This window comes from Lepisma saccharinum, chromosome 14, assembly GCF_977018435.1.
Source record: "Lepisma saccharinum chromosome 14, izLepSacc3.1, whole genome shotgun sequence".
In the NCBI taxonomy this organism is placed as follows: domain Eukaryota; kingdom Metazoa; phylum Arthropoda; class Insecta; order Zygentoma; family Lepismatidae; genus Lepisma; species Lepisma saccharinum.
The window spans coordinates 33862247-33984142 of record NC_139242.1 but is presented as its reverse complement, the minus strand read 5'-3'; the positions used below and the strand labels follow the sequence as shown (position 1 = coordinate 33984142).

General features: G+C 37.6%; 1 protein-coding gene across 4 annotated transcripts; it reads right to left on the bottom strand.

Annotated features, from left to right (window-relative positions):
- Positions 1-3669: 3669 nt before the first annotated feature.
- LOC145998782 (plasma membrane ascorbate-dependent reductase CYBRD1) lies at positions 3670-81275 on the bottom strand. 4 transcript variants are annotated; one of them, XM_083135369.1, is made up of 7 exons: positions 81128-81273; positions 42651-42872; positions 40835-41043; positions 38794-38951; positions 36099-36182; positions 27490-27644; positions 23358-23570 (listed from the first exon to the last, which is right to left on the bottom strand). In XM_083135369.1, the coding sequence occupies exons 1-7, from the start codon at positions 81180-81182 to the stop codon at positions 23524-23526; spliced, it is 930 nt and encodes a 309-aa protein (XP_082991495.1). In that variant the 5' UTR covers positions 81183-81273; the 3' UTR covers positions 23358-23523. The 4 variants fall into 4 exon arrangements, with proteins under 4 accessions (XP_082991498.1, XP_082991495.1, XP_082991496.1 ...); XM_083135370.1 differs by lacking the exon at positions 81128-81273 and adding an exon at positions 49409-49495; XM_083135371.1 differs by lacking the exon at positions 36099-36182 and having other exon boundaries at positions 81128-81272.
- Between the last annotated feature and the right edge of the window lie 40621 nt (positions 81276-121896).

Below are 121896 nucleotides of genomic sequence, written 5' to 3'. Positions count from 1 at the left end.
TGAATTTCTAACGAAAAAAAAGTTGAATTTTTGACATAAAGAGTAATTATTAAACCATTGACATTAGCCCAAAAATTCATGAGAGCCCCACGAATCATCACAGGGACGAGGTATGCCTACTAGGTTGGGTTAGGCCTGTTAGGTTAGGTTCCATTAGCACTCCTTTCGTTCAATTTAGCATATACGGACAACATCGGTTTTTCTCGACATGCAGAAAGCAAATGGTAGCAGCAGCAATAGCGCGTCGGAAATAGATTTTCGTAGAAAACCACATGCATTCGCATTAAAATGGATCAAAACTACATTCCCGAACATCAACAATGCTACAGAAAATGATTTGCGTAAGTACTTTCTCCTGTAAATTTGAAGAAATCCGTCTCCGGTATAGTAAAGTGTTACCAGTGTTATGTCATCTTTCTATTTTTCTTTCCGTACTATACCTAATTCAGTTAAACAAATATTAATTCTTTTAATTTTTGTATTTATGCATATGTAAGGTTGCAAATGCCAAGAAATGACAAATGTAAGGTTGAAAATGCCAAGAAATGACAAAGTTTACATTCAAAACTTTAGAAATGACTTCTATATTAAAAATGCTCTAGAGTCAAAAGACTGGGGAATTTTAAGAAATCTCACTTTACTTTATGTATTAAATGTACACATAGCAAAGTGTATCTATATTATGGCTTATTATATTTTTATTATTACATTGTTTGCATATCAGTGAGGATTGTCATATGTACTGTAATTTGAGAATGACTTCTCAAAGGAGTCCAGCATGCCACAGTTGATTTCTATACCCCGCGACAGGTTAAGTTTGCAGCAGGTTTTATGTATTAAACCGCGCGAGAACGACGCTCAGCATCTCCCGTGCAAGTCTTGCCTCAACCGCCGAGCCATTCATATCACAGACATTGAGAAAATCGGCAGTATTGCAGCGGAACTATATTCTGCATGCACGTTTGGGTCTACATGCGCGAAAAGTTTCTGCAAACTTAACTTGTCGCGAGGCTTAGTTTGCAGTCAGAAATATATAATTTCAGAATGGCTATTAATGGAGGTTGGTTACCCTCACATTTTTTTAAAAAAAGAATCCTTTCTAATATAGAATCTATTTGGTGAACAAATAATATTGAGAGAAGCATTTTAATGTTAGTATTCAATCAAATATCCTACTTCATATATATGTGAAATTTGAAATGCATTATCTGGATACAAATGATTGATTTTGACTTAGTAGTTCAGGTGCTCCTGCCATCGTCACTATTATTTTATTTTTTAAACTTGTTAATTAATTGAAGAACTTCCACCTGAAGGGTAAGAAGCGAAGCCTGAAATGGACCAAAACAAACTGGAATGGTATTCCAGTTCGTGAATATCTGGAACCTTCCCATTCCCTCCTGTCACAAATGGCGACTGACCATTCCGGTTAGTTTAATTTTTTAGATATTTCATTACATTTTCTTTTCAATGTGAATTGCTATTACTTTTTCATAATACATATTAAAGCATTCATATAAGCTTCACCTGTACTATTTGTTGTATCTTGAGGATTCGATTGTTGTGAGAAAGTAGGGTAGGTTGGGGTAATTTGGGGCAGTGGGTTAATAGGAGGCATTTTTTGAAATGTTTGAATTATACGTAACCTACTTTGCAGAATGTAATGAAATTTTTACAGTTCGTTGGTTCTAATATTTTGAAGACTCTCACTTGTGCGTGTTACTCACAATTCCAGAATATAAAAAGACGTTAAAAACTGTACTTACATATGTGAGTGTGTTGTTCCTATTTTTCTTTTTTTAGAACTACATACAACTTGCAGGTTCGGAGTGATACACACAGTGTTTTAGCTTTTTAATGTTTTTAACATGAGAATAAGTTAAATGTGCAAGTTTTTAGTGAACGTCGAGCTTTTTATATACATCAGGGGCGGGGATATATTATTTTAAATGTATCCACACCAACCCTTGTACACAATCCTTCTAGTATTACATTTTGACGTGGTACTATGCTAAGTACCTAATTTTTGATACGAACCTGAAGAAGGGGATAGTTAATCTCCGAAACGTAGTTCTAAAGAAAGAAAAATAGGAACAACATACTCGCATACGTAAGTACAGTTTTTAATGTCTTTTTATATATAGGCTAACCCATCGAACCAAAAAGAAAAATGTTTTTCAGGTAAAAGTGGACAGTGCAGTTTCGAGGGTCAGTGTTTAACTGTGCTCACAACCATACAGACAACATCCAGAACAGTTCAACTTACACACTTTTTACATTTGAGGGTTAACCTTCAAGATAGTGTTAGTTTCCCTGTGCTAGGCCCATTACATTTTGTGCAGTCAAGAAAGTTAAAAACTGGGGTAATTTGGGGCAGTGTAAAGTGGAAACTGCTGGGAGAAAATATGAACTCTTGTGCTTAATTTGGTTTAATTACGTTTATCAGTTCATGAATTGCTAGTAGGCCTAACGTTCTTTCTAGCATTTAAGAATATGTTTGATGTCTAGTTTGTAAGCTGTTTACACCACAATGTTGTTAGATGTCTGAAATTATTATTTCATAGGTTAGGTTATTAGACACTTCTCAATAATTTCCTTTGTTTGTAATCAAAAACTCATGGAAGAAAACTCTTGTCACGTAAATATTTTTTATGGTCTCAATGTAAGCACATAAATGAAATTGAATAAAATGAATGGATGCATTTTCTGCCTTTTTGCCCACAATACCCTCAAGATGGGGTAATTTTGTGCTGGGACTGAATACAGAGGTGAAAAGTACAAATAATGAGAAGTACCTCACATTCCCCCAAGCCTAAGGTAATTTGGGGCAGGGTATAAAACAGTGTACAGAACATTTACTATGGGGCCTTTTAAAAAAAAAAAAAACAGTCAGAATGTACTCTGACATTCCAATGTATAAATAGAACTGAGAAATGTTACTATTAGCTATCGGTCTGAAAGGTATTTCAGTTTTTTTTTAAAAAAAGTGGTGAAAATTGTCCCACCCTATCCTCTTGCACAAGGTTTTTTTTTTTTACATAAATTCGGGTTCTCTTTTTAAGCAGTAGCCACACAATATCCCAATAATTTCATGGCTACATATGGCCTCCTAAACTATAGATAATATCTATCTATAATATCTAGATTTTTCTTGCATCATTTTCAGGAATTGCAACAGCACTATTTCTGTCTCGCTTATTGTTATTGTTTTTTCTTTTCGTTATTTAGTGTTGCTTTTCTTCCATTTTCGGCTACTCGCGATGATGAAGAGACACTCAAAAAGAACACCCATGCTCAGGCCAAATTCGAACCCGGGACCTTGCATTCTAACGAATTGTGATAACTACTTCGTCACGAACGTCAAAAATGAGTTTTTTTTAAAAAATAAATTTCAGGAATAATTCACATTTACATTACTTTGATTGTAGACGTGGAAATTCCAGTTAATTAATATTTACGTTGCAATCTTTCAGTTAGGCCTTTTCTTTGAGTCTGAGACACACAAAATTCCCTGCATATGGTTAAATTGATTGATAGTAAGCAACACTGCTGCTTTCCGAACACTTACTTCCACTGTACTTCTGGCCACGAAGCTGGACTTCAACTCAAACGTGTGTGCCACTTTTTGTGAACAGAAGTGTACATGAAAACAAACATGCAATGTTCACTTTGTGATATATAATTTACTCAACATATTTTTTTTTCTTCGTTTTTGAACCTTTTGTGCTTTACATAGTTAATATAATGTAGTACAACTCAATATATTTTACAGAATATCAAAGCAAACAACCATAAAGATTAGAAATAAACAGTTTTTCACATTAAGTCAAGCTGTATAAGTTGACCACCATTTCTATCAAAAGTTATCCTGATTCACATAATTCACACAAAATACATTATTGGCTATTCAGTATTACAAATTACTAGGTCAATACAATGTAACAAAATATACAGAATTCTTGCCTAAATTATACAATTTGCACTTCATCGTTACAGAACAAAACTTAATAATACTTATACTTAGGCTACACTACATTTGAGACAAATGTACAATATCTATTTCTCTTTGTTTACCGAAGCACATTCAACACATATGAGGCATTTTATGTGCTTCTTACTGTTAACCTACATCGTGTTGAGATGTGTTCATACAGCTATCAACAAAAGTGGCATATTCTGAAAATTTGACCTGGTTTCCCACAACAGTTCTTATTTATTGTGTATATTTATTACATATTAGATATAAAAGAAATAAAACATCAATGCAAGTAAAACAAAAACAGAAGGGGAATTTCTATGCATATGAAAAAAGTTGCTTTACCGGCGGTAAACCAGATAACATCAATACACCACTGATCACCAATGAATCAACATATTCTAATAGATGTTTAAATTTTGATTTAGTCAGTAGGCACAGCATTACTTGATGCGTACTTTCATCACAATAATTTTGTGAACTCCTTTCATTACAAATGTAAAATAGTCTGGACAACACAACAATAATGCAAGAGGGAAAATCATGGCCACTGTTAATCGAAGTTCTGTGCAAGGTTTTCCCCCAGGTTTCATAATTTTAATTTGAATATGCTAAGTTGAGCTTAGCAAAACCAGAAGAAATCCTATTAAAAATCAGCCATTATATTTTGTTAAAATCAGCATTTGCAATTAGTTACAGAATCGTCTTACAAAATGAAACTTGCATTACATCCACTCCTAAATTTCAGGCAATGATGCATACACCTTCATTGGGAACGAATAAGCAAAACTTTATGAACACATATCATTTTTCTATCTGAAGGACTAATATAAAAGAACAGGAATAAATGTTTGGATGAATATCTAGTGCAAATAGAGTTTAGAGCATGCATAAATTTAAGTTAGCGATTGTTAAGTAACAACTTACTAAAATAGCAAAAGGAAATCATATATACTTGTTTTTAAAACAAGTGCATTTGCCTAGTGTTCAACTCTAGTTTTTCCATGAGATAGGATATCCAATTATGAAAAAATGTAGGGATACATGGTCTTTATAAGATATAATGGTAAAGTTAGGCTCATGAAAGAGGAGTGAATATGAAAATATTTTTTCCTTTTTTTTTACGTATTATCTAGGGATTAACATTGGAACTAAGTTTAGAAGGGTATTCACAGCCATACATGTTTTGAGATTGTAGCAGTGACCTCTACCTACCATCTTTGTAATTTCCTAATAAAACGAACTATGATATATTTGGGTAATAAGAATTGCTATTTAATTTTACATCTAAGAAGTATACTGCCTTTTGCATTACTTATTCAAGTATTTTTCTGACATGGAAATAAGCACGATGCTTTACTAGAGTTTTGAAATATCACATCAGATGTTATTTTGTACTTAGTATTCTCCTACATTTTAGACTAAGTTAATTATTCTGTGGTATTCTGTTCTTAGTTTTACCCATGCAGATTATCTGAAAAGATCAGAAATGCAAACCACAGATGATTAACTTCTCTTCAAGAATTAATTCATTCCTTTTACATTTCACATATCTAAATTGACAATAAGATTTTGTGGTTCGATGCTATGCAACCTAGTACTACAAGAATGAATACCAAGAGTATTTTCTTTTTATTTCAAAATAAGTATGACACATTTTTTGAAAAAAGAAAAGGTAACATTATAGTATTGGGGTGACGGATTTCTTCAAATTTACAGGAGAAAGTACTTACGGAAATCATTTTCTGTAGCATTGTGGAAGTTCGTGAATGTAGTTTTGATTCATTTTAATGCGAATGCATGTTGTTTTCTGCGAAAATCCCTGTCCGACACGCTGTTTCTGCTGCTGCCATTTGCTTTCTGCACGAGAGCACAATGTTCTCCATAGTCAGTGTTTCAAACTCGCCGTGTTTTTACTAGAACATGACGTGTTGAGTATTTTTTTTTTTAACTATGTTTGCCTAACCTAACTTAACCTAACCTTACGGAAAATGGTTTTTGGGGCTAACATTAATGGTTTGTGGGGCTAACGACAATGGTTTGCGAGGTATTAGCATAATTTCAAATCCGGGCACGAAAGTAGGTATTTTCCGGTGAACGAGGTTGCAACACTGCATATATCGACAAAACACTCGCACAGCGTGCCCTGAACCAGTACGTTAACCCGCCAGAATCGAAATAACAAGTAACAGTAAGTACTCGTAAATGTAAGAAATAGACATTATCTTAGTTAGAAATGCATTATTTCACCTTAGGAAATGTACTGCATTCCAAAATAGTAAGTTAGCAATGTAAAATGTGCGAAATATATGATTTATAGGTGTCACCCCCATACTATAATAGTACCAAAGAAAATTGTACAGAGCCATATGTTTGATGCTTGATGCATGTGAAACTCTAGTATGTATGTAAAACCTTTCAAAAGCATAGTTACTTTACTACATACCATACATTAACGACTATTATACTGTCACTCAAATGCACACAAATTCAGATCTAGAGCTCAAAAAAAGTACATCACTAAAATACTTAATAGAATCATGTAACAATAGCAGAACACAGTATCATTAGGATAATAATTAAGGCAGAATCATTATCAATCTATAGGGATAATAACACTGATGGAGAAAATATTTCTGGTAAGTGTAAAACGTTGGAATGTTGATTTTTTCATTCCATGAAAAAATCATTACAAAACACAAATGAAATATAAATATTGAAAAATAACTGATAACAAAACAACCTTAATTATAGTATAATAACTAATAACTTGGACTGGCATTACTCTCTTGGCCAGATTATACCAGATACTTGAAGGATACAAGTTGTTTAGTAATTTGTAAATCCATGCTAATAACTTGTGAACACACATCTGCTTTATCTTTTCATATTTAACAGAACTTAAGATCTTGAAAACATGAAAAAGCAGGTTCCACATGCATATCATGTAAAGTAGATCATTTAGTTTTATCACAACAGTAAAACATTTTAATATATCATTCTATTTTACACAAAGCGATTTGCACAACCATCACAACATTTAATACATTATATACAGTATTCAATCTTTAATGAACTTCTCTCTCTCTCTTAAAATATACATATATATATAAATATATACAAAATTATATTCTTTAAAATTACTCTGCTTTAAAATAAAGGATATACAACAAAAATGAACCTTATTTACTAATTTCAGTCTTTAATAATTTTAGTGTGCAATAGTTATACAATGAAAATGTAAGTCTATAAGAAAGTGTTGAGACTATGGGACTTCAATACAGTGGTTTCTCCAAAAATTGCCTTTTTGGGAGGGTGTATGCAGTGGCATACCCAGGATTTTGGAAGGGAAGGAGGGGTAGGTATATTTTTTTAGCAGTCTCCTTTCATTTTGCCATCTATTCCTGCCTGTGACATTCTTTTTTCAGGTATACTGGGCCAAATAGGGATGGACCCCCACCAACCCTTCCCTCCTTGGGCATGCCTCTGGGTGTAAGTACATTATTTATGGCAATGTAGGAGAAAATTCAGAGCCAAAACGACTACAAAATGGACCTTTGTAAAAAATCTGGGGGATTTGAGTGTGTGCGAATAATTCTCTGCTTCATTATTCTGAAATTTCATTGAATGCATAGTCTCTCATGTGAAGGACAATGATGATAAAATATTACGTTGTATTATATAAATATTACATTCTTGTTATTCAAAAACAATTTTTGAAATTAACTTTGCTTCTTGTCATTTTCTTTCTTAAACTACTTATTGAAATATATTTTCAATAACTATAGAATATTAACTTCTATTATGATACAGAGATGCAACTTATTTAGCAAATGTGTTCCAACTTTGATTTATGTCCCCTATAGTTCATAATAAGCAGATAAGTATGGTTTCTGATACGATAACTTCCCAATGCCGGTATAATCATAATATTCTAATAGTACATTAGAAGGAAACTAAATCATGATAAAAGCATTACAGATATAATAAATGAGACAAACGTTTAGGGATTTGAAAATAAAAATGTACATAAAAGCAATAAATTGAGATTTGTACTAAATAAAATTTCCAGTAATAGGACTGAAATGGACACTATATTCTATTTATAAATACATGGAAGGAACATGTGACTAGGGAAATTAACAATCTCACACTAGCGGAAAGAATTTAGCTGGTGTTTATTTTTTATTCATGTTCTAATGATGTAATGCCAATGTACTAAAAAATGTGTTTTGTATTATTTTGTATTAATCATGTAATACCAATGTACTAAACAATGTGTCTTTTTGTGTTTTGTTTTACTGATGTAATAACTATATACTATTCTGTATCTTGATGTTTTCCATGCCCTTTTAATCAAGGGTGTATGGAAGAAAATATATAAATAAATAAATAAAGAAGTACAATCTCTTCAACAATATTTTCAACTTTTAACAACTGGTGATTGTTAACATTTGTATCTGCAAGTGAAATTACAGACAGTATAGACTATAGAGTACAAAAAAACTATCAACTTGGTGGGGGGCAAGCAGGCCAAAGTAGATCACTTGCCTTCCCCAACAGGTTTAATAATTTTTGTTAACCTCCTGCAACCTGAGAAATAAAGAGTAACTTTTATGATTTCTCAAATGTAAAAGTTATTTAGCAAAATACTCCTGGATGCTATTTTTATGGAATGGAAATTTTTTGATTCTGCCCCCTAAAGTTAGGCTCCAAGTTCGATTCTGAACCCCCACCAAAGTTAAGTTCAAAGATTGATTCCCCCCCTGCAAAGTTAGGCATCATGTTTGATTCTACCCCCCCCCCTAATTTACACCCATGGATACTATTAAATTATCAGTATAATTCTTTTTGCATACCATAAAACCAATGAAAAACCATGAATATTTATTGAATGTATATTTGATCAATGTTTTAGAAAATAATTATAATTGGAGTCATACTCCTTTTTTTTAATTTTTTTTTTTTAGAATAGTCTTTAGAATAATTTGTACTGAATGAAGTTCAGCATAGGACTGGTCAATCCATGATCACATGAAAGAGGAGAAAAGGGTTAACTGACCTCCTTAATAAGTGTATGTTACGAGGTGACTGCAATGCAAGAAAAGCTGTATGTTTAGCCAATCACTTTTAAAAAAAGTAGGTAACGGAGACTGTATGTTAATATCCATAAAAATTATACCAAAATGGCAGAATATTGCACTAAATTATAATATATTTATAGATATATTGGATCGGTAATCTTACTGATAAACAGACATGCCTATGCAGGCCAAAACCAATATAGTACTGATTAACCTAACCTATTCCTAGTAAATTATTTCTTTTGAAATATAGTAAATTAAAAAGTGACAGATTGGCAGTTAAAATTTAAAAAAAATACATTTTGTACTAACTCATAAATTTTAACTTGCCATCATTTCTTGACTCACCCAAAAGCATGAAATAATAATAATAATACATTCATCACCCTGACATAATGCATTGATACACAGGGTTAAATAGTAGCACATGCCATTTCCATGATACAATAGTGCAGAAAGACATCAACCTGAGAAATTACAGGCAGTAAATATATTTATATGTATTTGTGTGAATATATACTGTATATGTATGGATATTTTAAATTAAAACCAGCAATCCAAAATTCAATCTCCAATATTATCTGTTAAAAGCATTTCATCTTCTGGTAAAGGGTAACGCTTAAATCTTGAAGTTGCAACCAAATACACAACGGAGAAACCAAATATAACTATCATGAGACCTATACAGTTGATTAGCACTCCTTCGGAAGGTAGATCCTTGTATTCTGGTAGATTGTTAGTTTTCCTGCAACAATAAATGACTAAATTAATCACATACATTTCAGGCATAATGGTGTACTACAGATCTGGTGTGCAATTTGTTATAATTCTTGAAAGTAAGAAATTCAGTTTTCTTCTTGCATGTGATTTTGTATAGTTATAACTTTTCTGATACTGTTCCTCCTATCATAAGGAAAGTTATGACTGCTCAATCATATACAGAGAAAGTTCAGAATGTATGAGGAAACAAAACCTCATCGCTCTATGGAGAATATTTGTTTGCAGTGTATCAGTTTTATTTTACATCACTTTTCTGCCACATTTGGCCAACTGCAAGGATGAAGTCATGCAATGCACAAGAATCTGAGGTAAAACAGCAAGTGATATTTTTGAGTTACAAAGTAAAAAGAGCTATTCTTCAATTTTCACATGCAATTGCCATGTCATTTAATTTGAATTTGAACCGACCTCCATGGCGGAGTGGTGACCACAGCACGTTACGATGCTAGAGGTCCTGGGTTCAAATCCTGGCCTGGGCATGACTGTTCTTTGCGAGTGTTCATTCATGAATTTCATCAAATCACCACTTATCCTCATGTTTGAGATTAGCCAAAAGTGGCAGAAAAGCAAAGTAAAATAAGCCAATACAATTTGAATTGAACTCATTGAACACTTCTGAATTGGTTAACACAACATGAAAACAATTTATCTACAGTATAGTTTCTAATAACCTTTCTGCTTAATAAACTCCATAATGAGCAAAATGTCACCATGTTTTACCCCCCAAGCCCTTCAATTTGTATTTTGTATTATTTTTTTACTTGTTGCATTTCTGCTACTGTTGACTGATAATTACATGACATTGATTAAGGGACACTCACAAAGAATATTTATACCCAGGTACAGACTTTAACATTGCATCTTTGACGGCGAGATCGAAAGTCCACCACTTGATACACGGATGCAGTGCACAATGAATGCTCAAGACTCCTAAATGACAGCAGTTGAAGTAGTAACAATAATGGAAATTTTGAGTACACAAAATCACTAAAAACTTAACACTGGAGTTTTATACTTACAAGAATTACAACAAACTGGAATCGGAGCACATACATCAAAGAACGCAACTATAAGTGTCTTACCTTGGGCATGTTATATTCTTCTTTTAGTGGGATGGAGCACCATGAAGCCTTTAACAATGATACTAAGATATATATACGAGGGTGTGTTGAAAAATTCGAAGCCTACGTGGGTTTGAGGAAACTAATACAATCAATTAAATGCTTATAACATATGAATGTACCACGCAAAATCTCGTCCAGATAAAATAATTAGAACTTTTCAATTTCAGGCTCCAAAGTGAGGATGTCAGCCCAGATTCCAGACAGTCGTAAATTTGAACAGTGTGGCTTCATCAAGTACCTCTTCCTGAAGAGGCTCTCGCCAAGGAGATCCACCACGACCTGACCATGACAATGGGGGACAAGGCACCATCGTATACCACTGTGAAGAAATGGGCGGGGAATTTCAAACATGCGCAATTTGGGCTGGAGGATGACCAAAGGTCAGAGCATGGTCTTCTGGGATTGTGAGGGCATCTGACTGGATGATTACCTCCAACATGATGCAACAATCAATGCCACGTATTACATATATCTGCTGGACAAACTGAAGGTGGCACTCAAGAAGAAGCGATGCGGAATGCTAGTAAAGGGGGTCATCTTTCTGCAGGACAATGCGGCCGTCCATAACGTGCGTCAAACAATGAACAAACTGGAGCAGCTGAAGTTTCAAATACAGGAGCATCCACCATATTTTGCAGACTTTGCATCATCTCACTATTATCCCTTTCCCAAATTAAAAATGGTTCTGAAGGGTGCGCATTTTGATGGTGCAGATGCCATCATTAATCGTACAGAGCCTTGGTTTGCAAAGCAATCTTCGGATTTCTATGTGCAAGGTCTGCAAGCATTGCAGCAGTGATGTAAAAAGTGCATTGCATTAGGAGGAGAATATGTTGAATAAAACCACCAAGCACTGTTTGGCATATCCATGTCTTATAGGGGAGGCTGCAAAATTATCAACCTACCCTCGTATTTTGAGTTGAACTCTAATTTCATACTTGCCTGTTTAATTTAGGTATTTCAATAACTAAACTAGTTTCTTGCTGAAAAGAAAAACTATAAAACACTGCAGAATGAAGGCAGATTAACTAAATTGCTAGTTGCCTGCAACAAAGGCACGAATAGTCCCACAGGATTGGATCCATTTGTATAAAAATGTTACAAATTATTGATGAGAACTGTTTTTAAAAAATGCTGCTGGTAATCTATGTCTGGTGGATTGGATGGTGTACAGACTGAATTTCATCATAGGAGAAAGGAGAATTCTAGCTAGAGGAACATGGGCAGAGAAAAGGTAAGACATGAATTGGGAATGGTTACCTGAAGTTAATTGAAAACTTCAGGAATATGCATGTAATCGTGCCCTTGTGTTGTCAAAATGTACAGCATTCTTCAACACATCGTCATCACCTTTATTCAGACCGTTTGTATCATCATGAAGGGGAAAACCATACATGGTGAAAGTAGAGACATAATGTGTAATGTTGTTGAAGTTTTTGACAACAAAACAAGGAGGGGAAGCTATACATATGACAGCATGCAGGTACTCAGGCACAAGCGAAGGGGAAGCAGGAGAAAACAAATGACTATTCACTGTAGTTCGCGAGTTTGCTGTTGTTGTTCTAACCTTGGTTGAGCTTTAACTCCTTCCTGTGTAGAGATAAAAGCAACAGGATTTGTATGCACCTGCAATCAAATGTCCAAATGATTAACTGTATTCAAATGTTTCAAGACTCATTTCCTGGCAGAAGATACACAATGCAGCAGTGTCCAACTTAGAATGAACAACTGATTACATCGCACTAAGCATGGAGATTCACTACTGACAAAAGTGAACACATTAGGTTTTCGCAGGTGCCATCATTTACAGATGGCACAATATCAGTTAAAGTTGACAAGTGGTAGAGTCGAAGTACAAACTATCATTCTAACACATTTACAATGAATCAGGTGATTTTGCAACACTGAATATTGCTAGCTGTTGCATCCGTGGTAACACATCGCTACCGTTGCCTTGCAGACCCTCCTATATCATTGAGTTATGATGGAGTTGTGAAATGGGGTAGAGCATGTATTTGCTGTAAAAGCATATTCCAAAAATAGTGATAGGTACCTGTCCACGCATCATGCATTTCGGAAACATTTTAATATTCCACGTCATGATCCGGTGCTTTCTGCCCATGTCATCAAAACATGCATTAAACACTTCTAGGAAACTGGTTCTAAAGATTGGATCCAGTAAGAGGTGGCTCAAATTACTGTGGCCATTCTTTGCAATGTGACATATAACCTATCCAAAAGACTGCACCGGCTTGTACTCGTAACTATTGTTTTTCTAATACGCTTTTACAGTGAATGTGAGATGTGTCCCCTTCTATGACTTCATCATAAATTAAATTGTAAAGCAGAGGCTTCAAGATAGCCGTAACATGTTACCTCCGACACAAAACTAGCGATATTCAGTGCAAAATTGCCAGATTCATTGCCGCACCCTGTATTTTAACTGTGTAAGGTAATTGGCAGTATTTCATGGTACGTATTTTGTTCCACAGAAGCTTCCCCGTAGCTTGACTGTCACTTTCTATCACAGTCGTAATTGCCATTCCAGCACAATACCCTGTATATATTACTCGATCTATACTGCTGCAAAGAAATATTAAGCATGTCAATAAAATTCACGTTGGTTGTCATTGCTTTATCAAAAACATATTTTCAAACAAATCACCAGCCTGTATCAGAAGTGAACCATATTTACAAATTCTTCTACTCATTGCTGATCTAAACTGAGAATAAGGTGGAGTCCTGATTTTACATTTTTCTGCATATTTCAAATAACCTTCCTGCTCCCAAAAGAGCATTATGAGAGATTCTATGATATTTACATTTCCTAGCATTATGAGTTATATTGAAAGGCCTGGAAAATGTATAATCAAGATTCTACAGTATTTACATTATTTTCATGAATACATACACACACCATAATCATTAAGACATTCCCACACAACTGTAATGGAAATTCATTCCATTACATATGAAATATCACAATAATAATAATTAATATGTCATCCCTCCAAACTGGCTAAGTAGCAAAACATATCTAAAATGTTATGGGTGTTATAAGTCATATATGGCCATACAAGATTTCACAGGGAAGCATAGATGTTTTAGAGGTAGAGGGAAATAATTAACAGAATCCAACTTTGACGACATTGTAGCATAGTAACAATACAAGAGCAGGTTACCTTCTGCATGGCAATCTTAAATGTTCTTCACTTTTCCTCTCTTATGTTGATTTATATTTGGTAAAATTAATTCATTTGCAACAGGGTCCTATTCCCAAATCTTGGTCAAATCAGAGCTTCTGCTAAGTTCTCATGCATCATGTTTTTTTTAAAAAAAGTTATTTTTAAATAGATAAATGGGAAAAATTCAAAAAAGTCAAGCACTTCACCTACTTCATGATAATCTAAAACAAATATGCAAGTGAAAAAGCTATTTCAAGGCTCCACTGGACAACGCTGTTTTTCAAAAATTCCTCACATTTCGATAAATTGCTATCACATTCCAAATTCTGAAAAGTTACTCTGCTTATGATTGCTTCTAGACTATTCACATGAATTTTTGTGTGGTTTGTTTTCCCTGTTGTCTAGATATCTGTGATGGAAAATAGATTTACATAGCCATGAAACTATAGTGAATACCGAAACAGCAAAAGCATATCAAACAAAGATTCACGTGAATGTCTCTCCGACGGGCGTGGTGGTAGCATCGATGCCTTGTAATCAAAGGGTTCTCTGTTTGATACCCGGTGGAGGCACATAGTGGTTTGGATCCCACTTTAAACTGTAGGTCCGGTCCCGATTAATCTTATGTGCATAAAGTGGAGACTTAAAACACCAATTGAATCAATCAAGTAAGCTGTGGGAGGAATTCTAATCAGATGTAATGTTTCAGGTTTTGGAATATCATAGCAGTTTTTCAAAATGAGAGGAATTTTGACAAAAACTGCTAGGCTAGCAGTGGTCAAAGGTCCAGATAGCAGAACTGTTATCAAATGCCAAAGACCTAAATTCCTGACCGAGTCACAATTTCTGCCTAACTCTTCAATGACTTGAAAGCATTTAAATGGTTTGATATACTGCATAAATTGTGTCATTCCTGTTACTTTTGTTTTTTGTATTTTTGTTATTTAGTGATGCTTTTCTGCCACTTTGGCTAACCACAATGATAAGGATGGCTGTAATGGATGAAGGAACAATAACCAGGGCTGAGCTGATACCATTACCAATACTCTCACCGATACTTGAAAATTGTAATAATTAAAACTTACTGATTAATACTTGTTTGTAACTATTCCACTCCAATTATATGCATCAATTTACAAAGATTTTTTCTTTAAAACAACAATTATGTCAGAATATTAAACTACAAGTAATGTTATCACACACAACTGGTGTAGAATAAAAAGAAACTTCGAATTTTGCATAATTTCTAGGAAAGTTAGACTCCGCCGAAGTATCGCATGGCATTTTTGCAGAGGTAATGAAAGACCAAAATGCTGGAAAAGTTTTGGCTGATATCAGTAAATAAATTCCAACCGATACCACTTTAATCAGCTGATACCGATACATCACCATTGATATCGGCTCAGCCCTACAAATAACACCAATGCCCAGGCTAGGACTCAAACCTGGCCACTTGGGTGGCAAGATCAAGGGTCATATACTTTACATGCTCAGCCACAAAGCTGTCTTTATTGTGTCCAGTCAATTTACATATAAGGACCTTTAATTATCAAGACAAAATTCTGAAAGTTGTGCTTTCAGTGTTTGTTATACAATTATTTACTTAAATTAGATTTGTTTTGGTTTTGGTGTTAAACTTAATTTTTACTCAACATTGCTGAGAGTAGGTTAAGAAAGTTGCAAGGAGTCGCTGACCACTGATAATTAGAAGCACACCAAAAACTTGTTTATATATGTATTGATGATATGTTCAGAAAAGTGTTCTTCCTTTCTGGTCCATTTTGCCATGTGCTTTGTAATAAAATATTAAAATAAAAGTTCACTGGTGTAGTAAAAGATTGAAGAAATGGTAAGAATAATAAGTTACTGCAGGAAAGTGAATGCTACAGATTAACACATTGGGGTCTCACGATGGGCATAGCCCGCAGTGCACTTAAAGTCAATGTGGACGAACGACGGGCATAGCTTATCCTGCCGATTGAACTACGGGCTATGTTCGTACTTCGTCTCATGTGCGAGTTCATTCAAGCCCCTCTGTTGAAATTCCGACCGCTAGGTGACTCATGTGCTATTTTTATCTCGCACCTGCGACTGTTTGTTGTCGGGTTAATCTACGTTGCATTGTTTAGAATGGCCTTAGATACAGACTGCATAGCGAAAATTCTGCATGAGGATTCCACTTCAGAGTTTGAAGTTAGCGACGATTTTGATGATGCAGATGAATTTGAAGATTTGGAAGGTAGGTTATGTTCGTAATAATTAACTGTTGACAATATAAACAGTGTTGCAAACTCTAGTATTTTATGAATGAAGTGAGAAGAGGTAATTTTTTTGGGTCTATTCATCTTGCCTCTTGCTTGATTCTCCTACATGCACTGATGTATTTTTAGTTTTTCCATTTATTATTTTGTATAGTGCATGTCAAATGAAAATTTAGTTTATTTATTTAGTTTATTTATTTATTTGTTTAATTTTTACAGATGATGCAGAACCAACTTATACATTGTCTGGTCCTGTCCTGCAGCCACTTTTTCATACAAAAGCTAATTACCTGTAATTTGTAATTATTTTTTTATGTGCACATAAGAAGTATTCTTATGCAAGATTCAAAAGATGTATTGATAGTTTATGTAGTTAATTATTGAAATTTCCAGATTACGAACTTAAAATATCTCTATATTAACATTTGTTACAATGTTGTACTTTTTATTTTTTCAGAAAACATTGCTGAAAAAAAATATTCAAAAATGTCTGAAAATGAAAAGAAAATTTAACAAATTTTTGTTCATTGAAAAGAGGAAGTTTTGTAGATTTAAGAAATGTGTGACAAATAAAAACAAATTAAAAATATTTTTTCTATGATTTTTTTAAAAACAATCAAAAACTGCAAACCAGAGGTAAAAATGCTGTATTATGAGGCCAGACCCGAATGTGTTAAGTGTATGTCATGTTCATCTTTGGAGATGCACAGCAATATTTTGACGCAGTCTGAACCATGTATTTGTTGTTATGCATGACTGATATCATGGTAACCATTGGTTACTGTATTAGATGATTGTGAATATAATTATGTGATCTCCTGAAACATTAACAATGCTGTTTGTCTGCACTGTATCTGGGTCAAAGTTTTCAGAGGAGATGATAGTAATAATAATGTTGGAAGCACTAGAACAATTCTCAATCACACAGGCAAATTAACCTTGATGTTGATAATTGCATAGCAAGTTAAATAACGAAGTTTTGTGATCATTAACAGGCGGTTTCTATAGCATGCCTATACTGCTTTGCTGGTCTCTCAAAGTGTTACACCTTCCACCACCACTGCTGTCCTGTAAACTATGATTTTGTGCTTGCTGCTTTTTAATAGGGATGAGACCGATTAATCGGTACTCTATCGGTATCGGCCGATATAGGCATATCGGTGTATCGGTAAAATTACCGATTATTTTACCGATCCGATATATCGATAAATATCTTATAATTTAGTGCAAAATTCTGCCATTTTGTTGTAATTTTTATGGATAATCTCGATGCCCTACTTTTTAAAAAAGTAATTGTCTAAATATTCAACTTCTTTTGCACTGCAGTCACCTCGAAACACATTTATTAAGGAGATCAATGAACATTTCAGGTTCTTCATGTACCATTTCTAATTTTATATCGGATCGGTAGAATATCGGTTATCGGTATCGGTAAATTTTATATTGGTACTTTATTGGTATCGGCCAAAATTTCATATCGGCCCATCCCTATTTTTTAATGATGGATTAACAGATCTCGTTCACCCATAGTTATGGGTAACAATCCTTATATTTCTCAACTCAAACTTTACTTCTGTCAATTCTGAAATACGTACCATCTTCGACTGACAAAAACATCAACAAAGTGAAGGAAATAGTGATGGAAAATCGTCATTCAAGCATTATCAGGAATTACATTGTCAAGAAAATATTCCAGTAGTATATTTATGCAAACTTTCATATTCCAGGACTGAAGTTAATCAGAGCAATGTGTATTTGCTGATAACTATCTATTCAATTTAAATATGGAGGTACAGGAAATGTGAGGCTTCACAGAAAGAGCAGAGTTTAAAAATATATACCCTAAAAATAGAGATGTGTTATTAATCTAAGTAGTATTAATGGATTGATGAAAATACTCATATCATGTTACCAGAAGGTTAGGATGGACTGTCTTATGAGAGTCATGTAAAAAGTGACTTGATTGATTTTGGAACTAGACCTACAATTTAAAGTGAGATCCAGATCACTATGTGCCTCCACTGGGTATCAAACCTGGGATCCTTTAATTACAAGGTGATGACGTGTAAAAAGTAATGAAGTAAAATATTCAATGATCATAAATGTAGATGCAGCAACACATTACACACAGACACATGCATTTCATAATAGTTTGTTTCGGATAATGGCACATACTGTGTTATTGTGCAGAATCTTAAAAAGTTTATTACATGAAACACACCAAAGCCATCTACATCCAAAATAACTCTTACGAAATCTCATGTTAAAGTCAAGGTTATTTCAAAACGGAAGTGTGTATTATAAAGAACTAAAAGATTGTGCAAATACACTTTCAGTTGTAAACACAGAACACACGTGCGCAAACATGAAAGTGAGAAATGTACATTTTCCCTAGTCTAGTGTTAGTGACAGTTATAATTGCTTTAAAATAAAAAGTGCATATTAAAACACAAGTCACAACAAATTCAAACATAATTCACGTGTTCCTAAGCATTCTTAGCATGCAATCTTGGATGTACCTAGTATTACCATAAATACTGTCACAAAGTGTTAAGTAAATTGACACAAAATGATGAGAGATATTTTAATATCCTAATAACATTACTGAAATGGATGCATGACAAATCAAAATCATTATTCAAAATGGCCACGCTTAGCACGCACACATTCAGTAAGACTTTGTGGCCACGCATCAATTGAATTACGCAACACATCGACTGGAAAATGAGCAACTGCCTTCAAAAGAGACCCCTTTAAACTTTCAATATTGGGATGTCTTTTCTTGCAAGCCATCTCCTGAAGCTTGGACCACAATTTGTAGTCCAAAGGGTATAGGTCCGGACTTGCAGAAGGCCAATCCGAAGTGGAAATTAAGTCTGGTACATTTGCCTCCAGCCACTGCTGTGTTGTTCGGGCCCCATATGTTGGGGCTGAATCCTGCTAGAAGCTACAGTTCTGACCATGGAAGAGAGTGTTGTTGACATTCTTGACTAGTCTCTCAAGCATTGTCTGCTGGTACACTTTGGCTGATGTTTTTACCCCTTTTTCACAGAAATGGAGTATGCCCTCATAGCAAATGTTCCAGACTTCATTTCCACTTCAGATTGGCCTTCTGCAAGTCCAGACCTATACCCTTTGGACTACAAATTGTGGTCCAAGCTTCAGGAGATGGCTTGTAAGAAGAGACATCCCAATATTGAAAGTTTAAAGCAGTAGGTCTCTTCTGAAAGCAGTTCTCATTTTCCAGTCGATGTGTTGCGTAATTCAATTGATGCGTGGCCACGAAGACTTACGGAATGTGTGCGTGCTAAGGGTGGGCATTATGAATATTGATTTGTGATTTTGATTTGTCAGGCATCCATTTCAGTAATGTTATTAGGATATTAAAATATCTCTCAGCATTTTGTGTCAATTTACTTGAAACTTTGTGACAGTATTTATGGTAAGACTAGGTATATCATCGTTACTATTTGCACAAGTCTCAGATGATCAGTGCCATATAAGTGAATGATGTGCAAATTACGATAGTAACTGTGGAAATAGTTTGTTACATATTAGTAGCTACATTATGTAATAAATTTATTTATTTATTTATTTGTAGCATTACTGTTGGTGTTATGCAACAAAATTCATGGTTTGAGCCATGACAAGGAACAAGTAAAATTGATTTAGTGGAATATTACAGAAATGTCGACAAGATGGGTAAACCTGGCCACGTTCTCTATGAAAAACTATTTTCACACGCAGAGGAATACATTGTTTGTTTGTTTTGAATGGTTGTTTTTGACTCATCTCGGAAATATTTCGTAAACAACAATAAATATTGAAAAATTTCTTTGCAGATATATAGATAAGGGAGGGGCTCATGAAATTAGTGGACACAATACGTTCAACTACGTAAGGAAATATGCTTTTCAACACAAACTTAGTCTTTTTTTAAATGGAAACCCCATTTTATTTTTAACTCACTTGAAAGTACGGAAAAAATCATTAAGAATTACATTGTAATACGTCAAGTAGTTCTCAAGTAATTGTAACGTGAAGTTGAGCACAGAAGCCTGTCGGCAGAGCCGAGTGCAAATGCCGTCGCGCATACAGCCTGCACGCTTGAGCTGAATTTTTCCTACACTCGCCATAGATAAGTATCATCTCGGCCTTTTCAGTGTTTGAAAATACTATTTTCTTAGTAACAGTTCTGACGTACGTACAAACGTCTGGTTCATCAGTGTACTTTGTTACGTCTTTGCTTTATTTGATAATTTGTTCATTCAATTTGAAAGAAAGAAAACTGTATAAGGTGCAAAGTATAAAATTTGAAAACTTAAAGATTTGTCATAACCAAACGCGAAGAGTTGATTGTTCCAATGTACTAAAAATTATGACGTAAATGAATGAACGATAAAAAAAATAAAAAGATGTTAATGTACTAACCTTTATGAATGTAACTCATGGCGGAATGTTTAAAATTTATAGTTTTTAATGTACAAACATTTGTTAACTCAGAAAGATTTATCAGAGCATTTTAGATTATTTGTCAAAGCTTACTACTCATTTTACTGTAACCCGCAGTTGGAACGTAACAACTTTCCTAGGCACAAAGCGTAGTATGCAGAAGAGTAACATGTTTGCTATGATACACGAATGATGTCAAAAGGGGGATATGTATGTTACAACATAGGAATCAACTTGTAGGAATGTTTGTTTCAAGCGTCAACTTCAAATTACAATTACTTGAGAACCACTTAATGTATTACAATGCAACAAACACCATTATTAATGATTTTTTTCGTACTTTCAAATGAGCTGAAATTAAAATGAGGTTTCCATTTTTAAAAAAAACTAAGTTTCTGTTGAAAATCGTACTTCCTTACGTAGTTGAACGTATTGTGCCCATTAATTTCATGAACCCCTCTCATACCTATATATCTGCGAAATAAGTTTTTCAATATTTATTGTTGTTTAAGAAAGATTTCCAGTGGTAATTTTAGGTGACTCACCCTGTATATGTATATACGTACATATATTCATACATACATAAGAAAATTATTCTGCCCTATTTGCATAATTTGTGAATATAATACACCTGACAAGTGATATGAGGCATTACATTTAATTCTTCACATTGATATATTTACATCTTAGTATTGAAGTATATTCAGGAGTTGTAATGATAGTGCTTAGGCCAGCTCCAGACTGGATCCAACGCAATGCAACATGATGCGACAAGCCACAAAGCGACAAGATGCAACACGACGAGTCACAATGTGACAAGACGATCCACAAAGCGACATGACAAGTCATTTTGTTAATTAGCTAAATTCTGATGACAGATTTCGTCCATGTACGCAAAAGGTCTAGGTGTGTATTTTATAATTTGGGAAGCCGGTTAACGATACATAACAACAGTTTACAGCAGAATCAATGCAGTGGTGCAACCACAAGGGGGGTCTCTCCCAATCTTGGACCGAAATGAGTTGTAGGGGTGGCAAACATTGACGGCCAAGTGTACCTGCAGGGGGCAATTACTGACCACAACTTCCAATTTTATGCAAATAAAAATACTTTTTGTAAAATTTTCTTGCTCGCCTTGCTCACAATACCTGCTTTTCTTAGTCTTATCAAGTTCAGTCGGTCCTAGGCGCCGAACAATCTAAATGAAAATAAGTTGCAAAATTGATTTATTAATTTGTGGTTGTAAGTCCATTTTACGCACAGAAAGGGTAATCGGGACTGGACCTACAGTTTAGAGTGGGATCCAAACTACTGTGCCATGTGACCACCGGGTATCGAACCTGGGATCCCTTGATCACAAGGCGACGATTGCACCATCGGGGAGGCACAAATGTTGTAACAGAGAGAATGCATTGGCATCCCGTGAAATTATTATTAAATCAATATTGATTTCAGGTTGCAATATTTCATTGTTCTCTGTAATGGATTGTAAATTACCAGGCAGAGAAATAACACTTGTCTTCATTTATTTTGCTTTAAATGCATGAATAATTGTTTCGAGGAAAGGGAGTGTGCACATTTCAGAGACAATTTATGTAATGTTTGCTTTTGGTTTATTGTGAAATGGATGAATTGGTTGTGTAATGTATTAAATAATATATGTTGTATATAATATGTATTAAAGAAACTTTGAATATGTACACAATTTAGTGTCCACATCACTCCATGCTGCATATATGTCACAATAGGGATGAACTGATGAAAGAACAAGTGCAAATATATATTTGTCTCTCACTCAGATTATAAAGACCTTTGGCTTCATGGTACATTATGCTAACCATTGAACCACAGACTTGGGCACACTTTTTAAATGTTCATAAACTACTTTTTGAAGTTGTTTCTTCCCTAACTTCATTGTTTTTGAGTATATTTGCTGTGAATATGGTTCAAAGATATAAGGATGAAACTTTGGTAAATCAAACCATGTAATCTTATGTACAAACTTAAACAAAAGTACAGTATGTCATTTGGTTAAAAATTAACATTTCTTCCAGTTTTTGGACATTTTAAATTGCATTTCTACCTCTTGGATTAATCATGACAATGATGATGAATGATGAACTGATGATGGTACAACACAATGATATGTCCATGCCTGAAGCTAGGATTCAAACCTCAAACCTCTCGCTTTGTAGTGCATTATGCAGACCACCCCACCATAGAGAACAGCAAAACTGATTTCCAATGCTACTGCAGATAATGTAGTTAGTTTTTTCAACCTACCATTGACAGACTACACAAGTGCTACATACACAAAACACAACTGCTTGACAAATAAAATCCATGCTATTCTACCACCTCCACCAAAAGCACTACCACAAGCTTGCAAGCTACATAGCAATCTTCTACAACTGCATGCACCTAACTGCCATTAGCACACATAACCTTCAAGCATTACTTAAAACCACCATCACCAAAACAAAATTCTTGCAACATGTACTTAGATAAGTTTATTGTAACAACATTTACATCACACAAAAAAATAATATGTTGCTGCCTTCTATAATACAAAAATTCACTATAACTGTTTTTATTGTTGAGCTGCCTAAAAAGGTATACTGTTTTTAATGTTCTCAGATAGTGTAAAAAGACAATCCATTATTATTTACGATCATCAAATGGTCGTACATGCCTCAACTTAGGTGTACCTAAAAAGAGAGACAGAAATACATATGGATGATTGCAGATTTTGCTAATAGGTTCTTACCAGTTTACATTAGTCTTACTGCTATTTAATTTTCTCTCAAATGGTCGAAGTTAGTTTTACATCGACTTATTCTCAGATAGACTTACTGTGATTGGAGCTACAGTTTACAGTGGGACACCCTGACTTACAGTGCTACCACTTTTCTAGACTAGTTTATATTAATGTTCCCTCTGTTGTCGATAAATAATAACTACCAGTACCTATTCAATTCCTTCAAAAATTACTATATTCCAATTGTTATTAAAAGTGTTAGACTGAGGTTTTGTTGATGATGTAAGTAGCAATTAATAGTATGCTTTCTTTCACAATGATATAAATACTATGAGTATTATTTCAATACATTCAGGTTTTTCCATATTATGTTCATCTTTCATTACTATTATTACGAGTCGATTTGACTAAAACCAAAAATAACAGTTCCCCATTCAAGATCTGGTCCAAGAATCGTTAAAACACGACAGTGGACAGAGTGGCACATTGGATGTGCCTGGCTATTTTCGAATTAATGATGATAGTACAGTAATCACACAACTTTAAATTATCATGTTTCAGTTCATTTACACTGTATTCCTTGTCTAGGTACTTGAGCAAATAGACACGTTCACACAGTGGCCGTCTTGAGACGTTACAACACGATAAGATACATATTGTGTGACAGAGGCCAGTCCGAATGGCTTTTAATTTTAAGTCATGGTGCCTTAAAAGAGAACTAACACCATTTCTAATGTCTACAAAAGAATATATTTTATCTGGTACAGTAATGTATGCAAGGTTACCAGTATTTTTGTTATTTGTTACTTTTCTGCGATTGTGGCTGAGGAGGATGGAAGATGAAATTGATTAAGGGACCCTCAAAAAGGAACACCCACAACCAGGTTTGGATTCAAACCCAAAACATTTAGGTCATGAGTAGGGCTTTGGGCTTTTATGTTATAACATAATTTTCATTTGGTTTTGGATCAAATACTGGGGTGAGATCTTTACGTATCTGATGAAAATCTGCTGAAATACATGAACTTGATAAGGCATATTTTGACATATTTTACCTATTTCGAATTTTTACAACATATTTCTTCATTTTTCTCGTAATAAGACATTTCTGTATAATTTCATAATTGGTTATTCTATAATATATTCTTCGTACCTTTAGTGCAACGGATAGTTTATATTATCAATGGCAGGATAAGGAAATTACAGACGAAGAAATTAAAAGCAGATACAGTTTTTTCTTACCAACTAGTACTTACCCCCCCCCCTCTCTCTCTCTTATATATATATATATATATATATATATATCGATAGATAGATAAAAGCAAGGAGGGCCAAAAGGGCTAAGTAAAAATCAAAGAAAGTAAAAGGAAACACTCACCGGACAGTAGAAAAATTCAAAATTTTCGCTAACTTCGTAGCATCATCGGTGTGAGGAGAAAGAGACGGAACCAGAAGTTGGGGCCCTGCAGAGTTGCCAGGTCCCCATCGAAGAAGCAGCTGTGCGTAGAACGAAAAAAACACTCGTCCGAAACTGTGAGTGGGCAGGATGGGTCGGAGGGATAGGTATGTTGGGAGGGTGGGATGAGGTGGGTTAAGGTAAGGACATTACTGGTTGGCCTTGTTCAGGCCAGGTGGAGTGGTTGCACTCATGGTCGATATATAGGCACAGAGGTGTTGGCTGGTTGGGGTAGGAGATGGATGATTGCTACCCGGAAGCAGTCATTGAAAGGGATGTTGTGGTGGTTGGTGTGGACGGCGACAATGGAGTCCAGGTTGTGGGTGGAGGAGCGGTGGTTATTGATGTGGAGGTTGAGGGCAGTTGATGTTTCCCCCAGGTAAAAATCATCACAGATGTTGAATTTTTCTACTGTCCGGTGAGTGTTTCCTTTTACCTTCTTTGATTTTTTTTATATATATATATATATATATATATTGTTCTCTCTCATTGTTGTGCGGGCATGGGAAGTGAACAAGTTTCAATTGCTCTAATTTCTTTAACTTTTTTTTCGTTTCTCACAACAATCCGTCAAAAGTAAAAGTAACATTCGGTAAGGGCCTCCCCCATGGCACAGTGGTAGTCATTGCCTTATAATCAAGGGGTCCCGGGTTCGATACCAGGTGGAGGCACAAGTTATTTGGATCCCACTTTAAACTATAGGTCCAGTCCCAATTAGCCTTATTGTGCATAAAGTGGACTTAAAAGAGCAACTCAAACCAATGTAACATTTGGTACATTACAGCCCCTGCTCTATCGGCAATCGAGTATGGGAGTTTCAAGATCACTTATCATTTGAGCCAGAAAATTATATCAATGTATAGCAATGGGAGTGAATAGAATGCCTCCTGTAAAGGAATCTATTGCTGCAGGACTGAAGAGCTATGTTAAAGAATTTAGGAGGGATATGTTCTCCACTAAAATGCTCACCATTAAAATGGTTCGGACATGTGGTAAGAATGGACAAAAACAGAAAAGCAAAACAATTTATGGAAGCTAGAAGAGAGGGAAGGAGAACAAGAGGTAGACCCTGGAAGACATTCGAAAAAGGAATAGAAGAAATTGGATAAAACAAAGGAAAAGGAATAAGAGAATTGAAGAGGATGGCAAAGAAACAGGAGAGATAGAAGGAGTGGATAGAGGCAACCCTGACACTATGAGGCAAAAGGGGAAAGAGGAAGAAGAAGAATGTTCTCCACAAATGACAAGGTTCTGTTTTGCAAGTTGTGTGAAACGGGGGTAGCATATTTGAAGAGATCTTCAGTATTGCAGAATTTAGACAGCGAAACATCAAAATCTGTCTAAAAAAGTTGTGTTTGTGTATTGATTGCTTAGATTTAGCAGAGCTGTAGCGAGCTGCTTTAGGTTCCACAAAGGTGTAAATCTGACATCATAGTAAATGAAACTTAGGATAATTCAGTGAACATCTCGATATTTTCAGTATTTTTCCACTACATTCTTCGGTTGAAAGAAATCTGACTTAATTTAAAACTCCACCCTTACCCTAATCGATCTTCCCTGGAAGACATCGTATAATAATAAATTCGAAAGTACGTTGTGCAAATCTTTGGCTTTACTGGGAATATTTCTGCATTTTTCTGACACATTTTTCATTTTTTATGACACGATTACATACATATTTTACAAAACACTAAGTTGCTGATCAAGGCAGTTTATAAAGATGTAAAAACGCAACATGTAACATTTCCTCAGACGAGGAAGACCCTCGTACAGGGTTGAAACGTTACATGTTAAGTGTTTTTACATCTTAATAAAGTGCCTTGGTCAGCAACTTAGTGTTTTTTTAATATGGAAACAAGGCTTAATTATATTACATATTTTACAGTTTTATAGGACATAATTTTCATTTGGTTTGATTGATTGGAATAAAATTTTTAGATGTGTCAAATGCAGGAGCTACTTGCACCTGTCACATTATACACAGCCCAGCTCCTTACTGCATCTAAAATCAACATATCGCTTTAACGACTAAATTTTCCTTACCTAGTTAAAAGCCGAGGCTGTAAAGGGACGCTCGGCACACATAAGGACTAAACAAAGGATAACACACACGCATAGCCCTACAGAGGATAATACTGGCTGTAGGTCCAGACGTCAGAGCATCGTTAGCCTGCAACTTTGCAGTTATCTGGGTGTTCTACGTGGAAGTGAAGTTGACATTTGGGTGCCTTCTCAAAAGGTCATCCCTTACACCCCTCCTGCACTGGTATATCATGGGATATACTTTTCTTTTTCACCCCCATATAACGTCCTTCATACATTCTCTCTCTCACACACACACATTTCTACTACATAGAAATAAACCATTTTAACTCAAAGCAATGATAAGTAGAAGAATTTGCAATTCAATCACCAATAATATCAGTCAAAAGTAGTTCATCTTCTGCTATAGGCTGACGTTTGAATCTTGAAGTCACAGCCAGATATGTGACTGCGAAGGCAAAGATGACCATCATTATCCCTATACCATTCACCAACACTCCTTCAGTTGGCAGATGCTGATAATCTCTACAAAAAATATAATGGCATGAAGTTTGCATATAATTAATTACTTATAAATGAAAATCATTTTCTTCTACCAGCACTATACTTTTAACAATTTCCACTAATATAAATACTTGAAAATTGTAGTAGTTCAGAATATTTACAAGTTTTTCATGGTAACTATACCATAGCGCTCTAGTAGATGTATGCTTTCAAATGTTTATAATTTTACACTAAATAATCAATTAATCAAAAATCCATGCTTCCTGCAATATAGTTGTAAAAACAAAGAAAATTATGAAGTTTTACATGATTCCCCAAGATATTTAAACTCCCTGATAGTGTTGTGTGCATTTTTGCAGCTTCTAAAAAAGCATAACCTCAAATGTAACAAAATGTTATCTCTTCTATATTTAATTCTAGTGCCGTAGACAACACCAATTTCTCGTTAACTTTTTTACTATATCTGAAATTTGCAAAAAAATATATTGAAATTTCTTGAAGTCTCTAAGCAATTGTCCATGACATTTTGTGTAGCATATACAGAGTGCAGCAATGGATATAGCTATCTTGCAACCCCTGAATTACCAATCAGTGAAGTCGAAAACGTGGCACAGCGCACATTCTCTGTAAAAGCATATTACATAAACAATGATAGTTACATGTCCATGCAGTCTTTTGGGTAGGTTAAACATCACATTGGGCAGCATAGCCACAGAAATTTGAGCCACCTCTTTCCAGATCCAACTTTTAGAACCAGTTTCCTCAAAGTTCTTAACCCATGATTTGATGGCATGGGCAAAATGCATTGAATCATGATGTGGAATATGAAAATATTTCCGAAATGAACGCTGGGCAGACACATAACTATCATAGTTTTCGAAATATGCTTTTTCAGCAACTGTACACTATGCTCCATTCCTGACCACATTATAACTCAATGGCAAACCAGGGGCTGCAAGATGGTGGTATTCACGTGTTACCTCTGATGCAACAACTAGCTATATCTAGTGTTTAAAAATTGCCCAATTCACTTTTGCACCATGCCATGAAGACATATAGAGGGTGTGGAGTTAGAGCCCCACACTTTCTTGATCACGGCCGAAGGTGAGGGTGATGTGATCAGCACCACACCTCCTCAGTTTCCTCCAGGTACCCACTTTATACAATGCTGGGTGGGTGCTGGAGCCACTTGAACAGGTGGAAAAAATCCCAGTTCTCCCCACTGGGGATCGAACCTGGGTATCTTGCATTGTAGTCAGATCACCCTAACGACTGAGCTACCGCAGCTCTTCTAATTTCCATTTTCTACCATTTGCAATTCAACACCTAACTGAATGTAAATGAAATGGAAAAACTGACATAGCTAGGGTTTGAACCAGAGTCCCTGGTTTTGTACCAGTCTTGTAATCAGTGAAGATACTTGAGTAATCTTCGGCTTTACTGTAACTTCCATTTCTTAACGCTCTATGTACTGTATGCCATTGACTACCTGAAGAAATTGGAACAGCATTCCCATGTATACTCCTGTTCAGAGAAAGTGGCACAGAGAAAGTGGCACATTCATCAAGTACCCAACCTTCTAAAATGTGCCACTTCATGTGAACATGAGTGTACCTCCAAACAAAACGTGGCCATTTACTGCTATGGATATCAAGACGTACAGTGTTGAACAAAAGGAAACAGGAAACCCTGTTCCTATAAACTTAGGAAAATGTGTCAATGGGAATCAATGCAATAAGTACAAATTATCCACTGAAAAAATTCTGACAGGCATCAGTCAATCTCGAGCAATTGTGCTGGAATTATTTTTTTTTGATAATAAAAAAATGATAATAGCCAATACAGGAAACAGGCAAAATTTAAACCAGCAACAAAATTTTAAAAATTAGTTAAGTGCACATTTCTTTAAATAAGGAATATATGGATATCACATTCTTAAATTACTAATAGTGTGGTAATAAATATAGCATGAAAAGTGCCACAGATTGTGGAGATTTTTCATTATTTCCACTTTAATCAATATATGTACTTTAATCAATATATGTGCTCCGGCATAATGGGTTTTGTCAGAGAAAAAGAAACTGCACATTAAAAAATTCATTAAAAATGTATGTGTATGAAATTTGCTTATATCTACAAAGAACTTCACAGAATTCTGAATGCAAATTGGGATCTCGCGTAGCCAAATGGTTAGCGCTCACCTTTGGTACAAACAATCCTGGGTTCAATTACTGATGGAAACCAACCAATTTTGGTGTTGACTCAGCATCGTGAGGACAATTGGGAAGCTACTTGAAAAAGAGTTGAGTTGGTGTTTAAAGTTCACTTTATGCACATTAAGGCTAATCAGGACTGGACCTACAGTTTAAAGTGGGATCCGAACCACTTGTGCCTCCGCCGGGTGTCGAACCTGGGACCCCTTGATTACAAGGCGACGACGCTACCACTGCGCCATCGGGGAGGCCCTACTTGAAAAAGAAAAGGTGGTGAGCAAGCCCTGGTCGTCAGAGGGTTGTTACACCATGTAGTGGTTTTAGAATGCAAATTACGCGTTCTTTCCAGAAAATGTATACAGGGTGGCTCAATAAGTCACTTAACACCCCCAGTACAAGGCCACTGCGGCATGGGACGTAAAAATGGCGATGACCAATCGTTATCAGGTCAAGGGGGAACCACATTGACGTCACCCGCATGGTCGGCAGCCATCTTGATGTCCGCCATCTTGAATTCAACTTCAGAATTTTAAATGGGAAGGGGGTCGTGCGACATATCAAAATGGGCTAGAATTTCACCAGGAAAACAACTGTGACATTTGTTTTCACCTAACTTTAATTGTTGCAGAGTTAACAATACCACAAAGTTATGGCTCAATAAGTCACTTAACACCCCCAGTACAAGGCCACTGCGGCATGGGACGTGAAAATGGCGATGACCAATCGTTATCAGGCCAAGGGGGAACCACATTGACGTCACCCGCATGGTCGGCAGCCATCTTGATGTCCGTCATCTTGAATTCAACTTCAGAAATTTAAATGGGAAGGGGGTCGTGCGACATATCAAAATGGGCTAGAATTTCACCAGGAAAACAACTGTGACATTTGTTTTCACCTAACTTTAATTGTTGCAGAGTTAACAATACCACAAATTTATAACACATGCTCAGTATGACATCCCTCTTGAGCAACACACACGTGTAATCGTCTCTCCCATGACCTTACCACATTCTGAAGAACCTCAGGAGTTATTGCAGTACAGGCATCCACAATGCGTGTGCGCAAGTGGGCCAGATCCCTGATTTTCGTAGCATACACCATGGCTTTCAGGTGTCCCCAGAGGTAAAAGTCCAATGGTGGCAGGTCAGGTGAGCATGCAGGCCATTCCACAGTCCCTCGGCGACCAATCCAGTGGTGAGGGAATTGTTGATCCAGGTACTGACGGACTATCATCCCATAGTGCGGTGGAGCACCATCTTACTGGAACCATTCAGGATAGCTCCCATCCTCGGACAGTAAGGATGGTAAGATCTGCTCCCGTAGCAGAAGCAAGTAGCCCTCTGCATTTAAGTTGCCCTCAATGAAAAATGGACCAACAAGTCGGGAACCCCAAGTACCACACCACACCATTAGCTTCCCGCCTCCTGTCACCTAGCTGGTATCTGTCCAATGTGGATTTTCGGGCGACCAGTACCACAGATTTTGCTTATTCACCTCTCCTGACATAAAAATTAGCCTCATCACTGAACAGAATCTTGCTACCGACGGCAGGGTCACGTTGCAGTTGTGCTATAGCCCACTCACAAAACTGCAAACGCCTGTCTGGATTGTCCTCACTAAGGTGCTGCTGCAGCTGTATCTTATATGGATGCCAGTGGTGGTCACATACAATCCTTTGAATTGAACCACTGCTGACACCACTTTCCAGCGCCAGTCTCCGTGTGCTACGGGTTGGGGATGCCAACATCGCTACAGCAGTACCCTCATCCGTAGCTGTTTTCGGACGTCCATGTCGCGTTTTGTCATCCACAGATCCAGTATCTTGGAACTTTGCCAGCAACTGGCTGACGGCCACATGTGACACCGGTTGTCTTGCAGGATTGCGGTTATTGAAGTCTGCGGCAATGTCACGCGTACTTCTCTCCCCTGACATCAATATGATGGCAATCCATTCCTCACGTGTTAGTGGCATTTTCGTTCAGATCAGTGAAAAAGGAAATGTTCAATTCACATCATCACTCTTTTAAACTTTTATGTAAAGACAAAACACAATCGTAATTCCCATGCCAACCAATACTACAAGATATGTACATACTGGTAAGTCAATATCCGGACATTTTCAGTGATTGGTCTAACAATAAATACCACATAATCACATACTAACGATTATTTGAACAATAAACATTTAAGCAAAAAGGAAAGGACGTGTCACTCTCCCATGCGGAAATCGCCCTTAAATTTAAAGTTAGATGAAAACAAATGTCACAGTTGTTTTCCTGGTGAAATTCTAGCCCATTTTGATATGTCGCACGACCCCCTTCCCATTTAAATTTCTGAAGTTGAATTCAAGATGGCGGGCATCAAGATGGCTGCCGACCATGTGGGTGACGTCAGTGTGGTTCCCCCTTGGCCAGGCAATGATTGGTCATCGCCATTTTCACGTCCCATGCCGCAGTGGCCTTGTACTGGGGGTGTTAAGTGACTTATTGAGCCATAACTTTGTGGTATTGTTGACTCTGCAACAATTAAAGTTAGGTGAAAACAAATGTCACAGTTGTTTTCCTGGTGAAATTCTAGCCCATTTTGATATGTCGCACGACCCCCTTCCCATTTAAAATTCTGAAGTTGAATTCAAGATGGCGGACATCAAGATGGCTGCCGACCATGCGGGTGACGTCAATGTGGTTCCCCCTTGGCCTGATAACGATTGGTCATCGCCATATTCACGTCCCATGCCGCAGTGGCCTTGTACTGGGGGTGTTAAGTGACTTATTGAGCCATAACTTTGTGGTATTGTTAACTCTGCAACAATTAAAGTTAGGTGAAAACAAATGTCACAGTTGTTTTCCTGGTGAAATTCTAGCCCATTTTGATATGTCGCACGACCCCCTTCCCATTTAAAATTCTGAAGTTGAATTCAAGATGGCGGACATCAAGATGGCTGCCGACCATGCGGGTGACGTCAATGTGGTTCCCCCTTGGCCTGATAACGATTGGTCATCGCCATTTTCACGTCCCATGCCGCAGTGGCCTTGTACTGGGGGTGTTAAGTGACTTATTGAGCCATAACTTTGTGGTATTGTTAACTCTGCAACAATTAAAGTTAGGTGAAAACAAATGTCACAGTTGTTTTCCTGGTGAAATTCTAGCCCATTTTGATATGTCGCACGACCCCCTTCCCATTTAAAATTCTGAAGTTGAATTCAAGATGGCGGACATCAAGATGGCTGCCGACCATGCGGGTGACGTCAATGTGGTTCCCCCTTGGCCTGATAAGGATTGGTCATCGCCATTTTCACGTTCCATGCCGCAGTGGCGTTGTACTGTAGGTGTTAAGTGACTTATTGAGCCACCCTGTAGTACAATTATTGACAACTGAAGTCTCATGCTATTATTGGGCAATAAAAACTTCCCACCAATTAATTAGTCCGGAACTACTTTGGGATATAAGACAAAAGCACACATAGTTATAAAACGGTAATTGCTCTGGTGCCTTTCGTAAGACAGTTGTTAACAACAGTTTCGCACATAAATAAGTACTTTATTCTAGTATATTAATTTGCCACCACGTTTTCAATGCACTGGAACTCAATTTCATTGTCAACACTGTTTACAAGTCTACAGGTAGGCAATGGCAATATACAGAGATGGGGAGGAGGGTTTATCTCCTGGATGCACAAAGAAAATATACATTGCATATCCAAGAAATGGAATTTGAAGGCAATGTCAGGAGGTAAGTTTGGCCAATTACAGCAAGTGAATGGCATTTTAGGGTAACAGGTTCAAATCAAGTTACATTTGCCTTCACGTTTTCATATTCAGTTTGAAAACTTCCTTCTCACTGTCATCATGTAAAATTCATTAAATTTACTGGGGCATTCCATGTCCAAGCTTTCAAATGAAATGAAATGCTGCAATTTCATTCTATCTTGTCATTTGGATAAACATTCAAGTATTATACTTTATTAAGTTAGAAGTTAGAATGTATTGGACATATTGTTAGCTTATTTAACTTCTTGATTTACTTTTGTTTTGTACTGTGTCCCACCCATGATGCCAAAAACAATTAATTATTTCTCCCTTAACTGTTAAATTTTTTATTCAACTCCCACCAGAATATTCAAAGGTCTTCAGCAAAAATAATTTATTTTTGATCATTTGAAAATTTACAGAAATTAAAATAAATTTCTTATTAAAGTAAAGAGGCAGTGTTTTATCTGTCCTACCCATGACACAAAATTGTTCAACTGTAGCTATAAATCTGGGAAAGTATTCTATGGGTATTTATTAGGGATGGGACCGATTAATCGGTACTCCATCGGTATCGGCCGATATAGGCAGATCGGTAAAATTACAGATTATTTTACCAATCCAATATATCGATAAATATCTGATAATTTAGTGCAAAATTCTGCCATTTTGTCGTAATTTTTATGGATAATCTCCATGTCCAACTTTCTAAAAAAGTAAATGTCTAAATATGCTATTTCTTTTGCACTGCAGACACCTTGAAACACACATTTATTAAGGAGGTCAATGAACCTTCAGGTTCTTCAAGGACCATTTCTAATTTTATATCGGATCGGTAGAATATCGGTTATCGTTATTGGTAAATTTTATATCGGTACTTTATCGGTATCGGACAAAATTTCATATCGGCCCATTCCTAGTATTTATGTTTAATGAACATTATTTAGTTTCATAATTCATTGAACAGAAACTGTGAGAAAAATGTTGTTTCACTATAGTAGAATAGTTACTTGAATATCAAAAATGTAGTCTGTGTGTCCCACATGTGACAATAGAATGCCCCTACTATAGATATTTTCTTGCAAATGTTTGATGGAGTGGTCAGTGTAACATGCTGTGAAGCCAGAGGTCTCTGGTCAAAACCCTGGTCAAGGCTAGGATTATCATTCTGTTTATCCAATCACTTTTTACATCAGATCCTCATTCATCCTCTATTAACCCAGGAGGTACAAAAGTAACAAAATAGAAAAGAAGAAAAAAATGAAAGTATCTTTGCAGTTTGAACCCTAAGCATAAAAACACTAAGTGCTCAAGATTTCTAATAGCCATAGCACACAAGAAGCTGGAATTTATTTTCCATACACAAAGAGCCATGAGAAGCTGTACATACATTTCCATCACCATAAAGACAACAAACAAAACAACAACAATGATCACAACAAAACAGACACAAATTATAATCTGAAACTGTGCATAAAAAAAATTCAACTTAACATACTGGTGGAAAAGCAAGTGATAGAGAGACAAACATTACACAAATACAAAGAGAAATGTACAATGCTGTCAAAATTATTCAATGTCTTACCAATTCTCCCAATTTTTTTAAAAAAAATTTTCTACTGCACTGCCTACCTCCATGCAGTATCCACATTCTGACACCGAAAATTTCTGACTAATACTGTATTTATTATGGTTGAAATGATACTACATTGAGCCAACACAAATACTCTTAATGATTAAAACTGATACCAATACTGATGTTTGTACAATGTACAAATTAAAAGTTGTTCAGAATATTAATATATTAATACAAGTCTGTATTCAATTGCAATAATGACAAATCAATCTACTTCAGTTTTTCTTCAAAATAGCATCAAAATTACATACAAGATATTCAAAATATTAAAATAACTCGAATGTAATTATGATTGGCCGACTGATTTGGTTTATTTTACTTCGCTTTTCTGCCACTTTTGACTAATCACGAAGATAAGGATGAGTGATGAAAATGATGAAGGGACACTCACAAAGAACAACCATGCTCGGGCTGGGATTCAAACCCAGGGCCCGTACATTGATTGCTCTGTGCTAACCACTCTACCACAGGTGTCAGCTAATGTAATTATGAATAATTCAAATTATGCATTCTGCATAATTTCCAGAAAAATTAAGACAGAGATCTCTCAAAATACTCAAGACTATGGGAAATATCAGCAACTAAATTCAATCCAATACTTTCAAATACTGATGGGATGAAAAATTTTGGATATCATCCCCTATACATAATATGGATATGTTCCCATATGTAATTTAATTGTTTTTGCTGTTATTGGTTGGTAAGCAATCCCCATTTGCTATATCTTGTTGCCATTACCATTGTTGTTATTGCTTGTCAGATATGTCATAAATAATTGATTCAGAGGAAGAAAGTTAAATCTCTCAAATGAAGTTAAAAATACAGCAAGAAAAACTGTCTACATAGGATAGTTAATGTAAAAATTCATGTTCTAACCTCCTGGAATATAAATCTTTATAATCTGTGTAGTAGATATCAGGCAAATTACCAAAATATTGAGTCAAATCCCTCCTCTTGCTCCTGAAAATTAAACCAAAAAGTTAAGTACACTGATTTTTCTTAATTCCTCTTTCAAACATGCAGTTCGGTTTTCCTAAGAAGAAAGTTTGTGGATTATCAATTTTAGCTGCTTCATCTCACACATATTTGTAGTTCAATTTGTTGATACTACTACAGTTTTAAAATTGACAATAGCATTTTCATGATGATCCATTGGTACCACTTATAATTTGTAGATGTTAGGTTGAAAGGGTGTGGCATTAGCCCTTATGGTTGCCTAATCATTGTTTCCAGATATAAAATCACAATAATAATCATCTTGCAATGCACTAGAGCAGAGGAAGACCATGTCAAAATGTAATTCACAGATTTTGAGACAAAAATAATATGAAAGTGTACAAATAATAATTAATATGATGGGAAACCTTACAGTTTTGGAGAACATTTTACTAAACCCTGAATCATGGAATTGTAAACCTAAAATTCCCCACATTTTCAATGCAACATTTGAACATGCATGACTTTTACTCTAATTATTAAGTTTCCTATTATCTTTTCCACAATAAATCATTGTTCGGATGACACAATAACAATGTGATTGTACTGAAATGAATAAATAAAGTAATGCAGTTTCTCTTTCTAAGGCAAAACCCATGTGCAATGGTCATGTATAATAAAGGAAGTGAATAAATCCATGTGCTTCATGAAATGTTTTCCATTCTACGTTGACACAAAATATGGACAACAAACCTTTGACACATCTTTTACAGTTATAACTGAATATTCAGCTGCCTTCTTTGGTAATAAGAGACAGAAGCAGAGAATAAATCTTACATGATAGAAGTTATGATAGTTTTTTTTTTTAAAAAAATGTATCTTAGGGTGGTATTACCAGTGCTGAATTGTAAGAAGTTCCGTAACTTATAACAAGTAAATCTCATCCTGCTTTTTGCCTCTCATTCCTGAAATCAAAATGAACATGCCAACATACTGAATAATAACTACAACAGGAAAGTTAAAGGTGAAACTATGTTATCTATATTTTGTACTAAAATGTTGACATGTGGCATTTAAGTCAGTTTTTAGTATTTTATATTGAATAAATGCACAATAAGTGACAATAAATTTCATGCATTACACTGCATCAAAAAAAAAATTTCATACAAATTCACCCTTACATTTAACCTAGTCTAAAATATACCATGCCCAATATGATAATATCGGGTGATTTCCTCATTAGAGGCCCCAAACTTTTGTCTATAAAACTGTCATTTACTTAAAGTTTGTCTTGCAATTTTGTATGCACATACACTGAACAATGTAAAACAGGATCTAACCCCTCACAATAGGTTTGGACTCTTCCAGTGACCTTCATTTGTTTTGTTCCACAACAATGCATCTCGGTAGTGTTGGCTCGAATGTATAAGGATTACAATGTACACAATCGAAGAGCGTGTGTTCCTTGTTCGTAAATACTGGCAAACTTGTTCATTTAAAGCATGTCAAAGGGCATTTCAGACTGGATTTGATGTGCGACATGTACCTTCAAAGTGTTGTATCCAGAAATTGGTAAGAAAGGAGACAACATGAAGTCTTGTCACACAGCATTCAGGAGGCCGGAAAATGTCTGAAGAGACAAAACAGGATGTAAAGGAGCAATTACTGGCATCACCATCAAAATCTCCCATATTCCAGGTATCAAAAAGCTGCAAAAAAAATCAAAACTATCGCACAATCACAGCCCTGAAAGAAGCTATACGTCAAGACATTTAAGACCGACGCCACTTTAAGAAAAGTATTCCAGAATTTGGAGAGATGTGTACAAGAGTGCTTGAATGTGGAAGGGGACCATTTTCAGCATCAGATATGAGTAGATCCTGTTTTACATTGTTCAAGGTATGTGCATACAAATTTTCAATCAAACTTTAAGTAAATGGCAGTTTTATAGACAAACGTTTGGTGCCTCTTGCTAGGGAATCACCCTCTATAATCACGACATTGATTATTAATTGGTTTCTTTTACATCACTTTTCTGACACGTTTCCCTAAATGCAAACATGAGGATGAATGATGATATGATGAAGGGACACTGAAAAGAACACCCATACCCAGGCTGGGATTCGAACCCAGGACCCCTGGTATCATAGCACATTGTGCTGCCATGGGGGTCGGCAATAATCATCACATGTACTGGTCTAACTTAACATGAGAAGTACTATATCTTATCCAAGAAGCAGAAATTAGTGCAGTAAGTCTTACCAACACTAACAACAACATAATTCTTGTGTATAACATGTAGGCTGTTCAGGAAAAAGTACTTAAGTCAAAAAAAATGCAATTTTACAGCCAGAAAGTTCTATTATGTTTATTCTTTTAATAGTAACCATTACAGACATGATATATGTATATGTTGGCTGTTTAGAATCTTTGCACATACCCAATATAAAAGTATACTGATAATATTTTCTCTGTGTGACTTAAATGATGGCAAGAGAATATAGCAGTTTGTGACTTATGTGCCTTTTCCCAAACACTTACTTTGTATCACTTACAGCACATATAAATCATCCAAATTTGAGCACATGGCATAGATGGATGCATCTGTTACATCTATTATATAATAAATACTTACTGCAATGTGAAAATAGCTTTCTCCAGAAGACCAAGCAATGCTGCAGCTACGGAACAAACAAAAATTCCAATACCAAAAAACACATGAAGTGGAAGGTATGCAGCTCTGATGGACGACTTCAATCCAGGTATCAGAAATGTCACGAATCCAACAACCCACTGAAAAGTATTATTTTTTAATTTTGAGCATCAAAAAAAGGTTTTAATTATTGTACTTCCTTATTGATCACATTACTTAAGTCTTTCATAATCACACTATGAAAATGTATGTACAAACAAGTTTATGGCAAAAGTACAGAATAATAATACCATAATATTAATTAATAATAATAAATATCACATCAATGAGACTGATTAATCTATACATATTAATTTTCAGCTTATAAAGACATATTTATTAGGGTGCGTTCTTGATTCGTTGATTGACTTGGTTTATTTACTTCAATTTTCTGCCACATTTGGCTAATCATGATGATGAAGATGAATGATAATATGATGAAATCAATGAATAAAAAACACCCAGGCGCAGGCTGGTATTCAAACCCCAGACCCCTGGCATGCATTGCAGAGGTCAGCTTATTAGGGTGGATTATAGGTAAAGTTGCTTATCTGATATTTCAATAGATAGAAATCTGCTTCCATGTTTCTGTAATTGTATTCTTCTGCATATTTCACAAATACTCTTGTTTTATTTTCAAAATATGCAGTTTCTTCTTCAAACATGCAGTTTAAGCAAGATGAGAAAATCCCTGTGATACCGTAAGTGAGTGGAGGTGATGCAATAAGATATTAACCATGTAATCCTGCCCTTGCATTGCAAACTGCACCATTTTAAAAACATCATCATCACTTTTAAGTAGTACTAAGTGTTTGCATCACCATGCAGGAGAAAAACCACACATAGCAAAAGTAGAAGACGTAATATTTAATGTTTCTTTTTTAACAAACCAAGGGAGGAGAAGCTATACATACGACAACATGGAGGCATTTGGACACAAGTGTAGGGGAAGTGAGAGGAGAAAACAAATGACTATCCACTATAGTTCACAAGTTTGCCAAAGTTCTCATCTTGCTTGAGCTAGGTGCAAAAAAACAGGAATCATCTAATCAGAAACTGACTAGGCCGTGAGGTTTCAAATTATATACTAAACTTCAATCCCTGAAGATGAGAATGACGATAGCTCTCGAAAGTTCGGAAGCCTACCCGGAAATCACCTGGCTGATTGCGCGAGAAAACCTCTTCAATATTTGCCACCAGGGAAGCTTCAAGAATTATTTTATATACTATATGTTTGACACCAGTGCAGTATTGGTTGGAATGTTGAATTGTTGTTTTAAGTCCACTGTGTGCATAGATAGGCTGAACCTACAGTTTAAAGTGGGATCCGAATACTATATGGCTCCACCAGATACAGAAACCTGGGACCCCTTGATTACAAGATGAGAACGTTACCAGTATGCCACCGGGGAGGCCTATGGATTATTGGCATTGGTATGTTTTATGTACACTCTTTCTTCACACTGTAATATAAATTAGTAATTTGTAATTTGACTAACATGTATAGTCAGCACATGCACTAATAAGTAAACGAAAACAAAAATGCTGGTCTCTGTAGTGTAGTGTTTAACATAGCGCACTGCAACACTGGTTCTGGGTTTGAATCAAAGACAAGGAATGGATGGATGCTTGTGGTAGTTTCCCCAATCAATTCATCATTCAATTGACACAAAGTGTTAGACAAGTGACAAATTAACTATCTTGCAATATAACTACAAAAGTAAAAGTAAAGTGTTCCCCTGTGCTTAGCACCACGCCATGAAGGCGTATAGGGGGTGTGGGGGTAACGCCCCACACTTTCTTGATCCGGTCGTGAGTGGGGGTGATGTGATCAGCACCACGCCCCTGACCGCCTTTACCCCCCAGGTTTCCCCAGGTACCCATGTTATTCGACGCTGGGTGGGCGCCGGGGCCGCTTCCATCGTTAGAAAAGTTCCCGGATTTGAACCAAAATAAATAAATAAAATGAGTTGGGCACACTCACCTGACATGCAAATAGAATGACAGCAGTAAGACCAACCCAACTGTGAAGGGTGTACATGTTTGGAATAGGCGGTGTTGCCAGATTATGAGAATCAAATGCTGCCTGAAGTGCAATCACTGTCAAAACAAAAATTATGGCCTGGATAGTGGCGTGTGTTAGTTTCAACTTCTTCTTGCGGTTGTTCCGGAAGACTCTGTACACAAGCATTCCTGAAAGAAAAGAAACAATGTTTTTTGTACATAGAAAACCACGTATTGAGTGCAATGATATTTGAAAAAAACATTATGTACAAGAAATATGAAAGCTTATATGTTTTTTAAATGTTAGTTGTATTGTAATAGCAAACCAAGAACCTACTAGAAAATGTTTGAAATGGGATATATTATTTTCACAGAGTCTACAGTCAATTGGGAATAGTGTTAAGTCTATAGAAAGGGGTATACATTAATATTCTAGGAGGATGTGATCTAAAAAATCTACTTTTTGTAATGCTAGTCTGGAATACACACACATACATGAATGTACATGTAATTATATATCATTGTAAAGTTGTCGTCCTCTTTGGATGACCACTTTACATCAAAGAAAGTTTCAAAAGATCAGTTTTCCCCCTAACAACCACATGTCAGGTCCACGTGGAGTCAATAAACCGACCCTTGAAACCTTTCCCACCAATGGCATTCGTCCAAGAAATGACAGCTCTTGTCAACTCCACGTGGAGTAAATGAGATGTTGCTAATTCAGTTTCTTTAGAGATTACTGAACATGAGGTTACGGTTGCGTTATCTTTGCTAGGTTGTATTATTGTGTTGTGCTATTTTTTTATACAATATAAAAATCTTGGGAGTATAACGTCGCACTGAATGAATGGATGGATGTCTAAACACGGCAGGCAAAAGTGACAACATCGATTTACAGAAAAACAAGTGGTGGCTCGAAACCAGATACGGGTCCAGTCGGCTTCCTCTCGGGTTGTGTCAAAAATGTCGAACTGGCACTATGTTCAAGACTTCAGTTATAATATGAATACATTATATATATCAGTTTAATACATTAGAAATGGTTCTGTTTACATGAATATCACCTATTTCACCACATAATAGTCGCACCCTGTGTTTTTTTTTGCAGTCCAAAAAATTGTTTATGACCTTTCATCGCATCAGTATGTCAGGTAACAAAACCAATGACAGCAAAGCAGAATCTTTGAACACAGACAATTACATTTTGCAACATACTTTGCAACACTAGTAAATTTTCTGAAGTTTAATATTTTGACTATAATGCACAAATCAATAACAAAATGTGTTATTTTTTCATATCGGAAAAATGTTTGCTCAACTGTCACGAAGAAATAATGTGAGTCGATTTGGACTATTCAATTTTAGTGTATATTCACTAGTATTCTGTGCATCCTAATCCTACACCAAAGACAGTAAAATAAATTATTTTTACATACCGATGATACCGGAACAATTTTAAAAAAAGCTTCATATAATGACTGCACCCCACATTTTTGCCCCCCCCAAAAAAAATAAAAAAATATTGCGACGATTTTTGATGAAATATGGTATGTCATTCAGGACTGGATTTTGAAAACAAAACTGAAGCTTATGCACTCTGCAGGAACAGGAGATTGTCAAAATTGCTCTGTCCTGGACAAATCAAGGCAGTCATTCAAATCTTATACACTAATTTTAATTAATTTATTCTAAATTATCTGTTGCAGGCATCAAAAACTTTCAACACTGATCAATTTTTCACATTTGTGCTGAGTATATATGTCTTGATTTTAAGGATTTGTGCACACAACCCTTACCATTTCCATAGAGAAAGATAAGTCCAATTGTCATAAGTAGTGGATGCCAATTGAACTCTCTCCTGGGATCGGAATCCCAAGCAAATCCATTTCTGTAATATCCTGTCCACACAGCAACCATAATTATCATCAGGGCTCCAACCACTTCAGCGAAGCCGAATGTAAAGCTGAAGCCAGACAGATCTTGGTCAATTGATTCCATTTTTCCAATCCTCCTGGTTCCTAAAAAAAAAAACATAATAATAACTCATAATGCATGTATGGCATTATGTAAAATCAAAGCTTCATATTAACTCAGTTCATAGCAAACATATTCTGACTCGAGTGGCCAAGCAAGTTAAGTGGTTGACTTTCAGACTTGCCACTGAAGTTCCCCAGTTTAAATCCCGGTCTGTGAATGGGTGTTCTATGTGTGTCCTTCATCAATTTCATATAATCATCACTCGTCCTCGTCACTGGATGAACCAAAAGTGGCAGAAAAGCTACACTAAATACATAGTAAACATATACTTTTTGGGGTTGCATTTTTTATTTGCTTGATATTTCAACACAAATATGCACATGCTTTCATCTAGAACAAAGAGTGATTTTAAAATGTAACAATGTAAGAAACTGTAAAACAATTGGGACTGGAACAACAATAGATCAAAGAAATCAGTACTAATTAAAAATTATATCATTCCTCACTCTTGTTCACATAGACACAGGTGGCAAAATGTCAATCACATAAAAATATGTCTGGCTACATGGATAATCATCAAAGATTTGATTCATTCAGTTATTTTCACATCTGACTTTCACCCCCTCCGAGAAGAATGAAAGACGGCCAACATGAAAGTAACAGAGAATAAGACTTTAACTGAAATTAGCACATAATTTACACTCAATCCTGAATAAATGTATAAAGCACTATTTAGTTAAAACTGAAGTGTATTGAAAGACAAGATAAGTTCGACTAAGTCTACCCACTTCCAGCATCATGGCATTTGTAGCTTGAATGGATAATATTCAACATGACATCATAAAGCAGTGTACTTTGAGAAGAAACAACATGAAGTCGGGCAAACGGATTCACACGTATTAAAGAAAGTGTATAAGATGCCTTCTAACCATGAGAAATTTGTGATATTTTATACATACATATTCATCATAATCACACTTTAAATCACTTTGGCAAAGATCATATGCACAATGCTTATGCAGGATCTGATGTGTTTATTCAAAATATGGTGGCAAACCATTATACCGTACAATGAATTGTGGGGAAAGTTGATCGCTGAACATCATCCATAATGGTGAAGCTGAAGATGTCTTGAAGTCAGTCTTTTATTCCTATTCTCCAACATTCACAACATGAAAACCAGCGATGAAATTCGTGCACATTTTATTGTGTGTTGTCAACATCAACTGCACATTTACTTTCAATTGACTTTTCAAATGCCATGTATTCATGGCCATCGCAAGGTGTCGAACTAGTCAAATTTTGGCTGGTAGTTTTATTCCTCTTCAGATAAATACAACTGAAGAGACAATACATGAAACATTAAAACCACTCTTGTACTTCTAGGGGGTTTGACTTTGATTAAATTTATTTAAATTATTTTATATACAAGCCCAGCATCCACATGTACACAGTGTCAGAAAGTACATGGAAAGAATTGTGGAAATAAGTTCCAAACCTGGACAAACTAATTAGCACAGTTATAAGATTCACTTAGTAGTATATACCAGAGAAATTATAATTTGAAAAGTAACTTACATCAGCGTACGAACTTTGCACCAAGCAGGCGCTCTTGGTGTCCTGTTGTCTGACATAAAATTCTGGAGAATTTTCATGCGAGGCTTGAAGGGGGTTTTGTGCTTGGGACCACAAGTTACTTGATCAGGTGTTGGAAGCATTTACACACGTTATTTTAATGCTAAGAAAACTAAATGTGACTCACCTAACCTAACAACAACTGTTATTGAACTGTTACCACCTGTTAGGAAGGGCTTGCTTTGAGCATTGGATTCAATTTTGTCACAAATAGGTGATCGATTCAAGCTAATGAAAGAAAGTTTTGGAGGATTTGTCTGTAATTATTCCAAGCAATATGGCAGTTATGTCAGAAGAAACGTTGAGAAAGGGAGTCTTTGATCTGACTTTATTAAACCCCGAGGATATCAACGGAAGTGAGTCACTTCGTGAACTGTTGTTCTTTAAACATCATGCGCAAGCATTTTTAAAAGACTTTCACTTGGAATGCTTGTCAGAATTGTCACCACTTGCTGCTCTCTCATTCATCATACAATATCATGTATTGAGTTGTACCCAAATTTTGTCACTGCATTGAAACTATTTTTGGTACCAGTTCCATATATTGGAGACACATTAAAATCGGATATTTTGTGTTTCACCTGGTTCGTATTTACCAATTGTGTATTGCGGAACATAGTTCAATGTGCCATTATGCTTTTTACACGAAAACAAACACAATTCTTCACATAGAGAGTAGTTTTTGTTATTCCTTTTTTTGCTTCCCTAGCACACAATATGGCTGGCACAGGTTGACTACCATTGTGGGTATGCAGTGTTTCCAACCTTCTTCACTGAAAAATACCTACTATCGTGTTCGTCACGTGTGCAAATTGTACATTATGCATGGGTAGCTAACGGATAGCCCCACAAACAATTTCCAATAAAGTTAGGTTAGGCAAGCATCGTTAAAAAAAAGGGGGTTGGAAATACTGACAGGGGGTTAAGTCATCAAACGTATGGAGCATCGGGTTCACGTAGGAGAAGCAAATGAAAGCAATGGCAATTGTGCATCGGTGAGATATTTCTCTTGCAACATACATGATTTCCCGGTCAAATATTTGCACGATGAAAGAAAATATCTCGACGAACGTTAGAAACCTTAGAGAAACTCATTTCCGTAAGTAGTTTATTCGGTACTAGTTTACTATTGTTCGGACAGATTTCTTCATATTTACAGAAGAAAAACTACTTACAGTAATAACTTCCTGTAGCATTGTCTAACATCGGGAAGGTGTTTTGTGTGATGTGGGAATGTATCATAGCGGAAATTCATGTTCTTTGTTAAAAATTCATGCTCCGATGGAGAATAGCCTTTGGCGCGTACACCTTTGTACATCATCACACGTCGTGATTGTGTTTTGTTCATGTTCATTGGGTATCCAGTGTTTCGAACTGTCTGTGTTTGCAACGAAAGTTAGAAACATGACGTGTTGTGGATGCGAGGTGAAGTTCGTACCGGGTGTGGAAGATCCAGTGGATTTTTTAATTTCATTGAAGACGGGATCATGAAGAAAGGAATGTCGAAAATGTGGCAGTGAATGTAAGCTACTCATTAGAAGGAATGGGCTGTGGGTATATGCCTATTGCCTAATATGACGTGTCGTGGATGTGTGGTGAAATTCAGGTAAGCTTTCCGTATCCTGGAAACGTATTTCTTCAAAATTTAAAAGTTTGGGGCTCATTCGGAGGCAGGTGACTCCAGCCAATTTCTAACATGCCTTTAACAGGGACTCTATAGAGAAAGCCAGGTAGCCGGAGCAGAGCGTAGTGGAGGCAGGGATGCGGTTGGGGGTGGTAGGTCAATTACCCCAGGGGCGGAGCCCGGAATCGGTGGGAAATTTGGACTCAAAAATTTGAAACTAAAATAATTTTTTACTTTAAATTTCCCACCGATTCCGGGACGGATAGCCCCACGAAACATTACAATTCACTTAGTAAAAAAATGCGAAAAAGTTTTTTAAAAAAAATTACATCAGATGAGCTTTGTTCACGAGTATTTCTTGAGTTCCGAAGGTTGAAACACTGCATAACGAATGAAAATCGACAAAAGACAAGCAAGACGTACGATTATGTAGGAAGGTGTATGTGCCATATTGTGTCTGAGGCAAGCAAAAAGGCTACGAGAAAGAAGTATTCGTGGTAAAAATTTACTATCCTTCGGACACCTCTAATTTTTTCGTTTCATCAATTTTTGACATTCGTACTTACGTATCTGCTTCGCGGAACATTCCTGAAGGTGTACCAACGTTGTTTTGATGAAATTTGAACTATGTTTCCTAACCTAACAGAACTAACCTAACCACGCGCCAATGTTTCGTGGGGCTAGCGCCAATGGTTCGCAATTATTTCCAATTTCTAGATCCTGATACTAACACGACACCAAATTTTAACTATGTTTCCTAACCTAACAGAACTAACCTATCCACGCGCCAATGGTTCGTGGGGCTAGCTATTCTCCGTCGGAGAATTAATTTTCAACGAACAACATGAATTTCAGCTATGAAACATTCCCACATCACACAAAACACTTTCCCGATGTTCGACAATGCTACAGGAACTTATTACGGTAAGTAGCTTCTTCTGTAAAAATAAATAAATGTGTCCGAAGGATAGTAAACTAGTACCAATTTTTACCAACATGGACGAGTGGTGCAATGAAATACAGCAGATTAAGTGCATGTGCAAATTATCAGTGCTCGCTGGGGATGCTTTGTGAGGATATCTTAACTAGAGTAAAGCAACAGCACACCTTCCGCAGGAGAAAAATCCTGTGGGCGGCCTTGTATAGGAGTGTACGGAAAGGAAAAATCGTTCTCCAGACAAGACACAGTAGGTAATTACTAAAACTCTGAAGTTGAATTGGATTGTTAAGTCCACTTATGCACAGATAGGCTAATCGGGATTGGACCTACAATTTAAATTGGGATCCGAACCACTGCAATGTTCCTCCAACGGGTAAAACTCTGAAGTATGTGCTAACAGAAATAAATATAGCTGGATACAATGTAAAAATGCCTGGGTATAATCATTAATTCTGTATTAAACAATCAGAACTTGAGCTTATACAGTATGTAACATTGTTATTCGTACACATAGAATTTCCGAGAAAAAAATGTCATATCTACTAGTAAATATAATCATTTTCATATGTACCTGGAAATTAATGTTAATGAAGGTTTCAGCAACAAATGTCAATAAAATTGTATGTTCAAAATGTATAAAAAGAGCATATAATTTGAGTGAAAAGAGAAAAACACGCTGTTTCATGCAACATTGTTATTCGTACAGGCAAGAGCTTCAATCTTCCTCGCATACAGCGCCACCGCTATTCGGGTGATTTCGTGCAGTTTGCAACTTCGTAACAAGTTTGAACATGCAGGCGTGCTCCCCATCAAGCGGAATGCTGGCGTAAGTATTGTTGTAGGCCTATCGTCTATCTATCAGAGTGTTCGAAATGGGCAAGGTGAAGGAATTTAGTTCCGATCTGAAGGATGTTATTATAATTTGGCCCTTAGAGGTTATTCGTTAAGAAAAATTGGACAAACAGTCAATAAATCACACTCCACAGTTCAATACATAGTAAACAAATTTAGAGAGGATGGTTCAGCACAGAATGTGCCGAGAAAACCAAAAGAGAGAAGGTTGAATAAACGTAATGAACGTTTTATTTTAAAAAGAATGCGAGAAAACCCCCGACTAAGTGTTCCTCAGTTACGACCGTTAGTAGAAAATGTTGCTGGCAAGATGATGTCCGATCAAACTGTCCGACGTGCCTTGTGGAAGCATGGATAACATGGCAGAATACCACAAAAAAGGCCGTATGTAAGTATGGTGAATCACAGGAATAGACTTTCATTCGCGAAAGAGCACATCCACAAGGACCAGGAATTTTGGGATAGTGTCATATGGTCAGACGAGTCCAAGATTAATATATACGGGTCAGATGGGATAAATAGAGTCTGGAGAAAATCAAATAAAGACAATGATCTCATTAATACAGTTCCAAAAGTTAAACACGGTGGTGGGTAATTAATGAATTGGGGCTGTATGTCGTCCAAAGGTGTTGGTACCATCCAGTTTATTGATGGTATCATGGATGCATATGTCAGGCACAAATAATTAGTGAATCATGTGTTCCAGGGTGCATTATATCACATATTTGAAGATATTGAAGAACAATGTAAAGCAGAGTGTCCAAAAAATGGACATGCCGCCTATCTACAGATTCCAACAAGACAATGACAGTAAGCATAAGGCGCGAGTTAACATGAATTGGCTAATATGAAATGTGCCCAAACTACTACAAACACCAGCTCAAAGTCCAGACTTAAATCCCAGCGAGCATTTATGGGCAATTTTGAAGAGGCGAGTCCATAAAGCAGGCGTCAAGTCCAAACAAGAGTTGAAAACTGTTGTGCAAGCCGAGTGGAATAAAATAAGCTCTGAAACATGTCAGAAACTGGTTAATTCTATGAAGAACAGGCGTCAAGCAGTAATTAAAGCCAAAGGATACGCATCAAAGTATTAGAACTGTGAGTCAATTTGCTCTGAATATACTTTTTTCTTTTATATTATTAAGTGTACGAATAGAAAAGTTGTACAAAAAATGGTATGTTTCTCTTTCAGTTTCATTTAATTTATTATTGTCATTGGTTATACAGAATTTGGGTAAGATTTTATGTTCCTAATGATATTAGTTATTGAATTGTAAAGAAACAATTTTAAAAGAGTGTATTTCCTTCCAGATATTAAAGCATTTTCTTTGAAAATCCGTGTGTACGAATAAGAATGTTACATACTGTATTTCCTTCATCTCACTCCTTGCTTTGACATATTTCGTCAAACATATTGTAAAGAGACACTAAAACCCAGGCACACGCTCATGCAATGGAGTATCAAGTGCTCATACCTTTATGAAGTGTTTATCTTATAATATTGTTAACAGTAGCTTTCTATTTACCTGATCGTTAAAAATACGAGAAGTACAACATTATTCAAACGTGTCGTATCTGACGTCTCTCAGAACAGCTGTCAGCTGTGTTTAACAGTACAACAGTTATGGATGGACACAAGTTTGGGACTGGTCTTGCAAACTGTAGAATGCCGTACAGCAACGGGAAGATAATTTTAAAAAAAAGAAATCGCGACAATGTGGACGAACTATCTAGCTATGAAATAGATGGGGGAACAAAATAAATATAAGACCTCTGGCTTTGTAATTCGTTACTTACACTAACTATAGAGCCACGAACAGTGGCGTGCCCAAGGAGGGGTTGGTGGGTGTTATAAATCCATCTTTTTTGACCGAGTCTGCTGCCACGCACGTGTCAGCAGTAAGAATAAGCGTCAAATTTGCTCCTGCCACGTAATTCTTCTGCTAAGATGATATTACAAATCTTAAGAACAGATTGAGACGAGAGAAATGCAAGTTTATGATTAGTGGGAATGAATGTACAGGTAATTTAGACCCTTTTTCTGTAGAAAGCATTTAGCGATATTATTTTAATGCTAACAGAACCTAGCCTAACTACGAGAGCATTTAGGTTTATATTAGAAGAATGCTAAGGAATATAATCTTAAAGAAAATTCGTGAAAGTAATCGCTACAACTTCACAGTATGTGTTACAGACGTAATTGCATGCATAACATGATGAAATCACGATAAGACAAAGACCGAGTCTGCTGCCACGCGCATCTTTTTTGAGGTTCCAGCAGAAAAAGAACGTGGTAGCAGACACTGCCATCTTTTTTGGCTCAGCTTTAGACGAAGGCATTTTCCTTAGCACTTTTATTAACATTTATGCCATGATCAAAATGTTACCGTGTAAAGTGAAAAATCTTCTCGCATTTCAGATGCCACGGCATATTTTATGGCATAGAATAGAATCAGTTCTATTAGCATATTTCGTGGCATGACAAATGAGAAGCAAACTGTAGGTCACGAGTGCAGATGTGATGGTGGCGGAGTGAGATGTAAACAACGTATCACTTCACATTATTTAAAGCCGATAACTATTCAACTTTTTTACTTTAAATGCTGGAAAATATGGCATACTACTACTAAAAAATAAGACATAACCGCCCCCTTTCAAAAATTATGGACACGCCACTGGCCACGAACACTGTATGTGCATTTCTTAGTGAACTACCTACAAAAACTGGCACCATAAAACATATTTTATCGTGATTGTATGCAGTCAAGCAGTACAAATTCATTGTTGGCACTGACATTTATTTCCTCTTCTCTGAGATAACATGATGTTAGTTAGTACTCTACGAAATCGAGGATCATGCTATTAGAAGCCGACAGGATGAAACCTTGACATGAACCCTTTCCCTCAATTCATGCATTGTTGAACGTTAGCAATTTTATTTTCGAAAGCCCTTCTCTGGCTTTCTAACGGTGCATCCTTTTAAGTCCACTTTATGCACAGAAAGGATAATCCGGACTGGACCTTCAGTTTAAAGTGGAATCAAACCATCATATGCCTCCACTAGGCATCGAACCTGGGACTCTTTGATTACAACTTGACGGCGTTACCACTTCACCATCGAGGAGTCCCGCGTCTCTAGAAATTATATGCAACTTTCAGCATAAAACGTTATAGGTTATTGAATTATTTTTATAATGAGAGAATACAAGTTATAATTTATGTAATTAGGTTGGTATAGCCTAGTAGTAAAAATCACGTATTTACATCCAGAACCGCAGTGAGGGGTATGCGACGCGTACCACCGCACAGGGCCTCGCATATACGATATATGTCTGGGGAACTTAACATTGGATCAGGAAGTGGGAGAAAACTATGACCTGGAATGACCTTTTAGAATCCTGGAAACATAAGGTAATAATAAACCGACGCATTGAAATATTTCCAAAACCCTCCGATATATGTCACATTCAAAATCCACCAGTTCCTTCAGTTCTTCTGAGATATCTCAACACCATTTTTCTTAATTTTGTCAAAGAGTAGTCGAAGAACTCGAAATTCAAATCGAGACCCACTACACCTTTTGAAAATTACACGGACATGAGACTAGATCATTTGAAACTTGTTGAAACGAGACAGAGAACGAACGAGGTGGATCTCTGTAAAATCAAAACGAGACGCGAGCATTGGTTCGAGACTTTGGTGTGATAATTACAAAATTTACCTTAAACAAATTACCATGCGAGTTACCCAGATATACCAACTGGATAACTAAATGATTATTTATGGAAATGTCATGTATTTTGTTTATCGTAATTGCAAGTCAATTCATTAGCGGTATTTGTGGTCCTGTGCAGCGTAGTTGCATATATTCTAGATAAAATTAAGTTTTTAAGTTTGTAGCGTCGAAACGAGACCTCAAGTAGAAAAAGTTATTAAGTTTGCCTTAATGATTATTATACGGTGTGGAAGTTCGTGATCTAACAAACTGTATATACAGAACTCATACATATTTCGTGAATCGAGAAGCGACCGCTTTTCATTCGAGATCGAGACGGGCCAGAGAAGGAATTAGGCGTTTTCAACTCGAGATGGGAACAAAACAGATTTCTTCATATACGAGACGATGCGAAACTGTCAACTATCGTCTCTTCTCCATACCATCATTAGTTGAAAAGGGAAAACGATCTTTTTTAGACCTTAAAAATGATACTTGAGCAAAAGTATAGTCACATTTTCTTCCAACTTTGTAAGAAAGAGTGAGTGTTTATTGTCGACGCTTTTGCAGCTTCATGTCTCAAAGCGTGGCATTGCCGATGTAGAGAAAATGTGATATTAGCAGGATTGTAGTCGAGAATACCGTTACCCTCCGATTAACCTTACTCATTAGCGTATAGCTAATAAATTCATCAACTTTCGTTTTGTTTCTATTTACTTAGGTAATTTAGCCATTACTCCTTAACGTTTTACAAAAAATAGCGTATCCTCTGTGAAAATTTTGACACTACATCACTGCAGATATTCGTACAGTTACGTTGTCCAAGATCTATTACTTTCTTGATAGGGACAAAATTGTAAAAAAATGAGAACATGCAAACCCAATATTAGAATAATATAAAACATTGAAATGCTGACCAAGGCAAAATTTATCATATAAAAAAATATATGCAGTAAAAACGTAACGTTTCCACCCTTTAACAGGGTCTTCTTCAGACGAAGATTCACAAGAAGAAGACCCTGTTAGAGTAGGTCTGTTATGTACGTACCAAGGGAAAATAAACTGTCCTTGCCCCCCTAGTTTTGGCCAATCTGTTAGCAATTACTAATGTAACAGTCTTTTGAAATAGAAAACGACGCAACTCTCCTGATGCATTTTACTGAAATTACACGTGGGTTTTGATTTTAAAATCACCCAACCTTCAATGATATCAGCCGTAAGCTTTTCTTGTTGATCTCCATTCCGTCATAATCCATTCAACTGGTCCAGTGTTTTCAATAATTGACTGGCCTACGTAGAATTAGCATATTGTTCTCAGATATACTGCAAGCGAAGCGGTTATTGTTATCACCATTTTCATCATCATTTTCATCGTCGTCTGTCTGCCAATCATGGGTAACACTTTTTCGAAATCTCTGCTATCTTTGTGCTACTGTGTTAAAAATAATTTTGAATTTTGTAAAATAATAATAGCGAATTTGCTGTTAAACCAATGTTTTCTCCAATATTTACTGTATCAGGCATTTTAAACTTGAGTGAATTTAGTTTCATGTTGTTACATTTTATACTCTTTACATAACAGCAGTTGCGGCGATTAGGGGTCAAATGCCCCCTCCTCATTGTTTGCCACTTTTGCCACCACACTATGCTAAATCTTATGTACCAAGGGAAAATAAACTGTCCTTGCCCCCCTAGTTTTGGAAGCCAATCGCCGCCACTGCATAACAGTAACACGTATTTTGCCAAACAACTTTCAAATACTTACTTTAAAGTATTCAGTGAGTAAGTTTTAAGTGAAAACAAAAAATAATTTATTAAAGCTTTGTTTTCATTCTATAAATTGTGGATAAATCACATTTCTTAAAATAATGACAATTTTTTTGTGCAATAAAAAGCGTGCAAGGTCATTTACATGCATGAAAATATTCATGAACCTCTATTTTCAGAAAGAATTCAAATTATTTTCATCTTTTGAAACACGATTGAAATGAAATCTTATTTCTAGAGACCGGATGTTAGGCAAAATGCATATTCTTTCCTGTTAGAGATATGATGAAAACGAATGTTGCGAAGGCCAGGGGGGGAGGGATTAGCTTCATTTAAAGGCAATTTAATTTTGCCTATTTTGCCTATTTCATACGATATTGCCTATATTATTTCATAAATGCCAGATATTGCCTATTTTAGGCATTTTCTTTCAAATTGGGACATGACTTAACTCGGTGCATACAGGCCCGACCCTGTGGCCGAGTGGTTAGCACATCGCGCTGCGACGTCAAGGGTCTAGTGTTGCCCACGAGACGAGACGAGACGAGACTTTGGTCTGTCCCGTCCCGTCTCGTGAAAATGCTGTCTCGTCTCGTGTCTCGTCTCGAAAATATTCGTTTGTCCCGTCTCGTGTCCCGTCTCGTTTCGTCCCGTCTCGTTTTGTCTCGTCTCGTCTCGTAAAAGTGATCCGGGATATCATGCCAACAAAAGTCAAAAGTAGCAGAAACACGAAATATTTTTCCGGAAAGTGGGATAAAGCTCCAAATATTTTACCCATTGCGTGGTGAGAATAAATAAGGTTCGTTAATCATGAGGACATTAACATTAAAAATGCAGTTTCTTGGTTACTGATTGCTAGGTATCTTATGAAATCTACCTTGTGGTTTTTCTGGCTTCCATACAAGAGTGTTCTTTTCATTACTGCTATACCTTTTGGAAGTTTTGAAATGTTTTCCACTAGACCTTCTTTCTTTCTGAATATCGAACTTCCGTGCATTATGAAAATGTACATTTCTTCTTTAAATTCTAAGCTTGGCACTCGGGAGCAACAAAAAAGTTTTTAAATGTGTAGTACGAACACAAAAGACTATTTAAAATTTCAATACTTAGTATATTACAAATAGAAAGCATTCATTGTTCTTAATATTGTTAAACATCTTCTATGACATAAGTTTCAAAAAGGGTTTCTTTGTGATATTGTGCTTATGACGCACACACTTCTTTGTTTTCCCTTTAGCCTCTAAGTCCGGTACCACCACCGCTTGATCTAATTTATCCTTCGGCAGGCACGCATCTAGAAATATATGTCGGGGGAGGGTGTCCGAGCCAAGTGTTTCAGAAAAAATGATAATAATAACATTAACGACAACAATTAAGCAAATGTTTAAATTAATACATTAATATAATTCATAGGTCTATTCACTTGAATATGTAAATTAATCAATTCTATTATTGTTATTGCATAAAATGTTACAAAGATTGTAGAAGAAGAATAATATAACAGCACGAATATTAGCTAATATCTAGCTTACGTGTAGTTAAGATCGCCAAAATTTGCATAAAAACAGCTGTCCTGGCAAGAAGTTTAATGTCAAAAAAGGTGATGAATTGAATATTTGCTGAATAACAAAAAAGGATGTTACATCCAGTTGACGAAAAATAAAGTTCCTGATTAATATTTTATGCTCATTATTATAAGTAGTAGTGTACATAAATCTTCATTGATACTGTCATTGAAAGTCGTATGATCGCAATAAAATCCTTGTTCGGCAGGAAAAAGTAACCCTCGATTATGCTAAACAAATATATTTTTTGTTTAGCTAGAGCAAGGCCCCAGGAGGATGCAAGAAGCTGTTCCTGCAAAAGTGTATGTTGTACGAAGCGAAGAAACGTGACAAAACCACCACGTATGGAAGGCAAACCTGCATATATTTTATATCGCACATTTACAAAACCGTGCCTCCTGAAGTTATAAAAATCCCAACTTCAATGATTCTTTTAGACATGCTATAGTTAAAAAAAATATGTTTAGATGCACCAAACGTGCATCATTATCATATTATACATATAACGTGTTATTGGAATGAACATATTTGTGTAAATCGGGTGACTCCCCGATGGCGTAGTAATAACGTCGAGGTCTTGTAATGAAGGGTCCCCGCGTTCGATACCCAATGGAGGCACAAAGTGGATCGGATCGCACTTTAAACTGTAGGTCGGTTCGCGATTTAGCCTATTTGTGAATCAAGTGGACTTAAAACCCAATATCAACCTTAAGAATATTAGAATCCACAATCCACTAATTCACTCGCAGCTAAGTCAAATTTCACATATCCCTATTCATCCTCGTTCATAGACTTCCTGCAATACTCTTCTGTATGTGTGTTGCATCCCACCAGGTGCGAGAAATGTGAAGAGTTATTCTTTCCCTGTACTGCGTTATTTCTTTTCATAACAGTAAGGCTAAATTCTCGTTTTATCTGAACTTTTAAAAAACTTGCAAAATACTTCTCTATATTTAAACAACCACCCTTTCTCATGTATGTGTAAAATAATCCCACTCTGTTTCAGGAAACCTCTTCCTACGATCAAATGGCGGAAACAACTCTCAAGTCTCAACAATTATAATTTTTTGCTTAAATTTCCTATAATTTATACAAACAGTAGCACATATCACGTCCTTTGGTGCAACACTGTCAACAGCTAATGTTACTTTCCTCGTCCTAATAAATTGACTTCCAACCAGTGACGGCGCCAGGGAAATGTGACTGGGGGGGGGGGGGGGCGGAAGGCTGGCAACAAAATATTGTAAGGGGGCAGTCACATTAAAACGCCCGAAAACACTACACATATATATACATATATAATAATACTAACTAACTAACTACTAACTCCCTAGCCTTCTTAAACCCGAAGGTTCATGGCTGCAGCAACACAGGCCTTCCATCTTTCCCTATCTTGAGCAAGTTCTATATACTCTTTTCCATCCCTACCGATTTCCCTTAGGTCCATCTCAACGTTGTCCCTCCATCTTCGTCTTGGCCTTCCTACAGGTCTCTTACCATCAGGTTTCCCAACAAGAATCTTGTAAACTCCTCTTTCCTCTCCCATTCGTGCCACATGGCCTGCCCACCTAAGTCTTCTTGATTTAATTATTCTAATAACATCTGGACATGAATACAAATTATGTAATTCTAAATTATGTAACCTTCTCCACTCACCTGTCTCCTCATCCCTTTTAGGTCCAAATATTTTCCTAAGGATCTTATTTTCAAATACTCTCAATTTATGTTCCTCTTTCAATGTAAGGGACCAAGTTTCACATCCATATAATACTACAGGCAAAATTACTGTTTTGTATATTTTAACTTTTAGTTTCTTAGATATTAAACGAGAAGACAAAAGTTTATGAAGAGAGAAGTAACATGCATTTCCTGAATTAAGCCTACTTTTTATTTCCTCTTTAATATAATTTTCATTTGTTAATATTACTCCTAAGTATTTGAATTTGGAAACTGGTTCGAACGAGTTGTTATCAATAATTAGATTTTGATTATTACCTAACACTTGGTTTCGGCCTGTAAGCATATATTTAGTTTTCTCTTTGTTAACTTCCAAACCTATCTCTTTAGCAGTTTTGAAAAATATTTTAGTATTATTCTTAATTGTATTCACATCATCCCCCAGTAAGTTTACATCATCTGCATATGCTAACAACTGAGTCACACCATTTAATTTTAGTCCTTCTTTAGTTTCTTTTACCTTCCTTACAGCATATTCTAAGGCAAAATTAAAGAGCAATGGAGATAATGCATCTCCTTGTTTTAACCCATCATGAATTGTAAATTTGTCAGACATATTAATACCCACACGAATTTTACTTTCTGTTTCACTGGTGCATATTTTTATCATACTAACAAGCTTCTTAGGTATTCCAAACTCTATTAATATATTATATAATTTATCTCTTTTGACCGAATCATATGCTTTTTTGAAATCAATGAATAGCTGATGGACATTTTGATTATATTCCCACTTTTTTTCAAGTGTCTGTCTGATGTGAAAAATTTGATCTGTAGTTGATCTGTTACGTTTAAATCCACATTGATAATCACCTATAATTTCATTAGCATATGGGGTTAGTCTTGTTAAAAGAATGTTAGATAATATTTTATATGTTGTTGAGAGTAGAGAAATTCCACGGTAATTATTGCAGTTCATTTTATCACCTTTTTTAAACACAGGAACAATTATGGATTCTTTCCACTGTTGAGGGATTTCTTCTTTTTTCCATATTAAACAAATTAATTTATGAATTTGACATATTAATGAATTTCCACCATATTTAATTAACTCAGCTGGTATTAAATCAATGCCAGGTGCTTTGTTATTCTTTAGCCTTTTAATAGCATCTTTAACTTCAGTCAAGTTAGGTTCTGGAACTAAAGGTTCTGCTGTGTGGACTTCATTTACTTCTGATTTATCTCCTACATGAACATTTAAAAGGTCATTAAAGTAGTTCTTCCATCTATTTAGAATATCGCTTGGGTCAGCTAGAAAATCACCGTCTTTATCTTTTATCAAGTTTACTTTAGGTTGCCACCCCTTTCTAAACTCATTTACACCTTTATATAAATCTCTGATATTTTTATTTTTGCTGTTTCTTTCAATTTCGTTAATTTTGCTTTTCAAGTAATCTCTTTTTTTACTTCTAAACGTGCGGTTAACTTCTCGCTTTATTCTATTATAATTGTTTAGATTTGTATCATCAGAGTTATTTAACCACCTAAGTCTAGCCTGATTTCTTATTTCTATTAGATTATGACATTCATTATCAAACCATGGCTTACTTTTTCTTGGTTTATGGTATCCTATACTTTCTTTAGCTGCTGATTCTATTGCATTACGTATGTGCTCCCAATTCTTATTTACGTCTGTTTCTTTTATATTTTCATCATCATTTAAATCCTGCAAAACATCAAATCTATTTGACAGTTTAATTTGGTAATCTTTCTTAATTCTTTCATCAGTAAACTTTCCTGTATCAAATTTTAGAACTTTTAGATTTTGTTGCTTATGATTTATCACTGAGAGTCTTTCTCTTAATTTAGCAATTACTAAATAATGGTCACTGGCACAGTCAGCACCTCTATGTGTACGAACGTCAATTATACTAGTATGCCTTCTCTTATCAATGAGAATATGATCTATCTGATTATGAGTTTTACCATCTGGAGAAGACCATGTATATTTATGGATATCTTTATGTTTAAAAGTGGTACTTTTCACAATTAAATTCTTTGAGGTTGCAAAAGTAATCAATCTTATACCATTATCATTACTTAATTCATGAAGACTTTCTTTACCAATCGTGGGTTTAAATGTCTCTTCTTTGCCAATCTGTGCATTACAGTCACCTAACAGAATTTTCATATCATACTGAGGAAATTTATCAAAGACCTGTTCTAACTCTGTATAAAAATCATCTTTAGTATTATCATCTTTATCTTCCGTTGGTGCATGTATGTTTATTAGAATAATTTTACACCACCTACTCTGTAAAACTGCATATGATATCCTATCATTAATAAATTCTACTGTTTTAAGAGCAGAGATAATTCTATTATTTATGAAAAAGCCTGTTCCAAAATTATGATTTTCAGTACCACCATAGAAAAAAGTATAATTTTTAGTTTTACAATTCCCTTCTCCTGGCCACCTAACTTCCTGGACAGCTACTACATCTAATTTATACTTAACTATCTCATTAACTGTACACTGAAATGCCCCAGGCCGGTAAAGGCTCAGAACATTCCAGGTGCCTAATTTAATATCCTTATTCCTAACGTAGATCTTATCCTTAGTCCAGGGACCTCCCAAAGTAGTCCCCACCCGGAGATCCGAACGGGGGACTATTTTACCTCCGGAATATTTTACCTTGGGAACATCCATGGCCTTATATTGCTGTTTCTTGACATGTCTTTTTACAGTGCAGAGTTGTCAGCTCTACGCCTAACCCCCAATATGAATGGAGGAACTACTACACAACACAAACACAAACACATTAGACAGCACAATTACTACACAAGATGAACACAAACACATTAGACAGCACAACTACTACACAAGACATACACAAACACATCACAACTATAACACGATATAAACACAAACACACCACAACTACTACACAATATAAACACGCAAACTACACACCATAACTACTACACAAGACAAACATAAACAAATTAGACAACACAACTACTACGCCAGGCAAAACAAACATACTAGACAGCACAACTACTACACAAACATACTAGACAGCACAACTACAACACAAGACATGTACATTCACATCACCGATACTACACAAGACAAACAGAAATACATTAGACAGCATAACTACTACATAAGATAAACACAAACACACTAGACAGCACAACTACTACACAAGACAATCCCAACCACACTAGACAGCACACCTACTACACAAGACAAACCCATATACAAACCCATATACAAGCACACCACAACTACTACATAAGACAAACACAAACACATTAGACACCACAGCTACTACACAAGACAAACTCACACACTACACAGCACAACTACTGTACAAGACACACAAACACACAACAATCACTACACAAGGAAAAAAACAAATGCACAACTACTTCTACACAAGATTATGAAAAAAATAATAATAATAATAATAATAATATAATAATACTTATAATAATAATAATTATTATTATTATTATATTCATGTATGGTGTTTTGTGTTTGTCTTTTATTTAGAGTGGACGTTTGCTGCCTAAATTTACTTCTTGATTACGAGTTTATCTCCACATGATTCGTTTTAATAAAGATATTAATTCTTTTTTATTGGTAAGTTGCGTTGTCTCTAGTGATCTATTTAAGTATTGGAAGACATTCATAATTTTATAATTCATCGTCTTTCTTGAGATGAAACTACTGATATAAATATTTAAGTTATAAGATAATAATATAAATGACGAAAAATGCTTGGAAGAGTTTAATTTTCTTGCAAAATAAGCGTGACGTTGGAAGAAATGAATCTTCTTAAGTATTAGAAACAATGTAAGGCACTTCTCCTGTAGGAGAATTCTGCTCTATGTGCTTTGGAGAACACATTGCCCACCTTTGGTACATCCAGGATTTGACATTTCTTCTCAATGGCAAGAACAGCAAATTGAGGCAGTTTGCATATAGCATCCTGTTTCGAGCAAGCCTTTTCAAAGATTTTAAGGACAACCATCTTCGTAACGCTGAAGAGTTTTGGGCAAAATTTGTGTTTCACCTTTCAGGGAAATGTTATCACAGGATAAAGAATCTGAAAAGGGTTACAGTTATCTCATAATTCAAGAAATATTCTGACCCTGGCATTACTTACTCTACCACTCCAACGTATGTCCGTGCTACACAATTACAGGCACCTATGGAGTTCTTGGGAAGAAGTTCTTCGATTTTGATATGTACGAGAAAGAGCGAACCTGCATCCAATGATTGAAGAGTGGCAAATACTAATAAGCATTCTTTTACCTGCCTGCGATATGTTTTGAATCGAATTTTAAGTATAATTTGCATTTTAAGGTTCACGTTCAATACATTTCCAAGTAATATTCCCTCATTAACTTCAAGAGTATCGAAGAAATTCCCTTTGTTTAGGTTTCCTAAGACTCATCATCTCGAAATTCAAGTCCCTGAATAGTAAGAAACCCCGATGAATCCCCAACAACTGACATGTAGTGACGGGTTTTCTCCGATCACCTTTGGTCCTGGGTTCGATACCCAGTGGAGGCACTTTAAACTATAAGTCCAATCTCGATTGGATTTTCTGTGCATAAAGTGGACTTCAAACACCAAATCAACCAACCAACCAAATCTTGAATCAACTTTGAATGTCTTAGCGTTGTCACTAACGACCACGATTAGAATAATTTGCGCGTACTACAGATGATGTCTTGTGGTCCTGAAAATATTCGTGATGTTTTAAAACCATCCACATTCAACACTTTTTCCCAGTTCTTAAGACTGGGTAAAACTTAGGTTAATCTCGGCTATTACAGGACATAAATGAATGAGAAATCACCTATGCCCAGGTCGGCGCTCGAATCTTATAAGCAGGATAGTGATATCATGCAGAATACACCACTTTGAAAATGTGAAAATCGTCATACTCTTATAAATGAACTCTTTTATTATTCGATATTTAATTAACTTCAGTTGGAGGGCCCGGGGGGGGGGGGCGAAGTGTCTGACATGGGGCGTCCCCCTGCCTCCTCTGGCGTCGTCACTGCTTCCAACCCTCTAATAACTTCGCTGCTGATAGCCTCACCTTCGAAATGGAAGCTTGTGTGTCGGCGAATAATACAAAGCACTTGTGTTCACTGTCCCTCTTTCATTCAAAGTCTGCCGTTTTCCTTTTCAGCTTTTCCTGCAAAACTTCCTGTCAGCAAGCAAAGCAAATTACAGAATTTTTATTGCCCCTCCCTTGCATCAACCTTCATTCCTACTTTAGGCTTGGATTTATGGCACTTACCCGCTACTGCAGGTCAACCTCGCCCCTATGTTTGGTGTTTGCCCCCTGAAGCAACGGTGTCCATTGTTCAAAGCGAAACCTCTGTCAGTGGGGAACGGCGAGAAATAGTCTCGGAATACACCCTGGTCGTAAACAGGCGCCCGCCACCCTGACATTGGTGTCAGCTTCTCTCTGAAGTTTGATAAAACTACTTTGTGAAATTTGTTTAGTAACGATTGAAAATGTAGACAGTAGATACTACATGTATTTTGCTCATAAACTTGAAGGCTAAATTCACAGAATATAAAGAACAGCTACAACATTCCTTCATCTAATTCACAGAATGGCTAATCGGGACTGGACCCACACTTTAAAGTGGGATTCAAATCACTATGTTCCTTCACCGGGTATCGAACCCGGCACCCCTTGATTACAAGGTGACGACGCTACCACTGTACCATCGGGGAGTCCCCATAGAACAAAGTTTCCTTCTACGACGATTATACAGAACTTAGTGCACTTCCGTCATTTGAAATCTCTTCTATATCAGGCTCAGTATTTCGTTATTACAATCCAAGGAATTGTATTCTCCTTAAATAAGAAATAAATAAATAAAAAAAAAGCATTGGAAATAATCTTCAAACGGACGTAAAAAAATCGAATCCAACCACCTGTAGAATGCCTGAGGGAAACAACAAGAATTTTCTCAACAGAGACATTTCCGAAATTTCCATATCATTCTAAAAATTTCGCAACCCGTGCAAATAATCATGTGGTAAAATCTTGTCATGGTTCCCTGTAAACACTAAAATCGCCAAATTACTTCTTTCCATATTTCCCGTATTTTCTCCTCCTCTTTAGCTCTCAGCTGTTCGGAGTGGGATAATGCAAGATTATTTGTCCCTAATTATCTCCTTCTTAGTCTTGCTAATATCTTGGACTCCTTAATAACTTTCCCAACAACTCCTTATCAATTTGTACTGCCATGTTTCCCACAATGTTTTTCCTACTTCCTAATAACATTCACTTCTGTACACCCTTTGATGTAAAAATTAAATAATAATAATAAACCATATCCGTTGGTCCGTTTATCTTTCCAACCTATAGAGCTGAGACTATTTTTACAAGATAAACCTCGGACGCAGACATTCCACGATCTTTTGGCCCCTCCTTCCACCTTCTCTACCTGCCCTTTTACTTGATGTTATTCAGAATTGTATTAGTATCTGGAGTACTATCGTAACATAAAGTTATTAATCTGGAATAAATTGAAAAACAAAAATGGGGAGTAACGTTGTGCTCCGATAGAGTATTGAAAATAAGTTTAAGTATTCATTCATTACTCTCTCTAGAATAGTCTTCTTTTGACTTAATACGCGCTTATCAACGTTTTTAATTGAAATACTTTATTCCAAGCAAACAAGTATTTGGAACTGATTAAATATTTTGCTTTTATTTTTTCGAGACATTCGAGACGAGACGAGACTTTTCAAAAGCCGTCCCGTCCCGTCTCGTGTCTCGTCTCGAAAACGAGACGAGAAAGGCATTCCGTCTCGTCCCGTCTCGAATTTCAAAAGGCTTGTCCCGTCTCGTGTCTCGTCTCGAAAACGAGACGAGACACGAGACGAGACAGGACATGTCCCGTCCCGTGAGCAACACTACAAGGGTCCCGGGTTCGAATCCCGGTCGGGCTTGGTTGTTTGTGAATGTCCATTCATCAATTTCATCATTTCATCACTCATCCCCATCTTCGCAAATTAGCCAAGAGGCACAAAACGCGAAGTAAAATAAACTAAATCAATCAATCAATCAATCGGTGCATACAATTTCCGGATGGTGTTAAGCTTGAAGATGTGCTTTTGTTTGTAACAGATGCAGCTGCATATAGAACAAAGCAGCAACGGCCCTTATTAAAGTTATTTTCCCCGCTATGCTGCACATAACATGTCTTGCGCATGCTCTCCATCGAGTTGTAGAGGAAATTCGTGTTTCATTTCCCGAAGTTGACTCTTTTAATTTCCAATGCTAAGGATATATTCCTCAAAGCACCATCCCGGGTTCTTTTGTTTAAAGAAACAGCCCCTGAACGTGCTTTATTTCAGTCGTTCACCGCCAGCGTGACGGCCGGTCGGCGGACTCTTCATGCAACAGGTCCCCGGCAAATTGCGTTCAGGAAGTCCGTAACAGAAACCGCTTGTTTTGTAATGTTTCCACTTTTCACAATTACAGTTACAATTACAATTGAAATAAGCACGTACCTTGTCGCAAGGATGCTGGAAAAGGTGTCCTCGCAATTACAAATATTTCTGGCACCTTATTTCTGACATCTAATCTTAGATTAGACATCGCTACTTAACCTCAGTTGACAGAAAGGAAGACAGCATCCCGGCGCATAAAGCAAACCGAAAGCGTAAAATGATATTTAAAAGTAATAAAAATGATGATCACTAACCTCCTGTGTTATAAGAGATGTTGAAAATGACCTACTTCAACAGCAATACAACACGTTTCTTAGGTTCAAGAGATCCTGTGTCTCGTAATTGCCTGACCACTTTTCTGCAAGAATTCGTTTTCACGTAATTATCGTACATAAAAACTCTCTGTTCAAGACTATATTTGTTTAACGACATAAGTAATGAATGAATAACAATTAACACACAATAAAGCACTGGCCATGAGTAGCACATTACAATAACACAGTATAAGCAACACGCGTACTGTTGAACGCAAACAGAATTGAACATGAACGAACACTGACGTCTGGTAGCCGACAGTGTTGCTAACCATTTTTCAGCAATGTCCCTACAGACGTAGTCAAAATGTCCCTACAACTGACCAAATGTCCCTACGCCAAGTAAAGTAACTAAATTTTAAAAAAATATTTAAAAAGCGAATTTACAATACATGACCCCTCCCCGATTTTTGTAATATTTTGCATACTCACTAATTGAGGCCTCCTAATCACGAATTTCAAGTTAAGATTTGGGGGGTCACGTGTAGAAATTGCAAAATAAGTGACATTGAGTGGTCCGCGATCGGCACGATTGCTTATTATTTACCGGAAGATTTTGTGTTTCCAATACTTAAAAAACGAAATATACATTCCTGATATTACTACGACCCCAAATTTTAACTATGTTTGCCTATCCTAACCTAACCTAACCGTACCTGAATGGTTCGTGGGGCTATCCGTCAATGGTTTGTTGGGCTACCCGTGCATGTTTTTTTCAAGCCCAAATTTTAACTATGTTTGCCTAACCTAACTTAACCTAAACTTACCGAGAATGGTCAGTGGGGCTATTCCTGAATGGTTTTGCGGTAATTGTGATTACGAACCGATAAAAAATATTATTTTCGTAGCACTTTAACGGGAAACGTTCATCATCGAAGACGCTATTTTCGTATCCTGCAATTTTATGATTGATGTACTGTTGCCAAATTTACCTGTAATCAAATCAGTTCTTCTACATCGTGATTGTCGCTGTCACATGTAAGCACGTTCTTTGGGCAATATACTGAAATCCATAAGTTTATTAATTAGCCCACAGCCATCCTCCTGCACACTCCACCTAACAATCTGTACAACATTAACAACTTTTTTACTGTTCTCTTCCGCCATTCTTACACGATCCATGCTCTCCAAGTATGAAATCAACAGTGTGGCAACGCTGTAGACAGCGTAACTAATTGTAATTTGTTCATATCAACAAATATGGCTACCATACTTGTATACGGAGAATCATTGCAAGAATTGAAAAGCTTATTTTACAACTTCTACACGTTAATGAACATTTTTCCCCCTCACCCCAACATGTTAATTTGAGATAAATCATCACGAATAATTATTTCGTGAGTATAAGACGTAGCATAGAAATTACAGAAGGGTCCGGTATTGTAAATTCTTGCCTTAATGAATAATAGGGTTGTGCGGGACAGAATTTTTTGGGTCGGGACGGGATCGGGACGGTAATTTTTTTAAATCCCGACATTCGGGACTGAAAAATTTGCAATTTCCCGATCAAGTCGGAAAATTTTCGGGACGGGAAATGTTCGAAATTTCCCGAAGCACTGGAAATCTCGAATTTTACAAGTCATTTTCACTTTAAGTGATTGTTTTTGCATTTCTAGAATAAAAACTTACAACTTTCGATAAGTTCCAGAAACTTACAAGGCAGAAAACGTCGAGAATTAACGACTTTTTAAAGTAAAGAATCCAGCACACCCCTAATGAATAATGTTGAGTCGTTTACTGTTGATTATGTTATTTGAAGTCATGCATGCTGCTGCTGTGAAGAGATAGATGTTGGTTGGTGATGCTGTATTTCCTGCATTCTTTAACAATTTTGGTCCCATTTTATTTCCCTTTTTTGTTTTTGTATCACTTAACATTGAAAATATTCTTTCCGTTTCCGCGTTAGAATGCGGCAATGTTAGCACTATTTTCGCGAGAGTGGAAATGTTTTCAAAAAGGAACTTGCCTTGAAAGTTTTTGGTAACCGATAACATGTTCCAAAATTCTGATGGAGATCTGTTAGTTAGTTCTTTTTTCTCCTCCTCGCTAAAGTATCCAGATAAACAAATTCATAAAATGTAATTTACCAAGATTGAAAAAAGTACCTACGTTTTCCCTCATTTGGCAAAATCTGTCCCTACGTTCCTACGCGGGCGAAATTTAGTGAAAAGTCCCTATGCGTAGGGACATGTCCCTACGGTTGGCATCACTGCCGACACGTGCAGTATGAAGCGCCCTCTCGCGGCTGACAACTCACCCAACCTCCGATAAGCTGCCGGCGCTGTCGCGACAACTGAGGATAAAGTAGCGATGACTAATCTAAGATTAGATGTCAGAAATAATGTGCCAGAAATATTTGTAATTGCGAGGACACCTTTTCCAGCATCCTTGCGACAAGGTACGTGCTTATTTCAATTGTAATTGTAACTGTAATTGTGAAAAGTGGAAACATTAGAAAACAAGCGGTTTCTGTTACGGACTTCCTGTAATGCAATTTGCCGGGACCTGTTGCATGAAGAGTCCGCTGAACGGCCGCCACGCTGGCGGTGAACGACTGAAATAACCTCCCTGTAGATGGGGTACTTGAATATCTGCTGCAGTATATTACTCGACCAACTATCAGAAGGTGGCTGAAGTAATTAATTCCCTATCTGAAGATGATGCAACATCAATTCGTGTAACACAGAGTATTTTGAAAAATTCTGTTGTGCGAAACGACTTAGGATACATTACCACCCATTATTCAAATTTGCCAGACACAATAACATTACTGGAAGAGAGAAGCGAAACACTGATAAATTCTATGGACCGTTTTCATTCTGCAGTTGGCCAAATTTGTGCTGTATCAAGTGCTAAAGGTCAGGCTGTTCGTGATAAATGTTAGCCAGTTATTGCAGCTAATAAGGACTTGGACAAATTAAGGGCAATTCAACAAGTTCTGAAAGGTGAAAATATACAAACTGAGTTAGAACCACATGTTCTCGCGGGCTTTAAGTATGCTCCGGTAACATCTGTGGAGGTTGAAAGATCTTTTTCAATTCTAAAAAATGTGTTGTCCGATCGCTGACATAACTTGTCAGTTGATCCCCTAAAGAAATACCTTGTTGTGATGTGCAACAGCAATTAGTTCTTCTTATTCAGAGACTGCCAAACCGTACAGTACAAACTTGAAATGCATTTAAACAGTTTCTTAGTTCGAACTGCTGTGTGCAATATATAGTGTAAATTTCTTAACTGAAATAACCCTGTGTGCAGTGATAAAGTGTATATTTAAATAATTTGCGTACTGGTTGGAAGTAGCCAACAATTTCTTTCGTCAGACTATTGTGTGTAGCCATTATACAATGGAAAATTTTGGGCTGACGTGACTCCTGTTTGCAGTGATTTATTAAGTACAATATTGGACTGCTGTCTCTAATGATGAGCTCCTGGTTTATTTTAAGCAATTATAAAGAATGTACAGGTATGTTTCTATATTTTTTAAAAACCTATTTCTTTTTGTATGTCTATCTTCATTACTTTGAGTTAAATTTTATTGCCTTTTTTATTGCCTATTTGTATTTTAATGCCTATTTTACTGCCTATTTTGAAAATTATAAGTGCTTTTTTGCCTGCCTATTTTATATATTTTTAGAGCCTAAACATCCGGTCTCTACTTATTTCTAATGCGAATCATGAGTTCCATCCTACTACAAAAGTAAGTGAAGCTACTAATTAGATATTATAGTGCAAATAAACCTGGTCTGTCATTCATTCCATACTCGTAAACAACAGCAACAGAATCAAACAAGTTACAAAGAAACAGACATGCAACAGCTGACCATATGGTAGCATTTGATAACACAGAAATGAACCCAAGTGACGCTGGGTAACCAGAGTTGATATTCTTCCCACACAAATCGATACATGCACATTTATGCAATTAATCTCCTAAGGAACTTACCAACTCGAGTTGTTAATTTAGTTTTTACAGCTAGAATGCAGCAAAGAGTGCCGGGTGAGACACAACCTTTCCCGGCATCTAGGTTGCCTGGCTAGCGAGTAAAAACGCCTACACGTAATCGTATTGATCGCACCCACCCACATGACAGTTGGCGGCATTGGAAACCGCCGCGGCTCGCTTATTGAAGAACGAATTCCGTTTAACTTAAAACGAACTACAGGGCGTTACTTCGAAGTAAATATTTTACTAGCAATTCAGTCCTACGCTTCACATGTCAGTGATTAATGCGATATATACTTTTTTCTTCATAAGGATCATTTGAAAAGTTAAAGCAAGACCTGTCTTCAACACTACTTCCTTTGTGAAATAACTCTGAAATGGTCCACGCATAACATAAATTCAAATTAATTTTTATCCATATATATATATATATATATATATATATATATATATATATATATATATATATATACTGTATATTATTTATTTTCTGGCATTTGATTTGCGTAACACCTCTATATCATTTTGTCGTGCGAGAACCGGAGGGACGTAACTACAATTTATCAAATTTACAGAATAATGTATTCTTAGGAATATGTCGGAATCTTAATTAAAAAGAGTCAGTAAATTAAGAGATACGTGACTCCACCTTACTGCTAAGGATTAGAAGTGGAGATATGTCGATCTGATGTTAAATAGAGTTCTTCAGATGAGTTTATTCAACAAAACTGAAATCTGCACTTGTGGCGTTAAATTCTCATGCGACGAATTCTTAAGCGTTTATTTTCTACCTCGGTGGGGCCCCGGGTAAGACATGGATGTTTGTGATTGTTTGTACTGAAGGCCTGAATGAAAGAGTAGAAAAATTGAGTCACAATTGATATGATTCTAAGGTTGAGAAAACTGCCTATTCACTTGAAATAAGAAAATAAAAAATAGAAAAAAGCGCATTAAGTTGTCGACTTATGATCTTGCCAGAAGTTGCCGGGTTTGAGTCCCGGTATGGGTGTTCTTCGTGAATGTCCCTTCATCGATTTCATCTCTTCATCTTTGCAATTAGCCAAAAAATGTCTGAAAAGCGAAATAAAATACAAAATTTATTTTTAAAAATTGCAGAAAATTTTCTAAAGGACCTCGAAGTGGAAAATTTCGTTCTGAATTCAACGTAGGCCCTACGCAATGATGACAGGTCATCACAAGCACTCCTTTTGAATCATGGATCCATTTTCAATTATTATAGTCGAAACACACAAACTATTCCATGTTGCTTTGTTTCAGTAATTAAAGATAAGTCAATAAGCTTTTCGGTTCAGGCAGTTGGAGCAATTAGATATAGCTAACTCAAATTCAAGGAATATTAATAACATCCAGTTTATCGCAAATATTTTGGAAAGGTTAATATCAAATCAAGGATAATATAGAAAAGAAAAGTCGAAAAACTATTAAGAAAGAAACAGGCTGAGAACGAAGAGAAATATGATATAAGAGAAACAGAAAATTATCAACATGAGAGTGAGCAGGGAAAATTATTTTTTTAAAAAAATGTTAAAGAAAACGGTGCAGGTAACGAAGAAAATTAAAAGAAGCTGGATGGAATAAAATAAAGAAAAAGAGACAGAAAATAGAAGAGAAAATAATTTAAAAATAACAACCATTAAGCAGACCCATAGCCAGAATTTTATTTCGGGTCGAGGGGGGCCTCATCCTATATCAGCAAGGAAGTATATATAAGGAAGTAAAATTAATTACCACCATACACTATTTGCAACGAAACATTCGTAGAATTTCGGGAGCTAAAATAATAGGTTTTTCACAAGCAGGGTAATCGGAACTACATCTAGCTGACACTAATCGAAACCGGGATATAGAGCGTTCCTCATAAAATAACGTAGTGAAAAGATAGATGGTGTTTCTTTTAATACAGTAAAATCTCGTTAATCCGGACTAATGGGGGATAAGGTGACCGGTTTAACGAAAGTTCGGATTAACTGAAATAACCTTAAAGAACAGTAGAAAGTGCATTAAACTTTGTTTATAGCAAACAAAACACGTTTATTATGGTGTATTTAAAGGGCATATGCCTAAATACACTATACAGTATAATAAAATGTAAAGCAATTTTTTTTGCCTGTCCGGATTAAGCGAAGTCTGGCTTATCGGGGTCCGGATTAACGAGGTTTTACTGTATGTAGAAAATGTACGCATTATACGATGGAGAGTGAAATGAAAACTTTAAAAGTCCGACAAAGATTACAGGACAGACTGTAAACAGCTCAAATTTACATCAGGTATCGACTGTTAGAGTGCCACACACGTAAATTTGCCGTTGCGTAGAAACGAATTTTCGTTTCGTCTCCCTCTCTCTTAGCATCATGTGTTCTACCCTGCTCGAAAACCTTCGCTATTGTTGCCACATTGTCATTCCATTCCTGGACACACTCGCGCAAACATCATTGAAAACAATTGAATAGCGCTCCAGCTCGCGGTTCCCACCGTTCGGTAGGGACGCTAATGTGGCAATATAGCACGGCGTAGTGCTTGCTTCTTTTATGCAGTGCATGTTCATTGGCTAGCTAGTAACTAGTGTTGCCAACTGTAATAATGAAGCACTATTTCTGTCACGGAAGGCGAAAAGGCAGGTAAAGTGGCGGTGAGTTTTGTTGGATTGGAAGCACCATATTTTTATTTTATACTAAGTATTTGACCGGTTTGACGTTGTGTGCGTGTATTGCGTGTGTGTATGTAAAAGTGTGTGTTTGCTAATGAACGTTAAATTCCATAATGCCTCCAGTTCTGTCGAAGTTGAAATCAAAAACCTTGCATAGCCAAGCTCGGGAAATTCTAAGCAACGTGCACGAGTTCATGAAGGAGAAAGCCAGTCATGGTGTTAGCATCCGAATAAAGCATTTTGGCAAGAGAGCAGCGAACAGCAGCAACAAATTGTTCATATTTCATAATTTTGGAATTATTCAAAATAAATAAATTATATGGCTCATTTCAACTCTGGCTCCGGCACGTGTTCTTGTAGAAATTGCATAGAGGAGGCTGTCATTTTTGCTGCTTAATGCGATACATATTGTTTTCTGTGTTAAAATTGCCATGCTTTGATGGGTGACCAAGTTCATAGCAGGGCCGGCGGAAGGGGAGGGCGAACCGAGCGGCAAAATTTGAAGAGAAGAAAAAAATAAGCCTATTGAAAACTGTGATCGAGCGAGATATTCTTTTGCGCTGAATAGTATTGAAATAGCATAAGAAGTCTCATTATTTATTTTATATTTTGATGTTTTAGTTAGGAATATATTGATTTTCAATTTTCCGTTGCTGCGTAATGACGGGGGGGGGGGGGGTCGAAATAGAGCGGCATCTGCCGCCACCTCCCAGGGAGGCAAAATGACTAGCGCCGGCCCTGGTTCATAACAAAAGAAAAAGCCGCGCAGCTTATCGTCTAGTGGCAGTATATGTACTTGTTATTGTTGTCGAAGCCGGCATCCTTTGTAAATGTACAACAAAGGCAACCGACTGTCGCAGATCTCAGAGAGGAAATAATAATACTGTTTGAGGAGGAGTGTTATGGTGTAATTGTAGCGGTTTAACACGTTGGCATGTTATTATCTGCCGTTGCAGTTCCATACCAGTGTATACGGGTTTTGGGAGTGAAAAGTTAGAACGCCACCAGTGCATTAATGCAATGAAAAATAATATATACGTATATATTTTTTTTTATTTTGTTTGAAATCACTCAAATAAGGAATCGTATGAAGAAGTCTTCTTTGCAGCATTTTTGGTAATTTTACTTATGTGTTAGTTCATATTTTGCGAATTTTTAGTTCATATGTATGTAGCTACATACAAAGCCACTTGTTAGTACATATTAATTAATACTGGTATAATGCATGACGTTTAAAACTCAACGTTAGATAGACCTGAATTCTCTAATTTTATTGTTGTACGTAACAGCTGTGCATCAGAGCACTGCAGCGATTTTTCTATCTGCTCCATTAGCAACACTGCTTCTTTAGTTGTTTCGCGCATCGCACGGCAGAATTAACTGTGCTGGACTCTATTTACAAAACAACCTCAAGGCTGCAACACTAATCAAGTGAACTTCAAAACGCATTTTTTTATTTTATTTTAAAGATGGAGCCTCCTGCACACACATGCACCAGGAAAGATCAGTGGTTTCTTGCCCTCTGGAAGCCTAAAACATAGACATTCTACGGTAAATGAAAATTCAATGTCTCAATCAATGCTTACCACGCCAGCAGACAGCAAGTTTACGAACAGAAAAGGAAGTTCAACAATGGCCTCAGTTAGGACGCAGATGGGTGGAAAGACTTTCGCGATCTGACTGCACATAGATTCTAAATATTCTTCTTCTTGAGGTGTAGCTACAGGCACTAACTCAGACTTGAAAATATATGTGGATCAGCAATGGGTCTATGCTAAAATGCAGCTAACTTGTGCAACTTTACATGCAGAAATCTACTAGATACAAAACATATTAAGGTTTTCCTTTAATTTCACTCGTATATCCAATGTTACATCGTATCACATGCTTACAGCATATTCTGTACCCCTCAAAGAAAAAAAAATCTGGATTCGCTTTTGTAAGCATTAGTAATTATTGCTCGCGAACTAAAAAGAGTACACGCAGGGATGCCCACAGGGGGGTATTATGATGCAGCTGCGCCATCGAAATTTTTGGGGGAGATTTTTTCCTTATAGTAATATAAAATTCAGCATTTATATATATTTTTCCAAAATAAATGTAAACACCTTATGTACACCATATTTAATCCATTAGATGAAGATAATGAAGTATTTTGAGGTAGCGATGCCCACAGGTGGGTTTGTGGACTCTCGTTATGTCCAAGCAACTTATTTATTTGGGGGGGGACGATTTTTTGTGATGGAAATTTGATGTGAAACAGTACAGCATTTAGCACAAGTTGAATTACGTTACTAACTACATAGACTGCCAAGGAAATTGTAACGGGTAATATTATTATTAAGGAAGGGGGATATCCAACCCTTACACATTGGGTCTTAAATCGACACGTGTATTCTGGTGGGGGATGAGGATTAAACGTTGGGGGGCAATATCAGACTATTGAATATTAATGTTAAATCTTAGATTATCCTGGGAATTTTAGTTAGGGGGGGGGCTGAGCATTAAATTTAAAGGGGGGGATATCCAACTCTTGTATATTAATATTACGTCTGATATTGTAGCGGAACATGTCGTTTGTGGACGGAGATTTTTTTCTTTTGGAGGGGGTAATATCTAGGTATGTCCTCCTCCGTAGTCGAGCGGGTTAAGGCGTTCACTCGTCTTGAGATCGTTCGCTGCGGGACGGCGTAGGTTCGAATCCGGCTCTGGTCGGAATTTATTCGGCCTACGTATAGGGCCGGTGGCAACCCACCATCGTGAGGAAATTGGGAAGCTCCGAGTGAGTGAGCGTAACCCGGTCGAGAAGACCTACAGTAAACGGCTGGGGGTTCGTCGGGCTGATCACCCGTCCCCCTTTACTGGTCTAAGAACTCCACGCTCCAACAAGGTGACGGCGGAACAGTGTGGGAGGGAGACCAGCAGTCGGTAGGTAAGCCAAGGCCCTTCAAGGTGCTGTAGAGCTGTGGGTTATTAATATCTAGGTATTCTTCAACATAAACAGTAAGTCCAAAATTTTGGTTGGAGGATTGAATATCAAATTTGAGGGGAGGAGATATGGAGCTCTTTATAAAGTGTAAAATCTTAAATTGTCAAGGGATTCTTTAGGGTTCGAACATTATATTTGGATCCTATGAAAGTATTGACGTCCCATTAAATTAATATTCTTGCAAGCCTGCAAAGAAATGGATATAAAAATTTTCTTGCCTGCTTAGCTCGCAATATTGCTTTACAAAAATGCGTGTCTTGTATTTTCATGAGATGATTGTGAAGAATTATACTGTACCTGCATTACAAGACAAACAACATTAATATATTAATAATATAACTTCTTAAAATTTAATGTTTAGTGTCGGTATACTGCTTAATTTAAAGCAGGTGAGTCATTTTGATGATATGGTTCTATTAGTAATATTATTGATTTCCTGTAGGCTATGCTGCAATAGTTGTACTAACTGTGTACTTCATATTACTCGATAAAACAGAAAAATAAATAGCATCCAATTCGCATTTCTAAGTTATTGTTGCAAAGTAATTTTGCTTTAGCAAGTGAAATTTACACTGAAGATGAAATTCATGTAATTACACGTATTGCTATGGATTACTAAAAAAATTGTAATTACCCCAAGCAGAGGGAGTGAGTTCTTTGAAGGAGGCACCTTATTATATTCTCGTCTCGGCCTTCGGAATTTCTAGCTAGGGTTCTGTAATTCTCGACCTTAAGTTAGTTGTGTAAGACTTTGTGTTAAATACCCAAATTGTGGGTTATTAAAATCTTGTTCTCCAACCACAAACACTGTTTAAATACATATTTATATAATTATGACACTTGAGATTGCTAGCTTTCCGTTATTTCGAAAATTCGAACCATTAAAAAATGTGAACAGTTTAACAGGCTATTGTATTCAAATAAAAATAATTATTACGTATTCACCCAAAATATTTTGAGGGGTAATGCTTCCATGGTCTTACTGGGGGATGGGCAGATCAAGTATCGTGTTCAATAAAGCTTAAAAAAACGTTACTTTCAGTAGACACGCTTTCGTAATTAAATACTTCATGTGGATTACCACATAATTTGGGGGGGCGCATGCCGAGATTTGGGGGGGATTGCGCCATTGGCCTTGGGGGGGATGGACACCCCTGAGTACACGCCTAAGCAGAATCACACAAGGGCGTTACGAAAATGTTTCTTCACAGAAGCCTCACCTAATTTCCTGGGAGCCGCACAAGATTCAGATCGCACCCAAGAAAGGAAAAGCACTGACACTGTTCCCACGTTGCCTTACAACACGGAGAGACAGAAAGAGTTATTTATTGGTTTTATATTGCGTTAAGGTTACAGCCACACGCCCTTTTGTGTAGTCGTTGCGTAACGGAGGCAGGAGACGACGCATCTCGTCACACAAAAGGGGGTAATCCTTGAAGGCTGCGTGAAATTTTTGAAGTAAGGACGGTTTCGTTTTGTGTAATAGTGCCGTATGGGAGTTCCAGTGCCTTTGTTCTCGTTTGCATTGCGGCCTCTCGAAAGTGCGTGTCAAATCTCATGCATATGGCGATAGCCAATAGCAGCCCATTACAGCGGTGCCATGTCGAAATCTCACACGGAAAAAAGACAGCGTGGTTGAGCGAAACGCCTTGTCACGGAACTATTATAGGCAACGCCGCACGTCTGTGATTCGCTGGTGCTGTTCAGCCGTTCAAGGCCATATGCAGGAGATTTGACGCGCACTCTAGTGTTGCTGTTCTTCGAAACTAAATACTCTGGACTCATGGAAATTGGCATTGTTCATTTCAAGTTACAAAGGAGGCCTTGTTAGGTCGAAAATAATTGAGTGCACAATAAAGGTACCAGGTTTTGTTCTTTTCATATTTTATAATTTAATCAAAAGAATAAATGATTCCAACATTTCCAAAAAATCAAAAAAAATAGTTTTATGAGAAAAGTCACACAACATAAATTTCATGAGTAAAATTTTCCCAACTTTAGAAGCTTTTTCCTTGAATGTGGTGTGCAAAAATTAATAACTAAATATAATAACTATGAATTTCACTGCACTAACTGTATATGAAATGTAAAAAAAAATAGAAAGCAGTTGATCTGGATATTCACTCATCTGATGGATCGAGCAGAAAGAACAGTCACCTCAAGGATATAATAATAATAATAATAAATTCGGAATAAATTGGCGTACTTTTATTAGTTTATAATAGTTAATATTGTATATTAATAATCATAAACGCAATAATAATAATTATTATTTGTACTGTTCAAGTCCTATCAATGGCCTGACACCCCTCCCGACAAAAATTTCTGGCGACTAGTGTTGCCCACGGGACGAGACGGGACAGGCTTTTAAAAATTCGAGACGAGACGAGATTGATCATGTGTCCCGAGACAAACGAATATTTTCGAGACGAGACAGCAGATATATACTATCCACCTTTTCAATTGCAGCCCCTCCCGAAAAAAAATATCCTGCGTTCGGCAGTGTCTCGAAGTGAGAGGGGGATGCAAATATTTGCATCCCCCCAGCTAGGCCCGACGCTAGACCAAACATACCCCAACATTTCCAAAAAATCAAAAAAAGTAGTTTTATGAGAAAAGTCACACAACATAAATTTCATGAGTAAAATTTTCCCAACTTTAGAAGCTTTTTCCTTGAATGTGGTGTGCAAAAATTAATAACTAAATATAATAACTATGAATTTCACTGCACTAACTGTATATGAAATGTAAAAAAAATAGAAAGCAGTTGATCTGGATATTCACTCATCTGATGGATCGAGCAGAAAGAACAGTCACCTCAAGGATATAATAATAATAATAATAAATTCGGAATAAATTGGCGTACTTTTATTAGTTTATAATAGTTAATATTGTATATTAATAATCATAAACGCAATAATAATAATTATTATTTGTACTGTTCAAGTCCTATCAATGGCCTGACACCCCTCCCGACAAAAATTTCTGGCGACTAATGTTGCCCACGGGACGAGACGGGACAGGCTTTTAAAAATTCGAGACGAGACGAGATTGATCATGTGTCCCGAGACAAACGAATATTTTCGAGACGAGACAGCAGATATATACTATCCACCTTTTCAATTGCAGCCCCTCCCGAAAAAAAATATCCTGCGTTCGGCAGTGTCTCGAAGTGAGAGGGGGATGCAAATATTTGCATCCCCCCAGCTAGGCCCGACGCTAGACCAAACATACCCCAACATTTCCAAAAAATCAAAAAAAATAGTTTTATGAGAAAAGTCACACAACATAAATTTCATGAGTAAAATTTTCCCAACTTTAGAAGCTTTTTCCTTGAATGTGGTGTGCAAAAATTAATAACTAAATATAATAACTATGAATTTCACTGCACTAACTGTATATGAAATGTAAAAAAAATAGAAAGCAGTTGATCTGGATATTCACTCATCTGATGGATCGAGCAGAAAGAACAGTCACCTCAAGGATATAATAATAATAATAATAAATTCGGAATAAATTGGCGTACTTTTATTAGTTTATAATAGTTAATATTGTATATTAATAATCATAAACGCAATAATAATAATTATTATTTGTACTGTTCAAGTCCTATCAATGGCCTGACACCCCTCCCGACAAAAATTTCTGGCGACTAATGTTGCCCACGGGACGAGACGGGACAGGCTTTTAAAAATTCGAGACGAGACGAGATTGATCATGTGTCCCGAGACAAACGAATATTTTCGAGACGAGACAGCAGATATATACTATCCACCTTTTCAATTGCAGCCCCTCCCGAAAAAAAATATCCTGCGTTCGGCAGTGTCTCGAAGTGAGAGGGGGATGCAAATATTTGCATCCCCCCAGCTAGGCCCGACGCTAGACCAAACATACCCCAGTTTTCATTTCAAGCATCAGTGGCGTACCCAGGATTTTCGAAAGGGAGGGGTTATGTACACATTTTCTGGTAGTCAGTCCTCATTTCACCATCTTTTCCTACCTTTGATGTTCTTTTTTTTTAGGAGTACTGAGCCAAAGGGGGCGTTATAACCCCCACAACCCCCCCTTGGGCACGCCACTGAGCATTAGCCCTTTTTATTCGGCAAGAACAATTGGTAACACCTAGTTTCGCGTATGTGCGCGTATTTGTAACATACGCAAGGACATAGCTGTTGTAGATAATTGCACGGGATTATTGCCAGCAAGACAAGGAGATAAAATTATTTCAAGAAGGAACACAAGGTCTTACGGTATTCACACTTCCCTTTGTTCACACCATAAAATATTTTTTACTCTCGATTCTCATAACGTTCGCATAACTCAGGAGTTAGTCCAATGAACTGATATTTGAATCATCACGTTCTGCTCTATATGCAAGCTTTTAATTAAGCAGTACCCCCATTGCTTAAAACCTGAATTGTTCTTTCGTCTTCATGTCGCTAATGACACTGAAATGTTATCAAGTATTAAGTACATGTGAATTATTCTTCAATGCACTCGTTCTTTTAGATTACAATGTAGTCCATCAGTCATTTTGCATTTCAATATATACATGTAATATGCATATACAATACACTATATTCCGTTGTTAATTCCGACGGTCTAATCTTTCGCACTAGAAATGTAATCTCAATTTCATCTTGTACAGTCACGGACACTTCTGGGTTGTAATAACACCATTTACTCTCAATGGAATCGTTACAACACAGAAGTGTTCATGACTGTACTGCTGAGGTCACTAGGGACCCAACGGCTCAAACCAAGATGAGATGAAATTCGCGACAGTCATTTGTGTTATTTTCCTCTGGCTTCCCCTTCGTTTGTCACATGGTGTACAGTCACCGGCAATAGAAATGGAACATATATCTCTGGAAATCTTCGATATCCTGCAAGGCGTTGTGTGTGTTGCCTAACTCTAAGGCGATTAGCGAACTTCAATAGCCAGTTTTCAATACAAAGTTAGGCCATCTCTGTAGAGTTATGCAACACACATAACACAGTGCTGGGAAACAAGTATTTCAGGATATAGGCGTCCCTTTTTTATTGGCGGTTGCGGTACGTATAACTTCCCTTCTTTGCTTTGTTGTCAAAAACTTCGAAAACGTTAAATATGGCGTCTCTGCTATCGCTGTGTACAGTTTTATCTTTCATGATCACACAAACACTTGGCATTGAATAAAGGCCAGGAAGATGTGTTGAAGGATGCCGCACATTTTGACAACGCAAGGGCATGATTAAATGGTAAACAGCTGATAGCATCACCCTCACGCTCTCTTCGCACGCTCACAGTTGAAACTTCGCTGACAGCGACACATGAGTTTTCATCTTGATTAAACTATACCCGTCCGATAGCTATAATGAATAAACAATTGCAGATGTTGCCACGACGCCAGAGGTCCTGAGTTCGAATCCCGGTCTAGGCATGGGCGTTCCTTGTGAATGCCCATCAGTTTCATTATATCACTCATCCTCATCTTCGCGATTAGCCAAAATCAGCAGAAAAGCGAAGTAAAATAAACCAAATCAAGCAAACAATTACAGGTGTGTATGTTAAGACAACATAAATTAGACATACTTATTAATATTCTTTACATATTTTTTCATGTACTACGTATATAACCGAAGTTCTGAAAATCTCTCAAAAACTTCACAATGGTCTATGTTATACTCGGCGTTGGCTCATCAAGGAACATCCTAAATGATACAAATGTAATGAGAAGAAACAAAATTATTCTTTTCATATGTATGTTTTTATACTCACACGATTCTTGATTTGCGTTACAGATCCATTGTTATGAGAAATGTTTCACTTACTAAAATTACGCTCAGACTTGAACTTCTTCACCGCACTAAGCAAGAATGTATTCTGTCATAACATAACCTTTCTTACCCATTTCGTTGCGTTTGACATACCGCCGGAATTTCTAGTATGCTATTCAGCATTTTTGTGTCGAGGTCGCGGTCATGAGATAATGAAGGTATTATTTTTGTTCTTGTGAACCAGAAGAGCTTTTCTTACATGCTGAGTATAATAGTACATACTAGGTCAGTATATGAAGTCATTGCCAGGTTTCGTAAGTTATATACAATCGATCTGTGAAGAATATTAAGAAGCGTGATTGTTTTTTGTTAGCTTAACATTTGTAGACACTATTTCTTTATTTCTTCATATATTAGTTTTGGTTTCTGCATTACGATTGACCGATGTCTTCAGTTGGAGAGGAAAGCCAACACCGACCTATCTCTAGGTGACACTTTAAGTTTGCTGTGCGCATTGACGTACTTGCGACAAAGTTAATGCATCACTAGAATATATAACGATAAAACGATAGTGCCGCAGTATGAAGATATTAAACGCCTTAACAAGAACAATATCTCAGTAATGATGTTTACATAGCCTATGTGAAAGCAAATGTGAATATCACCAGCGCCATCAAAAGATGGGAAGGCAACCATACATAAGTAATAATAGGCTTTTCCGATTAGTACGCGGCTGACGTTAAACTCATAAAGTGATTTACTAAATTTCATCAAAGTACATTGCAGAATATTACATTTTGTGTTTATATTGCACAATATTGAAACAAATATCTTAATATTGCTCATTTCAAGCACCTTCAATAGTTTTAATTTACACCAGGCACAATATGCGTATAATAAGTACTTTCAGAATCCCGAAACTGTAAATAAGGTTGTTGCTTTGAAGAAGATAGCAACTGACATAAGGAAATGCACATTTATATACTGCATTTCGTGTGTTCAGTTTGCTGACATTTTTTCCTATCTGCATAGTGCAACACTAATGCAAATTTTTATGTTCACTTCATGGAAAAAAAATCACCTTCTACCGTCGTTACCTCCAACCTCTATACTTCTAATAACCTTGAGAAAAGCAGTATTCGATTGGTTTTATTTAGGATGACGTGTAAAAGTCTGGTTATTTGTGTCAACCAACCCTCGTTCTTGGGGACCATATAAAGAAAAAAAATAAACAAACTCAAGCAAACTTTAAAGAAATACACGTTTCGCAAAAATATATTGAAATTAATGACGTATAAAAATGATTAATAAAAATACGATAGATTTAAAAATAATAGACAGCTTACCTCTATCGAGGCTCAATTGAGAAGGCTTGCTTGCTTTAGCTTCGACGGCTGCCATGTCGTACCAAATCGGTCTCTCCTTGTCTGCTGGCTACTTGGGACTTAAGCAACTAGTTTTATAACTCTCGTGAAGGACGGGGGAAAATCACTGATACTGTGCGACAAGCAATTTCCTTTCCTCTCAGACTTTCTCCCACCCAAGGTGCGGAGGCTTTGTGATATGACGCAGTACAGATTACGTAGCTATGTGTGTGGAGCCGGAAAAGTTGCACGGAGGTGTGCAGAATAAACAGATTGACCATTGTGGATCTTTAAGTAAAAGGGAGATGATACTTACTCATTGTTCAATTACGGAAACTGCAAAAACGATTAAAGTTATATCGTTACGATAAAACCTCGTTAATCCGGACTAATGGGGGGATAAGTTGACTGGTTTAACGAAAGTCCGGATTAACTGAAATAGCCTAAAAGAACAGTAGAAAGTGCATCAAAACTCCGTTTATAGCAACAAAACACGTTTATTATGGTGTATTTAAAGGGCGTAGGCCTCAATACACTATACAGTACAGTACAAAGTCTACGGGAAACAGAATTTCACCAGTGGTTGACTGCCACTTCCTCTTATTGACTTCTAGCCACATCTAAAACCTTGCATTCTGCTTTTTTTCTTTTGCCTTTTGCCTGTTCGGATTAAGCGAAGTCCGGCTTATCAGGGTCCGGATTAACGAGGTTTTACTGTATATTTATTTTCAATTTTGATTGGTTAATAGAAGTATCTTCCTGTGTTTGCTTCCAATTAGAAATGTATTTTTGCTTAGTATCCACAAAGGCAAATTGTTCTTTTGCTGAAATAAAAGCAGCAATAGGTTTTCAATGCCTTCATTGGTTGATTTTATTTTTTACTTCGCTTTTCTGTCACTTTTGGCTAATTGCGAAGATGAGGATGAGTGGTAGTAGTAATGGCAGCATTATATTCCTACGCGTCAGCAAAAATTTGATGCGGCTGGTGTTATGTTACATCCGGTCGTAGCGGGCCACGAGTGGTTTTATTGTTGAGTCAGCAGAACGTGTCTGATCACCTTGAAGACATCGGAAGCGGTGGGGGGAGGGGGTCAATGGATTTGTCACGTTGTTTTTTGATGTATGCTAACCTAACACGTGTGTGTGTGTGTGTCTTTGGAGGAAATGCGCGCGCAACCATTGCGTATGATTCAAAGACATGAAGAAATGATTTAAAGATGGCGCCGAAGGTGTTGTACCCCGAAAGTTTAGCGGCTAAGGTTATTGCTCTGTAAAACAAGAGGCGTCGAGGGTTCGATTCCTGGTAGAGTCAATATTGATTGATTGATAGATTGAGTTAGTTTTTTAAGTCCGTTTTATGCACGGCAAAACTAATCAGGAGTGGACCTACAGTTGAAAAGTGGTGATTCGGACCACTATGTGCCTCCACCGAGTATCGAACCTGGGACCCCTTGATTACAAGGTGACGATGTCAATATTGAATGGTCTCGATTAGCCTGTGTGTAAATAAAGGCAACAAAATGGTTGAGTTCGAAAATCGAGTTGGGTTAGTGGTTAATGTTGTCACCTGGCAATGAAGAGGTCGCGGGTTCGATTCTCTAGGTAGTTAAATTAGGCCAATTGTTTAATCCCGCCATTATAGGTTCCGATTAGTCCATCTGTGCATAAATAGTGTTTGAATAAAATCAATATGGCGGTTTTGGGGTAGTGGTTATTGTTGTCGCCTGGTAATGAAGAGGTCGCGGGTTCGATTCTCTAGGTAGTTAAATGAGGCCAATTGTTTTGTCCCGCCATTATAGGTCCCGATTAGTCCATCTGTGCATAAATAGTATTTGAATAAAATCAATATGGCGGCCGCGTTTTGTGTTTAGCGGCGGCGGCGGCGGCGACCGGGGCGCGGCGCGGGGCGGAGCGGCGCGGCGCGGGTGTTTTTTATTCCGCGAGATGTTTCAACCAAGTGGTTGAGGGTTCGATTCCCAATGTTGGTGAAAATTGGATATTCAATTGTATTTGTTTAAAAGTTCCGATTAGCTTTTTTGTGCACAAAGAGAAAATGAACTAATTGGAAATAGGATGTTTATGCTGTAATGAAAAGGTCCCGGGTTCGATTCACAATGTCAAATTGGCTGATAATGATGTTGTTTGTTTTTTTTTTTTAAAAAAAAAAAGAAGTGTGTTGAGTCCCCATTAGTATTTAGGCAGGAACAGATATTAAAAATCAAAACAAAATGCCTTTTGATTACAACGCAAAGACTTTACCGCTAATGTATAAAGATAAATTAGAATCTGTTGTTTTGCCGTGTGGGGCCCCCCAGTACCGATTAGCTTAAATGCATAAAGAGTAGGTAAAATAAGCAAGATGGCCGTCACTATTGTTTTGTGATCAAAGAGGAGTCACAGGTTCGATTCAATCAAAGGAGGCAAGATTCTATGTTTCAATTCCATGTAAAAGTCTAAAGTTATGTTTCGATTAACCTCAATGCATAAAGAGGAATTAAACAAAATCAAGCAAAATGGCGACAGATGTGATAAAAGAAAAATTGAATTAGTTTTTTATAGTGACAAGAAAAAATAGCGAATCATTGTTAGAAATAGAATGAAAATAAAGATACTTGCCTTTGCGTGTCCAGCGCTGTGCAGAAAAGCTGTCATGCTTTATCTCCGACAAGTCCACAATACACATTTTTTTATTGTATAGTTAATTATTAATGTTGTTATTAACACAGATTCTTACCAGTGTGAAGAAAAGCTCTCATGCTTTATCTCCGACATATTCACAATACACACTTTTTCATTATATAGTTAATTATTAATGTTGTTATTAACACCGAGTTTTACCAGTGTGAAGAAAAGCTCTCATGCTTTATCTTCGACAAGTCCACAATACACACTTTTTCATTATATAGTTAATTATTAATGTTGTTATTAACGATTGTTACCAGTAAAAATATAAACCATGAGGATTTTTAAAAGGGTGATAAGTGAAAAAAGCCAAGACATATATTTTATCCCTGTTTATTACCAATATTTACAAAATTCAAAAGAGCCGCACACACACACACACACACACATACATATGTAAAATGTTTATATTGTGTCACCAGTTTATCAGCATGTTATTTAACAAGTTTTTATTCTTCAAGTTTGTTCACTCACCCACATAAGGAATTGTGTCACTATCATATCCATTTTCTGCTGCAACCACTGAATTAAAATGTTTCACTATTTTTTCCACAAGCATGTTCTCGCAAAAAACAAACACTTCTTTGGAAAGTCTTTTTCCGTCGATGTTTTGTATAGACAAAGGCTCAGGTTTTGTACATCCATGTAGATGGGAAAGCACAAACTTCTCCTTATTACATGCATGGACAGGGGAAATATCTGTGCAACCGAAACATTGTTCGCGAAGGTCGAGAATGCAAGATTCCACACAGTTTCCAAAATATGATTTCAGATACGGCGACACTGTTTCACACATAACTTTCGCATGCTCGATGCATACAAATATCTTCATAAAGTTCCGCCACGAACTTTCTGCGATGAACACTATCTCCAGGGAACCGTAAGCTGCTTTCTTCCTTATAATGATCTGACGGCGATTGTACAGTGTGGTTATCAGCAATTCATGTTGCTCACTTAGTGGGTAGGAAACACGAGGCTGCTCACCTGGAATAGCGATGTAATTGTCGATTACTGGAAACAATTCCTGAAGAGCGTGCCACTCCTGCAACTGTAGTTCAACACCGGCCGCCCCGCTTCTGTGTAGCCTGACCACAGGTTGGAAATCCAGATGAGAGGAAAGTCCGATTGAGATAACTTTTGTTTTCGAAGCATTCAAATAGTAGACGTGATCAAATAATATCGACTGGCGTATAAGACTAGTTACTTGTTTTTGTTCTTCATGTAAATGCTGATCGCTCTCTTTCTGAAGAACCCCTTTGAAATTAGTGTACGGTTGAAATCTTTTTTTCAGCGGCATCGAAATAGAGGATTCCATGACTAAGAACTGCGAGATACTGCATGTCGCAGCGTGCAGGTATACATTTGAAGAAATGCGTGGGTGTGTTTTTGAGACGCATGCGCGCGTAGCAAACCAAGCATGTGCTGGACAAAAAAAGGTGGAGGGGGCGGGGCATTACAAAGATCAATGGTGAGGGCGGGGCATTACAAAGATCAATGGTGAGAGAAAAATCAGCAGAATATCATAAACGTCATATTGAGGAAATATTGGATAGCAAATATTAATTAATTTAATTAAAGTATCAACCGCATTGTCGATCTGAAATTAGGTTTATAGACAGAGGGCAAAATGGAAAATATCGACGATGTTCTAGTATTGGATTGTTTCTGTATTTCCATCGGTATAATCCTCCACCACATTTGAAGCATACTGTTTTATCCTCTTTTTGAATGTAAAATAATCCTGCTTCGGACAGAGCTTCTACAAACGGGAATTCTTTTGATTGCCAGTTTCTGAAAGAGGACAATCTAGCATTGAAAGATCCCATCTCTGGATATTGCGTCATTGTTCTGTAAAGACACAAAACAAGATAAATATTATAAGTAAGCTGTTGTAAACTGTAACGCTACAAAATTATTAATATACTATTAGGACTATATGTAACTTGTATAAAATTTCAAACAGTATTTACTGTCAATATTTTCTAGTATACGTACCGAGTATTATAAATTTAATTTACGAGTCAGCAAATAAGTTGTTATAATATTGTCGTTTTTTATCGGTACTGGGAATAAAATTTGAAATTTATGCATGGGTTTACCATAGGCTCTATGGAATAAATACAGAAAACAGTAATGCCCACAGTACACAGACCCGTAACTTTGTATCTGATGAGTGTTGTACGTATAGAATTTAGAGTTATTTTCCAAAAATCGCAAATGGTTATGCACATGTGGAGGTTTTCCGTAACTATCAAAAAATTCCCCCCGGGAGTTACTGTCTATGTAAATTGCTACCCAGTGCTTCCCGGGGCTATCTTTGGGATCTGTATTTACAATCAACGCTGCTGGTAGTTCCACATGTACAGGTAATTCATTAGCTGCGAAAACCCCAACATGATGATTGTCAAAGGCTCTATTTGATATTAACCCGTGAAGCAAATTTAAAGTCGACAGCATTGCTGGACACTAAATAGTAATATTGTGCAACTCACCTTGTTATACAATTAATCCAGATGAATATCTCTTTGATTATTAATTTCCATGAGAGCGTCAAATTCAGAGTAGATAACACAAGTCACAGTAGATTCCAAAGCCGATTTGAAGTGGACTTCCAAGCTAACAGCCCCTTGCCGTTGAAGACTGCAGTGGGATATGGCACTTGCAGCTGCGTCTGGTGTTATATCGAAAACAAGTAATGCGTATCCCTGGGGGTATTCCTCACGCGATATATTGTTTCCTTCATCCATATAGTGTATCCCTGTTCCAGAGAATAATGTGTGATATGCTGTTATGTACTTGTTGTTTTCAAAGTCTGGTTGAAGTGGTTTGCCGGGAATTTGGACTCCATCAACATATAAAGTAAAGAAGTTGTAATTGAAATGTTGAAAATTGAATGGGTTTGTAGACAGTGTGCCGTTGAATGCATCGTTGGTAACAAACCCCACAACTAATCGTTTCGGAAGACGTCCAAGTATCACATTGTCAATTGTTTTTGAAACAATATCTTTTGGAATAGTTACAGCTTTAAGTTGTACTCTTGTTAGAGGGTATTTTGCTGTATGTTTTTGCAATATGCGATTGTGACTAAGTTTGATGGATGAACTGACCGATACTTTTCTCACATATAGTGTAGCATCCAGAATTTCCACTTTGCCTTCACTGTCATCTAATCCCATCAAGCAGAAAGTGTTTTTCGAAGGAATCAGTTTTATTCGCATTTCCACTCCATTGATCAAAAATTTCTCTTGATTGAAAATATCAGAATGCAAGTAACCAAACATATCAAATGTTTTACTCTGTTTTGTTAGTTGGTTACGTTTTGTAAAGCCTTTGTTGTCTTCCGAAACGTTATCAAAAGCGCCTGCTGTATCCTTGTACCACAATGCACTTTGGAGATGAGATGATTTTGCAGATATGTCATAGTTCAGTGCTTTTTCAAAATAAGACCTGTATGGGTGCATGTGAGATGGAAACGAGATGAGTTTGTTATTTAAGTAGATTTGTACTTCGCTGAACATTGCATTGAGAAAATCATTGACAGGTCCAATTGTTTTATCTGTGGGTAGCAATAACTGACCATTCGCTTTTACAATTCTGGCATCTATATTCAACATTGTGTGTGCTAAATCCATATAATCATCACCATGTCCAGGTATTACAAACTCGGTGGGGGCATTATCTGCCAGAGAACTAACAGGTTTGTATCCGATGGTGTGGTGTTCTAAGATGCTTGTCTGAGTAGGTTTTACCGAGAAAATATCCAATTCACTTTTAAAACACTCACATGATTTCTCCCTAATTAGCGCCATATCTAATCAAAAATATCTGATGTTATTTGAATTTTCTTACGGTTGCGTTTGGTTGTTTTCTTGGTGTTTGTATTGGCACTGGATCTCTTCTTTCTCTGAGCGATCCTTCCAGTTCGCTGTCCCGAAGCAGAGTGATTCCTTTTGAAATGTTTATGCCCCTGATAACCTGAACCAATCATTTCCTTGAGCTTTGTTTCAGCTTTTCTTTTAAGATTTGATCTGGCATCCGAAATTCTGGATTGTAGTGACTGTTTTAGGGGTGTTTTGTCTACAACATCACCTAACACATTTACCCCTGTTTTTAACATTTCTTTCCCTACAGCTTTCGCTCCTTTTTTGATAAGAGGCAAAGCTGACCGAAAAAGTCCTCCAAGAAAACTTCCAATGCCATGTCCTTTTTGATAGGCAGCACCGTAATATATGTTACCTACACCAGATCCAGCTTGTTGATGGTAGTATTGAAAATATGGGTCATTCATAATCAGAGCTTTTCACCACAACGTCTAAAATGAAGTTTCAAACACACTAGTCCGAAGGAGAATGGGATGTGTGCACCAGTGCTATCCCTTAAGTCAATTTCTATTTGTTCGAAATTATGTTTCTGCACTGGGATGTAATGTGGTGAATCGAAAATTTGCACACCATCACTTCCAAAAGTATGTTCCATAGGATTAATGTTTATAATACGTAATAGAGGGGCGACAGCATCTCCCACCATATGTGATTCCGCAATATCTGTGTAAATATACATCTGGGAAGGAATTTCTCTCACAACATTTGGAGGCGAGCGTCCAATTTTTACTTCTGATAGATCATCGGTCGGTTTAAAACCTAATATCCGTGCCAGTTGAGGTGACAATCGTACATTTATGTTTCTCTGCTTGGTAGATATATCAACAGTCACATGTTTGTACGCAGGATGATTTCGGAGACTAAAATTTAATGTTTCAGAATATTTATTGATTTCTGCAACAATGCTGTTTATAGATGCGTAATAGCCTTCGGATATTCGAAGTTCGTTCCATTTGACATCATCCATAGATTTATATTGAATATAGTTGTTAAATCTTGTAATGTTTAGTATTGAATAAGGATAATGCACTTCTACCAATGCCATCTCCCATTTGTTGGTGTCCAACTCCACACGGTTCTGAAGCTTTGTGGTGTAATTAGTTAGAGTATTACTTGGGAAATATTTCATGGAACTGTTACTAGGCAAAGTAAGGTAGAAAGCGTTTGCTTTTCTCATGATGTGTTATGAAGGTTATTTGTACCACTGATGAGAATACCTACAAAAATGTATGCCTCTCTCTCTCTTTTTTTGACTCCAAAAACGATGCGCTAATCCAACTGTCAAATAATCTGGAGTAACCTTTCCAATGAACTAACAACTTTTTACTGGCTCCTTTACCTTTGGTCGCAAGGATTTTATCAATTTCATGCATATCCGGTAAGCGGACCAATTGCAAATCTTCCGTATAAAATGTTCCATCGATTTTATGTCCTTGTAGATCTTTTAATTCATACACTTGAGGATTTCTTTTCAAAATACGTTCCACCACAAATATTTCTCTTGTCCAATTTTCCATGTAACCTTTGTCAAAGCGTTTTTTGGTTTTTGTTATTCTCACTGTATCTCCTATTTTGAAAGGCATCTTCAATGACAATAGTGGAGATGAATCAGATTTGAGTTTTTTGTCATACATATTGTGCCATACTTTCAAAACCTTCTCAGGAGTAACATCTGCTGGTGCCATTTTAATACTCGAGTGAATTTTATGATTATAAGCTTTCAAAAGCTTTGGGAGTACATTAACATAACAGCTGGTTCTTTGCTTAGTAAAATACTTCCACATGCGTTCCTTTAAAGTTCTGTTGAATCTTTCAACAATACTAGCTTTAATATCAGGATTCTTTGTTGTAAAATAAATTACATTTTGTTTTTTGAGATATTCCTGCACAATACTGTTGGTAAACTCACGGCCTTTGTCAGTTTGTAATTTCAAAGGTTTTCTTTTGCTTTGTTTGAAAATTTGCTGGAAAGCCTTTTTTATACATACACCAGTTTTATTTTTTACAGGGACAGCCCAAGCATGCCTGCTAAAAATATCGATAACTGTGAGTATATATCTGTACCCTTTGTTGTGATTCCGCAAACTCTGCATGTCATTCAAGTCAGCCTGCCATTGGTCATCGATATTATGCACAAAATAAAAGTTTCTCGGAAATCGACGCTTTACAGGTCTATGCAAAGTGTATGCAGTTTGCTTTGTCAACCAATGTTTGATTGTTGACAATGGTATGGATTTTTTTACAGCTTTCCATAGTGTTGAAGCTGTAGAATAGGATGCTGGATGAGATGGATTGTACCAGATATTCTCCAATATTTTTTCGCTCATGGTTTGTATCTTGACCAAACTGGAACAGTACGTTTACGTTTGTGCCCTGGAAATGATGATACAAAAGAAATTGGTTCCTTTTCTTCTTCTTCTTCTTCTGCTTCTGTTAATTCTTGTGCCTCTTCTTGGTTAGCTCCGGACAGCGGAACATGGCGTCCGGGGTTGCCAAAAACAATCTGTTGAATAAACTCCTGTCTCCGGGGGTTACCTATATATTCTTGAGGAATATTAGATAACGCCAGAGCTCTATTGAATAGTTGCCACCCAACAGGATTGCTTGTTTTTCGTGGTCGAATTATATCCGATACTAGATCGACAATATTTGAGCCTTCAATTTTATTATTGTTAATAAAAACTGCCCCATATTTATCCCAATCAATATTACTATTATGTAAAAGACGTTCATACAACAGTTCGGCTTTTCTACGATACATGCTAGGTGTAGCAGCTAGAATTTCTTCTTTCATATCAGTCAACTTCTCAGTAGATTCTGTAATCGGTAGCGACACAGGTTCTCTTTGTTTTCGAGTAATAGACAGAAATTTTTGGAGCACAATACTGTAACGATTCCATTTTTCATCATCCGAAAGACCTTTGAGATTCAAAATTACTTGCATATCCTGATCCAATTGCGATAAGGATGTAGACGGTGCAGACATAACAGGATGTCTCATGTTATCCATAAATTCTTGAGGTATTATAACCATTTTTTTGGCATGCTCCATGTTCAGATTTTTTTTTCACTTAAATAAACTTGATAACACACCTCCTATTAAAGGGGCTAATAACGCAGGTAAAAATCCTCCGTGTTGCACTAGTATCTGTTTCTTCTGCTTTGTAGAGTGTCCTTTGGCAGAGAGATTACGTATCACCTTCTTGTACCGGCTCAATCTTGTTTTCTGAGGTGTTGAAAGAGGAACATTCCCTTTTAGAACATTGTAACAACACTCACAGATTGAATTAACTAAGGAAGAATCAGCAGCTTGTAATATCGCTGTGCGAAGAGCTGGTTTAGCATCCGACAAAACTTGGAGCACTTTAGCGTGTTTCACTCTTGGAGCCATGATGACAGAATAAACGACTAGTGATTATGCTTGCTTTTTTTGTAGGAATATATACATAATTGACATCATCGTCGGGAAATATCCGCGACCGAAAACGTACTTCTTCCGGAGTGTTCTGCTTCAGATCAAACAGCAAATATCCATGGGGTTCAGCGGTGGCATTGCAATATGCATCTTTTATAAAATTTGGATTCTCCGGGTATACTTGTCTAGATAAATAATTAATTTGGGCTCTGTCTCTTGGATTTTTGAAGCATACAATATAATGACTATTTAAAGATATATCCCTATTCCCTTTTCCCTGATGGAATAGATTTTGAGTGATAAAGAAAAGACTAATATCACGATGATGACACCCTTTTGTAAATAAATCTGTGACTCTTTGATCGCATTCCCTCATCTGATCATCGATAATAATAAGATGAGGTCCAGAATTTGGCACAAATTGGTCAATATTAGGCATTCCTTCCCGAAATTGTACAAAACCAGGGAAATCATTCTATGCAGATTGCCATTCCCCGTAGCACACCAAAATATTGTTGAATTTTACATTTACCATTTGGGGTAAACACTGGAGAAAATGCTTCACAAAATATGTCTTTCCACATCCTGATGGACCAGCCAATATTGCAGAGAACGGGTGTTTCCACAAGCACTCCATTTCTCAAACTGTGAAGAATGTTTTAAATTACATATAATATAAAAGTCGAATGTTATGAATATTTTTCTAGTTGTTAGATTTTACTGATATGTTGTATCTTCAAATTACATATATATATATATATTATATTGTATTGTATTATATATATATATACACTTCATCAATAAAAAAATATGCGTGTGTGTCTGTATATATATATATATATATATATATATATATATATATATATATATATATATATATATATATATATATACACACACACATACAGACAATTTTCTTATAGTACAAAATTCATTTTACAACAGCACAACAAATGCCAGATAGCATTGTACGCATGCGCGTTTGTAAACCCCGCCTACATATTCCGAGCATCAGCGTTGTGTTAGATAGCTCTCCATTGTTTCAACAACGATAAACAGCTTGGTGGCCCAGATCAAATTGGTTCTGGAATCTACTGTGACGTGTACCGTCTACTTTGAAGTATAAAAAGGTGAGTTGCACAATATTACTATTTAGTGTCCAGCAATGCTGTCGACTTTAAATTTGCTTCACGGGTTAATATCAAATAGAGCCTTTGACAATCATCATGTTGGGGTTTTCGCAGCTAATGAATTACCTGTACATGTGGAACTACCAGCAGCGTTGATTATAAATACAGATCCCAAAGATAGCCCCGGGAAGCACTGGGTAGCAATTTACATAGACAGTAACTCCCGGGGGGAATTTTTTGATAGTTACGGAAAACCTCCACATGTGCATAACCATTTGCGATTTTTGGAAAATAACTCTAAATTCTATACGTACAACACTCATCAGATACAAAGTTACGGGTCTGTGTACTGTGGGCATTACTGTTTTCTGTATTTATTCCATAGAGCCTCTGGTAAACCCATGCATAAATTTCAAATTTTATTCCCAGTACCGATAAAAAACGACAATATTATAACAACTTATTTGCTGACTCGTAAATTAAATTTATAATACTCGGTACGTATACTAGAAAATATTGACAGTAAATACTGTTTGAAATTTTATACAAGTTACATATAGTCCTAATAGTATATTAATAATTTTGTAGCGTTACAGTTTACAACAGCTTACTTATAATATTTATCTTGTTTTGTGTCTTTACAGAACAATGACGCAATATCCAGAGATGGGATCTTTCAATGCTAGATTGTCCTCTTTCAGAAACTGGCAATCAAAAGAATTCCCGTTTGTAGAAGCTCTGTCCGAAGCAGGATTATTTTACATTCAAAAAGAGGATAAAACAGTATGCTTCAAATGTGGTGGAGGATTATACCGATGGAAATACAGAAACAATCCAATACTAGAACATCGTCGATATTTTCCATTTTGCCCTCTGTCTATAAACCTAATTTCAGATCGACAATGCGGTTGATACTTTAATTAAATTAATTAATATTTGCTATCCAATATTTCCTCAATATGACGTTTATGATATTCTGCTGATTTTTCTCTCACCATTGATCTTTGTAATGCCCCGCCCTCACCATTGATCTTTGTAATGCCCCGCCCCCTCCACCTTTTTTTGTCCAGCACATGCTTGGTTTGCTACGCGCGCATGCGTCTCAAAAACACACCCACGCATTTCTTCAAATGTATACCTGCACGCTGCGACATGCAGTATCTCGCAGTTCTTAGTCATGGAATCCTCTATTTCGATGCCGCTGAAAAAAAGATTTCAACCGTACACTAATTTCAAAGGGGTTCTTCAGAAAGAGAGCGATCAGCATTTACATGAAGAACAAAAACAAGTAACTAGTCTTATACGCCAGTCGATATTATTTGATCACGTCTACTATTTGAATGCTTCGAAAACAAAAGTTATCTCAATCGGACTTTCCTCTCATCTGGATTTCCAACCTGTGGTCAGGCTACACAGAAGCGGGGCGGCCGGTGTTGAACTACAGTTGCAGGAGTGGCACGCTCTTCAGGAATTGTTTCCAGTAATCGACAATTACATCGCTATTCCAGGTGAGCAGCCTCGTGTTTCCTACCCACTAAGTGAGCAACATGAATTGCTGATAACCACACTGTACAATCGCCGTCAGATCATTATAAGGAAGAAAGCAGCTTACGGTTCCCTGGAGATAGTGTTCATCGCAGAAAGTTCGTGGCGGAACTTTATGAAGATATTTGTATGCATCGAGCATGCGAAAGTTATGTGTGAAACAGTGTCGCCGTATCTGAAATCATATTTTGGAAACTGTGTGGAATCTTGCATTCTCGACCTTCGCGAACAATGTTTCGGTTGCACAGATATTTCCCCTGTCCATGCATGTAATAAGGAGAAGTTTGTGCTTTCCCATCTACATGGATGTACAAAACCTGAGCCTTTGTCTATACAAAACATCGACGGAAAAAGACTTTCCAAAGAAGTGTTTGTTTTTTGCGAGAACATGCTTGTGGAAAAAATAGTGAAACATTTTAATTCAGTGGTTGCAGCAGAAAATGGATATGATAGTGACACAATTCCTTATGTGGGTGAGTGAACAAACTTGAAGAATAAAAACTTGTTAAATAACATGCTGATAAACTGGTGACACAATATAAACATTTTACATATGTATGTGTGTGTGTGTGTGTGTGTGCGGCTCTTTTGAATTTTGTAAATATTGGTAATAAACAGGGATAAAATATATGTCTTGGCTTTTTTCACTTATCACCCTTTTAAAAATCCTCATGGTTTATATTTTTACTGGTAACAATCGTTAATAACAACATTAATAATTAACTATATAATGAAAAAGTGTGTATTGTGGACTTGTCGAAGATAAAGCATGAGAGCTTTTCTTCACACTGGTAAAACTCGGTGTTAATAACAACATTAATAATTAACTATATAATGAAAAAGTGTGTATTGTGAATTTGTCGGAGATAAAGCATGAGAGCTTTTCTTCACACTGGTAAGAATCTGTGTTAATAACAACATTAATAATTAACTATACAATAAAAAAATGTGTATTGTGGACTTGTCGGAGATAAAGCATGACAGCTTTTCTGCACAGCGCTGGACACGCAAAGGCAAGTATCTTTATTTTCATTCTATTTCTAACAATGATTCGCTATTTTTTCTTGTCACTATAAAAAACTAATTCAATTTTTCTTTTATCACATCTGTCGCCATTTTGCTTGATTTTGTTTAATTCCTCTTTATGCATTGAGGTTAATCGAAACATAACTTTAGACTTTTACATGGAATTGAAACATAGAATCTTGCCTCCTTTGATTGAATCGAACCTGTGACTCCTCTTTGATCACAAAACAATAGTGACGGCCATCTTGCTTATTTTACCTACTCTTTATGCATTTAAGCTAATCGGTACTGGGGGGCCCCACACGGCAAAACAACAGATTCTAATTTATCTTTATACATTAGCGGTAAAGTCTTTGCGTTGTAATCAAAAGGCATTTTGTTTTGATTTTTAATATCTGTTCCTGCCTAAATACTAATGGGGACTCAACACACTTCTTTTTTTTTTTAAAAAAAAAAAACAAACAACATCATTATCAGCCAATTTGACATTGTGAATCGAACCCGGGACCTTTTCATTACAGCATAAACATCCTATTTCCAATTAGTTCATTTTCTCTTTGTGCACAAAAAAGCTAATCGGAACTTTTAAACAAATACAATTGAATATCCAATTTTCACCAACATTGGGAATCGAACCCTCAACCACTTGGTTGAAACATCTCGCGGAATAAAAAACACCCGCGCCGCGCCGCCCCGCCCCGCGCCCGCGCCGCTCCGCCCCGCGCCGCGCCCCGGTCGCCGCCGCCGCTAAACACAAAACGCGGCCGCCATATTGATTTTATTCAAATACTATTTATGCACAGATGGACTAATCGGAACCTATAATGGCGGGATTAAACAATTGGCCTAATTTAACTACCTAGAGAATCGAACCCGCGACCTCTTCATTGCCAGGTGACAACATTAACCACTAACCCAACTCGATTTTCGAACTCAACCATTTTGTTGCCTTTATTTACACACAGGCTAATCGAGACCATTCAATATTGACATCGTCACCTTGTAATCAAGGGGTCCCAGGTTCGATACTCGGTGGAGGCACATAGTGGTCCGAATCACCACTTTTCAACTGTAGGTCCACTCCTGATTAGTTTTGCCGTGCATAAAACGGACTTAAAAAACTAACTCAATCTATCAATCAATCAATATTGACTCTACCAGGAATCGAACCCTCGACGCCTCTTGTTTTACAGAGCAATAACCTTAGCCGCTAAACTTTCGGGGTACAACACCTTCGGCGCCATCTTTAAATCATTTCTTCATGTCTTTGAATCATACGCAATGGTTGCGCGCGCATTTCCTCCAAAGACACACACACACACACGTGTTAGGTTAGCATACATCAAAAAACAACGTGACAAATCCATTGACCCCCTCCCCCCACCGCTTCCGATGTCTTCAAGGTGATCAGACACGTTCTGCTGACTCAACAATAAAACCACTCGTGGCCCGCTACGACCGGATGTAACATAACACCAGCCGCATCAAATTTTTGCTGACGCGTAGGAATATAATGCTGCCATTACTACTGTGGTAATAATATGAAATAGATGAAGGAACAATCTCAAACACATTGGACAGTAAAAAACTCAAGTCCAATAAAGGATTATACTGACTATAAGTCTAGACGCCAGAGCCTTGTTAGTCTGCAAAATGCAGTCCAGGGTGTACTAATCTCTGTACTGGCAATCTCTGGAGTAAAAACGCGCACAACGGCAGAGAAGGTGGGGTGGAAATCGAGTAGGCAGGTCGAAGCAGTACATACTGCTGCAAAGGGTGGTAACTGCAGTCGCTTTCCTCCTCCACACAACCCATTCCCTCTCACGTGTCCATTGGTAGAGCCGTCTGGCGTCAATACATACGCAGAGACTTGTTTGAATTCGCTTGCTCCAGAGATTATTGGGACAGGGTATACATGGAAGTGAGGTTGACATTTGAGTGTCTTGATAAAGGGTCACCCTCTACACTCCAGGAAGAGTGATGATTAGATAAAATTAATGGAAAGGACACTCACAAAACAAAGTCTGGATTCGAACCCGGAACCCCTGTCGTCGTAGCGCTCTTTGCTAACTACTCCGCCACTGATGTCGGCTTAAGAAAAATCATACGTGATTAAAGTTTTGTCATGATATCAATTTTCAATTTTGATTGGTTAGTAGAAGGATCTTGCTATGTTTATCTACCAATTAGAAATTGATTTTTGATTAGTATTCACCCGACCTCCGTTGCTAAAAAATATTAGGATCCATACATGCTAATGGTTTTTGGATCAATAGCAGCAGAAATTTGTTTCTAATCTCTTGATCGGTTGGTTTGTTTTATTTTTCTTCGCTTTTCTGTAACATTAGCTAATCGCGAAGATGAGGATCAATGGTGGGATGATGAAATGGATGAAGAGACGATCACAAACACACATGGACAGCACACAAACCACATAGAGGATTATACTGGCTGTGAGTTCAGACACCAGAGCCTCGTTACTCTGCAAATTGCGGTTGTCAGCAGCTAGTTTGGAGTTTTCTTGCAATTCCTGAAGCAGAATAAACATGGAGATGGACAATTTGCCTGGTAATACTTATGCAATGAACTACGTGAAGAGATGTTGACCTTTGAGTGTCTACAGAAAGATTCACCCTTTACATCCCAGTTTTTAATCGCATTATTCTGACTTCACGCCCCAATATCTTCGATATTATCAAAACACTGCATCTTTCTTACCTTGGACATGACTTATGATTGATTGATTTGGTTTGGAAGGAGCATAGAGGATGAAAAAACCGTAGGAAACTCTCCAACAGATAACAAAAGATTGACAGTTAGCATATCTTTTACCACATATACGATTTTATCACTTGATATTTAGGGGGTATAAGATACGACTGCCTTCTTATAGGCTCCTCTGTTGTTGGTCAACACCGTTACTATTGCTGTCATTGTATACAATTTAAAAGGTATCTAATAACAATTTTAGAAAGATCAATTGGAAAACAAGATGGAGCCTTTTGATCTTGCTCTTTTGCCGTCATCTTACATTTCAATAAGTTTTCCTACCGCCATAGCGGAACTAATTCTATTTGTTTTATACTTACGCATTATTGTTCTCCAATTGAAGATCATTGGCGTTATTGGAGCAGTGCACCGCAATGCAAGAAAGCTATTCACGTAGCGTTTGTTGCTCTTGATTTGTTTTTACTAGTGTGTGTACAAATCATCCAAAACAATTTTACTAACATCTTGTACGCATTTTGTTGATAGGACCTTGAGAATTATCCTTGACTGTCTGTGATGACAAGATGTTCTGCGAGTAAATATTGAAAACAAACAAATTGTGACTAAGAAAGTGACAGCTTTTATGCTTCGTGCACAGACCATTCGATATTTCAATTACGAATATGGGCTTCATACCTTATCTTTAACATGTTTTATGAATTTATTACTCAAATATTTAATCAATTTAAGCTATTGAAGCTCGTAGACTTCCTTGCAAAACAGTACTTATGTTAAGGAGGTTTCAAAACCATATTTTCTACAACGATGTACATTTCTTCTACAGTCATTGTGTATTTTGAAACTGTTCACTTGTAAGTTCGTGTAAGAATTTTTGCAGAAATCAAGTATTTGTAGGTTTAATGGGCAACTAGTCTGAACTTGTGGAAGCTAGCGAGCGCTCTGTGAACGATAAGCTTCTCCCATACACAATGCACCTCAACGCCTCTGTCCTCGCTTTCTGGTCCTCTCACAACGCTACTGTAACCTTGCTCGCTCCGATTTCCGCATGTGCATGCGAAAGCGGTCTTTCTCAAATAAGGCGAGTTACCAAGACTTGGTGTAATGGTTGAAACGATCTAAGAATCTTTCATTGTTTCTATTAATATTTTTCATGTAGTTTGTGTGTTCTTGCAGTGTGCAGACTGAATCGTTGGATAGAAGTAGTCTCCAAAGACACCAATATCTTTCGATTTCTGGAGGGAGAGACATGGTAAATGTTATTTTAAGCACTATGGAAAAGAACAACTTCAGTTTATTATTTTTGTACCTGTTATTATTATTTACTGATTTACCATAAACAGAGAACTATCTCCAATTACAGTGGAAATACAATACAAATTCAGATATTTACGATTTTTTCTAAATTGATTTTACCAGTATCTGGAAGGTAAAGTTTAAGTTTGTAGTTAGATTAATATATTCAAGTTGGTGGAATTCCTTTATCAGTATGAGGTATCACAACATTTACCTTCTGACGACAAATGGTATATCAGTTTATTATTTGGGGAGTTGAACATTTTGCAAATATTTAATTTTTGATTCAACTTCAATTCTCAGATTTAGTTCAAGAAACACCACTACACAAGCAGCAGAAAGAATTATGCGAGAAAATATTTTCTCTTTGGTTCAGGTCATTTCCAAAAAAGATACCTAATGTGCAAGTCATACATTTTTATTACCGAATATCACACTATAGAAAATACGTGCACTGATATTTTCATATTATTTTCTTTCTTTGCAGATTGCTCGGGTCAAAACAATTTCTTTCGTTATCTTTCTCAAGGATCATGCTAACAGTTCTTGTGTTCATATTCTGCATAGACTTGATTCTTGCATCACAAGAAACAACTGAAAATCGTAATGCGGAGATCATTTATAAGTTGGCTAAGGCTGCAAATTTAATATTTTCAAGATGCTTCTCGGAAACAAAAGGTTTTACAGTGGTGGAATCTAGCAGTGACCAACTGACGACAGCGATACTTCAGTACATTCAAAATACGTTCCTTGTTCCATCAATAACTGTCCAAGAAAACAACGTCGATGAACTAACAGTAGAGAGACGTCAAGAGTTTTCACATGTGAGCCAACAAAAACAAGTTATCTTCTTGTCTGTGAAAAGTGAAGAATACGTCGAGAGATCTCTAGCAGTGCTTCAACAAACCACTAGTAACCAGTATCGACGTTTCTTGAGAGCAAATTACATAGTGATGATGACGAGTGTAATAGACAATAGTAGCTTGATTATCGAACAGATACTCTCTAAATTTTCCATTATGAAGTTGTTTAAAGTTGCTGTATTGTTTGTTAGTAGTTGTAAGGTAAAGGATGATATCGTGGACACACGCTATTGTGCTTACGTAATGACGCACAATCCGTTCTTGGGAGAAAAGGTCATGCTATCCGTGGAAACGGAAGTGGCGAATGTCCAGCTTGCGTGCCAAAAAGGATTTTCAGAAGACAAGTTTAGAAATCTTCACGGTTATCCTTTGAAAGTCTCTCATTATCCTCTCTTCGATTTTCTACCTGATATGAAAATAGTTGATAGTTCAGATGGGGAGTACGATTACTTTGGAACTTTTGGGATGATGTTCAAAGCTATATCCCAGTACATGAATTTTACACCCGTGCATTCGATCTCTCAAGAGAGTCATGACTTAAATGCAGGATATGAACTTCCAAATCACACATGGACTAACATTGTGAGCGATGTGTGTGAGAATAGAGCAGACATGGGTCTGCACAATGTGAACATGTATTACAGCAGGCAACAAGTAACAGAATTTGCTGCACCTATATCATTAGACACTTATGTATTGGTAGTGAAGAAAGCAGAACCTTTGCCAAGGTGGATGGCATTGTATCTACCATTTAAACACATTACTTGGCTTTCTATGGTTGTAGTAATTGTTGTGCTGGCGTGTGCTTTAAAATGTCTTCAAAATTGTTTCATATTCAAGGAAAAACAGCCAAGACCTTTCCTTGAAATAATTATGATTTTAATTTCAGTTCTTTTTCAAGTTTCTGTCCCCAAACCTACTCAGAGTTTCATGAGGATTATTCTATTTTCGTGGATATATTTTACGCTTGTTATCAGCACTATGTACAATACCAAAGTCACAAGTTTCTTAACAGTTCCTCGACATTACCAGCAAATAAACTCCCTTGAGGAAGTTGCAGCTTCAGGAATGACTATCAAGGGAGGAAACTACATAAAGTGTGTGTTGAACGACTCTTCTCATCTGAATGCTAACTTATTACACAAGAGCTTCATCGCTGGTACCAACTACACCGAAATCATGTTCGAAGCAGTAAGTAACAAGAGTGTGGCCATGGCTGATAGTGAAGAGCATGCGCTGTTTCTGCTTATGAAACATTTCCACTATTCCTCTTGTTTTCGAAATTTCCACATTGTTAAAGAGAATATTGTTGGTGTCATTAAGTCCATCATATTTCAGAAGGAATCTCCCTACCTGCCTCAGACAGACAAGTTAGTCCACAGAGCCAGGGTTGCAGGCCTCATACAGAAATGGTTTGATGACGCAGCCTGGACTGCACATACAAAAACGAAATGGAGGCACATGTGCAGGTCTCAGGACCAATCAATTATCACTCTTGTACATATTCAGTCGCTTTTCTATGTTTGGGCTCTTGGTTGCCTTTTGGGTGTTATTGCTTTGGTGTTGGAATTGTTTTGTTTTAATCATTGGTAACTTCTGATTTTTTATTAATAATTATTATACATAAACAGGGAGCGGCATCATCCTGCGTCTGCCAACTTACTTGAGAGGTGTACAAGGGGCACATTTCGGATCAAAGGATTTACTCTAACCCCTAAATGTGGGGGATGCAATCTACTCCAGTAGCTCCGTTCCTGCGCCACTGATTCCCCAGTAATTGAAAAGTTATGTTACTTGCTTAAATATTTGAATACTAAGGTCAATTGTAACATTTCTTGAATTAGAATGTAATGAGTTAATTAACATTTTGTTGCCATTTATATATGTCATTGTTGGTAATGATTTCTAGTTTATAAATATTGATAAATCTTCAATGTTTTACACATAAGGCTACTTGAAAAATGGAATGTGTGTTTATTTGAATTATTAAAGGAAAATTACGGAAATTTGATAAAGTTCTCTGTGTTAGATGTTCATGTATTGTTAATTTTTGAATAACTTGCATAAAATAATATAATGTATGTACGTGGAAGAAGCTCTTTCCTTGAAGAGAGCACTAGCATTTCTACGTAGATTTCCGTTAAAAAATCTGACTGTAATAATGTTTGTGTAAAATTAAATAAAAAATATATAATCATGAACCTAAATAAATCTTATTTTTATGAATTACAATGAGTAATAGAAGCTTGGAGAAATTTGAAAAGAAAATGCTTTCCTTTGTAGCGAGTGTAGTGTTCAGTTGGATTTTCGTAAGGATGGGGGTTTGTGAGGGATTATGTATCTTTCATTAGTAGTGAACCCTTCTGAACATTTTGCTATATTTTCATGAATTTGACGTTTAGGGAGAAGAGTTTAAAGGAGGGGGTGGTTAATCCCAACGAATCCTCGTTCTAACTTGCGTTTATTTCTATTCTGGTCCCAGACACAATTAGATGTGCGTAAAAGGACTTTACTACAAGTTTTTATTTACAAATATTTGTTCTGAAAACTTCGTATTTAAAATAATTTTAATATAATAAGTTTAGCATAAAGGCGGAGGGGGAATGTGCTACTTTGTGGGGGTTGTTAAGCAATCAAAAACAAACCCCACCTGAGATGAAAAAAAATTAAGCATACATGTAACTTATTGCGTTTTGCAAGGGGACACGCGTTAAAGCACACACATAATATTAACAAATAACTAACACCCACGTGCGCAAAATGGCAAACAAGAGAATGTCGTTAACTTGAAATTCCACATAATATGGTTATCTCTTAAACTTATATATCTCTTCGTGGGTGCTTATCTTCCTTCCAACGGAACAAACACACCATTGTAGATTAATTATACGACTGTGTGTATTTTCATCATAAGGTTTCTCTTTATTAGGCAGCAAAGTACTTACATAAAACGTTTCAGGTCTTACATGTCTTGCAAAGTGATTACAGAATATCTATGGAATTCGTATGTGTCCGATACAGCAATGCAAGCAACATGACCTAATATCCAAATTTCGTGCTAGAGTCTACAGTGAGGCTAAGATAACAGCTTACACGGCGTGAAATTGTGTCCTACAGAGGGGGCAGAAAACGGACGTAAAATCGACTAAGCAATATTGAAAACTTTGTGATGTCTTATCTATCGTCGTAAGATATGAGTATTTTGTAAAACAGATTTTGGATTGGATTGATTTGGTGTTTTAAGTCCACTTTATGCACAGTAAGGCTAATCGGGACTGGACCTACAGTTTAAAGTGGGATCCGAACCACTATGTGCCTTCACCGGGTATCGAACCAGAGACCCTATGATTATAAGGCGACGACTTTGTAAGAGAGAGAAAGAATATAAATAAAAGAAGCGAAAGAGAGGAGAGAGGTGGGTATGGTAGGAAACTAGTAAAGTGTGAGAGCGAAGGTAGTAAAAGTAATACTTTACAAGGGAGAGAGTTAACATGCCGAAGTAGATTCAAAGTCGAAGCTTGTTTTTTTTGTTCACTTTTTCCTCAGCATACGCGTAACTTTGTACGAGGAAAAGGGTCACTAGGCCCCCTCAAAAATAATCCTTATTAAAATTTACAAGTTGGGGACAAAGATGTCACGGTATCTAGTGACATGTAAAACGCAGTTCGATAAAAATTATTTTTGTTTATTGATTCATTTATGTTCAAATATAAAAGTGTGAGGTTCTTTATTTTGCGGATAAATTTGTATCCGAGCCATACGTCGGAAGTTGGGGACGGGTTTTTCTTGAGTGACAGCGGAACTGTCTTTTCGGCTTAGGACATGACATATTTGCACCAACGCGGAGATAAGGAAAGATTGTTTTCGCCGCTACCGAGCTTGAGTCGCGGCAGGCGTTCGAACCCATGTTCACGGATGACCAGGAAAGCCAGCTGGAGCTCAAGCTTGCAAGGATCGACGACGCGCACTTGACCGCGTTTCAAGACAATGGAGAGAGGTCATTTCCATCCCCTGAGAAAGCGAAGCCAAGCCATCTTAGCGTCATCCCCAACGGACAAATTCGAAAGGGACATATAAACAAGAGTACCACGATCCCAGAGACAGTTTTTACCCGGATTTCACAGAGAGAGCATCTCCGCGCTACACTCTCGCGTGATCATTGTTTTGTGTCCGTGAACTTTGTTTCCTTACGTACCGTGAGCGAATCGCAGATAGAGCGTTACCAGTGTGCGCCTTATTTTTGGTGAAGATTACGCGGTGATTTGTTTTCGCCAAGCGTGGACTACATAAGGATGGAGGGCTAAAGAAGATAGAGAAGGGGGGCGTCGCTCCCCCTGACGCCTGCAACGACGCCGAAGCCAGTCAGCCAACGCCAAGGACGACACCAAAGCCAAACACTGCCCAAAGCCCGAAGAACGTCTTCAGAACGACGCCGATCGAAGCCCGCCTCCAGAGAGAGAGATTGAAGGACGACTCCAGAACGACGCCGATCGAAGCCAGAGGGAGAGATTGAAGGACGACTCCAGAACGACGCTTCCAGAACGACGCCGAATCGAAGCCAGTCACCAGAGAGATTCCGAACCGGCGCGTGACCACGTACATCCGACGCTAGTGGCAAGAGGAATGCCCGAAGTTCTGAGGAGGTGCAAGTACCCCATATCGTCGCAATTATTCTTCATCGCGATCGACCTCGGAGGACAATTTCGCCACAAAGGAACCGTGTGCAAGTCCCGCGTCCAGGAGAGATGAATGACCACGCCATGTAGCAGAGTCTGGTACAGTATACTTCAGAGGGTCTCATGTACATGTAAACGTGCGTCGTTAGTATCAACACCGTACAGTTAACGCCGAAGCCTCACTTATTAGCAAAGTTACTCAGGAAAAACCTAAACCTAACACCCCGTCTGATAATTTTTGGTATTGTTATAAAAAAGAGTTATTTCAGGTTCAGATGTGCTAATTTAATTGTCTGCATTCAGCGTTAGAAGCTCCATTTCATTTCTTTAATATTTAGTGTAAATTGTCAAAGTGTGCTCCATTTCTTGTGTAACCGACCGCCCCGTCGCGCCATTTAATTTGTCGATAGTTGACTGGTGAGTCCCTTTTAATTGTGGAAAGCGTAGTGGTTTTTATTGCAAGGTCGTGTGCGTGAAATAGTATTATTTGTTGCATAGTGGTTTTTAAGGTAATTTTTGCTCGCGCCGACGATTGATTAGTGTATTCCGGCAGCTGGAGCCAATTAAGTTTTTGCATCATTATGTAATTGAGTAGTTGTTCTCATGGGACGAGAGAGGCTTGTGTGTAAGGCCCCCGTCCGGGAAACTTGTATAATGTCGAGCTTGCGACTCGATGCATACGTTCATTCGAACAAAAGATTTAACCACGCCGACCCAATTGTCTTAGTTAACCGCTTTCCGAGGGCTGGCACTTAAGTTATATTAAAAGAGCACAGGAGCTGGCAGACAAATGCCCTAAATTCACATAAAGGTTTAAAAATTAAAAGGAATGATATGTTAATGAGATCCGTAATATGTATTTATACTTCATATGTAAAAATACCTCATGTGTGTGAAAGAGAGATAGAGTGAATGTTGGGAGAGCTTGAGGAGGCTTTGTAAACAGTTGTTGATTGCAATATTTTTTGTTGTTACAATATATATTCACTTTTTTACCGTTCGTCAGTGTTGTTATTTGACGTTTTTCAGGTACCAGATATTATGCTATTAGTGTTTTATGATTGTTCGAATCTACATATCAAAGGTAAACAAAACAGTGTAACATTTCAAGGTATTAATCTCCGCCTCGCAATAGTATGACAATAAACGACCGTCTCAGTACCGAACTTGAAAACCTGGACCGAGAGTCACGACCGGTCTCCCGTACACATAACGACGTTTGGCCCCGTGCCGGGGTATGATTGACACGTCATTTCGGGGATCGTGAGTGCACTCGTTACAAAGAAATGGAGAGTATTTTTTTTAGGATTTCTCAAATGTAACAGTTATTTAGAAAAATACTATTGGACGCTATTTTTGTGGAATGGATAATTTTTTCATTCTGCCCCACCAGTTAAATTTGTGATTGCTATTTGAATTTGAATTAAAGGCTATTTTGCACCCGTCACATTATACGGGGACCAGCCCCTTACCTTATCTAAAATAGCATAATTGCAGTGTCGTGTTACAAAAATATTAAAATATTCTGACTTTCGTTAAAAGCTGAGGCTGTAAAGGGGCACTCGGCACACACAAGGACAAAAAACAGGACAACACACACAAAATTATACTGGCCATAGTGCCAGTCGCCAGAGCCTCGTTCGTCTGCAAAATGAAGTCCAGGGTGTACTACGTGGAAGTCAGGTTGACTTTTGGCGCCTACGTGGAAGGTCACCCCTTACACTCCGATTGATATTTGAGATTTCCCATAAATGAGAGCCGGGGTGGCCCCCAAAAGCCAATGGCGTGTTCTCCCTCAGATCATCATGAAGTATTTAATTCCAGCGTGTCTACACATGACTCTCCTATTACTGAAAGTCACTTCTTTTTTACCTTTACTGAACACTTTACTTGATCTATGCCTCTAAATTCTTCCCTTTCTTCATCTAAGGAATTAAATATGGTGCACCACAGTGACGGCGATTGGGTTCCAAAACGTGGGGGGGGGGGGGGCAAGGTGGGAAAACTGGGCGGAAAGGATGCTTATCCAACTGAGGAACGAGAGGTACGACAGGAACGGGGGACTTGCTTTTGCACAATATTTCTGGCGAAAGTTCAATGAGTTCCAGGCTCTCCAGCCACAGATGACCACGTCGGAGATAATTGCGGCCCTAATTTATCATTACCCGCAAGAGATAAGACGGCATCTCAACGGGGCGTGCGTTTTCGACGCAGAAGCCATGTCGCTCACGCTCGAGAACCTAAACCAGTGCGAAGAGGAACGCGAGAGGACACGGAGTGACAGATGGAACAAAAGGAGACGACCGGAGGATGAAGGAAGCCGAGGAAATAAGCATCCACGCGTTCATCTGGTCCAGCAAAGATACGGTTGGCAGCAACACGCTCCAGGAGCCGAAGTAAGCCGTTTTCTAGACAATCCGCCTTCACCGCGACGAAGACGCCAGTGCCGAGGAAGAAGACGTCGAGGTGGACCGAGCCGTAGGTCGCCGGGTCACCATGGCAACAGCGACAACAACAACTTCTTCAACGGGCGGGTAAGCAACGGCTATTACCAACGTCATCCGGACAGTAGACCAGGGAGCCCGCGTTCTGACAACGAGAACACAAGACGCGGCCAGATGGGGGTCCAGAGGAGCCCGACTAGGAATGCGAACGGCCCGGGTTCGAGACATGGATCACCGCAGCCGGGGCCGTCAAATTACCACCACACGGGAAACCGTTAGGAGTCTCGCGTCAGGGCTCAGATGCGGGACAGACTGCACCCAACCCACCTAAATTCGAGCCAAACCACCCAGGAGAAAATACCACGCCAATCCGGATTCGAGCTGCCTGGTTGGGCGAAGATATGCACGGCGATGAGGATGCGGAGGAGAAACGCGAGGACCATTGGCCTACGAGATCACCGTTAGTGGAGCTGCGAGTTGGAAACGAGGTGGTAACTGGGCTTCTGGATACAGGATGCGAGGCAAGCCTTTGTTCCGAGGCAACATGGCGGCGAGTAACAGAAGGGGTACGCCGGCCACAACTTCGCCACCTACGAGATTTCAGACTCGTAGATTTCTCCGGGAAAGCGAGAGAGAAGCCGCTTGGACACACAGTTCTGCATGCGTCCATGAACGACCACCCAGTAGAAGTTGAAGTTTTGGTGGTCCAGTCTTTGTCTGTCGACTTGTTAATCGGGATGGATTTCCTCAGTCGATATGCCTCGGTCCTGAATATCGGCAAGCATTTCGTAACTCTGGCTAATCGCGACGAAGAGTTTGACGTCGAGTTCATGAAGCCCGGGGAAGGAGAAGAGAGCGGGTTCCAGCCAAACGTCGCATTGTGCACCGAGGTCAACCACCACGAGAAGCTTAAAGAGAAAGTGGATTCAACGGTAGCCTCCTGCGGAAGCCTCACCATAGGGGAGAAGACAGTCTTCGCCGAACTATTGGAGGAAAATGCCGTCGTTCTCGCCGAGATACCAGGGAGGTGTAACAAATACGTGCACGAAATCGTCGTTGAGGGAGAAAAACCGGTAGTCAGCAAACCTTACCCCATCGCTTTTACGCACCGCCCGGAAGTGCGTCGGCAGTTGCAGCAGATGTTGGAATGGGGCGTCATAAGAAAGTCACGTGCAGTTCATGTAAATCCCCTCCTAGTTGTGAAAAAAAATGACGGTAGCCTTAGAATTTGTGGCGACTTCCGCGGATTGAACCAAAGGTGCAAGTTAGAGCGCGTCCGGACATTAAAATTACAAGACACCCTGCAGTTGTTCCACGACAAAAAGGTATTCTCGAAGATAGACATGCTGTCTGGATTTTGGCAAATATCTCTAACGGAAAAAAGCATGCCATACACCGCCTTCGGGTTTGAGGATAACCTGTATGAATTTACTGTTGTTCCTTTTGGCATATCAAACGGGGTACAGGCCTTCACGCACGCCATGGCGGAGGTACTAGGGGACGAAGTCAAAGATTTTTGCCTGTGGTACGTGGACGATATATTGTGCTTTTCAAGGGACGTGGCGGAACATTTTGAACATTTGAGCATCATCTTCACCAAGTTGCGAGAAGCGGGAATGACGATCAAGCTCGAAAAGTCGGCTTTTTTCCAATCAGAGGTGAAGTTTCTGGGACACGTCATAGATGAAAAAGGCGTGAGGCAAGATCCAGCGAAGTTCGAGACGATCCGGAAACTAGAAGCCCCCACGACCAGAAAAGGAGTGCAGCGTCTGCTGGGAATATTCACGTGGCACCGCCGCTTCGTTCCGAACTTCAGTGACATTGCGAGCCCAATCTTCGAAATTCTGAAGCAAGGGAAAAAATGGAAATGGACAGCCGAACACCAAGGAGCCTTGGATAAGCTGAAGGACGCCGTCTGTGAGCAGCTTTACCTTTATCACGCCGACCTCTCGGACACGTTTTATGTGCAGAGCGACGCCTCGATTTCGGCTCTAGGGGCGGTCTTGTATCAGGAAAAAGAGGGGGAAAAACGGATCATCCAGTACGCCAGCCGCTCCCTGAGAGGGGCGGAAAGGAACTACTCCGTCGGCGAGCTTGAGTGTCTGGCGGTAGTTTGGGCACTAGAAATTTTTCATGTTTACCTGGCCGGAGGGCACTTCGTCGTAAGGACAGACCACCGTAACCTACAGTGGCTGCACCGCGCAAAGAACTGGAGCGGACGCCTCACGAGATGGAGTCATCACTTGCAGAAATATTCGTTTGATGTGGAATATGTGAAGGGGCGCGACAACGTAGTTCCAGACGCCTTGTCAAGATACGTCGAAGGAAAGGGACTAACCAAGGTGCGCGTGAATCTTATGCAATTTGATTCCCCGTACTTAACCATCTTCAGTCGTGAGCGATTCGCCGAAATGCAGCGTGAAGATGCCGAGACCGGCGAGTACTACCGTATCCTGGAGGGTCAGCAACCCGCCGAAGCCCGCCGCCAGCGACGCGTAAAGGAGCATTTCGTCATCTCGAACGGGATCCTATGCAAGGTAGACGTCCACAACCCCGAACGCCTGAGGCTGTGTGTTCCAACTGAAGCGAGGGAGAAGATCTTAGAAGAAACGCACGACAAGTCGGGCCATTTCGGCGGGAAGAAGATGTGGAGGCATCTCGATCACCTCTATTTCTGGAGAGGGATGCGCAAGGATGCGAAGAGATGGGTTCGAGACTGCGTAATCTGCATGCAGACGAAACCTAACTGTGCGAAGGCGGCCAAGAATCCGACGTCGCTAGTGGCGGAAAAGCCGCGGGAGATAGTCTTCGCAGACTGCGTGGGACCGCTTCCGAAGAGCAGTGACGGAATGAGGTACATTTTCACCGTAATGGATGGATGCAGCCGTTTCCTCATGGCGTACCCTGTCCGGACAACCACGACGAAAGTACTACTACAGAAATTGACCGGCACCTACTTCGCACACATGGGGACCCCACGCTACGTACTCACTGACCGAGGAGGCCAGTTTACGAGTAGCCTATGGAAGAAGACGTTGGAAGAGTATGCTGTCAAGCCCATATGGACACCGAGCTACCGACCGCAGGCGAATAAAGTAGAGCGCATGCATTGCGAGATGAATCGTCTGTTGCGAGTATTTTGTCACAAGCAGCATAACGAATGGAGCAAGCATATTCCATCTATTGTGCTCCTTCTCAACAACACGGAGTCAGACACCCTAGGTTTCGCGCCCGCAGAGCTTCAGTGGGGCAGCACGCAGCGAAGAGACGTAATCCGCCACTTCGGTCTCAAGGAGGGTGACCACGACCTAACGGCCAACCAAAAGGTCTTAATGGCCGTGGAAAGGACGAGGAAGGCAAGACAAACAGCAAACGAGAAGAGGGCACGAGACGGCGCAGGGGTTAAAGCAGGTGACCTCGTGTTCGTGAAAAATCACGGACTCAGCTCGCAAATTGAGGGAAAGATAAAGAAGCTGTTTTTTATGTACGACGGGCCGTATTTCTGTAAGAGCAAGCTAGCCACTAACCTACTTGAACTGGTAGATTGCACCACCGGAAAAACGCTAGCGCCGCAACATGCAGAGAACTGCAAAAGGTGGAACTGCTCCGACGAAAAGCGCCAAGAGTGGTTAGCGCGATATAAAAGCACAAGCGAGTCTTGGGATTGAATTCTGATTAGGATGTGAGGTACATTTATCCTATTCTTGTGTAAATTATTGAGTGTATAAAATGTTGATTTATTATGTAAATTGGAGGTATCATTTATATCATGTGTTTTGTGTTATCGAACTGGTTGACTTTTCTTGTACAGGGTGTTAAAAAATTTGTAGTCAAAATTTCATGCCCCTGAGTAGTGAAAAATTTTATTCGCCTACAGAATTTTTTGATCGGAAGGAGGGTGAGATGTCACGGTATCTAGTGACATGTAAAACGCAGTTCGATAAAAATTATTTTTGTTTATTGATTCATTTATGTTCAAATATAAAAGTGTGAGGTTCTTTATTTTGCGGATAAATTTGTATCCGAGCCATACGTCGGAAGTTGGGGACGGGTTTTTCTTGAGTGACAGCGGAACTGTCTTTTCGGCTTAGGACATGACATATTTGCACCAACGCGGAGATAAGGAAAGATTGTTTTCGCCGCTACCGAGCTTGAGTCGCGGCAGGCGTTCGAACCCATGTTCACGGATGACCAGGAAAGCCAGCTGGAGCTCAAGCTTGCAAGGATCGACGACGCGCACTTGACCGCGTTTCAAGACAATGGAGAGAGGTCATTTCCATCCCCTGAGAAAGCGAAGCCAAGCCATCTTAGCGTCATCCCCAACGGACAAATTCGAAAGGGACATATAAACAAGAGTACCACGATCCCAGAGACAGTTTTTACCCGGATTTCACAGAGAGAGCATCTCCGCGCTACACTCTCGCGTGATCATTGTTTTGTGTCCGTGAACTTTGTTTCCTTACGTACCGTGAGCGAATCGCAGATAGAGCGTTACCAGTGTGCGCCTTATTTTTGGTGAAGATTACGCGGTGATTTGTTTTCGCCAAGCGTGGACTACATAAGGATGGAGGGCTAAAGAAGATAGAGAAGGGGGGCGTCGCTCCCCCTGACGCCTGCAACGACGCCGAAGCCAGTCAGCCAACGCCAAGGACGACACCAAAGCCAAACACTGCCCAAAGCCCGAAGAACGTCTTCAGAACGACGCCGATCGAAGCCCGCCTCCAGAGAGAGAGATTGAAGGACGACTCCAGAACGACGCCGATCGAAGCCAGAGGGAGAGATTGAAGGACGACTCCAGAACGACGCTTCCAGAACGACGCCGAATCGAAGCCAGTCACCAGAGAGATTCCGAACCGGCGCGTGACCACGTACATCCGACGCTAGTGGCAAGAGGAATGCCCGAAGTTCTGAGGAGGTGCAAGTACCCCATATCGTCGCAATTATTCTTCATCGCGATCGACCTCGGAGGACAATTTCGCCACAAAGGAACCGTGTGCAAGTCCCGCGTCCAGGAGAGATGAATGACCACGCCATGTAGCAGAGTCTGGTACAGTATACTTCAGAGGGTCTCATGTACATGTAAACGTGCGTCGTTAGTATCAACACCGTACAGTTAACGCCGAAGCCTCACTTATTAGCAAAGTTACTCAGGAAAAACCTAAACCTAACACCCCGTCTGATAATTTTTGGTATTGTTATAAAAAAGAGTTATTTCAGGTTCAGATGTGCTAATTTAATTGTCTGCATTCAGCGTTAGAAGCTCCATTTCATTTCTTTAATATTTAGTGTAAATTGTCAAAGTGTGCTCCATTTCTTGTGTAACCGACCGCCCCGTCGCGCCATTTAATTTGTCGATAGTTGACTGGTGAGTCCCTTTTAATTGTGGAAAGCGTAGTGGTTTTTATTGCAAGGTCGTGTGCGTGAAATAGTATTATTTGTTGCATAGTGGTTTTTAAGGTAATTTTTGCTCGCGCCGACGATTGATTAGTGTATTCCGGCAGCTGGAGCCAATTAAGTTTTTGCATCATTATGTAATTGAGTAGTTGTTCTCATGGGACGAGAGAGGCTTGTGTGTAAGGCCCCCGTCCGGGAAACTTGTATAATGTCGAGCTTGCGACTCGATGCATACGTTCATTCGAACGAAAGATTTAACCACGCCGACCCAATTGTCTTAGTTAACCGCTTTCCGAGGGCTGGCACTTAAGTTATATTAAAAAAGCACAGGAGCTGGCAGACAAATGCCCTAAATTCACATAAAGGTTTAAAAATTAAAAGGAATGATATGTTAATGAGATCCGTAATATGTATTTATACTTCATATGTAAAAATACCTCATGTGTGTGAAAGAGAGATAGAGTGAATGTTGGGAGAGCTTGAGGAGGCTTTGTAAACAGTTGTTGATTGCAATATTTTTTGTTGTTACAATATATATTCACTTTTTTACCGTTCGTCAGTGTTGTTATTTGACGTTTTTCAGGTACCAGATATTATGCTATTAGTGTTTTATGATTGTTCGAATCTACATATCAAAGGTAAACAAAACAGTGGTATTCAAGGTATTAATCTCCGCCTCGCAATAGTATGACAATAAACGACCGTCTCAGTACCGAACTTGAAAACCTGGACCGAGAGTCACGACCGGTCTCCCGTACACATAACGACGTTTGGCCCCGTGCCGGGGTATGATTGACACGTCATTTCGGGGATCGTGAGTGCACTCGTTACAAAGAAATGGAGAGTATTTTTTTTAGGATTTCTCAAATGTAACAGTTATTTAGAAAAATACTATTGGACGCTATTTTTGTGGAATGGATAATTTTTTCATTCTGCCCCACCAGTTAAATTTGTGATTGCTATTTGAATTTGAATTAAAGGCTATTTTGCACCCGTCACATTATACGGGGACCAGCCCCTTACCTTATCTAAAATAGCATAATTGCAGTGTCGTGTTACAAAAATATTAAAATATTCTGACTTTCGTTAAAAGCTGAGGCTGTAAAGGGGCACTCGGCACACACAAGGACAAAAAACAGGACAACACACACAAAATTATACTGGCCATAGTGCCAGTCGCCAGAGCCTCGTTCGTCTGCAAAATGAAGTCCAGGGTGTACTACGTGGAAGTCAGGTTGACTTTTGGCGCCTACGTGGAAGGTCACCCCTTACACTCCGATTGATATTTGAGATTTCCCATAAATGAGAGCCGGGGTGGCCCCCAAAAGCCAATGGCGTGTTCTCCCTCAGATCATCATGAAGTATTTAATTCCAACGTGTCTACACATGACTCTCCTATTACTGAAAGTCACTTCTTTTTTACCTTTACTGAACACTTTACTTGATCTATGCCTCTAAATTCTTCCCTTTCTTCATCTAAGGAATTAAATATGGTGCACCACAGTGACGGCGATTGGGTTCCAAAACGTGGGGGGGGGGGGGGCAAGGTGGGAAAACTGGGCGGGCAAAGACAGTATATTTCCCTTTGTATGTAAGATTTAGCATAGTGCTGGGGCAAAAGTGGCGAAAAGCGGGGGGGGGGGGGACTGCTCCCCCTCGCCCCCCCTAATACTGTGCACTTAGTATTCAGTCAACTTGCAATTTCACGGAACGTCGGGAATGGCCTAGCTAATAAAGATACCTTGTAATTACTCAATTCAAGCCACACGAACCATGGCTTCATTGTGTCAGTGGCACAAGAAATGTAGCTAATTGTGTTAATAACCAGACTATGATGTAACGAGTGCACTCACGGTCCCCGAAATGACGTGTCAATCATACCCCGGGACGGGGCCAAACGTCGTTATGTGTACGGGAGACCGGTCCTGACTCTCGGTCCAGGTTTTCAAGTTCGGTACTGAGACGTGCCACGTCTCTTGCGTGAGCATCTGCCAGCTTAGCACAGGGTAGAGACAATGAGATACCTCTGGGCACAAACCAAGGTTACTAACGCTAAGAATATATGAAAAGAAACAACAGATTTAACCCACTACGGAGGGTACAATTCGTACTATATTCTTGAAAAATTATATACAAATGTTAATATCTTTGTAAATCCTTTTATACAATATTATTCTTCTATTGTGGCTAATCTTCTTTATACTTCTTCTTCTTCTTGTAATCAATATGGCCTCTTCTTCTTATGGCATCTTCTTCTTATGGCCTCTTAATTAATATGGCATCTTCTTCTTATGCCTCTTAATTAATACGGCATCTTCTTCTTATAATTAATGTGGCATCTTCTTCTTATAATTAATATGGCATCTTCTTCTTATAGCCTCTTAATTAATATGGCATCTTCTTCTTATAGCATCTTAATTAATATATCATCTTCTTCTTAAGGTGCCTTCTTCATGCAATTAATAAGGCTTCTTCTTCTTATAATCGCTAAGGCTTCTCTTTCTTGTAATCAATAATATTTCTTCTTCCTTTTCTTTGTCGATCCAAATTGACGGAAATGAAATCAATCCCCCAGACAAACAAAGAGAAAGGGGTTAGTTAAAGATCGCTGCCTAGCCGGCGCTAACCTTAACTTGGAGCTACAGTGTATGCGCTTCCAAATGTGCTTGGGTGCTGCCGTGAGATAGCGCTACACCTGGGAAATAACAACCCAAAAGCCACACGAAACTCTAAGTTCGTGGGAACCGAAAAAGACACAAAATCGAAATTACAATTCGACTTCATTACTTTTGTATATTAATCACTTATGCCGTTACTGAATGATAATTCCCCTTTTCTCCTTATTTATATCCTGTTATTATGTTAAATTTATTTATTTATTTCCTCATAATTAGTATTAATATATACAATCACTATTTCATCATATCTGCTCTTTCCGTTGTCTCTATTTACAATCGTATAAGTTCTCCTGGGTGGTGCCATCTCTTACCCACTTTCTAGACTGCTTTATGCATCACCTCATATAACCGTTGTTCCTTTTGCATGCTGCCATCTATGGTCCTTTATTTCAAAGAATAGCAATGCAGTTTGTGTACGTGACACAAAATTCCCCTCCTCTGGGTAAAATTTTTCCTTTTGAGAAGTTTCGTATGCAAGGAAAAATTTTCTTCAACATCCATTCTTACTATTCACTTCTCATGTGTACTTTTCAACATTTGTTTAACGTCTTCCGTACAATTATATCTTTTTACATTATCTAAGTTTTCTCTTCTTACTTCCTTTGTCACCATATCTTGTATAACTATAGTGTTTCTAAACGTTTCTAATACACTATACGGACCTTCGTATTTGAAAAACAATTTTTTAATTGTACGGTCAATGGCCTTACTTATTGGGTGTGTTTTACAATAAACTATATCACCCCTCTTTACTTCTATCTTCTTTCCTTTCGCTTCCTCTTTTGACGTCCTCTTCTTTCTTTTGTTATACAAGTCATTGAAAAATTCTTTCCTTGTTCCTCTTTCCATAACCTTCTTTGGCCATTCTAAATCATCAAAAATCATCGGCTCTGCCTCATATCCCAAGAAAATTTCTATCGGGCTCATATTCGCCTCAGCTGATATAGAGTTATTTAATAACATAACTATCCTGTTAATTACTGCACACCACCTTGTATGATGATCATGACAGTACATTCTGAGTAACCTCACAATCTCTCCATTGTAACGCTCAATTGGATTTGAACTTGGATGATATCTTGTTACATTGATCAATTTTATCCCTTTGAAATATGTATACTCCTTGAAATACTCTGAAGTAAATTGAGTCCCGTTGTCTGTCAACATTTTCTTTGGGCTACCATAATGTTTGATAAATCCTTCATCCAACTTCTTGACTATCTCTTTGGTTGTGGCTTTCTTTAAAGGATAGCACATGATAAACTTGCTACATATGTCCACACACGTCAATATGTACAAACATCCCTTAAACCTAGGTAATGGTCCAATTAGATGTATCGAAACCATGTTTAATGGCCATTTCGCGATAATATGTAATTCTTCTTTCCTGAATTTTATCTTTAATGGTTTAGTTTGTACGCAAACTGTACAATTTCTAACATGGTTAACAACGTCACTCTTCATAGTCTTCCATACGTAAAATCTTCTAGCTAATCTCAACGTTTTGTCAACTCCGAAGTGGCCAGATTCTTCATGCACTACCTCGAGTACTCTTCTTATCAAGGTTCGTGGAACACTAATCCTTACTTGGTTCGGATTCTCATAACTAACTTGGAAGACGATGCCATTTATAACTTTGTATCTGTTCTTTATCTTAGACATCCTTGTTTTCTTGTTTCCTTCCTCTCCTTCCAACACCTTGATAATCTCCCTTAGTTCCTCATCTTCCTCTGTTCCAACTCGCCATTCCTCTTCTTTAATACCATTTACTTCTTCCTCAGCGATAGCGTTGATTTCTAGCCTAATCACTTCCTCTGGTTCCTGATTTCTCTTTAAAGGTGCTCTGCTTAGAGTATCTGCAACATGGTTTTCCTTTCCTTTTATATCTATAACATCAAAACTGTACTGTTGCAGTAATATTGCCCATCTCGTAAGCCTTGCATTCCACTGTCTTGCAGAATTTAACCAAACTAGACTCTTGTGATCACATACCATCTTGAATCTCCTGCCTTTCAGATATGCAGAGAACTTTTCTATTCCAAATATTATCGCCAAACACTCTAGCTCACTTATCGTATATGCTCTTTCAAAGTTCTTCAAGCTTCTGCTAGCATATTGTATTACATTATCCTCATTGGATTCGTTTTTCTGAAATAGGTATGCTCCCAATCCAATGTTTGATGCATCGGTACCTAAAAAGAACATTTTCCCGAAATGAGGTTGGCTTATAGCTGGTGCTTGTATAAGGTCTTGCTTAAGTCTTTGGAAAGCCTCCTCTTCGTCTTCTTCCCATTTCCATTTTATATGTTTTCTGAGGAGTTCATATAATGGCTTGGCTTTGATTGCGAAATTGTGTATAAATTTCGATCGCCAATTACATACTCCCAGGAATCTTTGAAGTTGTTTCCTTGTATTTGGTCTTGGGAACTTGCTTATAGCGTCATTTTTGTCTGGGCACATCTTTATTTCACCTCCAGATACCACATGACCTAGGAAACGTATTTCCTTCCTTGCAAAAGAGCATTTTTCCAATTTGACAGTTAATCCTGCTTCTGCCAACTTACTTAATACCCAATCTATTTTTTCTATGTGTGTCTCCCAATCTTTTGTATGTATACACATATCATCCACATATATAGCAAGCCATTCTCTTGTTTCTATACTAAATATTCTATTTAGAGCCGTCATAAAAGCTGATACTGACGAATTTAAACCATATGGAAGCCTTCTAAATTGAAATAACCTTGACCCATATCGAAACGCTGTATATTTTCTAGACTCTTCTTCTATTTCTACCTGAAAGTATCCCAAAGTCATATCAAATGATGTGAAGTATATGCTGCCTGAAAAGGTTTGTAGTAATTCATTTATTCTTTCTACTTGATTTCTGGGAAGTAGCACGTGTTTATTTAGCTCCCTTAAATCCAGTACGGGTCTCACACCTCCATCCGGTTTGTCTACCACGTGCATTGGGCTTACGTGTACGCTATTGGAGTTCTCGATTACCCCCCAACTTAACCATTTCTTCAATTCCTTTTCTACAGCTTCTCTCTTTGCAAAGGGTATAGGATATTGCTTTGACACTATTGGACTTGCTGTGTCTACCTCAATCCTATATGTGTATACATCCGTTACTCCTGGGCGTTGGCTAAATATTCCCCTATGTCTCAACAAAATATGTCTTAAATCTTCTTTATCATTTTCCGAGATCCAATGACACTCATCCACTTTGGCTTGTATTTCTTCTTTCGATGCATTATATTTATGGTCCTCTCTTTCGACCTCTTTTTCATATTCACTTTTTATATTTTCATTTTCAAGTATATCATCGTAGTCTTTCTTCTTATATACTGCATCATGTTTATGATATACAAGGCTTTGCTTCCTAATGCCTATTTCGCTCTCAGAACTTTTTATTTCATCTTCCATAGGGATATCTACTTTCATGTTCTCCATTGATTCTAAATTTAGCCGTTTTTCTTTTATGTGTATGTGCCCATTGTAGTTTTCTAGGAAAGGTACTCCTAGGATGATATCACACCTCAAACCCTTTATCACCAAAAATTTTACTTCGAAATTAGCTCCTCTCATGCTCATCATTATGCGTACCGTGCCCTGAATTTTGTAGTCTTCATTTCCCGCAGCCATAACTAATCTGACTTTGTCTTTTTCAGAAGCGTCTAATTTTGCTTGTGGGTATTTCTCTTTAATTCTCTGCCAAAATTTATAGCTCATTACTTCGACAACGCTCCCACAATCGATCAAGCATTTAACCTTCATTTCAATTATTTCTGCTTCCACATACAATGATCTTCCAGGTTTTAAGTTTTCAAAACTCGGCTCTCCAATTAAAAATAACTTCAGCATTCCTTCTTCGTTTATCTTATATTCTCCCTCCATATATTTATCAGTTTCTTTTGCTCTCACACCTGGGAGTTGCTGCGAGAGCTCTACAAGTTTAGCCTCTCGGCCGATTCCATGTTCCTCGACTCCTCATTTATCTGCTGCCATCCAGCATTTCCTACTTCGTTCTGCACTTGGCTTCTGACTAATTCCACTGCTTCTCTTCGTTCTTCATTTAACTCAGCATTTCCCCTCTCGTTCCTCTCGTTGTAATTATTTCCTCTATGTTCCCTTTCATCTATCTCCATCCTTCTTTCTTAGTTTCTTCGATTCGCATTTTGCCAATAATCATTTCTTCCTCTATATCCGCGGTTTCCTCTCCACGATCCTGTATTCCTTCTATCATAATTTCTTTGCTCTTCCTGAATATTATTTCGCCTTCTGCCGTTTCCGTTATCTTCTAAGAATCCTCTTCCTCTGCCTCTATATGCATTTCTGACTTCTATGTTCCTAATCCCGAATTCTTGTTTCCGGAATTTCTGCTCTGGACGTTGTTCCTCTTCAGGATGATGCCTCTTAGGATAATATCTACCTTCCTTTTCCTTATCCCATGGCCTTTGAGTCTTTTTCAGCATATCATCTGTTCTGAGGTAGTCTATCAAATCTTCCACCTTCCTTATCTTTACTACAGCCACCGCTCTTTGTGTCCATATTGGTAGTGTTTGTATCACTTGTCTAACCAACTCTTCCTCGTTTCACTTTTCATTCAAATTTTGGAAGCTCCTTAATGTTTCCCATGTGTGTGCTTCCAAACTCTCAACCTTGGACCAATCTATATATTTTCTTTTCAATGTCTCCAATTGCCTTTCCTTAATTTCCTCACTACAATAATATTCCAAAAATCTTTTACTAAACTCTTCGAATGTTCCAAACTTGTGCTGATTTAACTGATACCAGCCTGCCGCAGACTTTTCAAAACATCCTTCAATTAAGTCTAGTATCATATTTCTTGGTATCCTCAATAGCTTCACGTTAGTTCCTTCAGGAATTTTCGTGGACACTTGTCAGATATATTTCCATTAAACTTGGGCAAGTGTTGTAATTCATTAGGTTTAGGGATTCTTGTCTTATATCTTTCCTCTTCCAAATTAATTCCATTTACCTTGTCCAACCATCTTCCATTGTCGCTCCCTTCTTCACTACCTTTCCATTTCCTTTTCTTTCTCTGATGATTCCTTTCATGCTTTATTTCCTCTTCTGTATTCGATTCATCACTACTACTTTCCTTTTTTATTCTTTTCTTTTCGTACTCTCCTTTTTCATCATCTCCTTCTCTATTGAAACCTATTGGCTTATCTTGTATTCTCATATCCTCTATTTTGGAAATTATTTCTCTCCATTGTACTTTACTCTCTTTCTTTCCTTTGTCGATCTTACTTTCGAGGGTTTGTATTTTCTTATTACTCTCCTCTAATTCTTCCCTAACTTCTTGTCGTTCTCTAATTATCATTTCTCTGAATTTCAAAGTTTACTATTGTTTCTTCTGTCACAATTTTCATTTCTTCTACTCTGCTTTCTACTTCCTCTATTTTTGAGATGTTAATATCTATCTGCTTCTTATTTGCCAAAATTTTGTTTTCTAAACCTGTACTCCTCTGCTGATATTCTTCATTCACCCTTGAAGCTCCCCTTTAGATCTTTCTATTAGTCTCTTCATATCTTTTATCGGACATTCTCATCATTTCTTCTATCTTTCTCTCAAATGTTTTCCTGTTTTCTTCACATACTTCTGCCACTTCTTCCATTTTCTCTCCCAACCTTCTGCTGTTGTGATCTTGACTTTCTTTTATTTCCATCATCATTTTCATCAACATCTCCATCGTATTTTGTTCTTCTTTCTTTCCTTCCTTTCCCTTTAACTTTACTTTCCTGCATTCCTTGCATTCGTATCCTTCTCCCCTTTCACATATCTTCTCATATTTTTCTTTGCTGATTCCTTCACATAACCAGTGTTTCATTTCTTCACATATCTTACACTGTATTATTTCTTCCTTATTTCCTTCTTCGCCACAACATATATATTTTCCTTCTTCCATTTTCGCTTTACTTATCTTTCCAAAATCTTATTCTTTGCGTTATTTCAACCTCTGGTCTGTATCGAGCCACACACGTTGGTCGCCATTAATCAATGCCACGTCTCTTGCGTAAGCATCTGCCAGCTTAGCACAGGGTAGAGACAATGAGATACCTCTGGGCACAAACCAAGGTTACTAACGCTAAGAATATATGAAAAGAAACAACAGATTTAACCCACTACGGAGGGTACAATTCGTACTATATTCTTGAAAAATTATATACAAATGTTAATATCTTTGTAAATCCTTTTATACAATATTATTCTTCTATTGTGGCTAATCTTCTTTATACTTCTTCTTCTTCTTGTAATCAATATGGCCTCTTCTTCTTATGGCATCTTCTTCTTATGGCCTCTTAATTAATATGGCATCTTCTTCTTATAATTAATGTGGCATCTTCTTCTTATAATTAATATGGCATCTTCTTCTTATAGCATCTTAATTAATATATCATCTTCTTCTTAAGGTGCCTTCTTCATGCAATTAATAAGGCTTCTTCTTCTTATAATCGCTAAGGCTTCTCTTTCTTGTAATCAATAATATTTCTTCTTCCTTTTCTTTGTCGATCCAAATTGACGGAAATGAAATCAATCCCCCAGACAAACAAAGAGAAAGGGGTTAGTTAAAGATCGCTGCCTAGCCGGCGCTAACCTTAACTTGGAGCTACAGTGTATGCGCTTCCAAATGTGCTTGGGTGCTGCCGTGAGATAGCGCTACACCTGGGAAATAACAACCCAAAAGCCACACGAAACTCTAAGTTCGTGGGAACCGAAAAAGACACAAAATCGAAATTACAATTCGACTTCATTACTTTTGTATATTAATCACTTATGCCGTTACTGAATGATAATTCCCCTTTTCTCCTTATTTATATCCTGTTATTATGTTAAATTTATTTATTTATTTCCTCATAATTAGTATTAATATATACAATCACTATTTCATCATATCTGCTCTTTCCGTTGTCTCTATTTACAATCGTATAAGTTCTCCTGGGTGGTGCCATCTCTTACCCA

Coding starts and splice junctions, on each gene's coding strand:
- LOC145998782 (XM_083135369.1), bottom strand. CDS start 81,182: ATGGCAGCCGTCGAAGCTAAAGCAAGCAAGCCTTCTCAATTGAGCCTC. Junction 41,044..42,650: donor TATCTTTCTCTATGGAAATG/GTAAGGGTTGTG, acceptor CTTTTCTTTCAG/GAATGCTTGTGTACAGAGTC. Junction 36,183..38,793: donor AAAGCTATTTTCACATTGCA/GTAAGTATTTAT, acceptor TTTAATTTTCAG/GAGCAAGAGGAGGGATTTGA.